General features: G+C 40.0%; 8 protein-coding genes across 11 annotated transcripts in view; 5 read left to right on the plus strand and 3 right to left on the minus strand.

The window, feature by feature from the left end:
• Window positions 1–291: 291 nt before the first annotated feature.
• On the plus strand, window positions 292–23,980 carry synpra (synaptoporin a). The gene is made up of 6 exons (XM_020633863.2): window positions 292–451; window positions 584–649; window positions 18,460–18,584; window positions 20,275–20,473; window positions 20,608–20,799; window positions 22,429–23,980. Exons 1-6 carry the CDS (start codon window positions 434–436, stop codon window positions 22,678–22,680), a joined length of 852 nt encoding a protein of 283 aa, XP_020489519.1. The 5' UTR covers window positions 292–433; the 3' UTR covers window positions 22,681–23,980.
• Window positions 23,981–27,238: 3,258 nt separating this feature from the next.
• On the plus strand, window positions 27,239–39,676 carry LOC109983395 (interferon-induced GTP-binding protein Mx). Of its 2 annotated transcripts, XM_020633096.3 has the most exons (13): window positions 27,239–27,394; window positions 27,478–27,683; window positions 31,140–31,277; window positions 31,366–31,520; window positions 34,568–34,706; window positions 34,796–34,994; window positions 35,089–35,167; window positions 35,559–35,681; window positions 35,783–35,924; window positions 37,557–37,715; window positions 37,809–37,885; window positions 37,970–38,209; window positions 38,632–39,676. In XM_020633096.3, the coding sequence occupies exons 2-13, from the start codon at window positions 27,497–27,499 to the stop codon at window positions 39,043–39,045; spliced, it is 2,052 nt and encodes a 683-aa protein (XP_020488752.2). In that variant the 5' UTR covers window positions 27,239–27,394; window positions 27,478–27,496; the 3' UTR covers window positions 39,046–39,676. The 2 variants fall into 2 exon arrangements, with proteins under 2 accessions (XP_020488752.2, XP_065811116.1); XM_065955044.1 differs by having other exon boundaries at window positions 37,557–37,885.
• Window positions 39,677–43,072: 3,396 nt separating this feature from the next.
• LOC109983396 (interferon-induced GTP-binding protein Mx) lies at window positions 43,073–52,527 on the plus strand. Its single transcript, XM_020633097.3, has 12 exons — window positions 43,073–43,414; window positions 45,274–45,411; window positions 45,492–45,646; window positions 46,001–46,139; window positions 46,229–46,427; window positions 46,583–46,661; window positions 46,941–47,063; window positions 47,817–47,958; window positions 48,036–48,194; window positions 50,041–50,117; window positions 50,240–50,506; window positions 50,610–52,527. Exons 1-12 carry the CDS (start codon window positions 43,228–43,230, stop codon window positions 50,832–50,834), a joined length of 1,890 nt encoding a protein of 629 aa, XP_020488753.2. The 5' UTR covers window positions 43,073–43,227; the 3' UTR covers window positions 50,835–52,527.
• On the minus strand, window positions 51,469–53,656 carry thoc7 (THO complex 7). Its single transcript, XM_020633099.3, has 8 exons — window positions 53,579–53,656; window positions 53,239–53,359; window positions 53,033–53,160; window positions 52,707–52,793; window positions 52,123–52,180; window positions 51,970–52,036; window positions 51,800–51,869; window positions 51,469–51,653 (listed from the first exon to the last, which is right to left on the minus strand). Exons 1-8 carry the CDS (start codon window positions 53,595–53,597, stop codon window positions 51,592–51,594), a joined length of 612 nt encoding a protein of 203 aa, XP_020488755.1. The 5' UTR covers window positions 53,598–53,656; the 3' UTR covers window positions 51,469–51,591.
• A 1,267-nt stretch (window positions 53,657–54,923) lies between these two features.
• Window positions 54,924–88,515, plus strand: LOC109983403 (ataxin-7). 2 transcript variants are annotated; one of them, XM_020633105.3, is made up of 13 exons: window positions 54,924–55,084; window positions 57,560–57,666; window positions 61,592–61,905; window positions 62,097–62,165; window positions 69,878–69,982; window positions 77,370–77,664; window positions 79,965–80,296; window positions 80,496–80,578; window positions 82,270–82,550; window positions 82,750–82,939; window positions 83,132–83,253; window positions 83,383–84,532; window positions 85,374–88,515. In XM_020633105.3, exons 3-13 carry the CDS (start codon window positions 61,701–61,703, stop codon window positions 85,389–85,391), a joined length of 2,850 nt encoding a protein of 949 aa, XP_020488761.2. In that variant the 5' UTR covers window positions 54,924–55,084; window positions 57,560–57,666; window positions 61,592–61,700; the 3' UTR covers window positions 85,392–88,515. The 2 variants fall into 2 exon arrangements, with proteins under 2 accessions (XP_020488761.2, XP_020488760.2); XM_020633104.3 differs by having other exon boundaries at window positions 61,693–61,905.
• Window positions 88,516–88,566: 51 nt separating this feature from the next.
• On the minus strand, window positions 88,567–95,020 carry psmd6 (proteasome 26S subunit, non-ATPase 6). The gene is made up of 8 exons (XM_020661354.3): window positions 94,768–95,020; window positions 93,928–94,133; window positions 90,333–90,478; window positions 90,024–90,243; window positions 89,777–89,885; window positions 89,495–89,663; window positions 88,874–88,951; window positions 88,567–88,791 (listed from the first exon to the last, which is right to left on the minus strand). The coding sequence occupies exons 1-8, from the start codon at window positions 94,910–94,912 to the stop codon at window positions 88,695–88,697; spliced, it is 1,170 nt and encodes a 389-aa protein (XP_020517010.1). The 5' UTR covers window positions 94,913–95,020; the 3' UTR covers window positions 88,567–88,694.
• A 4,952-nt stretch (window positions 95,021–99,972) lies between these two features.
• slc2a9l1 (solute carrier family 2 member 9, like 1) lies at window positions 99,973–112,730 on the plus strand. The gene is made up of 12 exons (XM_020627026.3): window positions 99,973–100,029; window positions 102,867–102,962; window positions 103,113–103,273; window positions 103,351–103,475; window positions 103,620–103,749; window positions 103,998–104,146; window positions 108,452–108,639; window positions 108,736–108,846; window positions 110,756–110,857; window positions 111,070–111,145; window positions 111,265–111,392; window positions 111,571–112,730. Exons 1-12 carry the CDS (start codon window positions 99,973–99,975, stop codon window positions 111,754–111,756), a joined length of 1,509 nt encoding a protein of 502 aa, XP_020482682.2. The 3' UTR covers window positions 111,757–112,730.
• A 10,577-nt stretch (window positions 112,731–123,307) lies between these two features.
• Window positions 123,308–143,735, minus strand: part of prickle2b (prickle homolog 2b) — a 90,791-nt gene continuing 70,363 nt past the window's right edge. Inside the window, exons 1-8 of one of the 2 annotated variants that reach the window (XM_020633103.3) lie at window positions 141,946–142,444; window positions 136,004–136,187; window positions 131,331–131,444; window positions 130,041–130,178; window positions 127,713–127,916; window positions 127,002–127,188; window positions 125,060–125,947; window positions 123,308–124,898 (exon numbers count right to left, since the gene is read on the minus strand). In XM_020633103.3, coding sequence (XP_020488759.1) covers window positions 123,958–124,898; window positions 125,060–125,947; window positions 127,002–127,188; window positions 127,713–127,916; window positions 130,041–130,178; window positions 131,331–131,444; window positions 136,004–136,135 — 2,604 coding nt within the window. In that variant the 5' untranslated portion in view covers window positions 136,136–136,187; window positions 141,946–142,444 and the 3' untranslated portion in view covers window positions 123,308–123,957. Of the gene's footprint in view, window positions 124,899–125,059; window positions 125,948–127,001; window positions 127,189–127,712; window positions 127,917–130,040; window positions 130,179–131,330; window positions 131,445–136,003; window positions 136,188–141,945; window positions 142,445–143,735 lie in introns of those variants that run through there. The other variant, XM_065955045.1, reaches the window with a different exon arrangement.

Here is a 143,735-nt window from a genome sequence, read left to right on the forward strand (position 1 = left end):
AAACAAAAAACGAGACACCATTAGATTGACTAGTACAGCCAACTCAAAAAAACCTCTTCAAATTAGAAAATACATTTTGTCAACTTGCTATAACCAATTAAAGTAAACCCAATGAGGGTGCACTTGAAAAACAGGAGACAAAACCCCACACTGGTCACATAAGACAAGTTCTGTCCAATAACTAAAATGAAGGCGTCACTCCTCTTTGAAGAAGCCAATCCCCGTCTGTCTCCATGGCATATTGGGGGCTATTCCTCAACAGAAAGAAGAAAAAAAAAACGAAGAAGACTCGGGTTTTTCCGGTCGGAGTCGGCATCAGAGCCGAGTGCCCTGACTGCTCGGCGCGACGGACGCATCAATCTGGTTTTGGCTTGCGGTGTGAGATTGTTTACATCCAATCAAAGAAAAAGAAAGAAAGTAACCTGCTGTAGAAATGGACACCGCTGATCAGGTGAGTGGACCAGCGAATATTTAGACCATTATGACTCGCAAATGTGCGTGTTTACCTATTAAATTATCCAACGTGTAGTTAATTGGATACAGACATCACAATGCTTTGATGTTCCCTCTGTGTCATATGCAGCTGGCATCTGTGGGGACATTTCAAGTGCTCAAATTACCTCTGGGATTTATCCGTGTCTTGGAATGGGTGAGTTGAAACTTTATTTCGTGTGCGTGCAAGAACTTAATTATTTGTGTCAATACGTTAATGAATATTTGCCCATATGATGTGATAAGTGTCTGTTGCAATCATTAGGTTTTGACTGTATACATTCATGCATCTCTCTGGCGCAACTTGACCACATCTGTTGGGTTCTTAGTGTGTGCTACTTACTGCCACACGGTGAGGGACGTTAACTGCAATCATTCGGGCTTTGATCCGTTTCACCGTGACTAAACGACTCAAGTTTATGTCAGGATTCATAGCTCCGTGAGAACCATAAGGGACGCTGCTGTGTAGCTTTTTCAATTATGCGTAATATGATGCGCCGTGCCATCATCCATGTGCGTTTTGTGCCAGTCCACTATAAATTCCCTCTTGTTTTACTTACAAGTGAAATGATATAACATAGACCATCAATAAGAGCGGGGTGTCCTCTGACTGAATCAAAGCTTTACTACCTCTCCATGTCTGTGTGCCGTTTGTAGCCTAGACTATAGTCTGTCGTGTTTATTGTACAGTGCAGAGAAGCCTAAAGGCAGAGGGAGATAAGTGATTTTCTTTGATGTGAGTTTAGAGAAATTACTGTAGCCATAAGGGTACAGATAGGATGTGTGTGTGTGTGTGTGTGTGTGTGTGTGTGTGTGTGTGTATGTGTGTGTGTGTGTGTGTGTGTGTGTGTGTGGTGTGTGGTGCCTGTAGTGTGTTTAGTGCGTGCGTGTGTCTGTCTTTCCCACTTTTTTATAAATTCCATCAAATGTGCAGAGAATCCTCCTGCAGCAGAGCACTCACTGCTCCATAAAAACATGTTTAAAAAAAACAGCAACAGCTATATGTCCTTTTTGACAATCAACTTTGAGACACATGACCTTTTAGCTGAGAAAAGACATATGTCTATCAGTAAGGTGAGTTCCAGTTAGCGTTCCTTTCGGCTGTTTGTGTGTGTGTGTATGCGCGTGTGTGTGTGTGTGACCAGATTTACTGTGATATTTGGGGGCCAGAGAACAAGCAGTTGATCCAAAGCACCATCTGTCTGATAAAGATAACACTCCCTACAAAGCTTCTTTTATGTGTCTTATTTTTGCTGTGTGTGTGTGTGTGTGTGCGTGTGCGTGTGTGTGTGTAAGGTGGAGGGCAGCATGTATGAATATGTTACCTAGCACGACTGCACCCTGTCCTGTGCTGTATTGGTCCAAGACTCAACTGGAAAGTGTTCACTCAGATGTAGTCCGATACATTCCCATGCAAATGACTGTTAACGTTATATTATTACCATGTACAGACACACACACACACACACACACACACACACACACACACACACACACACACACACACACACACACACACATCTTCATAGCATTATTATAAAAGTGACCTTTTCCCTGCAGTCTTTTTTCCCCTCACCAACTTCTCCGTAGCCAGTGGACCCATAAAAGTGCAAACAATTCAATTAACGATTAATTATTCTGCAGCAGCCCAGTTATGTAGTTGTACTGGTCCTCATGGCTAAAAGCCTTTTTCTACTATTCATGTAAGACAGGTCAAGCGCAAAAATAAAATAAAAGTGGATAAATCCTGAAGCAGTGGTTGACACAATGAATATTTTTAAGAGGCATAAATATACAACAATTATTTAATAAAGGGTAAACAAGAACAAGATTTATCCAAAATTCTAATCTTTGGGAGATCTACATGTTGGTATAACTACATTTATAATGCATAGATGCATCTACTGTAAGCACATAAAATACATTCTCATTTGCCTTCTATAAAGGTCCAGATGAGAAACCCTCTACGTTTAGCAAATGTTCAAACTAACAATGGACTCTCTTTCCTCCTATATAACATAATCAACATAATCAACATAATCAACATAACAGAACCAGCGAAGCCGTCTGTTTATTACATTCATACATCTTACTTGCCAAAGCCTGTTGCATACATTTTCCACAATGCAAGTTGAGGACGTTCATCTATCATTTGGAGATAGATGAATGATGCTCGTAGAAGTCTATGGTAGCTGAATGAAGCAGAGATGAGAAGCAAGCTTCAGTTTATCTTTCAAGCTAAACTCTTTCTGACTCTACAGACCCGCATTTTTATTTGACCTCAGCGCACAAGTGTTGTCGGTTCCGAGATTCACAACTCTCCCTCTGGAGACACAAAATATTTATGTAACTTTCTATCAGAAACAGTAGTACAACATTTCGACTATGAAAGAAATGCTCTTTTGCAATAATATAAACCGATTTTGTTTCAATGACAGAATTCTTTTTGAACACCTAGTGCCTGTGTTTGAACATTTTGGCTTCCCACAAAATCATCACATGACAACATTATTATACAGTAGAATTGGGGAAAGAATGTGTTCATGTCAGTTAAATTTCAACGATAGTATGATCAGGTTAGGCAACTAAATACTTGGTTTAGGTACATGAATGGTGGTAAGTTTAAAACTAAGTCCATCTTATATTGCAGGCCTGTGCCATGAATGAACTCCCATCTTCCAGCTTGTTTACAAAAATGTTACACATAGTTTTATAAAGGACTTACAGCATCCTGCATTGGCCCAAACTTTGACATTTGATAAAAATGTCAGATGCAGAATCAACCTTAATCAAACTCAGCTGAAGAAAGACTTACATGCAAATGTCTTGAGTCTTTTCTTCTGCTTAGCACGATCTTTGATCAAACGTCTGCAGCAAGTATTTTCCCAATTCATGACTCGTAATTGAACTACAAGTCTGTCACAGGTTTATTACACACCCTAAGGCATAAAGACTGAAATTAAAGCAGCGACTGGCATTTATGTAGCCCATGATAATGAATCCTTGACTACATGGCTGACTGGTCATGTGGACAAGTGAGGTTATTAAAAGGTCATGTTAACTTTGTTCAAGATGGCTGCAGCAGACTGGGAGGTTTCCTGTATCTTCACTCAGTACTGGTTGTGCACAGAGAGAAGGCAGTTTCATAATCACACACGTCTGCAGGAGATTCTAGAGGACGGTTGTATAGCTGTGTGTGCGTGCGTGCGTGCGTGCGTGCGTGCGTGCGTGCGTGCGTGCGTGCGTGCGTGCGTGCGCTTGGTTTGGCACACTGTCAGTGGCTGGCATATTCCGCTCCAAACAGCTGTAAGGTCCCCTCCTCTCCACCATGGACCAACTCATGCAGAAGCTGTCCTTTGAGATGTGCCCAAAGTCTTCACTGCTTGTGTGTGTGTGTGTGTGTGTGTGTGTGTGTGTGTGTGTGTGTGTGTGTGTGTGTGTGAGAGAGAGAGAGAGAAAGAGAGAGAGAAATAGAAAGAGAAAGAGGAGCAAAATAATACAGTTGATTGAGCACATGATGCAAATCAAATGATATACATGCATTTTTTATGCACTGGTGCATCGTCACTGCAGTGGTTCAACCGGCTAGTTTTACAAATACTGTATCAACTCCAGTGCTTTGTGTACCCAAGCCAAACTCAGGCTATTGAGTCACATTGGATGAGTCCATGATGAGTGTAATTTAAAAGTCATGGTCCTCCTGTAGTCCAAACCCAGGACTGACCCACTCTCCTATGATGTCATCTTCAGCACTTTACTGTACACCAGTCTGGTTTGCTCATTGGTTTAGACTTAGACTTAGACTTTCTTTATTGTCATTCAAACTTGTACTTTACAGTGCAGCTAAGAACGACATTCCGTTGCATTTGGTTTGTAGAGTAAAGTGTATTTTTGACATGTGCAAGTTAAACATGTGCCAAAAAAGTACGAGTATTTGACAAGTTGGTTTCTACGATGCAGTGTTACGGCCACGATATATAAAATTTGTAGATCAAAGTCTTACTACATGAGTCATACTACAAAATCGGAACTTTATGAGAATAGAGTCCTTAATTTACTATAAGAAATTCTTAAATTGATTTCAATTCGACTCTATGCCTAATTCACACACAGCCATCCCACTGTGCAAAAATGATGCAAGGGGAACCACTCGAAGCCATTTCTCTCATTTCTCTGCCACAAAAGAGCCACTTTCCTCCAAGTCAGTGTGGTTCTTTCTCGGAAAAGCCCCAGTTTCTTGAAGTATCTTTTCAGGGTCCTGATATTTATGATACTGTGAAGATGATGTGCCAAAATAATGTGTAGTTTGATATCTGCATAAGTAATGCCCCAACACAACTTATCAGATATTATGAGACATTGTTAAAGTGTTGTTTTAAGGCAACTCATTCCACAGAGAGATAATACTCAGTCAGTCTTTGTAACAGACTACACAAGGCAGTATTTCCTTATTTTTGAAACCTATACTATTACTTCACAAGATGCTCCACGTTCCTCATTTCCGTACAGGTGGCTGCTACTGATATAAAATAACAACTTTATTCTAGTAAGTTTACGACTATGATCTCCTAAATTTACAACTTTATTCTCTTGAATTCATAAATGTATTCTTATAAATTTCCCATTTAGATCACGTAATTATATTACTTTAATCTCAAAGTCTCTGATTTGTTTCCCCCTCTTATGTGGCCCAAATGCTTCTTATTCATACTTTGTATGTTTCAGTAATTGCAACACCTTGATTTTAATATGACTAAACTAAAGAATACAATTCACAAAAGGTTGAGAAGAATTCTTAAGGTGATTAGGCTCGCTCTCAGTTGCTCTGCCTGTCCAGTTCAAACACAGCCTGAATATTTTCTTCCATTTTTGCGAGAACCAGTAGGTTTGAAAAAAAGAGGAAAAACAAGAAAACCGACCCTCCAATCAAAAACAAGAAGCACAGATTTGTCTGGTTATAAGAGACTGTTGCTAGCTGTTCCGTCTGGTCCGTAGCTAGCTAGTGTAATCTAGTGCTAACTTTATCACTCAGTGAGTAGGTTGTAACCAAGCGAAAACCACTGGTACTTCAAAATTGAAGGACATATGGAAGTGCAAAGAAAAATTGGCTTTTCTGTGGAGTGATTGCAGTGAACAACAGTGGATATTTTACTTCATGCGTTATATTTTTGTTCACCCCAGATCTGGGTGAGTGATTGGCGAGTCTTATACATTCATCAAGCTCCTGTAGCTTCTTAAGTCTAATAGTTATAGCTGTAGCTATAGCCACTAAAACAAATAGCATTTCATGTTGTGGGAAACAGGGGTCTAAAGGTGTAATATTTTTAATTTTAAGGTTTTTCCAAACAAAATCTCCATAAAAGGCTTTTTAGTTCCTTTTTTGTTCCTGTTTGGGTCCGTGCCTCTTTGCAAAGTGCACAATCACACATGTTTCTGGGGTTTCCACAATGCTCACTGTTTTACGAACACATCAACCTTACAACCACAGCAAGATACATACACCCACACCCCCCCACACACCCACACACACACACACACACACACACACACCCACACACACACACACACACACACACACACACACACACACACACACACACACACACACACACACACACCACACCCACACCCACACCCACACACACACACACCCACACCCACACCCACACCCACACCCACACACACACACCTACACCCACACCCAAACACACACACCCACACCCACACCCACACACACACACACACATCCACACCCACACACCCACACACACACACCCCCCCACACACACACACACACACACACACCCACACCCACACATCCACACCCACACACACACACACACACACACACACACACACACACACACACACACACACACACACACACACACACACACACACACCCACACCCACACCCACACACACACACACAAACAAACACGCATGCATGCACTCGCACACACTCAAAATCAACAGGTGACAGAGGGGAGATGCAGATAAATTGGTGACAGAGATCCTGTTTTTCAGCACTGAAATCCCTCAATTTCTTTTGAAAAGGCGATATAAGGCAGGGAAAAAAATTACACTTCTCATAACAGCGTGAAAAGACGACACTAAACCACCCAAACAAACATCTCAGCACTGTGATGTCTATTTTTGGTGAGGCAGATGACTTGAAGCACTCTAAGAGTTTTTGCACAAATTAAGCGTTTGATTATAACTATGACATATTAATTTGCAGCTGGTGACACTATCAGTACATTTATAAGGTCACAGTCCTCCTGAGGATATGTGTTTTAAATGTAGACATTCTTAAATAACTTCTACATATCACAGATATTCCAACCTGCTCTATACTGCAGAGTAATCTTGATTTTTTCAGAGACTGTACAACTACTTTGGGTTGAACAACATTAAACCAATCCAGGCTCAGGGAACATTTTAACACAAGGCTGAATCTTATTTCCAAACATTTGAACAAAAATAGGCACACTATAAAGGAAATCATTTTCCCCTCTACGAGCATTTGAATACCTTTTAGCTTCTTTTAGCTTTACGCCTTGAACATTTTCTGTTTTTGTTTCGTCCTTTAGCTCTCATTGACTTTCCCTTGCAGTAATTACAAATTATTAAGTACAAAAAAATAACCTAAAGCACCGAACTGCCTTCAGTAAAGAGCCACATTTTTCAGAGGGGTTATCTGCTGTTAGTATAAATAAGCACATTTTTTGCTTACATGTTCTGCTTCTTAATGTTAACTGATGATGTGTCAATGTTGTTGACTTTATAACTTATTGTGCTGGACGCAGGTGAACAAAAAATCTGTCCTTGAATCACTGACTCAGGTCTGCAGTAACATTAAAGTAACAATATGATTTTAAGATTATCAGGCAGCTGAACCCATCAGGTCACAGCTGGACCTCCGTCCCCCTCTCAACCCCGGGACGACAGTCTGCCATCTGTGACTCAGACAGGGAAAGGTTAGCCTGTCGTCTCCTGTACACGTCTACTTAAACGAGACACAGCATACATAAAGAGCACAGAGGTGGAGACAGTTTGCACCACAGATGAAAGCTTAAGAAAATGGAAAGGTCAAAAAAAAGCCCATTGTAGGACTATTTATATGACTATACCAAAAGTGGAGTGATTTAAACATTTTGCAATCTAAAAAAAAAAAAAAAAAAAAAAAACTACAATGTGATTAAAATTAATATAGTAGGCCTATGTAGTTTTCATTTTTTAGATTGATACAGTATAATACTGCCCACTTTATGAAAGTATTGTTTGACATTTAGAGAAAGGAAAGGTTTGGGATTCCTTAACTGCTCTTCCTCCAAAGACGTTGTATAAATGGCATTTCCCCTGAACACAGAAGCCAAAATCCTGTTCTTCTTCAGGCACCTGTCTGCTGAGTTAAGGCCTCCCTCCTTAGTATGACAGCTTTCTTTATCCCTGGTCTCTGGAATCACCAGTTTTCTGCCCGGATCTTCTTACTATCCAGTAGCTATCTCCATGATTTAGGCTTTAAGCATTGCATGTTTGGCTTCAGTGTACCCAGCGCCAATCATTCACACATCCTGACAAACTTCATTCAACTCATATAACACTATCATTTTAACAACCTCTAATATTCACACGCACGCACACTGTGGTTGAACTACATTTGCGTCCTGTGCATCCATCTCAAAGGTGCAGACGTTTTCCTTTAGGGCACAGGGGCCTGCTTCCATCCAAGTCACCTGACTCAGTGGCCCCCTTTAACCCCTATGGGTGGAAGTATGGCAACAACAACAAAAAAAGAAAACTGTTACAGAAATAAATGGAGGTCTCAGCCTGCTTCTGTTACTGAATGAGCGAGCTAAGCGAGATAGTGGGTGAGATGAATCAAGGCTATGCAGGGCACACAGAGCTTCCTATGTAGGACGGGATTAGTGGTGGCTAAATGAGCTTCTTATTTTCTGTGATGCTTCCACTGACGCAAAGATCAGACAGCTTTCATGTGGCAGTTTCTTTGTGTCACTTATTTGTGTAACTTCTAAAGTAGGGGAAGTGGTATTTCACCAATGTAGTGTAAACATTATAAGAACATGCCCTCACGGTATAATGGCTAGTGGTAAAAGGTAAGTTTTAACATTCATTTCATATTCATTGGCTCTCTCTCTTCTTTTGAGGACCTTTCATTTTGTGTAGATCTCAGTGACCCTTGTGGATATAAAGCAATAAGCTAAGTCTTCCCTCTTTGCTGATTCGGTCCTGAACGTGCATTCTTTTGTTCTGCAACAAATCAATCATTTTGCTTTATTTTAACAGATAAATGTGTCACTTCCTGTGAATTGTTGTCATGTAAAATGTAAATATAGGCGTTTTCTGCAGAGCACAGTTAATCACCTCGTCTTGGAGTGACTGGTGGCAATCCCAAAGGCAATTATGAAAACTTTATAGAAACATTCATTCATCTCACTGAGAACGTTTAAGTGGACTTAAGTTTGGTCCCGGTTTGATTTCATATCCTGGTTTTGATCATAGTTGGGATATGGAGTTTACATGCACACAGAGAAACCTGGTTATATATATCCCTGTATACATCATAAATACTAATATCCCAGTTTCTGATTACTACAGCTTATTTGCGCAGGCGCCTGTGGTGTTTATTTTTTAACAACGCAAACCTCAGCAATTTAGAAAGCTGAGAAAAATTAAACCACTGCCAACATCGTGTTGCAGATGTGACGTCTCCACCTAATTTCTAACAATGGGAGAAGAGCATGACAGGAAATATTAAACATGTCCTCCCCTCTGACTGGTGTCATCCTGCCACCGCATAGGACAAAGGAGCAATGAGTGATGCTACGCAGTCGTGACTTGTAGGACAGGGTGGTAGTAATGTTTCTAATGGAGGCTACTCTCCAATGTGACCTGACTTACTCCTCCGTACGGGAAACCGGCGTCCTGTAACCTGTTCACCACAGTCTTACGGTCAGCTTATCGATGCTTTCTCCTGTCTAAACCTTCAATTATATTAATTTTTTTTTAATAGCGAAATCACAGAACTTAGTTTCTTTGTCATCCAGAATAACAGATGATCTTGTTGCCGCCGTCATGTTTGTTTTGCCAATATGTTACTTGACTGAGGCCGCGCCTGAACAGGTTGTCTGCAGATGTCAGAAACCAGGGTATAGAGTATACATGCCTCAGCATCCCTTTTTCTTTTAGATTTCTCAATCTAGCTAAATTGGGTTTCTCTAATCGGGATAGGATGCAAAACACAAAAAACAGGGATAATTAAAAACCTGATCAAAACGGGGATGCCTAAGTCCATGATAACGGACTAGTTGAAGATTTCTCATTTGATTTGAGCTCATATTGTTCACTTGTTTGTTTCATATCCAGATAAAAATGCAAAACCAGCTCAAACCATTTCAGAACTCCTCACAGGAGCTTTTACAAAATGTGAGGTTTAAAAAATATGTAAAAATTGTCATTTGGCTAAAAATTCATGAAACTTTATGACATGGCATGGCACAACAAGAGACGATATGGTACAATACGATACAGTGCATTGTCTTGGAAAGATGGCTATAAAGGCTACTTTCATTTTTTGAAAGTAGCTCTCAGATGAAAAAAGGTTGGAGACCCCTGCCCTAAAGTCTGATTTCTATTTTTTTTTTTCCCTTTAAACTGCACCTGCTGCTCACCTCACACTGCTCTCTTTTCTGATTTGCGTTTTGTTTTGTAGTTGACTAGCAGGCATACAATTTGGTCATATTTGCACAGAGGCGGACCACAGCAGTGAGAGCGAGTGAGACTGTGGGTGTGTTTTTCTGTGTATGTGCATGCACACAGTAATGCTTCTGCCTGAGCGGAGAGGGTGAGATATTTTTACTCTGGGCCATGAGCACATTACATTCTGATCTAGGTCCTTAAATACTCAGATAATCACACACACACACACACACACACACACACACACACACACACACACACACACACACACACACACACACACACACACACACACAGACACACACAGACACACACACGTGCACACACACATTAAGGTTACACACTCTGAGGCACACATGCATCCATGCACAGACAAACATAAGCATATGAATGGATGGAAATTCTCAACAAGTACACAAGCATGAATGCACATGTCAAATGCAAACATGTAGATATTCACTAAGGTCAGTGCCTGGGCCGATTGTAAGGCCAGAGACATATGGTTATTATTACACACAACTATTTTTATATTACATGAATTTTAATTTAATACAACTAAATGCAGTAGTAGTTTTTTTTCCAAGATGTGGAAAAAAAAATTAAATGGAGACTGTATTTACAAAGCAATACAATACATTTAGGTCAAAAGTTAGGGAATTAATTATGAGCATTGTTGGCTCCATGGATAGGAGAACTAATGTCCCCTCTTGTCTCAGGAAAAGTCATAAAGTCTTTGTTGCTCAGTTTGATCTCTGGTCTTCGGTCAAGTTGTTTTTACAAATGAATATACAATTGTCAATGTCAAAGGTTTAAGAGCAGTGGCCGGTATAGAAGACTCCCAGTAGGACCGTAGCGAGGTGCATGACTTGGCTTCAGGCATATCGGTGCTGCTCTCATTGAATCCACACTCAGGTCTCTACAGATAGACACTCAAAGACGAGGAAATGGATTTATTATGAAACCACATACCGATAAACACCACTGGAGCAGAGTTTCTCCGGGGCTGTGCCCCACAGTCTATTGTGAAAAAACACGACTTTATAACATGTACAAAAAAACATTAGCCCCAGAGCTAGCACTAGCTCCAGGCATCCCAGGGCTGCAGCAACAGAACCCCCTCTCTGCTGTCTCGTCCTGGGTGTCAAAATCCCAGTCTCTTTTATCTCTGTGTTTCTGTAATACTGATGGTTTTCTGTGTCGTTCAATGATACAATTTACAAACTTTTGTACCTGCCTATCTTACTCTCTCCTGTAAATAAACAGCTACATAAAGCAACCCTACAGATTTGGAGCACTTCCGTTAAACGCTGCACTTGAAGCGTTTCTGTATTTGCATTTGTTTTTCTGAATATCTGTATGAATATTTTGTATGCTTTTGCAGCGTGTTATAGCCGTTGCATTTGTTTTAAGGAGTTAGCATTTGCTTTTGAGTTTGCAACGTTTCTGAATATGGTGCAAGGTTTGTTAAATTTGCGTTGTTTCAGCAGTTGCCGAGCCTGTGACCCGTATTTTAGAGATTATGAAAACACAGAGTCTAGAAAAAAAAGCAATGTAGGCTGATAAATGGTAAATGAACCTGAGCTTAGCACTTAGCACATGTCTCATTCACCCATTCACACCACATTCATACACTGAAGGCAGAGGGTGCTACGTAAAGTGTCCATCAGTATTAACTAATCACATTCATATACACTCACATGCCGCTGACGCAGCAGTGGCAGAAGTCTGGGGTTCAGTGTCTTGCCACAGGGCACTGTGATTGAGCCCCCAACCTTCTGGTTGAAAGACAACTAACCCACCACTAAGCTAGAGCCGCGCCACATTAGCTTATGTGTGAACAGGTTTGCAGAATCCCACCAGTCAACCAGCCAGTAAACATGTTGAGGACTCTGCAACAGCAATAGCCATAGCCAGGGGGGAAAGACATTTTTTGGCTTTATGTTTTATTTGATTATGTTTATGTTTTGTTCAGAAACATATGGATGGAAAATCTTCAATTTTTTCATGGACAACCAGTTTGACATAGATAGATAAAAAAGATTTAAAAAAGTACCAGTTTTGATAATTAGATGTAGATGCAGTTGCCCACGTGCGAAGATTCTAATGGCTAGCTGAAAAAGGGACATTTAATGCTCAGATAAAATCCAAGATGGAGCAGCAGATGAGCAAGTGATCATATACGGTGTATGTTCACCTCCAATGTTCATGTAAAATTAAAATTTGTTGTGAAAGCTAAAGAAGGCTTGCATTTCATTCTCCTGATACGTGTGCTCCTGTCTCTTGTTAACATTGACCTTAATTTGGAAAGGATCCTAATATGACAAAAAGACCAGTCGAAAGAAGAACAGGCTGAATTTCCCTTTAAAATGTCACATTGTTTTACTGTAATGGCAATGTGGATACATCACAAATAACTCAAAGCAATATCACTTTCAATTGCCTCACAGCATGTGCCCTAAAGTCACACAAATATGTTGTGTTTTGTTTCATTATATCAGAAATGTTCTTAGTTTGAATATCAAGAAGCAATTTAAAAAAGGTCATTGACTTTTTAGAAGTGCTTTGCTCTCTGTTGAAACAAGCCTCCTTGTTTGTGGTGTGGTGTACTTTTTTTTGGTGTGGTGTGATTTTAAATTATAGTAGAGAGAAGCAATTTGTAAGGCATATGCCTCCCCGTCTCAATCTTTTCCTCACTCTGTTTCATCTTCCTCTTTCTCTTCTTCTTCATAAAGAGTGTCCTAGATATTTCTTTCCCCCTCCCAGTCAGACAAGGAGAGGGGCTGAACATCTGAGGCATTTATCTCATACTAAGGCAGCCACTTCACATAATGATTCCAATCGACTTGAATGAAGCAGGTGGACATTGTGTGTGTGTGTGTGTTTGGTGTCTGTGAAGAGGTTTGAAAAATGTCAAGTGCAGCCCATCAGTGAAAGCACCTTTTAGCCCGTCTGCCACTTACCAGAATCCTTACTTCCCTGCTCGGCGCTCGTGCAATCGCTGCCTTTGCTATGCTTATCACATGCTCTTGTTTGAGCAGCTCCTCCTTCTCCTCTTGTCATCCCTCTTATTTAATTTATTTAGCAAGTTAGCAATACTTGTCTCTTTCACTCTTCTCTCTGCCTGGTTCATTTTATTACTCTCACTTGTTTGTTGCTCCAGTTTGTCACAGTGTAGGCCGTGTGTATTCGTCAGTTAGGTTTGATTGCAGCTGGTTAAGCCTGAAGCTTCTGGATCAGTTTCATAATCCTCGACCAGCCTCCGCTCTTACACTGTGTTCATCCAGACCTGCATCCACTCACTAACACATCAAGATAGTGCCACAAGCTGTGTTTTAAAGTCTACAAGTCACCATGATTGGAAAATTGGTCTTTGCATTAGTCTTAAATGTGGGTCAGAGGAGAAGAGGGCACATGGGGAGATGCTTCAGAGCTTTGTTTGCATTGCAGATGAATTTCATTCCTCTACCCTGGCTTCTCTTTCTTCCTCTCCCTGTATCCTCTGTTGTTGCTTTTCCTCTCTCTCTCTCTCTCTTTCTGTCTGTCCCTCTCTATCTCTTGTTCCCTGAGGAGCCCAGCTGGGAGAGGCAGATAAACACACGGGGGCGTGGGGCTTAGCACCCACCCTCCTTCCACAATGCCACGCTCTCCTGTTCAAAGGCCCCTGCCAGAAATGAGAGGGGCCGAAAAAAATCACAGAGAGACGAGGCAGCTGCAGGAGAGGGAGAGAGAGAGTATACAGACGTACAGTGAGAGAGAGAGAGAGAGAGAACGGGAGATGTTTATCTGCGGGTGATTGTGATAATTAGGAGGGAGTATTCTCTCTCGCTCTCTCTTCTGGTCACTTTTCTACCATTTGTTTGTTCAGATAAGCACATGCCACAGTCTGCATGCTTTGTATTTATCTCTTGTTGTTTTTTGCTGCATGTGATTTCGTTGCATATGTGAACTTGCTCAGCGTGTTTGCAGATGTGTGAACACATTTCTTTCTTTCTTTGTGCCCCATCTTGCCACAAATTGAAAAGAGAGAATCACTTGAAGTCACTTGAGTTGATCCATTCCCTGCAGAGGTTCAGCTGTGTGAGGTGCATCACAGTAGTCAGGTATAGGCAGCCTTCAGTCTCCACCTGAGGCCCAAAGCTGCAGGACATGAGTGGACATTTGAGTCCTTGGTTTATGGTTCAGCATTTGGCTTTGATCTGGGCTGACATTAACCAGCCAAAGCTAGCTCAGCCCTTTGTGACCCAGATTGGCCTCTCAAAGCATCACCTGGCACTGTGTGTTTACTTCAGCAGTTCAACAGTAGCCGCCTAATAAAGCAAGCACCGTGGATACCAGTCTCTCTATCAGTTGAAATAAATGGTTGTGTGCATCTTCATTAATATATATTTATATGTTGATACAACTTTTTCGGCCGTGGCAATGCTATAATGTTACAACGTACAAATGAATTTACCTGTAAAGATGGACAATCCAAAAATGGATTGAGGGTCAGCATGCTAGATTGTAACTGTCTTAACTGTGAGCATACAGTGTAGAGAAGCTCTGAGCTGGATTGGTTCTTCATTACAGACTAAATGTGGTCAGTGAACTCTATGAAGCTGATGTGTTGTGTTGACACTCTTTTTGTACTCATCAAAAAATAACTATGACTAACCCGTAATGTAATGACAACATTTAGCCACAAGGTGGCATTAATCACCTGATAATGTGAAAGCGTGCAGGCCTCATACTTAAACACAAAGCACTTTGAGAAAATGTGCACCGATCTCACCAGGACTCTTTTGTTTACCACAGCTGATCTGTTATTGCATCTGCGTGTTATAATAGCGCCCCCCAGAGGAAGGTTCATGCTAACCAGGCTTCAGGTCTTATTATGGTGGCTGCTACTCTTGAGGCTTTAAAAGCTTTTTATGACAAATTGGGCTGAGAGAGAAAGCATTTTAAGGGCAGGGGGTGTGTGTATGTGTTTATGTGGTATGATTGTTGATTATAATAAGGAGGCTTATCATTCGACTGGTCCTTACTTTACTTCAAATCCCTGTCTGTTTTTCTACTCTCTATTCTGTTGTCTGTAAAAAAAAAAAAGGGGGGGGGGGGCATAGATAGCTGCAAAAAACCCTTTTTCTGTTTTCACCAGGAGCTTATAAGGCCTTTCACATCCATCTCTGTATTACATAATAAAGTCAAGATATTTCTACAACAAATAAAAAAAGAATTCAGCCCATTGTGAGTAATTAACATACTACATGGCAATGTCACAGAACTTGGTAAGTATAAATGACTCAAAACAGAACCAAATATCATCACTAAATGAATTTGATGTGAAACTTGGATGTTCTTTCTAACATATTATATACTAAAATCACACACAAAAATGCGACATAATGGATAAACCACGTCATTAATCTATTTGTCTTCCAAACTTGGAATAATAATAATAATAATAATAATAATAATAATAATTCATAATTATGAAATCAATAGTACAATAATATTATATATAATATAATAATTTTGGGGTGATGGTGGATCAGTGGCTAGTGTGCGCGCCCCATGTATGGTTCAAATCCAACCTGTGGCTCCTTTCCTGCATTTCGTTCCCTACTCTCTCTCTCTCTCTCTCTCTCTCTCTCTCTCCTTGATTTCCAACTCTGTCAACTGTCCTGTCTCTCCATTAAAGGCACAGAAAGCCAAAAAATAAATCTTTTAAAAAAAGTAATAATAATGATTTTAATAGTGCTCATATGCATGTTCTTCTTGTTGTCTTTTACTGCTGCAACACTTGAATTTCCCGCAGAGATGCCGCTGTTCCAATGGCTATGCTGAATGCATAGCGTTGAAAGTTTAGATCCTTTTTGTCTTTATATTTGAATTTGGTTAATTTATATCAAGGAAAATACTGAAGGACGTATTTGAACATCTCTTTTTATGTTTGTATAAGCCTTGAGGTGAAGTTAACATCAGGTGCCAATGGATGGTGTACATAAAGTGATCTCTTCTTCAAGACCCTTTAGACCGTCTGTCCTGATTCAGTTCAACCCACTGCAGCTATAACAGTCCATATGCTGACGTGGCCAAATGCTATAGTGGGTGTTAAATTAGCTTCTTGGTAGAGAAATTCTTGACATGCCCTAAAGCAATTTCTTTTTCAAAAGATGGTGCTGCTGATTCTCAATCCCCACTTCTTAATAAAAAAAATGACTCGGTACAGTTTGAATGTTTCCTGTGAATTAGAACTGATAGCATTCTAACTCTAAATGTAAAGTCTTGTATACTTAATATTTCGCCTGTAAAAGTATTAAAATTAAGTATTTATCCTAATAAGAAATGGTGTAATTCAAGTGTCTGAAACCCTAAACATGGCCTGTTGATGGTTATTACCAGTCAAGGGTTTTTGAGTGTCCACACCTCTTTTATCTCTGTAATAATATGGAACAAGCTATCGCTACCATCAATAAGCAAAGGGATATCTCAGCTAACGTTGCATTTGTATGCTAGCTGCCAACAATGACTGCAAAGATAGCAAAGCATTTAACTTATTAGTCAGTGACCAGGTAAAGTGAATGTTATTAAGTCACAATATGAAGCTTCAGATCACGGGGTGGCAAGGGGGGGCATGGGCCACTCTTGAAATCTGATTGGCAACCTAGAGGCCAGCCCAAAATCCGAAATTACAAGGCTATTAGCCTCATCAGAGGTGGAATGTATGTGCAAATCAACTTTTTGGGCTGTGTTGCAACTGGCTGAAATGAGCTATCTTTGTATGTTCTTTTCGTTTAGTGAGTTCTCTAAATTGTTACTTTGGACACACTTCTTTTTGAGTTTTGAAGCTTAGAAAGTTTATATGACACAAATCTGGTGTTCTACTTTTGAAAGTCAAATCATATACTCAGGAATAAAACATATTTGAGGAAATCTGCAGAGTGCCTTTACACCTTTCAGAAAAAGCTAAAGACCCAGCTCTTTCATGAACACCTACACACTTAATAATATTGATGATGAGGAGGATATTATATATCAGATGTTTTTGATGCTGATTAGAACTCTCAAGAACAGCTGTCCATGTTGTTGTTGTTAATGATATATTAACATTGTTTTTAGTTTAAAGGTGCCTCTGTGCACTGCTTGTCAGCACCTGTGTTTGGATGTGCGTGTTGGATGTTGTTTCCTCCTTGTCCTTGCTTGTGTTGTACTAACTCTCTGAAGTACCTCACTGCCGATAAAATCTGCTAAATGAATTACGAATTGTAGAAAGAGGAGAATCTTCAGAGATGCGGTGACTTCAGGCAGAGGATCATTTCGCTGACAGACATTTTAATTTTCCTTGATCAAGATTCAATAAATATTTCAGCTTGAAACATGATTCTCTCATGGACATCTTCCTCCCAATGAAAAGAAAAGCTGAATGTTGAAATTCCACAACCATTCACAATGTTTAATTATGGTCAGAGTTGTGTTTGACTCTTAACTTTAATATAATTTCAAGGTGGTTTTTTAAAGTTTAATTTTTAGAAGCAAAGTATTTAACCCAACCCATCAACTCAATACTTCTGAATTTGATGTATATTTAACTCAATATGGTAAAAGCTGCACTAATCCATTTGTTATAATATAACACTGTGAGGTTAAGTGAGGGTTATTGTTCAAAGAGAAAAACTCAAAGATAGGCTGCAGTACAGCGGTTCTCAGCAGGTCTAGCCTCAGAGCCCACCACCAACTGCTTCATGAGAAATCGCTACCCAAATATCTGAGATTTTTCAACCATTCAGATTTATTGAATGAAAATAGTGCAGTTTGGACTTAAAGACAATACAAAATGTGTCACGAATGAAAGAACCAGTACAAAACAAACATGCTCAAAAAGCACTTCACAGACTTTTTGACACCATCTCTTTTCCAGGCACACATTCGCGAACCCACTGAAAACGGCAGGACCCTCTTTTGGGTCCCGACCCACATGTTGTGAACCACTCTAATAGTAATATCAATCTGTGATTTAAAAAATAATCAACAACATTTCAGTGGTTGGATACACTATACTTGAATGCTGGTTGACTCATTAGGTCAACAATTTCAATAAAGGCTGATAAAAATAATTATTAACAGTGTTGAATGAAACTTACCATTTCTATGGCAAAACAATAATCTCCTCATAACAACCTGTTGTGACTGTTTCACTGCATCATTGTTGGTTAGTGACTGTTTTCATAGCCTGCATGTTGTTGTGTTTTCTTTCTTTTGCAGCTTTTTGCCATTTTTGCTTTTGCGACATGTGGGGGCTACTCTGGACAGCTACGGGTTAGTGTGGACTGCATGGAGAAGGCAAGCAGCAACCTCAGCATTGCCATTGACTTTGCTTATCCCTTTAGGTGAGTGGGAATGATTTACTGTCTCTGTTCGATGGCAGGAGATATGCTTAATATTTATACAGATGTTTATACTGTGCATTGTGTATTGTTTTTATTTTAATTTTTTTTTTTTCCCAAATCTTAATTTAATTATCTTTTTCTCTTCGAACCTTTTCCTCGGTTTTTTATTTATTTCATTTTATTTCGTGTTGTATGCATTCTTGTATGTTTAAAAACATATATAAAAAATGTGCCAGGATGAACAAAATATGTGATAAAATTTGACAACTTATAATTTAGAAAAACAACCTGCAATAAAGTATAAGAAAACAAAAAAAACGTTGCAATCATAATGTACAATAACATATTTTCAAAGCCTTGGAATACATTGTATTTTTGCAGTGTTAATTGTAAATAAAAATATGCTTTTGCCAAGATAGTAAATATATTTGAAATCAATGTTGTTTCGTAGCATATTGATTTTCCCAGGACACTATGAAATAAATTGAAAGTTACTCAATTCTAAAATAATGTTTGTATATCAGAATGATTTCTGTAAGAGCAGTGGAAAACCGGGAAAAAAATGACAGTGTATTGCAAGAAGTAAGGTAAAATAAAACCTGCTTTGATTTAAAGCCCTTGTGAGGATTTTGTTTGTTTGTATGATTTTGGGACACCCTGTGGACAAAGAAGTAAATACTATCTTTAAACTGGGAAACTATTCTTGTCAAACAGGAGGGTCTCCATGGCGTAAAAAAGACAACAAAAGACTCTGCTAACGGCAACATAATGAGAATACTTGCCTTAATATCATTGCGATGTGTAGTTTATCGGAATCCCAACATAAACAAAAGAGTGAAGAACTGGAAAACAAAAGACAAGATGCAGCCGTTAAATTACGTGCACGGAGATCGTAGGGGTCGCGTGCAGACACTCCAGACACTATGCTCCGTGCACCAGTCACAGGTTCCCTGTGACTTCACCACCCCCTCCCACCCTCTCTAGGTGAATTCTCCGTAAAATATCCTGCTCTGCACTTCAGCCCATTCTGACTTACTGTGGAAAGAATACTAGGGGTCTGGCAGGAGAGACTGCAGGTAAAGTGTGTAAGCCCTATCAATCATGTGGTATCACTTTGTCTCACTCCTAGCTGGCAGCAGAGGTTAAAGACACTAAAATGATAATATAGAAGTAATCAATCTTTATGCTGATGGAAGCATCTGTATTAATTTCACTCTCTTATAAATACCCCTAACAGGAGCTTTAAGGTTTTAAATTGAACCTCTATGTTACAAAACAAGGTATGAAGTTAATGAAAATGTTACTTGATAGAGATGCAACACATGTGATTCCTTCCATTTGCATTGTGTGAAGAAAAAAACAATTTTATGATGAACATACTGATATCATCTGCAAATAAAACATAGCAGTTGCACCTTGTCTTTATCTACTGCTGAAAGTATTATGCCTAAAGTCAGAGGATGTCACATCTCCCATCATATCAATACTGTCAGGGGCATCGTATCATGGAGAAAAATAACTTTTTTTTTTTACTTTACCAGTCAGGCAAAGTTAAAGTCAGGGAAACCTTTGATGAAAATGAATCATCAATGATTCAGTTGCTCTGATGTTCTAGGGTTAAACAAACACTGATAAAATAGTTCATTCATGGACATGAGAAGAATTTTAACTCTCCCTCTGTATCTATCAGGTTGTATCAGGTATCCTTTGAGGCCCCAGCGTGTGAGGCCATGAGGAGGGAGCGTGTGTTTCTCCTTGGAGACTATTCATCCTCTGCAGAGTTCTTTGTTACCATTGCAGTCTTCGCCTTCCTGTATTCCCTCATGGCCACCGTTGTTTACATCTTCTTTCAGACTAAATACCGTGAAAACAATAAGGGACCCCTCATTGTGAGTAGGCTACAGTGGATTCTTACATTTGTTTTATTTTGTTGGAAGTTCCTAACAATGTGACATCTTATACTCTCTGTTCATAAGCTTACATTAACTCTGCCAAGCCTTTTTGTCTCTGCGCACACTGACAGGACTTTGTAGTGACAGTGGTCTTCTCCTTCATGTGGCTGGTCAGCTCTTCTGCTTGGGCCAAGGCTCTGTCTGAGGTGAAATTGGCGACTGAACCTGATGAGGTGCAGCTCCTCATCTCTGCCTGCAAACTCCAGACAAACAAGTGCGGCTCTGTACATGGAGCACGCTGGTCTGGACTCAACACCTCAGTGGTAGGTTCATAAGATGTGTGTCCAAACACTGGGAATGCATGAATTAACTTCAGAAAATATATTTCATTGTGTGTTTGCTGCTGAAATTATGCAGTCAAAAGGTTTAAACTAGGGATCACAGAGCTCTTGAAGTCCCAAAATGTTTAATTTTTTTTAAATTTTGTGCACACAAGATATTGTTGGGACTTCAGGGGCTCCGTAGGATTGTTAAAGTTCATAGCAGAAATTAAGATGGAAGTCTTTGAAGAAGAGGAAGTGTCATTTTTTAAGTGTAAGCAATGAATGTAAAAGTATCAGACACTGAGTGATGATGGAGAATCAGCCAACATACAAGCTTTGAAAGAAGCTGAAATGTTGGCAGAAGTGTCAGTGTTACATTGAGCAGAATACAATACAAATCAATACAATGCCATTAATTATCATCGCAGAGCTGTACAAAATTTGAATCATCTCATCTCAGTTGGAAGACGAATAAAACTCGCCAACATAAATGTACTGACCAGTTTAAACAACAAATATTTTCTAAAAAAGTCACTTGAGGGATGAATGTGGAAGCTATTTTGGACGCTTGCTCAGCTCGAATGACAAAACCAATTCCATTGTCGTGTTAATTTGGATATCTCCAGCCGTTTATTTAAGCAATTTCTCAATAATGTCATTATAGGATATAGAACAACGTCCCACTGCATCCACAGACACAAATAATAAACAAAATAGTTAGGCTACGTCTGATAAGATCAGGTGAAACTCAGACAGGCTGTCGGTCCAAGTTGGACCCCCGTCTGCCTTTTTTCGGCCTATTCGACATGTTGAAACGGTGTCATTCGGCATCGGTCAGCGTCGGTGCAGTTGGTGATAGGAATCACTCTGATTGGCTGTTCGAAGGATTCATTTCTCTCCAGCTCTCGACCAAGGTTAAAAAAAAGCCCATCGAGTCTGCTGCTTTAGTATCCATGCTTTTACCCATTAGTGTGGCTTTTCCTTTTTTGTCGTCTTTTTTTTCTTTTCCACTAAAAGACCCAGGGCTGACAATGCCAGCGCCATTTTGAACATTTTATCAGACATTGTTCTCGTATCATAACAGGGGACTACCGCCGCCGGCTAGCATGCAGAGTTATTTCCTCTCACGCGTGCGCAGAACATATGTGGTGGTTTGTCGTCGGCTGTAGTCTTTGCTGTCTGTTGAAGTGCAACTTTTTGACCAAGACTACCGCATTGTGAGGCGTTGTGAGGCAGCACAACAGTCGGCATATAAAATTAGCCGATACAGATAGTTACTGCATATGATAATATCGGCAGATATTATTAATCGGCCAGGCTCTAGTATAAATAATATTAACAGCTGTTGGATTGCCAGCTGAGTGTATACACTGAAAGCATTTGGCAAATTTCGGTGATGACTGGGAAGATATTTTATTTTGAAATCCTTAAACCTAAAGAGATTTAAGGTGCCAGTGGAAGATTACCATGTCATTGGTTTTCACTTGAAGTTTATGGCTTAACATGCTGAAGGAGTTGAAAAATAAAATAACTCCCATAGGATTTAAAATTATGAGATCAAACTGAAAGTATGTGTGCTTCACTGGCTAGAATTGCTTTGTCTTTTATTCTCTTTCTCTTTCTCTCCAGGCTTTTGGCTTTCTCAACTTTGTTCTTTGGGCTGGGAACATCTGGTTTGTCTTCAAAGAGACCGGCTGGCACAAGGGGGGTTCAAAGTTCGCTGGCGGGGCATCTGAGAAACAGGCCGGCACCTTTAACCAACAGCCCTACAACCAAGGAAGCTTTGAGCAGTCAGAAAGCTACAGCTCTCAGGGAACTCTTGGCCAGGTGTCTGAGTACAGCCAGGTGGGAGGGCCCACCTCCTACTCCAATCAAATGTAGCCGTGCCTTTTTGTTACATTAGCGGCACTACTGCATTTTAAACTTGGGCAATCAGGGAGGGAGTGATACAAGGAAGATAGTTCAGGATTAACGTTTATCCTCTATTCAGTATGTCTTCAATTTGTTTGCGCAAAAAAAATAATATGTGTTGTAGATAAAGGCATTGTTGGGTATTGTAAAAGTAGTCTTTTACTCATTCTTTGTCTGAAGTGCTGTTCGCTATATGTTGTATTTCTTGTTGTTTAAAAAGAGGTTTCTCTCTCTGTGCTTGGTAATAGACATTCACTGTTACCACTGGATGTCTTTTTCAAACTGGTTTACACTGTTGTATAAGGGAAAGTACTCCATGTTTGTACAAAGCTCACATTTCTAACACAGTGATGACCAAGTGCATGATGTTTTATGTGTGCTCTCTTGAAAAATGAGAAATGCATTTTATCAAAGACAGTTTACAAAATCCACACTACCCTGTCTCACTATTGAAATGTTCTTTATATCAGTGTGTGTTGTTATTTTCCAATCCCACACGGACAATATTTTGATGATGGGTATTTCCAATACAGCAACTGATTTTGACAATCATTTGGGAAATGTTCTGTATTTGCATACGTTGCATCTCATTGTCAAACACAGGTCATGTCAGTACTCGAAATGTAAAGCAATAGCGATAAACTGCTAACTACTCAAACTGTTTGTTCAAGAAGAAAAAAAATGCAAACATCGCAGCATGTTTCTGTGTCCATGATTTCTTTGGTGCATCTGCACAGATGGTTTATAACACTGTCATGTTATATGAATCATGTCTAGAGGGGGGATCGTCTTCTTCATTGTTTACACAGCTATGACCGTTTTCTACGGTGTACATATATTACAGGGAAATCATAAACATATGTCTTACCTCTTTAAACTATGTCCAGATTATCCATATTCAATGTCTAAGCCCAGCAAAAAGTACACCAGTTCCACAGTGATGTTAAATTTAAAAAAGTGAAAAGTGGACTTGCATGTCCGTAACTAATACTGAGCTTCTTATTTTTTTTTAATTCAAAAAAATTAAACCTTGTTTAACGTTGAACAAAATCTGTGCAGTTCATGAGTAATGTTCAAAGGCTAATGCTTGGATGCTGTTTGTTTACATCGATATCACTTGTGCAACCCTGTTTGTTTTTTTCCTTTTTTACCTCTTCAGCATGTAGCTTGCATCGGTGTAGAGCATATTGAACAACCATGTATGTATTATAATGTTGTGACATCCATGAGTGTCATTCATGATAATAAAGAGGCTCTAATTTGCTCATAAGTTTTGTTTGAGAGTCTGTTCTGATATCATTTTATAATCTGTGTTGAACATGTAACTGTCACCTTTGAGCTGTTTACTTGTTTTCAATAGAAACAGGGATATTCTGATGCTTCTCTCAGGTGCAACAAAAAGCCATCAATGGCAGGGTGTGTTTGCTCTGTGAAATATTGATGTGCAGTTTTTACAGACAACCTACAGACTCAACTTCATTAGTAAGTGACTCATTTGATTAATGATTGGGCTTTCTTCTGTGCTCTTTTCTAACAGTGAATTAAATATATAACTTCCTTTTTTATTTATATAAAGATACTTTGGGGTCATTTTTGCCTTCACTGGACATGACAGCTGAGGACAGGAGGAGAGAGCAGAGGAATTACACGCAGCAAAGGGCCGAACTTTGGACCCACGGCCGCCTCGACACAACCATTCAGGCTATCTGCGCCCTCAACTCTTTTGAAAACTTGTACTTTCCAGAAAATAAAATGACCCACTGCAAATCTACAACTTGTGTGAAAGAACAACTTGCAATTCCTTTAGAGACTTTATTGTCCAAAGTGAGCAGTGTCAATAGGTCTATCCAGCAGTGTAGTGGTGCCTATAGAAGTGGGTATAGAAGTGGGTATACTCTTCATTTTTCCTTCAACTGTTTTTTTAAGAGTCCCACCCAGCAGAGGATAATCGGCCTCAGTTATTAACAGTGACATGTAAGACTACTCTCGCATAATTAGTTAGTGTGTATATTAGCCAATTAGAGACAGAGTAGGGAGGGGCATCCCTTCCTCATCTTAGCAGCATGCTATGAATATTGTCCATCAATCAATGGTGTGAATCAGAGGGGATTTAGAAGTGGGTATACCCTATGTAGACAAAAAAAACAAGTACACCGTATACCTGCATATACCCTGCACTACACCACTGTGCCTATCTATCATTTGATAAAGACTCACGTCATGTGCTCAGAATTGATCCTAGAAGAGTCCCCACCACACACAATAAAAGTGTGGTCAAACATTTTGCACAGAAAGATTGGGTCAGAACATCCCTTTGTTGTTTTGTGGAAAAAATACTAGTTTACATCCATACAAAGATATAGGCCAAGTTGTCCTGGTGATAGTGGCAACTTAGCAGACGGATGCAACAATGAGGCCATCTTGTGGCTGCAGTGAATATGTACCCTGATTATTTCCCTCAGTCTGTGATGGCTGCTCCAATATACTGTATAATCTATATCTGCTGTATCAATAAATGAAAGGGTGAAGAAGTAGACTTATTTTACATTTGAAAGATTGCAAGCACTCACATCCTCACCACAGACACACAGGGTTTTGTCAGATCCCAACCCAGACACATCATTTGGTATTTGATTTTAAAAAGTTTGCCTTTATTTAAGAGTTGTTCCTAAAGGCTGTCTACTTAACTAAAAAAAAAACTAATTTCTTTGTGAAGAGTTTAACTTTAATTGTAAAAAATAAAAAGCGTAACGATCGACCACATGAAGAATTGTTTACTAATAGCCTATCACATAAAATGAATGTGTTTTTTTCAGTGTTCATTTGATCTTGAGTTGACTTTTATTTGTGGGTTTTCTCTATTAGGCTACGTCCTGTGATTTATAGACCCACTATGACTTGTTGCATTTCATTTTTGGTTGTCCATATATTTCCCTTTAAACTGTGTGCAATGCAATTTACAGTACATGACCCTGGGCTAGAAGAACAGAAACTCATGACATGGGGAAACTGATCTACAGGATACCCTACTGATGTTGCAAAGTCGCACTGTAGGCTACACAAAAGCAAGAGAAATGAAAGACAGAGAAACGAAACCTAAATATATTCAGGATGTTTTTCCGCATGAACAGGAAACAAATGGAGAAGCAAGGAAACGAAACCTAACTTCACTTTGTTTCTTTTACCTTTTGGACCTGAGCCAATAGTATGGCTGAAGCCTGATATGCCTACTGCGGTCAAGCCAGCCGCTCCTCGCTTTTACATGGTGAAGAGAGCCGCCCCTAAATTTGAAGTGCTCACGTATTCTGATCTTTATGGTAAATGCTCCGGACTGCAGAGCGAGCAGGAGTAACAGACAGAGAGAGCGATTTTGACCCGTTATTAATCTCATTTTTTCTTTTTTTTGAAAGTGCTAAATGTCTAGGTCTTACCATAAAACTGGCTATGAGATACACGTGTATGAAACGGGAGTAAACCGATTACTGTACAGGGAATAGCTTCACAGAATAATTCTGCGAGTCTGCGGTAACTTCCGTTTTTCAAAATAAGGTGTTCACAATTTAAAAAAAAAAAAGTTTTCTTGGAGAAAAAAATAATTATATATTTTCTGACATAAGTACACAATGATTCTGATATGGTTGGACTAAGTACTTCTTAGACTACATGCACAGGTAAAGTACTTTTACTGTGTACTTTTTGAGAAATCCATTGACAAAGTCCCTTATAAATCACTATAATGACTCTTTTTCTGACTTTGATGTCTTGTAAAAAATAATTCTTCCATAAGTAGACAATTATTCTGATATGGTTGGACTTAGTACTTCCTAGACTGCATGCACAAGTAATATAAAGTACTTTTACTGTGTACTTTTTGAGAAATCCATTGTCAAAGTCCATAATAAATCACTATAGAGAGTCTTTTTTATGACTTTGATGTCTTGTAATAAAGAATTCTTCCATAAGTAGAAAATGATTCTGATATGATTGGGCTTAGTACTTTTTGAGAAATCCAACCATATCAGAATCATTGTCTACTTATGGAAGAATTTGTTTTTACAAGACATCAAAGTCAGAAAAAAAGACTCATTATAGTGATATATCATGGACTTTGACAATGGATTTCTCAAAAAGTACACAGTAAAAATACTTCATAGTACAGGTGCATGTAGTCTAGGAAGTACTAAGTCCAACCATATCAGAATCATTGTCTACTTATGTAAGAAAATATATATGATTATTGTTTTCTCCAAGAAAACTTTTTTGTTTTTTGTTTTTTTAATTGTGAACACCTTATTTTGAAAGACGGAAGTTACCGCAGACTCGCAGAATTATTCTCACACTAACTTCCCCGACCTCCGAAGCTATTCCCTGTACCGTATTCTGTTTACTCCCGTTTCATACACTTGTATCTCACAGCCAGTTTTATGGTAAGACCTAGACATTTAGCACTTCACTTCATCGCTCTCTCTGTCTGTTACTGCTGCTCGCTCTGCAGTCCGGAGCATTTACCATAAAGATCAGAATACGTGGGCACTTCAAATTTAGGGGCGGCTCTCTACCATGTAAACTCGAGGAGCGGCTGGCTTGACCGCAGTACAAGACTGGCGGTTCACCTGACATAACCCAGTCATTTATAGTCCAACATACAGCTGATACTGTAGAGTCGTCAGCGGCGACAAAACTTGTCAGTAAAGATCACTTTTATTTAACGTTTTGTTGTTGTTGTTGTTGTTGTTGTTGTCCTTATTCAATATTTTTCATTTGCAGGAGGCAAGAAAACATCAGCATGAACACTCTGAACCAGCAGTATGAGGAGAAGGTGCGTCCCTGCATCGACCTCATTGACTCTCTTCGCTCTCTGGGTGTAGAGAAGGATTTAGCGCTGCCTGCTATCGCCGTGATCGGAGACCAGAGCTCGGGGAAGAGTTCCGTGTTGGAGGCGCTGTCCGGGGTGGCTCTGCCCAGAGGAAGTGGTAGGCTCTTTGCTGAAACTTTAGGCTTAACAAAGGCCTAAAAAAATCTGTCAATAGTTATTCCAACAGGAATGGTGCGTTTCTTAAGTCACTTTGTTATAACTCAGAAAAAAAAAAAATCTAAAACCAATGATAACCAGAAACTTTCAGCTCGTGTTGGCTAAATGTTTACGGCGCCACCCCGTATTCAAAGAGGAACATTTATCTATTTGTCCTGTAGCCTACATGTCTAAAAACGTAAATCCTTCTGTCTTTTAAAAGTCAACTATATTGTCGCTAATCTTATTTAGTGCGCATGCGTCGACCGTCCCCTAAACCGTTTCCCATTCATTCTCTATGGTAGTGCTAAACCACTACGGATGTAATATACTTTTGGCCACTACGACTTAGTGGCGCTGTCCCGAGTTTTTCTTCAGAGCGAACTGCGGTGGAGACAAGACACTATCTACTTTCTTCGAATTCTCATCACGCAGTATTCACTAATCAAAGGTAAGAGACTTTGTTTGGCATAAATTTAAAACTATAGGGTCAATTTATTATTATTTATTTTCTCTGTCAGACAATATTGGTGCAATAACGTGATAAATTACACTAACAAACAAACGTTATCTATTTAATGGTCAAGTAAAGTAAACTTTTATCAGGACCATGGGTGTTACACTATTTTTCAGAGTCAAATTAAGTCTTAACTACAATATCAAATGTCATTTTGTTCCTCAATTATTTGATAGGAACTCCTCTCCTGCCCCATTTGCCCCTCTCCAAACTCATACACTTAAACTCAGGTGCTTAGGCACACACAGTTTTTTTCCCACATCTACTGCCCCTCTCACTCCCGCCCTCTATTCTTGCTCACACATGCTGTGCTTTCCCCCTCCTGCTGCTCCCACCCCACCCTCTTACCCTTTAGTTCTCAGGCAGACTCTCAGATGTACAGACACACACACACACACACACACACACACACACACACACACACACACACACACACACACACACACACTTCCTCCCCCTTAGATCCCAGAGTAGGTGAAGATCAGAAAGGTGTGAAAAACTATTGTCTTTTTAGCCTTCTGAACTTTTTAGTGAAGATCATAGAAGTTTTGCCGCTGTAAAATATTTAATTGGCCATTTCTATTTGAGTGGGATTAATATGTGATCTGAAATATTCTGGTATTTTTTTCACAAATATCTTCTCACTGTATCTGATTAAAATGAATCTAAAATTCTATTATTTTCTTTTAGGTAAAGATGCACAAGAAAGTGTTGTTCTTCCCGGGGAAAGTCTGTGTTGTGTTCCGCAAGGGACCACTCGGATTTCTCCTCTAGGAGCCGTCAAAGGAAGCCAGAAGAATTAAGGAGGACTCCACTCTGCAGGACAAGTCTGCCCCCATACGGGCTGACCTTGTTCAGCAGAATGCTCTGGCTGTGGTCCGTCGGAGAGGAGGGGATGCCTCAGACTGTACGGAGGTGCTGGGAGACTACATCCTGCAGTTTGGGAAGTATAAAGGGAAGTCTTTCAGGTGGCTTTTGGAGAATGATATAGGGTACACAATGTATCTTATTAAGAACTTGCAAAAGGAGGAAGCATCAGGTGACAGTGTGACTGCAGGGCATAGCAAGGACAGCCTACAGTCCTTTGTCAATTATTCCCTCAGTTTTGCTGAGATCCAGTCTCTCCGAACCTATGAGGCAAGTGGAGGGGTTGTTATGGCAGCCTCATTGGAAGATGACCAGCTGGTTGGCTTTGGCACTCGTGCTAAGAGCACCTGGAAGGAGATTTGGGACAGCAGAGCTGATGGCTATATAGCTGATAATATAATTTTTTTAAATGAAAATCTGCTTTTAAGATTTATCCTTTCAGTCCTACAAGTTTTTAATGATTGGTGTGGGCTTTGTTTTGTGTTACAGATCTGCTTTAGTCTGGGGTGCCTCTGTCTGCTTCAGCTGCCTCTCTAAGTTCATTTTAAATGTTCACCTTTGATCTGTACTTTGTCTTGTTTGAGGCAACTGCAGAAAAAACTCTCACACATGTAGCATGTGGCAAAGTAAGGAGTGTAGCTATCTTTTCTAACTGCCGTTGTACAGCTAGAGCTGAGGGCAAGATATGACTTACCATATTTTCTTGTCTTTGTTTTCAAAGTTGTGACTTCTGCTGTAGATTAATTGTCACCCTGGCATTTACCTGGAAGTCCTACAACACAATTTGCCATGCTTTGCTGGCAATGCAAAACGATGTGGATTGCTTTTATTTAAGCTCGATGCCTTCAACTGTCATAACCATGGGCCCCACTTTGGGAATCACTGGTTTAAGAGGATGTTAAATTAACCTTGTATTTATAACTTTCACTGAATGTTCTGATGCTGCTTTTTATCTTATACCACCCTACTTCCACCCACCATCCATTATAACTTGCTTGTAAATTAAACTATTTTCATGAAAAAATTGAAATTTATTGTCTTTTTTACTGCTTGGAATTAAAATAATATAGCTTCTTTTCAACTTAAATGTGCCATTTATATACAAAACCTTCTGTCTCATATGCTTTATGGGGTCTGAATAAAAATGCTAAGATGTACTGCTGCCAGTTCACCAACATGGACATTTTAATGCGGTTTCAAACTTTTACATTACTTTTTAGAAGGTGTGCATGATTTAATCTGTACACAAAACAAGGAAATCAATGACATATTCAGATCTTAGTAAATAGTAGTAAATTAGATTTTTAAACTAAAATGATTTATACATGTACTTCAGGTACTTCACTCTCAATAAACAAGGTAACAACAAAGGGAATCTATTAAAGTCAATATTAAACAATGTGTTTCATCACAACACAATAGCCTAAATCACATCTCAGATTTGTCTCAGTGGGGATTTGAAGCAAGCATTCGAACACCTTGGAAAAAAACAAAAAGATACTTTAATCCTATTGGCTGATTTTCTGTTACAGCTATTCGCAACTTGCCCTGATGTGCAGGTATGCTTTTTTTGTTCTAAAGATTTGGTAGCCTACATTAGTAATAATTTCAGCCTGTTTCATAACCAGCCTGAAAGTCCTCACAGGAGCTTTAGGAAAGATTAAGAAGGGATGTAAGAGAGGAGATAAGTCATGGATTAATTTGACACTTTGAAAAAAAAATCAAGATTAATTAATTGGAAAGTTGAATCCCCTTGGATGAATATATAATATTATCACTGTATTTAATACAAAATAATAATAATGTTGACCATATAAATTGCAAGTATGTCTATGGAAAGAATGAAATAGATCAATAAAGACAGTTTACAGAGATTTCTCTTTAACTTGTATTTAATTAGCACTCTTTCATGAACCTGTCGGACATTTAGTTGAGCAGAAATATGATTTTAGATCTAACTTTTCACTGAGCACACTGTATTATATGTAGATTGCTTTATTCTGCTTGTCTCATCCTTCGCTCTTCCAATTTTAGGCATTGTGACACGATGTCCTCTTGAACTAAAGATGAAGAAAATGAGAGAAGGGGAGCAGTGGGCTGGAGTGATCAGTTACCGTGGCTTTAGGGAAGAGATAGACGACCCTGCAGATGTGGATGAAAAAGTCAGAAAAGGTACAGAATCCAATTTGAGGACCAAAACAATAACAAATACTTTTGGAAGTAATAGAAAGTCACCAATCATTGTGTCCTGTCCCTCCAGCTCAGAACCAGATGGCTGGGAAAGGGGCGGGGATCAGTGATGAACTCATCAGCCTGGAAATCGCCTCTCCTGATGTTCCAGATCTGACGCTCATTGATCTGCCTGGCATCACCAGGGTAGCTGTAAAGGGACAATCGACTGACATTGGAGACCAGGTGAGCTTTTTCAGCACTTAGTAAATTGGTCCAGAATGAAATATCTTAACATCTGACGGATTACCATGATCATCCCTTAGTGTTCTTGTGCCATAAACATGCTCCAATTCCGCTTGGATATCTCAGAACTGTTGACTGAATTTCCATGAAATATGCTGATAGCAGTCTGCAGATCAAATGGGAGATCACTTTGTACCGATTTGACTGTCCTGCAGGGGGGAGGGGGGAGGAGTTTCGCTTATTGGGGTGGGAATCACAGTCTAATTCACAATACATTACGATATGCGATACGTGACCTACGATAATAATAATACCACAATAAAGCGATACAGCATGAATTGATTTATTGCGAGACGATATTACGATCACTAATATCCAACAATATCCCTCTTTCTTCATCCTCTTCTTCTTTTATCCCTATGTCAACTTCTTCTTCGGCCTATTATCTGTCCTGCCATTAGCGCTACTGTGAGGAGTCATGATGTAGTGAGGCAGTGAGAAAAATTGGCAGTAGAATCTGTTCAGAACGTCAATAAAAATATTGATACTTGAGACCAGCAATTCAATAATCGCATCACATGGTTTAGGATGAGGATATATTGCCGTACATGTATATTGTCCCACCCCTACATGCTAAGCGGGGTGACAACATACTTATACCTTAAAGGAGCTATATGTTACTTTCCAAAATACTGCGTTTTTAGTGACACCGCTGGCCGTTAGATAAACTGCACCAGTAACCTATTGCTCGCTCACATGCTCGTCATCCATGCTCGTACGTACACAAACAAGCATCATCATCGGCCGCGAAAAACAGGATATTTACCTGCATAATGTTTTTATGAGTGGAGGAGGTAAGTGGTCATACACATGTGAAAGTCCAAGTTCAAGTTCAAGTTCAAGTTATCTTCAAGCTCTCCTTAACAATGCAAAAATAAAATAAATATTATAGAAGATAAGAGTAACAACGTACAGTGCAATTAAGAACCAGAAGTTTAAATAAAACTAGAATATATGTGCAATATATATATATGTATGTATAGAATATATATATAACAATAAAGTAAAGTGTCTCAGACAGTATCTGTGTAGTGTAGTGGCATACAGTGTGCAGTAGTATGCTTGTGTGTGCAGAAATATGTGTGTGTGTGTGTGTGTGGGGGGGGGGGGGGGGTGCTGTGGAAAGAAGCTGTTCTTGAGCCTGGTGGTTCAGACCTGGTGATGTGCTGTGCAGTTTTCACGACCCTCTGCAGAGCTTTGCGGTCGCGGTCGTTGCAATTTCCATACCAGGTGGTGATGCAGTCAGTCAGGATACTCTCAATGGTGCATCGGTAAAAGTTGCAGAGTATCCTGGAGTCCATACCGAACCTCTTCAGTCTGCGGAGGAAGAAGAGCCATTGTCTCGCTGCCTTAACAACAATGTTGGTGTGGTGTGACCAGGACAGGTCCTCAGTGATGTGTACCCCAAGGAACCTGAAGCTACTGACTCTCTCTACTGCAGCCCCATCTATGTAGATGGGGGCGTGCTCTCCTCCCTGCAGCTTCCTGTAGTCCACTATGAGCTCCTTTGTTTAGCTGACGTTGAGATGGAGGTTGTTGTCATGGCACCATGTTGACAAGGCCCTCACCTCCTGCCTGTAGGCTGTCTCGTCGTTCAGGCCGATGACTGTGGTGTCGTCAGCAAACTTAATTATTGTATTTGAGCTGTGTGTGGCCACGCAGTCGTGCGTGAACAGTAAGTACAGCAGGGGGCTGAGCACGCAGCCCTGCGGTGCTCCAGTACTGAAAGTCAGAGTGGAGGAGGTGTTGTTGCCCATTCTCACAGCCTGGGGTCTGCCCGTCTGGAAGTCCAGTATCCAGCTGCATAGGGCTGTGTTCAGTCCCAGGTCCATGAGCTTGGTGATAAGGTTAGAGGGCACTATGGTGTTGAATGCTGAGCTATAGTCAATGAATAGCATTCTCACATATGTGCTCCTCTGGTCCAGGTGGAAGATGGCAGTGTGGAGGGTGAGGGCGATGGCGTCGTCAGTAGACCTGTTTGGCCTGTAGGCGAACTGTAGGGGGTCCAGGGTGTCAGGCAGAGAAGAGGTGATATGGGTTTTGACTAGCCCCTCAAAGCACTTCATGATGACCGATGTGAGAGCTACGGGGCGGTAGTCATTTAAACAGAGGTTTTGTTTTCTTGGGTACAGGAACAATGGTGGTTCTTTTGAAACATGTCGGGACTACAGATTGTTGTAGGGATGTGTTGAAAAGGTGTGTGAATACATCCGCCAGCTGGTCCGCACACGCCTTGAGTACTCTGCCCGGGATGCCGTCTGGGCCTGGGGCCTTGTGAGGGTTTACCTTTTTAAAGGATTTGCACACCTCTGTCCGCAATATTTCCAGTGGGCAGGGGTCCTGGTTCATAGGCATCTCCACGGCAGGGGTGTCACGCTCAAAGCGTGCATAAAAAGAATTCAGCTCATGTGGAAGAGTTACAGACACCTCAGCATTGTTGGTTTTTCCCGTGTGGTGCTTGAGGACGGTCGTTTATTTGCAACAGATTCCATATTAGATTCATTCTCCATCATACAAATGACAGTCTCGGCAGACACTACTGTTGATCTCTGTAAGCGGAGCGGAGTGAGGAGGACGTCGAGAACGTGCATATTACATCACTTCCTGGAGCTTTCGCGGAAAAACGGGAGAAAACCAACCTGAGTAAAAAAATGTATACAGGCAACACAGATAGACAGTGAACATCTACTTTTTCACTTCGGTTAACTGGTCGCTTATCAATGGGCTATAAAAAACAATTTATACATGTAAAAAGTTACATAAAGGACCTTTAAATTTTCTCTGTTGTCACCTCCTTACATTTACTGGACTATTGATAAAAAGGATTTTCTCTTTTTAATCCATCCAAAACGTACGTGTACGTGTGGCTGTAGACTTCTACTCTTTACATTATGTCTCTGTAATTGATTTAAACAGAATAAACCTCCACAGTGATTTGATACATGTGCAGTTTATAAGTTTAATTTAACATTAAATTATATTTTCAGATCAAGAGGCTGATCCAGAAGTTTATCAACAGACAAGAAACCATCAGCTTGGTGGTTGTTCCGTGTAACGTGGACATAGCGACCACAGAGGCCCTGAAGATGGCCCAGGAGGTGGATCCTGATGGAGGGAGGACTCTGGGTAAAATCAAAGTGATTTAAGAAAAAGGCCACTTGTTCAAGTTACTCTTAGATATTTAAGGTCTGTTTGTCTTTTTTTTTCTTGCTTAGGTATCTTGACCAAGCCTGATCTGGTGGACAAAGGCACAGAAGGGACGGTGCTGGACGTTGTCCATAACGATGTGATCCCCCTGAAGAAGGGCTACATGATCGTCAAGTGCAGGGGCCAGAAGGAGATCACTGACCAGGTGTCTCTTCCTGAAGCGATAGAAAGAGAGAAAGCCTTTTTTGAAGATCATCTGCATTTCCAGTTAGTTGATTCTTATTTGGAATTATTAAAACAATGATTTACATTGTGACTGATTGTGAGGCATGAGCACACTAACGTCTTATTTTTACTGTAGGATTCTCTATAACGAAGGCTATGCCACTGTTCCCAAGCTGGCAGAAAAACTCACCCTTGAGCTGGTGCATCATATCAAGGTAAAGGACTTAAGGTGTTTTCATGTATGCACTGTTGAAAATTTGTTTAAAATTTTAGGGACAGCCTGAAATCTTCCTGAGTTGCCTGTACACATATGCACCTCACAGCAGGAGAATTGCTGAAAATGTGTTGACCGTTTGCAAGCAAAAATCTCATGATACAAAGGTCATGCTCACTCACTGTGAATTTCCCTTTTGGGTTCACACATCACCTCGTCCTCACAGAGAGCATTAGGGGGCTGGTGAAAAAATGGTCTGTTTGTGTTCACACGTGCAGCTCACACTGAATATTTCTGAACATTTTCAGGAGTTCTGTGTCTTAAATGTTTCTTCTACAGATTGCTTTACCTACTTCAGCGCGTTAAAGGTTTTACCTCTGTGTTATTTGTAGAAATCGCTGCCAAAACTGGAAGAGCAGATAGAGAATAAACTAAAGAAGACTCAGGCAGAGCTGGACAGATACGGCAACGGACCCCCACCTGACGCGAGCGAGAAACTCAGCTTCCTCATCGATGTGAGTTTACGTTTACATAATACATTACACTGCACCTCTAAACTATGAGTGTAACAATGTTGACTTGAGTTTAAGAAAAACTAATTTTCTTTATATTTCAGAGAGTCACTGCGTTCACACAGGATGCTTTCAGCCTGACTTCAGGGGAGGAACTCAAAGGAGGATCCAGGATCAACATATTTTCTACTCTCAGGAAAGAGTTTACAGCCTGGAAAGAGTTGATAGACCGCTCTGGAGTAAACTGTGAGCCTATCATCCACTTGATCAACAATGTCTTTATTTTCACTTTGGTTGTCTGATACTAAACTGGAGACTACATGCAGGGGCGTGTCCAGACTTTTTTTGACAGGAGTGGCCCACCTAGAGCACTGACTTATGAAGGGGTGGCATGAAGTTTGAGGACACACACAAAAATGTATTTCATTTATTTACCCTTTCTATCCCCACTGATGATATGTAAGTAACGCTGCTTTTAATACAATCCAACCACACATTTTAACTAAGAGGCTTGTAGAACAGTTTAATTAAAGTAATAATCTTTTGAGCTGGATTCTGAGCTTTCTAGACGCCCAAATATCGTCTATGTGTGGGAAACAGTCATTTCTACCTTGCTTTTACTCACCTTGTTTTATTGATCGGTGTTAAAATTCATGTTCTTATCTAGCTTTTACTTTACTTAGGGTATAGTCTCATTTTTATCTTGTTTTTATTTGATGGGTTATTTTATCTGTGTTTCTTTACTGACGGGCTTTTCTCTTAAGTACTGAGCATCACTGTTGTCACTTTATCATGTTTTGTCCTGTGCTGTCGTTTTGTGTGTAAAAAGAGGCTGACTCAGGCTGCAAACCAAATCTACCTATACGGGTACAAATAAAGTTACCTTACCCTTACCGTTACGCAATTTGGCAACATATAAATCTTCTTAGCCTGATTCTTCAAGGACTCAAAAACAAAGCTCTGGAAAGTCACAATTTAAAGTACTAAAATTGAACCCAAACTCTTGTTTGCTGTTTTCACATATGCACTCCTGAAAATATCTAGATCATTTCAGGAGGACTGCTCTGGAGATTCTCCTCACATATGCTCCTCACAGCAGGAGACTATCCCTGTGAAATACAACTCGGAAGTAGCGGACAAAGCAACAGAATCCGCTAAACGACGCTATAATGAGAATATTTGCCTTTATATCAATGCTACATGTAGTCCAATAGAATGACATCATCAACAACAGAGCTGATAGCAACATACTGACGAACAGAAAACAGAATGCAGCTGTTTAATTACGTGCACAGTGATCATAGTGGTCACATGCAGACACTATGCAGCAGCAGTAACAGTATACAAACGTCACTCCCCCTCCTATTGGTTCAAGGTGAATTATCCAAAGAATATCCTGCGGCGTTCTCACATCAGCTCACTCAGACTTGCTGCGGAATAAATACTATGGGTCTGGCAGGAGAATCTCCGGGTGAAGTCCGAGTGAAAGATTTGACTGTTTGTGTTCACGTATACAGATACTCTTTGAAATATCTTTTCAAAGTTTTTCAGGATATTTCTGCAAGTTTGAAAGTCCTATAACTTACATTTATTGGCAAGTAAGTCCATTGCAAGTTTGACAGTACTACATTTACTTAAGAAATTTTGGGATTGGCCAATCAGATTTCAAGGAGGGCCCATGCCACCCCTGGTCACCCCCTTTAACATGCCCCTGTCTACATGTGAAGTAAACTAATGAGTTTAATGGGTTCTCCACCTTTTTATAAAAACAACATATTCATCTACTTAGAAATGATGTTGACCTAAACCAGCTAAGTGTGCATGAGATTACAAAACAGCTGTATTTGTTGATGTTTCACAAATTCATCACTCTTGCAGTCAACTGGACCATTGAGAGAGAGGTGGCTCAGTATGAAGGAAAGTACAGAGGAAGAGAACTGCCGGGTTTCATCAACTACAAGACCTTTGAGGACATGGTCAAAGAGCAGATCAAACTGCTGGAGGGGCCTGCAGTCCAGAAACTCAAAGAAGTGTCAGGCATGTGTTATCATGATGCATTAATAGTAAAAGGCCAGATCGGAATATGTGATGTATCTTTCAAATGTGTCTGTTTTGTGTTTTCTTTCTCAGAAATTGTGAAGAAAGATCTGCATAAGGTGGCAGAGGACAGCCTTGTCGGATTTTCTAACCTCACCAATATAGCCAAGGTCTAATTTTCAACATCCATTTCTACTTATGGCATGAATGTCACTAAACACAATTGAATGATTTTGATTAATCTTTCCCTTTAGATGAAGATTGAATCCATCAGACAGGAGAAGGAGGTTGAAGCCGAGGCCATGCTGAGGACTCAGTTTAAAATGGAGGCAATCGTTTACACTCAGGACACCACATACAGCAAGAAGCTCGGGAAGAGGAAGAGGGAGGAAGAGCAGGCCAACGCATCTCCTTTAAGTGTTTTAAAAAGCACAAGCACAGGGGGCGGAGCCACCCTGAAAGAGATGATCAGACATCTTAAATCCTACTATCAAGTGAGTGTCATGTACATTTATAGTAGACTTTAAAATGCATTAAACACATTTTAGATATGAATAAAGGTATATGGCTGGGATTTTGGCTCTTTCTATTTAACTAGAAAACCTTGCACGCACGCACACACACACACACACACACACACACACACACACACACACTATTATTCAAGTGAAATGCTTAAATGATGTGAGATCAGGGGTTACAGAATTGAGGGTCTTGCCACAGACTTTTTAAAGTCCAGTACAGCAGTATCAGCAAAGACTTTTCATGCAACATATTTATACAAAATGTCAGTTTTGAACACAATGAGTTCAAGGAAGAATGTGCAAGATTTTACACATACAGATATTTCTGTGACACAACATGATTACAAACAGGAGCTGTGTAACATCTCAAACCTATCTCCTCAAATGTACAGATTGCCGGCCAACGTCTGGCTGATCAGATCCCCCTGGTGATCCGCTACCAGATGCTGCAGCAGACTGCCATCCAGCTGCAGAGGGAGATGCTGCAGATGCTTCAGGACAGGGAGATAACGGAGACCATGCTTCAAGAAGACCCGCACATAAAAAGAAAGAGAATCGACCTTCAGAACCGCTTCAAGCGCCTGTCAAAGGCTCGCGTTCTGTTAACTAATTTTAGTATGAACATATACAACTTCAAAGCAAAAGCAGTGAAACAACAAGATAGTGCCATGAATGGTAGTCCTGTTGTTCCACTGATCCTTCACCTGCAATCAGGTGCAGAGAAACAAGGTGTTGGCCCAGTCAAAGACCGAAAATCATCAAAACGTCAGCCCAATGTGCGTTCCGAGATCAAAATGGTGTTTTGATCAGCTGGTTTACCAATTTATCACACAGGTATGCAAATCACTTGAGGTGTCCCCTTCTGCTATATCAGTCCAAAATCATCAGTCTACACAAAAAATACTTTTCAGCTTAGATATTTTTTAGCTTTGTCTATTTATGTGTTAGTACTTTCTGGATGGGGAACAAAGGAGTCAAAATGAGTCCTATTCAAATTCTTTATTTTCTTTGCAGTTTTTACTCTTGACATTATTATTCATTCATTTTATTTAAAGTCTATTCAACTGAGAGAGTCGGGTTACATTGTTATAAGTTATATCCATGTCTGATTACATTTAAATGCAAATTTTACTATTTCATTTTGCCAACATTTAATGAATTATTCCAGAATTTTAAGAAATATTTGAAGTTTTCATTCCATATTCTTAAGTCTTAGAAAACAAAGGACATGAAAAAAAAGGTTGGGCTGCCTCTGTAAGCCTCATATATCGGCTTCGACATATTAACTTTAACAGACATCACTTTTTTAAGAAACTTTGTTCCATATTTTGTTAGATGTTTACAACTTTACGTTAATCCAGACATTAAAACAATGCCTTATGTTGTAATCTATGCATAACCTTTCTTGTGAAATAAAACTGAAAACATGTAACAGGCTTTTAGTTCCTTCAAGCGTGCATTCTTATGTTAACACTAACGTTATATTAAAGGCAGGGTTGGTCATTTTCTCCAGATACACTTTTTAACAATTGCCTTTAGGTCCTGACAGAAATTAATAATGTAAGTGCTCTGAAAAAGGAAAGAAGAAAATCCGTCATCTGTAGCAGCTTTCACCAATCACGCCTCCCTGTCTCCCTGCTCTGTCTCTACCCCTTGCGTGCACCAGCCTACGCTCAAAGTGCGTCGTTTATGACGCAGTTTATACTGTGAGTTTGGGGGCGTGGCTTTTGAGGGAGCGCAGAGGGGAGGGGCTGGGGGGGGGTGTTGACGGAGCACTGAAGGAAAGCTGCTTTCAAAATAATGCTAGTTAAAAAAAATGACCAACCCTGCCTTTAACCTTATATACATGGTTATATTAAACAGAAGTTAACAACAGCATTACATCAAGTCTACGATTCTGCACCTCCCATTCCACCACATCCAAAAGACACTCTATGAGAATGACATGTTGACTGAAGAGCCCATTTAGCCCACTTAAATATAAAAGGCTTTATCTCAAATGTTCAAACATTAACTCAGATCTTCTATCATCATATACTCTATGTATGATAGTACAGCTTTCAGTTTAACAACCTTTATATAACTCTATAACAGGGGAGTGAACAGAGATGAATCAATAAAAGCTGATGCCAGCAATGACACGTTTTCTTGTGAGTCACTCGTCACAGCTGTTACTGCTGGTGAGTGCAAGGCAACAGGGATAAAATCCAAAAGCAGACAGTTCACTCGTTCATTGCAGAATTAACAAGCACATGTATTGTATATCTGTATGTAGACAAGCAGTCAAAGGCTGGAGGGTTAATGTTTCAAGTTAGAAGTCCAGGTACAGGGAGGAAGACAAGCAGTAAGAATCAACCATTACTTCATTTGGAAAGGGGGCGGCACACAATTCTGTAGGGCTGATGACGACAGTGAAACCAAGTAATAATAATAGACTTTATTTGGCATGGACATCACAGATACATTGGACGAACCAGATGCATTGTTTAAGTGTTTTAGCAAGCATGCTAGTTCTCAACACCTGGTTCTCAAGTGTATGTCTGGTGACTAAGACTGCTTTTAAAGATCTGAATACATCAAGTGGATAGCACAATGGCTGATATTTGAGATTAAAGCCATTGGAAGACTGTAGCCTCCCAATTATTTTGAACGAAAGATGATACATGAATTTCCTGTTGGTGTCAACTGGTGAGCTTCTGTCTTTGTTTGGACAATAACCCACAGCAGGAGAAATGAAACGTAACCTAACTAATAAATAAGATCTTTACCTCATCCTGTTTTTCTGGTTTCAGGTGCTCTTGTAAAAAATGGAGGCATCTTGCTATAGGCAACAGCAAGGAATGAATGCCAGCAGGAAAGGAACAATGAAAGCCATACAAAGTGTACCATCAAGCAAGGTCATCCTCAGATTATCTGTGCGAATGTCACAACAGAAGTGTAGTACAGTAACTACATTTTACTACATTATTTCTCTAGGCAAGGGGGGGTCGGGTGGTTGATAAGCGGCAGGCTCTGCATGTGTGGGGGTAAAAAGGAATTGTAAGATTGACAGGCAGATTTTTGCAGCATTTGCGGCGTTGTACCAGATCCTTATGGTGAGGAGGGAGCTCAGCTTTAAAGGACCAAGGACCTAACTATATCATCAAAGATCAGGAAACATGCTGTGTTGAAGTGCTGGCTTCTCTGTCAACAGTGCAGCAGCCAGTATGTCATCCTTTTAAGTGTCCATTCCGGTCCAGAATGGTTGTTTTTGTTTTGACCAGACAAGTTAGGCGGTTTTACGGCACCCCCACACACAGTCCTTTTTCAACAGGCAAACATCAAACCAGGTGTTGCAGTGATGGAATCCGGCAAGCGAACTGGCTCTGATTTTGGATTCTACCCAACCTTAAAAGCCTCAGCATTTTTCTAATAAGCTCCACGACTAAACGTGATAAAACTAGGATCAATATTTAAGATGCTTTTGAAAAATGGAGAGTACAAGGCAGAAAGGTTTCAAGACTGATGCAGTGCTGGTTGGTTATCCACTGAAGCTTCAGTGTCTTGAGATAGCAACCTATCTACACATTGACTCTAGTAAGGAGGGGGTTGGGGGAGACGGCTCTTTTCAATGTTTTGAATTTGGACTTCAATAAACTATTTTAAGGCTCGGTATCAGAGTTACATATTGCTCCTTTAGGGCACATTTTTGTTTTCTATTTCGTAGTCGATCTTTGTTCCAACCCTCAACTGTGGACATAAACTATAGGTATTACCTTGAAGAATGAAGTAAATAAACTGATCTTTAAAACAGCACATACATTTGGCTCCCTGTGTTACTATTTCATGACACCTCACAGCAGTACATGACATGAATGAGGGCAATGTGAACATTAGTTAATTGGCCAAAGAATAAGTTGTCAGTGGGATAATGTCGGACGCAAAACCTTCTTGTGAGTATGGAAAACTTTCTTGTGATCATGAGACAGTTTCTGATGCGTATATGAGATCATCTCTGGCTCGCAAAAGATAGTTTCTGGTGCATCTTAAACTTTTTTTTCCCCTGCCCATGTCCATTTAATGAAAATGTGATAAGAAATACAAGTCATCTGCTCAGAAATTACAGTGATTTTCACTCGAGGAAAAAAATACAGAGTAAGCGTCACCACTGAGAAAGAAAAGCATTAATTGTGAATGTAGCAATTGTTAAAGGATTATTCAACCACACACCTTTTAGAGTTAAAAAAAACTGTTTTCTAAAAGAACAGTAGCATAGTTTAAAGGTGCACTATGTAGTTTTGGTAGAGAAATGTGAAAGTTGGAGAAGTGTACAGATTCTGTGGTATATGTTCATAATAACTCTAAACACAAACTGTCCAAAGAGGAAAATTTGGTCCCTGGAACACTGTTTGAAGATAAAATGCTATATGTGAGAAGTTGTGAGAAGCCGCAACAGTGAAACCGTAACTCTCCTGGTAGCTTTTAAGCTCCAAACAATGCTCCAGGGATCCATTTTTTTTCCCTTTGAATAAAGTTTGTGTATTTAGTTCAGAAAATATATGTAATTGCTTCACTTCTCCAACTTTCAAATTTCCCTACCAGATCTACACAGTGCACCTTTAACACAACTAAAACCAGAGACTAAAACCATAGACTGTAAATATTACTAAAACCTTAGCATCCTAATTTTCACAATTTGTGTTCCTGATACAAATAAGTCACACTTTACACACAGGTAAGATGAATGAAAGAAACAAAACTTTAATCATGTTGAGAGCGAATGTTTATACAGATTGGTGTCAGGAGACAGGAAACAGGCTGAGAGGAGACGAAACGAAACCTAACTTCTCCTATAAATTGTTCCTGGCAACACGAACACTGCTCATCTGCGACTGCTGCTGTACACTTGTCAGTGCCAACAAAGCTCATTTCAACGGAGATAACTTTAATTTGGCGTATTTTACTTCATTGACCAAACTTTTTTTCGTTGTTGGATAGAAAACATCAGCATGAACACTCTGAACCAGCAGTATGAGGAGAAGGTGCGTCCCTGCATCGACCTCATTGACTCTCTTCGCTCTCTGGGTGTAGAGAAGGATTTAGCGCTGCCTGCTATCGCCGTGATCGGAGACCAGAGCTCGGGGAAGAGTTCCGTGTTGGAGGCGCTGTCCGGGGTGGCTCTGCCCAGAGGAAGTGGTGAGTATGTTATAGAGAGGTCATAAGCATCACATATAAAGCGTTTATTTGCCTATAGGTAAAGCTCTAATATATGAAACAATATTAGAATTCTGTTTTTGGAAGTAGGCTAGCCTAATCCATTGAATGATGAACATTGAAGGCGAAGGTGCAAGGTGTTTTTCCAAAGTTTCACAGCATCTCAGAATCCCCTCTTGACCATGCAGTGACGACATTCCTTTGGTTGCCATGATTTTTGCCTTTCGTGAGCCTCATTGCAGCTATGAGTCTGATCCATTAGAACTTTGTTTTCTACCTCTGACATTAGAGATAAACTAATTATAAACTCTTTTTAGGACTAATGTTACAATCTTCTAAACACGTGTCGGATATTGGTCAAACAGTTTTTAAAGGGATGTTCTTCAAACATAATGTTTATTTCATTAGGGGAGGAGAGGAGAGGAGAGGAGAGGGGAGGAGGAAAGGAGAGGGGAGGAGGAGAGGAAAGGAGAGGGGAGGAGGAGAGGAGAGGGGAGGAGGAGAGGAGAGGAGAGGAGAGGGGAGGGGAGGGGAGAGGGGAGGAAAGGAGAGGGGAGGAGGAGAGGAGAGGGGAGGAGGAGAGGAGAGGAGAGGGGAGGAGGAAAGGAGAGGAGAGGGGAGGAGGAGAGGGGAGGGGAGGGGAGAGGGGAGGAGGAGAGGGGAGGAGGAAAGGAGAGGAGAGGGGAGGAGGAGAGGGGAGGGGAGGAGGAGAGGAGAGGGGAGGGGAGGGGAGGGGAGGGAGATCTGAGGAGTGATGAGCGAGGATTGCCTACACGAGAGCAGATTTCAGGAAGTCTTTTTACTGACTGCTACCTTGCCGGTTATTATTAATTGGACGCTGTAGTGGATCCGACTTCAATTAAACTTGACAACATCAGCAGAGTTTAATCACCCAAATAGGCACTATACGGAACTTTACATAAGCTATACGTCAGTTTCTAAAGAGTCGCTTTGTGTCAAAGTGGGACCAGAAAAAATGGTTTAATGAGTAGCCTATCAACAACAAAATATTGCAAATAACACTAATAAAATCAATATCGAGTATATCATGCACAAATTATGATTGGAATGATTCGTTTTTTGATTCACCATAAAAAAATCTATTAATATTAGCTCGTAAAACCAAAAGATCAAATGGATCACAAACAACTCCTGTTATTATAATATAGCCTACATATTCTTTTCACAATGTTTTTACCTCTCTTCTATATTATATAGAGAATTATTATCAAAGAGTCCCTCAGTCAGTAAATCATATTGTTTACACATCATTATGGCACTAAAGTTTCACATTTAGCCAATCAATGAGCACCAGGTTAAATAAGTGTCTGGTGATTACTGATCATTATATTATCAAGAAAAAATATTATTAAAGCAGCAGTAAATATAAATGCTAATAAGTAATTGATCATTTAACATAATAAGGCATTGTGTCTGTCTGTATGGTTTATGTCCTACTGGGACAATAACATTTATTTGATTTGATCTTATTACAAATGGATATCGCTTTACTTGACGCTTTGAAGGAAAGACCTCTTGTGTATCTTAAAACATATATCCTTGTTTCCTGCCTCTTTTGCGGAGTTGAGTGAATTGAGTTTGCCAAGAAAACATTGACATTACCGTTGACTTTCATTGTATCCTAGATAGAACATATTTTGAAGATGTAGTTTTGGTTGGTTGATTGATTGGTATTGGTCCTACCTTTAATCAAAATTTGGCTATGAAAAAATATTTGTATTTTTGGCGAGTTAGCGCACTGCTTTTACAGTTTTACTTAGCACACTGGATTTCATTCAGAATATATCCTCTTTGTCTTTTTTCACTCTTTATTTATTCAGGCATTGTAACAAGATGCCCTCTTGAATTGAAGATGAAGCGAAAGAGAGAAGGAGAGGAATGGTTCGGAAAGATAAGCTACCAGAACCATGAAGAAGAAATAGAAGACCCTGCAGATGTGGAGAAAAAAATAAAAGAAGGTGCAGTGTACAGTATTATTAAACCCACAATTAAACCAGAGTACTGTATGATGGTTATACTTTGTGCCCTGCCCTTACAGCTCAGGATGAAATGGCCGGGGTTGGCGTGGGGATCAGTGATGACCTCATCAGTCTGGAAATCGCCTCTCCTGATGTTCCAGACCTGACGCTTATTGATCTGCCTGGCATCGCAAGGGTGGCTGTTAAGGGACAACCGGAGAACATCGGAGACCAGGTGAACTTGTTCAGTGTCCCATAGGAAGCTAACAGTTGTTTTTGATAGATTCTTTGGTAGACATATTCTTCAAGAAGAATAAAATTGACAGTGAGGTCTGTGAATTAACTTGATTGGCCAGGACATAAATCCTAACAACCCATACACAACATCTCAGCAATGGCTGAAGAGCAATTGATATTGCTGTGAAAATCTACAAAGTAAACATGCCTTACATGGCCACTAGTAAGGGTAAATGCTTTTCAGGGATATAAAATTAACATATATGATAAAATATAGACCTGAGGACAACAGTGAGTTCATAGCTGTAAAACGAATAGGGTCATTTATCACAGTGTGAATTTATATTTTCAGATCAAGAGGCTGATCCAGAAGTTTATCAAAAGACAAGAAACCATCAGTTTGGTGGTTGTTCCGTGTAACGTGGACATAGCCACCACAGAGGCCCTGAAAATGGCCCAGGAGGTGGATCCTGATGGAGAGAGGACTCTGGGTAAACAAAGCTGATTTTGTAACAAGAGGAGAAAAATTCGTATGTAGTCTATCCCACTCTTATATAGTTTCCACCGTTGTCCCTCTTAGGTATCTTGACCAAGCCTGATCTGGTGGACAAAGGCACAGAAGAGACGGTGCTGGACATCGTCCACAACGAGGTGATCCACCTCCAGAAGGGCTACATGATCGTCAAGTGCAGGGGGCAGAAGGAGATCACTGACAAGGTGTCTCTTCCTGAAGCGATAGAAAGAGAGAAAGCCTTTTTTGAAGAACATGTGCACTTTCAGTAAGTTTGTGCATTTTAGGTTAACACACATATATATATATGTGTGTATATATATATATATATATATATATATATATTATTATGTTTTTTCTACAGTGCTGTGGTTTACGATTTTTAGCATATGTACTTACTGTAGTGTTATTTTAATGTTACAGAACTCTCTACAATGAAGATCATGCAACTGTTCCTAAACTGGCTGAGAAACTCACACTTGAGTTGGTGCATCATATTGAGGTGATTTACTTTATTTTACAGTTTAAGGGCGTTGGTCGCCTAATGGTTAGTTTGCCTCGTATACAGATGCTCCAGTCCTCAAAGCGGGCGCCCCGGGTTTGAATTCGAACTGTGGCTCCTTTTCCCTGCATGTTATTAGCTCCTCACTCTTTCGCCAGTTTCTGACTCTATCCACTGTCCTGTTGCTTAAATAAAGGCGTCAATTAAAAAATAAATTATAATATAAATCATGATATTTCACATTTGGAGTTAAAATTTTGACACTTGTGTGATTTTCAGAAATCTCTGCCTCGACTTGAAGAGCAGATTGAGGAGAAGCTAGAACAGACCCGTGCAGAGCTGGAGAGATATGGAAATGGGCCCCCATCTGAAGCAGCTGAGAGAATCGTCTTCCTCATCGATGTGAGCTCTGACACGTTGCACAACATTTTCCCTGCCACAAAGGCTATTACTCACACAGTGATGTAGCAACTTGGATATAATGAAATACAAAATGTCACTTTAGATTCTCCTAGGGGAAACACCCAATAACGGTACACTGTTTACAACAAATAAATGTTTAATCATGTACATTAAAAAAAAAATCAACATTTATGGCCAAAAAAAACCCCAACTCACTGACTGGTTACCGAAGGAGGAGGAGCCTGAACGCTACAGGCCAAATGTTGAAGAGGATCACAGCAGTGCTGATGTACAGCACAACAACTCAACCTCAAGTGTCATAGTTCATAGTATACAGCAGTTATGCAAGCAGAAAACAGGTTATTCTTTCACTCCAAAAAGTTAATTAGTCGAGTCTTCTGTTTGTCTTTGGGGTATGATATTGATTAATAAAGAAAAACACTGTCAGCTCTAAATGTAAACTTGAATTATTCAAACCTCCAGGCTTAAACCCGATGTACACTGTACAATTTAAGGCTGATTTAGACCCAATTTTTGAGTCGCACAACTGATTGTGAAGTTAAGCTGAATTTCAGCCTGATTGCGCCTTGTTAGCATTCACAAAGTTCCTGTTTTAAACATACATAAATATTACTATCTATAATTACACCGATTGAAAACCTGCCAACATCACTGCTCACTACCATGTATGAAATATAGTTATTTATATGAAAAAAATAAAACACAGTTTCTGCCTTTTAATGTTTGCTGCAGAAAGTGACGGCGTTTACTCAGGACGCCATCAGTCTGACTACAGGGGAGGAGCTCAAGTGTGGAGACAGACTCAATGTCTTTTCTACGCTCAGAAGAGAGTTTTGGAAGTGGAATGCCCACCTGGACCTTTCAGGACAAAAGTGTGAGTGTCTTATTTAGAACTGGTCTACAGCGGTCAATCAGCAGCAGAACTCTGAAATATGCTTTCATATGTTGCAGTCAACAACAGGATCGAGAAAGAGGTGGAGAACTATGAGGAGATGTACCGAGGAAGAGAACTGCCGGGCTTCATCAACTACAAGACCTTTGAGGTCATGGTCAGGGAGCAGATCAAACAACTGGAGGAGCCTGCTGTCAAGAGACTCAAAGATATAGGAGGTACATCAATGGATTACAGCTGCATGACTATATCATTTGAGCATGTGCAATCATCACATCTCAGGACTTGCAATGCCCAGCAAATGATCTCAAACATGTCAGTGTGCTTATTTTTAGAGGCGTGAAACTGTTCCTGGTTTTCTTTCAGTGAATTGCAAATGAATGCAAATGATGTCACGTTAGGCAGGAGTCACTGCAGCTAGTCCACTGAGTGGCAGAGAGCACATACTGGTGTACAGTATGAAGTAAACAGTTTTCATTCAGTTGAAAAGTACCGTCCTTTTTGGTAAATATTTCTTGACAATGTTCTCAACGTTCCTCTTAAAGATCCTCAGCTGATGTAATATGTTTATAGAAACATTTGGAATTGTAATGTTAATTTAATAAAGGCAGATTTAAGAGCAATGCAATAACAGTAGCACAAAGTATATGGATCATATGAATGAGCGTACATTCATTCAGTTCGTAATAGATAGATCTGCCCCCCTTCATTTTCGCTGTCTGGTATTTTTATTAGATTGTTTTGAGGAAAGCAAAGACCTTAAATGTCAGCAGATTGGTAATACAATAAAAGAACGATGAGGACAAAGCATCTAGGGTCCACAGATTATGTTTTTGTGCTTTAACACAAAATTCTGCAAAGCTCAATTGACACAGCTAGTTTTTAAGCAAAAGATATTATATCGATTAGTCCATATCGACTAGATTTCACAGGCTAAGGGCGCCGTCACACTGGTAATCCGTACCGTGCCGTACTCGAGCACGATTGGTCCCCTGCCACGCCATTCCCCCGCTTGTCGGCACGGCCCGTGGTCACACTGCACCAGGACTAACCGTGCCTAAGCATGATAATCTTTTGTACATAACGTCGTAATACAGCACATGCATGCTTAATGCAATTATGAAGTGTGCTCAGTTTACAAACAGGCGGACTCAAGAAGAAAAACATTTTTAAAAAGGTACACGCAGTCGAGTCCCCATCTGCACATCGTAGAATAACACAGAGAGCTACTTTACTGACTTTGCGGCTTATTTTGAGTCACTTTAATCAGATACAGCCATAAATAAATTAAAAAATAAAAGAGACGCTAGTCGGCGTCCGCACATCGGAGAACAACACAGAGAACAACACAGAGAACATGACAGTTACTTTGTGGCTTATTTTAAGTCGTTTTAGTCAGATACAGCCATGAAACTCTGGATTTCTCCATAATGAAGGCTGTCAGCGTTGTGTACCCGCGTGCTTGTGCTCATGCTCGTGCATTAAGTGTACCGTGCCAAAGCACACCTCTCCGAAGTGTGCCAAAGCCAAGGAAGTGGCTTTGGCCACGGAGAGGTCACACTGGCCAAACTAACTGGACCTTAGGGTTGAAGTGTGGTTTTCCACTTATTCTTCATGGAAAGTATCCAACCAAATAACAGTTCCTTTCTATATTACTGAAATACGTTTGACCGTCCCTTTATTCTTGTGTATTAAATAACAATTTTAATTCACAATTGATTGTGTATTCTCATTATTAGCGGCACCTATTCCCTTTGCTGTTTAATACTGTTGCGTTGTATAGGGGCTATAAAAGGAGTGGATGTTCCACAGAGTGTGAACACACCAGCAGCGCATGTACAGTGTAGTGTTGTGTGAGTAACAATACTAGTGCCATATGACTTTTCAATCTTATTAAACATACATTTGAGCATCATTAGACACAGTTGATTTTAGTTATACAACTGACTATTCCTAAAGTTAATAAGAAGCTGAAAATAAATAAATGACAGCTTTGTTTAAGTTTTATGCTTTACACATTGAAAATCAAACCCCTGTTTTACGTTGCTTTTCCATTTCCTCTAGAGGCTGTTAGGAAGGTGTTCGTACAGCTGGCCATGAGTAGCTTCGCTGGATTTCCTAACCTTGCGAAAACAGCCAAGGTAGTCTGAACTTCATAATCACATAATGTAATTTGAATTCTATTGTTGATTTTGTTGGCTCTAAAAATGTGATTAGCAGTATTTCTTATTTGTTTGTAGACTGACCAGAATCTTTTTCTTAGGCAAAGATCGAAGCCATAAAACAAGGCAAAGAATCCACTGCTGAATCCTTTCTGAGAACCCAGTTCAAGATGGAGCTGCTTGTTTATTCCCAGGACAAGACCTACAGCTGCAGTTTGAGTGACAGTAAGAAAGAGGAGAATGAGGACATTGATGAAATCGCCATACCAAAACACCCCCAACCTTTTGGATATCAAAGTGTTGTGTACCAAACGGATAATCATGCTACACTTCAGGAGCTGATGTTGCACCTAAAATCATATTACAAAGTAAGCTTTAATATAGCAGGACAACTTAGAAACAAAAAATAAAAACAACATTTTTTAAACACTAATCCTTGCTTCTCAAAATGTTGTAATTTTCTTCCTTCAGATTGCGAGCCAGCGTCTGGCAGACCAGATCCCTATGGTGATCCGTTACCAGATGTTGCAGGAGTCTGCTGTCCAGCTGCAGAGGGAGATGCTGCAGGTGCTTCAGGAAAAGAAGAATTTAGAGTTCTTGTTAAAGGAGGACGCCGACATCGGCAGCAAGAGGGCCAGTTTACAGAACCGCCTCAAACGCCTCATGAGGGCCCGTGCATACCTGGTGGAGTTCTAGAAAAGCCTTTTACCTCCTTTTACAGCAGCAAGAATGGTTCATAGGAATTCTAACCTTGGATCCGGTCTCATTTATTTAACCTCAATTCATGCAGATACAAGGTGCTGTTCTCTTGATATGTTCAACTTTATTCAACTAACTTGCTCATGCCCTGAGTCTTACTGTGCACTTGGCCCCCCCTTGTGGTTTCACAGGGAAATTATGTTTTAAAAAAAAACCTGCTTAGAAGCAAAACAAGTTTAAATCCTTGAATATCATGATTTTCATTTACATATTTGGATTTTGTACATTAAAAATTATCAATGCAATTAATTAGCACATGTAGTCTTTCACTCTCAGAAGTTCTGAATTCCAGACTAGTTCGCCACCAATGATTAAGACTTTCTTCTTTCAACCATTAAAGGCAGGGTTGGTAATTTTCTCCAGATACACTCTTCTTTAATAACTTGTTTTTGTAGTAATTTTTTTGAGTGTGACATCTCTTGTGTATTACCAATGTCATTTTAGAGGGTGTTTTATCAGATACCTACGGTAAGTGTATAATCTCAACTTGAGTGACACAAACAGGCATTACATTAATACTACATACACAAACCTAAAAAGTCACCATGTTGGTTAATAAATTTAACGTGCATACGATTTGGGAAGTCAATTTTATTCAAAAACTCATACAAAAAGTAGTCCTACACACATGCACATTTTCTTTTTCTTTTTTAAAGGTTTGATTCATTGTTCTTCAGTCAGTATCTCCACGACTTCATTCATCATTCCCAGCAGGGCTCCCCTGATTGTTGTCGTCATTGTCTGATTTCTCATCATCTGTGACAGACAAAGAAGGTCAGAGAGGTACTTGCAGATTTGCTTGACTTTACAGATTAACCACTTAATATTTGGAATTTCTGGAAGAATGAGCACAACACAAAAATAGCCTTTCAGACCAACGAGCACAACACAGGGACACTCACTATCAAGAGTCTGCTGTAGTTCCTGAATAGTACTGAGTAGCACATGGAACTGCTTCTTTCTCAACTCCATCTACGTAGGAGAAAAAGGAGATTTCAAAATTAGATATCACAAGTGGTTCAAGAAATAACAGATTTGAATCGTAAAGAATAGAATATAGTTTTAGCCTCACCTTTGCATCTACATTTTCCTTGATTTGAGACAGTTGCTGGAGCTCTTTGTCAAGCGCCTCCAATTGTCTGTAGAGGATCAAACAAAATTAAGTACATAATCATAGACAAAACAGGTTAAAAAAAAGGAATACAAATATAATGGAGTGACTTACTTCAGTGTTTCATGTCGGTCCGGGTGTTGCTGGATAACCTTAGCTAAAGCATCATACTCTGAAAGGAAATAATGAAAATGTGAATGTGTGACACTAACCACAAATAATACAACTCTGTATTTATATTGGTAGCATTAAATCTTAACTGATTGATACATTTGGTTTACAACAAGAATGAAAAAATCCCAGCTAAACACTCCAATTCTTTTACCTTCTCTTAAATCTCAAACTGATTTCTCATATTGTTTGGCTTTTGATGCATTGTCTCTCCATCTGTGATCACTCTTTAAATCTCATGGGTATTTTCCTTTGGCTGTTTGTACAATGTGTTGTATACGGTTTGACTTGTAAAAGTACTTGTATGAATTACCATTGAATAAACTTTTCGTGAGCCACAACATTAAATACATCTGATTTTGCTGTTCTGTGTTAAAATTCATGTTTACATTTAAGAAAAACATTAAACCATACTTTTTCAGATTATTTTCAGTAGTGCTTACTCACTATTTTCAAGACTTATCTGAATTAAATTAGTAAATAATTGCAAAGGCAAGTCCCAATAGTTCAATATTATTGATCCTTACCTTGGCGATTCTTTCTTATTCTCTTTGCCCTCTGAATTTCTTTTTTGCATTCGGTTATCTTCTCATGAGCAGACGTGATGTTTTGTTCTGAAATGTCAAGGTTGATTTGAGGTTAGTTTACCACCCTGATACATACTGGGATGGTGACTATAGTGGCCCAGTTCTTCAAGTTAAGAGTGATGTACTGCATAATGAAAGAACATGAACCAAACTGTTGAACACAAGTATTCAAATAGGTTAATGATAAGATGTTAATGTGTGCAGACAGAAACAAAAAGGGGTGTGTGGATGCTAAAGACCAGGGTCATAAAATCCTCATTTCCCACCTATGTCAGTGTAGATCTTCTCATAATTCTCCATTTCCCGAAGGTTCATGTCGTATACCATTAAAGTCTTCCCCATGGAGAATTCACACTGGGCCAGTGTGCCCAACATCCTCTGGTACTGCGTGAACCTGAGAAGAGAGGCGCCTTGTGAATCACTTTAACATTCCTGGTGACAAAGTCCAGGTCTCATGTAACTACTAACGTACCCTTCCTCAGGGGTCCCAGGCGAGTTGCACCATTTAGTGAAACTCTTGAGCAGCAAGTTGATTTTGCGGTCATCTCCAGCCCCGTCTCCGTCAATAAGAAGACGTTTTCGAATAACTTCATCTGAAAGTCGGGAAACAAACAACCTTTCAGATATAGCAGAATGCTAACTGTTAGCTAGCTAACATGGCTGCTCTTCTGTAAACAGGCTGCTTAAAGTGGTAATATTACCGTCTAGGGTGTGTAACTGAGTGTATATAGATCCAACAGTAGCTTCGGCACACATTTATACCAATTTATTTTACAAGTGAGTTGAAATGAATTAGTTGCAAAGTAGCTTACCATCTGTAACAGCTCCCATTTCTATAGGTATTATAACTTTATTGAACCGCCGGAAGTGAACAAAACACGTGACGTACCTCTAAGCACAGACGTCGGTGATTGGCTGAAGAAGCGAGCTGAGTCTGTTTTCAAAGTTGACGTTTTTTTAAAGAGCTTTATTGAACAAAATATTGTGACAACTATGCCAAAATGTGTATTCAAGAAATTATCATAATTAAATAATAATTTGATGTAAGTTTTAGGAAACTTTTTACTTTTTCATAAAATGAGCAAGAAGGCTTGTCACGTGTTTCTTTGTCGTGAAGAATAGAAAGGCATAAATCACAGTTTGAAGAACTTCGTCCCCTTATTTAGTTATGCAATAAACATTTAACTTTAAACGTATGTTATAGATAACAGATGTATCATTATGAGAGTGTTTAGGGACAAGCCTCTCAAGATTAAAGTTGTGAATAGTTACGTTTACCCCCCTCCATTTTCCTTTATTCAGAAAGTTGGCCTTCAAGTAATATACATACAACCTGACAGCTTTCTACTTTTTGTAGAAAGTAAAGTTTTAAGCTATAACAACACTTACATTCCAATGTTATAAGTTCTGATTGAATTTGAAATAAAAAACTGGACTATAATTACAAATGTTCCAATAAAAATAAAGCAAAACGTCTGTGATGTTCATTTGTGTTTCAGCCCCTGCTACACGTCAAAACGTTTTATTTAAAGGAAAAAAAAGGAAAAAAAAAAAGTGAATCAACTAAAGCAGGGGTGGGCAACTGGCGGCCCGGGGGGCCACATCACATGCGGCCCCCATCCACCCTCAACGTGGCCCTCGGGTCAATTTTTACATATCAATTAATTGGAAACATGAAGAAAAACATGACAAAATCTGCCATGAAATCATGAAAACCAGAAATATGTCCATAATAATATTTGATCACTGGTATGTGTTGAGTTAAATTTGAGACATTATTGACTGTAATCGTTTTTGTATCCTACAATTTGACCCCCTGGCAGTGAGAATTAAATGAATGTGGCCCTTGCAGTGACCAAAGTTGCCCATCCCTGAACTAAAGTAATAAATATAATGTAAAACATGTAGGAGATGCTTTCTCTGACAGGGCAACACCCACGGCAATAAACTCTTCTACGTAGTCCTACTTCTTTGTTTACATTTAACATGAAATGCATGCAGTACAGGGCTCGTCAGAACACTTCCCCCAGCTTATGTTTTTGCCATTGTATTTGAGTGAAGACAACAGACCAAAAATATCCTGATTATGGAGAAGCTGCTTTAAGTCATTAGAGGGTGCGTGCGTCCTGGCGCAGTGACGTCTCTTGTCCCAGAATGCAGTCTGGTAAACAGACATGGAAGCACCAGGTGAAGACCTCCACAGAGGCTGAGCACTGCACTCGCTCTTTCCCATCGTCTTCTGTCTCTTTTGCCCGGTGCATCCATTTGATTTGTATCTGCCTGGTGTCACGTCTTCGTCTACAGAAGCCAGAGCCTGGGTAAGAGTGAAGTTTTTGTCGATCCGTGACGACTGCTAATGACTTCTGCTGTGCTGTCAGGCTTCTGCCAGCTTCTTCGCTAACGCTAGTCATGGCTGGCTACAGACTTCAGCTAGCTGGCTAATGTAGCCTCCACTGCTCTCTAGTAACGTTTGTACCAGTCACAGACCAACACTGTATGAAGCCAGTTTTCACGACACAACACCTGGTACACGCGTTGTCCTGTACGCCACATTTACCCTGTTAACTTTTACTTTTCTTTTCTTGGTTTTGAAGAAAAAAAAAAGTAAATGAACGTCAGTGTGGTTAGTGTTTGGTAGAGGTGGGAGCATCGCTTGCCTGTTGGTCTCAGTTGGCTAATGTAGGCAAGCTAACTGAGTTACAATATAATATAATATAATATAATATAATGTAATATAATGTAATATAATAGAATTACTTTATTGATCCCAAACTGGGAAATTGTGGCGTTACAGCAGCAGGTTATCAAACACACAATATGAGTAAGAAACACAATATTAGCAAATCTAAACACTATATAATATTAAATACAAAGTAAATAACTACTAAAAGATATCAAAAAGAAGAATGTGAATATATACAACCAGGATTTAACTAAGCATTACTAGTCTTAAATATGAAAGATTAAATATGGATGATTGAATGTAAATGTGCAAAAACAGAGTAGTAAATGGACAGTATTGACATAAGTTAAAGTGCAGGAGTGTAGACATATAATAAGCAGAAACTATACAATATAACGGCGAGTAGACAGACAAATGAAGTGAATATGAGTGCAGGGATAATTAGTAAATTTAACATGTGCAGAACAGATTACAGTATGGAGAGACAGATATTATCATGATGACAGTTCTCTGCTCGCATGAGGTGAGCTGTTGTACAGAGTTATGGCCTTCGGTAAGAAAGATTTCTTGTGTCTGTCCTTGTGACAGCGGAATTCCATAAAGTTGTCACCTACTCAATGGAAACTTTCTATTTTCTGTAGAAATTACAAAATTATAATATGCCAATCGCCGCCTTTGATATTCCACCTTTGGAGAACCCAAACCTATATGAATATAGCCTCAACTACGAGCTTGTTACCTATGTTTGTTGAAGTACCACACCTCATTTACTGTATACAGTTGTATTAGAGCTGGATGCCTCTTTTTGACTCTCAGTAGAATCTTATCATATAATTTTATATCTGTACATCATTTTGTTGTCCAAATAGTTGGTTACCGGAATCTCTGAGTAAATTTATATACACGCTGATTGAACAAATGGCCAGAGTCTATTGCATTAAATATCAGTCGATTGTTTTATCTGATAATGCATGTGCTTGCCAATTTATGATAATGATAGATATATTAGAACAGACCAAATATTCTAACATATCCCTTTTCATCCAAAAGTGGATGTCCTGTGCACACAGCACTGTCGGTCCTTATATCTTGGTGCAGGTGATGGAAGGAAACATCAGCTTGACAGAACATTATTTAATTCAATGACACAAGAGGGTGGAAATAGTTGTGCCTTTTCACGTTAACATGATTGTGACATGGAATTCAACTGCATCACATTGTGTTAATGATAAGGTGAATGATATGCAGGCCACAACCGAGGCATTATCTGTATCTACAATATGAGAGTACAGCACAGCCACCATTCAATCGTGGCCCTGAAACCCCTCTGACCCCCTTTAGATCTTTAATATGCAATGGGCTCCTGGTTTTTGAAATGTATATGATGCTTGTTGTTTACTCAGACAGTGCAGTTGTTGGGTACTTTAATGATGACAAATTCTTGACAACAACAAACAATGTAGCTGTTGATAAAACTTTTGAAAAGTGTCTCTTAGGGTGCCTAAAGGGATCATGTTAGTAATACTGCAGGAAAATGAATGGGAAGAACATGATGTTCACTGTTTCTGCAAGTGCTTTACGACGTAGAGAAGTATTTTTCTGAAGTACAGAAACAAATCAGACCTTTTCAGAGCTGAACTACACTTTCATTATGATTACTTTTCTAAATTCAATAATTGCATTTCATTTTCTAATTTCATAGATTCTGCATAGTGTATCCAATAAGTAATGGCTTCATTGTCCTCAGGTTTTCAGATGCCAGGACCTTTTTACTGTGCATCCTTGCTTAGTCCTGGGTCTTACTTAATCACCAACACAGCCATCATAAGTTTTTTTTTTCATTATACCTGAGCTATATTTTCTTTATTTTAGACGACCTATAATTTATTTCTTGAATCAGTTTAGACAACAATGTTAAAATGTTATGGTCTTGGTCGTATATACGCATTAGTGAGTTTGATGACGACAAAGCTTTGACGGTTTTCCTTTCCTGGTTAATTATTAGGTATCCATATTTTCAATTTACCTCTATCAAGAAATTGCAGAAAAAAAGAAGTAGATTCTAACGTGACTTCCCTCAATGTGTGTGTGACCTTGTGTTTGCCTCCAGACTTCCGCTCCGGTGTGATTGTGTGTGGCTGTCAGCGATCACCGAAACTGATGAGGATTGGCTGATTGAGTTACAAAAAAGTTCCCTTTTTTTCTTATTTTGCTAAGGTAAGCGACTCATTACTCTACACTCAGTTTATCATTTCTGTTTTCTGTAGCTGTAAAAATCATTTATGGTCATGGATAGTTGTATAGAGCGCACTGATGTTACATATTGAAATAATTAGAAACATACAGAGTTCCATCGTGTATCAATTTGAACATCTCAGCAACAGACCACCCTCATTTCCCAAAGAGACATTCTATTGACTCTGAGGTTGAACTGTGTACTAACTTTGCATTTTCTTTAAGTTAATCACATATAAAAAAGAAAAAACTAGTTATAATTGATTTAAGAAACCATATGTTAAATACACCATTGACATGTATTTATTATGTATAGAGACTTTAATTTATCATCATTGCACAGAAAAGACACCTGTCATTATTAATTTTACTGTAGTATACATTTAGTTTCTTTAGAATTGGATGTAGCACAATCCATCACAGCAGTCCTACAAAAAAAAAAGTCTATTTTAATGTCCAATATTTATTGATGCTTAAGTTTTGCTGGGTGTCTCTTTGGGAATTTACTATTAGTATATGGTTAGTACTGGTGCTGTGTTGGGTTGCATATTTGGCAGATAAGGTGTATGTTTTGTTAGACCATAAAGTGCAACATTATTTTCAGTGGAACATTATGCCTCACAGTGTCACCACATCAGAAACCTTCATCAGGTTCAAATGTAATCTTTTTTTTCTGATCATTCAACTTTCATCTTTAGTAGAAATGTTTCAATATCATCCCTTGTCTCACACACGTTCTGTTACCAACACTTGAGTCTCTGTCAATACTAAGGGCGCACTCACACTGGGCAATCCATGCCCAAGCACGCTTCACCCCTAAAGTCCAGTTCGTTTGACTAGTGCGAGTGCTCCGATACGTGCTCAAGCTCGGTACACTTCCTTGGCACGCTTCGAAGAGGTGTGCTATGGCACGGTACACTTCATGCATGAACACAAGCACACGGGTACACAATGTGTCAGTCTTTAGTATGGAGAAGAGTGTTCTGTCTGTATCTGACTAAAATGACTCAAAATATGCTACAAAGTCAGTAAAGTAGCTGTTTTGTTCTCCGTGTTGTTCTCACTCCCTTTTTTTTTTTTTTTTTCTTTTTTTTATCGAGCCTGTCTTGTAAACTAAGCACACGTCATAGCTATGTAAAGACATGCGTTGTATAGAACATTGTGTACAAGAGGTAACCGTGCTCAGGCCCAGTTAGTCCTGAAGCATTGTGAATGAAGGCCAGTGGGGGAATGGGGAGGGGGGGACCATCGTGTTTAAGCACGGTATCGGACAACTTGGCTAGTGTGAGTGCGCCCTAAGTATCCCTCCAATACAGTGCTCAAAAAAATTAACATAATATTCATGAAAAAACCCTTACTAACATTTTTCTTACTGTACACTCTGCTTGCACTTCACTGTTAACTGTTTGTTATTGCTGCTAATAATTGACCTGAAACAAGCTATTTTTAGGGGGCTTATTGGTTTGTAATTTTAAACTGGTGCAAATACACAATTCTGAACTTTAGACAGTATCAGATGCAGAAATTAATACTGGTGTTGGCATTGGAAAAAGATTTATTAAGAAACTAGAAACAGTGATGTAATGTGTAAAAACATGTTTTTATAAACTCTTGTTCCACTTGTGTTAACAATGTTGCTTCTTATTATCCCATACAATCCCTCTCAAATAAAACCCCAGCTGGAATACAGAGATTAGAGTGCAAGTGTGCTATTGGGGTTTATGGTAAGAGTGGGTTTGTATCGAGGCATCAGTATTTGATATATGAAATGAAATAAAATGACAAGGCTAGGCTACTATCTGTAAGAAACTTAGACCAAATATTGGTATCCTGCGGCTCTTATAATGTGTGGCAGTGACTGACTTGTAAAAATTATTAATCCAAGTGAATAATCAACTTCTATGCATGCCTATTTAAAAAAATAACCTACTTTTTTTTAATTTCCTTTTTTGTCAGAATAGGAGGTCTTTTTGTGTTGGGCTTGACTCTTTGAAAAACTTAGATGTGTATTCTTATTTAACCAGGGAATGTTTCGATTTGTACAATCCTTGTAGATGGAAACGTTGCCGTGTTTAAATCGAATTCCTCATTGGCAGCTGAACGGTGTGCAGACCTTTCTCTCTGTTTTTCTGCAGTTTGTACATGTCTTGTCCTGCACCTGCATGCAATTTGCCTAGATGTGTGAACACTATAGTTTTCTCTTTTTTTACTGTTGTGTTTACCAGAAATACGTACTGTAGATGAACCCTTTCAGTTGAATCCCCTTGTTTATTGTGTGTGTCACCAGCTGCTGGATGAGTGACTGTAATATAAACTTTATTTATTTGTATTTTCAGGACATTGGAAACTGGAAATTTCTGTTAACAATGCAAAAGAAAGGATCATGAGTCAATCAATGTCTTTGTTTAGTTTAATTCTACTTGCAAGTAGAAGGAACAAAGCTTCAGAGTGTCAATACAGTCTGAAGGAAAGCTCCAAGTAATCACAATATGTTTGGGTTTATATACACATGCTTCACAGAAAAACCTTCATGCCTATATAAGGATTGCAGATTCAGGCGCAGTCAAATATCAAATACATTTTGTCATACATTTGGCCATACATTTCAACACGTCGCACAACAGTAATGTCAAGGAAACTTCAAGTCTGAGTATCTTTGATATTTAGCTATTTGTGAGAAACCTTCATCCTTGGGTAAAGACAGAACAAGAATATTACGTATTAAGTTATTGTAGCATTTCTCAAGTGAGCTGTAAGTAAAATGTGTCCTCGACAGTAAACAGAATTTTTCCATTACACACTTTATATCAGAAAACAACACAGGAAGCTGCTTAAACTGTCTTTGTTTTTTCTGTCAAACTGACACATGGCTGTGTCTAAGAATTTTTGATGAGTTATTATGGATAAAAAAAATACCTGCAAATAATCTATCAATTTATCTATTGTTTAGAATCAGGGGGAAAGCACAAGATGAAGTCTAGCTATGTTTTTGACATAATCAGTATTAAATAAAAACTCTGCAGGAATAATTAGGATCAAAACTAAATATTGTTTGGCAAGACAAAACAAGGAGCTACTTTTTCTTTTCGTTGCTTCCCTTTTGTCAGCTGAATAAGTAAACCATCTGAATGGATCACAAACATTTCATTTTGAAAGTGAAAGTAAAGACATCTACTGTTCACAACAGTCTTTAAAGTCTGAAAAGTATAGATAAGTGTTTCATTATTTGGTATGTTTAATGATAGTTGTGAAAGCTTTGTAGATGGTCTTTAGAAGGCCAAACAATAGTTGCATGTCCATCATAGATCAAATCAGATTATAATTAGACCATTTTCTTTGACATTATGTGTGAGGCTTCACATGAAATTAAATATATGCTGGTAAACACAATATATATAAAATGATCACACTTACTTCATTGGTAAGTATTTATTGATAAATACGCTATATCATAGAAATGTTATGTTGCACATCCTTCCAGCAGTGTGTTGTTTCGTGTCAACATTTCCTCAATTGGATTCAAGAAAACGTGCAAAATATTTTGATCTTGCTTCCTTGCAAAAATAAGAACATTGAACCTCGTTTCTGTAGTGAAAGCTGTGACTAAGTAACATACAGTGCTGTAGGGCCAATATTCAGATTTAACAGTACAGGGCTACTTTCCACTTTAAGTTACACTACACCATATTGTATATGTATTATGCTTCATTTCGAATATAAATTATAAAAAAATGTGCACAAATTTGTGTAAAAAAAACAACAACAGAGCATGCACTTATCGGGCCCCTAAACCTTCAGAGAAAGTGCCTCTCAGTGCGTCCTATGACATGTTATTCAAGCTTCGTACTTGTTGCTCGTCAATGAGGCCACACACGCTGATGTTTTCTTTTTTCTTTTTTTTTTTTAGGGCGGGTACGGTGAATTAACACTCGTTTGCCGTGTCAATCAGTAAAAAGTCCTCCTATCCCGAGCGCGACCAACGCTGACTCTTGTGTTGTTACATTGTAGCGGAAAGAATGTCGGAAAGGGCCGAGGATGACGTCAGGGGGGAGCAGCGCCGAGCGGCCAGGCAGCAGCTGAAGCAGCAGCAGATCCAGCGGGGAGAAGGCTCCACAGCAATGGCGACTGTTGTGGAGCGGAGATCATTACCTAGTCCAGAAATAATGCTGGGACAGCCTTGGAGCAACTGGGTCGACGCCGCTAAACTCCACGGCAACGACGGTGAGTTCCCCAGCGTCCCGAATGTACGCGAGGTAGCGATGTAGGACGCGGCAGTTGCCAGTCTTGTCCCTTTTTTGGCCGATTGCATGCAGTTTTTGGTGTAATATGAAGAAACGCTACTGGTAGCAACAGCACGGGTAGGCAAGCAAGTGCAACTATTTATTTCTCTGTGTCGGATCGCCTCGTTTCAGGTGCTGAATTGGAAGAAAGTTTCAAAGACTACGGGAAAAATCGAGAAGCCATGCGTTTGTGCAGAGAAGGTGAGTGTTATTTATTTTACTGTAGGGCCAAAGGTGTATTTTGTTTCTGGAGGTTTGCTCACGCACATTGATTCAAACACTTAACACGCGTCGTTCACTAACTTAAACCTACTGTAAATCTTGCGCATTATGACTTGACTGGATTACCGGATATTAAAGTTAAAAACGTGTCTGTTATTCGTGTGGTTGCTGACCCTAACATCTGCATCTCAAAAAGACTTCACAGTTAACAACTTACACTCGCCTTAGTCGATTATGGGCCTAAAATAGAAATAACAATGTTCAAAGGCTTTTTGAATAATTCATTAAATTAGTCTAATTGTTTAGTTTTCACATCGCTGCCTTTTCAAATAGGAAACCTTTACCCTATTTCATGTGCCTCTTTATTTTAATAGAAAAGTAGTTTGAGGGAACTTACATATTTTGAGGTTCTACTCATTTTAAAGTCACTTTGAAGAAAAACCTGCCAAATAGACAAAAAAAACGGATCTACAATTTTAAAAAGAAAGAAAGAGGTGAATGGTATGTTTTGCAAAAGCTCCTAAGTAATAGTTTACTTAAAGTAATGTGAAGTTAGGATATTGATTGCTCCATTTTCACACACTGCTTCAACACAAACATGGCTAACAGAAATGTTCGCCAAAATGCTAAATTTAAGTTAATTAGAACTTGCCCGCCAACCAATATGTAATATTAATTTCTGATTTATTCAGACCTGACCTTCTCCACCCAAAAATGTTATCATGTGATAACGTCAAATAAATAAGACTACTCTTATAACAAAACAATATGATAAGGTGAATATGTGCCCGCTTGTATCTGTGGTAGCAGGTTATGACAGGATTTCTCATCGAAGCTGAACAAAGTTGTAAATTCACAAATAGTGTTTTTTAGGCTGATTATTGTAATGGCAGAGACAGGAAAGGTTCTGACATCATGTATTAAAGACACATAGCACTATTTCAGAGCAGTTTGTGCCTCAAATTTATTTTTGGAAAACAACTCGTTTGGTGTTGGCTGACTTAGACTGGGCCCACCACAAAGGTTAATAGTGACAACCATGAAATTGCATTTGATTATGTTACTAATCTACCATCGTGGGCAATCTTTGAAGCTCACCAACCACACGTTTCTTAAAAGGAAAAAGTCAATTGCATTTCAGGGTGACATCAACAACACCTTTTTTCATTGTTTACAAAAAATGTTTTTATTTTTTGCTCAAAGGAACACATGTGCAGGGCAGATGAAATGTGACCTTGCTAATTTGGGATGGTGATCACAGCTGCTTGGACTTCCAAGATTAACACAAAGATGCATCTTTAAAAAACAAAAAAACACAGTTTCAGAAAATATCTATAAAAAGGTACTAAATGTATTTCCTGTCAAGAAGATATATTTGTGACTATTTTTCAGAATTAAAAAAAAAACGAATTTAGAGAAATAAAAACAAACAATCCTCCTCAGACAGTCAACACCACAGCCAAAAACAATGTGATCACTGATTTGTGTGTGTGCATTTGGAGGTTGTCATATTTCCTTCTAATTCATGCTAACGTGTGATGTCTTTGCAGAAAGCCTTGTCTGCCAGAAGTTATATCTCAATGAGTACATTTACATGCTCCTTATGTTGGTTTTGGTCTCATTCAGGTTAAGATATTTACAATGTTTACAAGGAACTGGAGAAACATGTGCTTCCCTTGCATTCATGATTATGACAGTATCTATGTTTTGTGTGTGTGTGCAGTTGTGTCATGAGTTCTCACCATCTCAGTCACGGTTGTCTTTACCAACTCTGCATTTGAAGAAACCCAGGTCAGGTGTTTACATACCCTGGTGTCCTGGTTTCTGTGCAAGTATTTCAGGTAGCACATTCAGGTTTCTCAAAATCTGGATAAAGGCTTATCTAGGTTTGTGAGAGGATGTTTACACACACAACACGAAACTGGGATATTTGAAAACTCCAATCATGAACTGGATGCAAATGCATTTCACTTTACTCAAATCAGTCTGGCCCACAGTTATTGTCTTCAATCAGTTCCCAGTTGTACTTTCTATTTCCTCTCCCTGTGCACCTGTAAAGGAAAGTGTTAATTACAGTTCTCTTGACAGGGGACTCACTAATGTGTCATTTCCTTTAGTGTGTACATACCTTAATTGAAATGGCACCGTGCCATCAGAAAATGTCCAAAACACTTGATTGACAGAAAAGCAGGGCGGTCTAATATCGTACAGCATATTGAAAATGGTATGTGATTATTACACTAGGTCAAACACCCCACTCAGGTAATGTTTGACCTGGATAAATGTCTGCTTTGTGCGACGGAAAGGCTATCAATGTGGATTAAAATATTCTATCTCCATATCAAGAATATCTTTCAGAACAAAGCTGGGAGACAGATTGGCCACCTAAAATTCAAGGCTGTGAAGTCACTTGACATGTCACTGGGCTTAAAACATATCCCCGTCATGTAGCTGTATCAGTCAGTGACTGTTGTGTTTGTCATGAGGCTGATCAACACAGGTTGCTCGAGGCAGAAGTGCGTGTCCGTAGAGCACTATTCTCTATATGTGTATGGGTGTGTGTGTGTGTTGAGTAGGGGTATTACAAGTGGATGACTACACCTCTCCACCATGACTCACCACCAGATTCCTCCTGTAGTGAAGCTGTCATTCTAACACACGGACGATTAACACATTGCAAAGAAGATGCATGGCAATAAATGACTGATGAAGTCATTTTTCATCTGCCTTCACTCTTTGTAATTTTAAAGCTTGCCCATCACAGATGGGGAAGCTGGGAAATGTTGTGCCCGTGTCAGCCACAGGTCAGATTCAGCTAGCATGTGTGTGCTGTGCGAAGGCAGCCAGAGCTGCTACTATTCCACCTAGATCATTCATCACTGCCACAGATGAGGATGCAGAAATTAACTGGACTCTCGTTCTCTTCCACTGTCTCACGCTCACAGGCTCTCTTTCTCCCCCGCCGATGCAGGTCCTCCGCTCACTCTCTCTTTGTCTTACTGAGGCCTCAGCCTCCTCCTCTGCTCTCCTTATGTCTGTGTTTTTTTTTCAGTCAGACTCCTTTCTTAGCTTTGATCTGTTCATCTGTCCCTTCTTCTTTCTCCTCCAACATTACTTCCTTTCTGCTTCTATCCTTTTTATCTCCTCTTTCCTTAAGAAGAAAACAGTGTTTGAAAAATGGGCAGGCACACTGGCATTAGACCTCTTTTCAAGCAAGGCTATTTTAGCAGTACAGTTCAGTTGGTGCCAGTGATTTCAATGCAGGATGGTAATGGCGATCTAGCAGGGTTGCTTTCATAGTCGAGCGAGTAATCTGGAGAACCCTTTAAGTGAACGGCAGCAGCAGTTTGAGAATGCGTCCATTTGACCTTGCTGTTACTTAAATTTGCTTGGCCTGTTGGATTGGACTGTTCTTGGCCTGTTTTTTAGAAAGGACCGTAGAGAGGTTGGTGGTTAAATGGAAAATGCATGTGGTGTTACTACCTATGTTAACATTGGCACAAATAATCAGATTAAAAGTCTTATCAGAATTGAAATGCTTCATGTAAACGCGTCAAGCGGGAGAAAATGATCCGATCCCGCTCATTCGAAAATAAATTCCATTTTCCGAACAAGAGGGATGGTTTGTGCCGATTGTTGTTCGGATCAATCTCCATGTACACGCTTGCTAAACTAAAACTATTCTTACTGCGCATGTCTGCCCCTCCCTTCAACTATGCCTACGTCTGAAGTTCCTGCAGACTTACACTCTTCGCCTGTTAATTGATAACAGGGCAATTATATACTGCTGAGCTCGCAGCTTAATTAGGAAGAGAAGTAAGTAAAAGTAAGAAAATTGTCAGATATTCTTATTCTGATGAAATGTTTAATGCGTACACACGTCATTATCGGATCACTGTATTTAGCGTCCATGTAAACAGTGAAGATGGAATCCCCAATCGGAATAATTTTATTCTGATTGTAGAAGTTTTGTGCATGTAAACATAGCTACTGTTCAAGTGAATACGTTACAACTTGCTATGTACAGGACAGTGTATCAAAGATGGTATTGGATAAAAATCAGAGGTGAAAAAATGTAGAGGTGAAAATGAACTTTGAAGCCTGCTTCCAATGACTGCTTGAATTGCTTACTCTTATGCAGAGAGCATCCAGTGAGTACTTCTATGTCACATTTCTGAGCTTGCCCTGTTTTTTTACTAAGTAGTCAGGCCCTTGCTTTTGTACATCAGCAGTGTGCTTCCCTACTCGGGCTCTATGTAGTTTACACCCTTTGTACATGTAGTCAAGACGTTTACCTTTTCTCTTTGCCAGACTTGTGAAAATCCAATCCTTCTGCTCGAATGCTGCTGAAGGAGACACTTAGCTGAGTCTCTTCAGACAATTGATGCACATTAAGTAGCATCAGGCTTGTCACTTCATCTCCACATCAGAATGCCACTGACCTGCCAGGTAGCCCTTTATCTTATGCAGTCTTTGCTTGATGGCCCTCATCCCTTCCAGACTTGGCCCGTGATGTTTGGAGAACCCTTGACGGCCCTGGTGGAGAACACATTGGATAAGGGTTCCACTTCTCTCCTCTTGTGTGCTGTCTTCTGCGCATCTCATCATAACGCCCCAGGCAGTCTCTTAATTAGCCTACTTAATTAGGTGGTTTCTTGGTTTATGCGCCAGGGTAAATTTTGATCACATTCTGGTGAGAAGCGGCACTTCCCTCTGATTTGCCTCAGAGTGGTTTGTAGAGGGTTAGGCTTGGTTAATATTATCAGCTGTAGGCATGTTATTTAAACACTTCATGCTTCTTGTGATTGTGAGACTCAAAGTTTCACTGCCTTACTGGCATAACTGGCAAAGTCCCATCTTTGCTTTCCCCCTCAAAAGAAAGAACCATTGAGTGTTTCTCCATTGAAGAAATAAGCACTGCACTATTGCATCAGAAGTGTTTGAGGTAAACCTGTGTTGTCAATCTTTTAATAGTATACATTACGTGTTCTAATCAAAAGCTGACTTCTTGATAGACAGTTTGTAATGAGTGCTGAGTGAAAAAGAAAAAATACTGGATTGGCATATTTCAAATTGTTTATTGTTTACCTCTTTAATACATCTAGACCAGCTTTAATAAAACTGAATTTAAATGTTTTGTTTGGAAGGCTTCAAGTAGGGATGCACAATATATTGTTTCAATATCAAGATTGCCATGTCTGCATTTGCAATGGCCACATTGCCACTGCGGTGTGAGCCGCGATGCAAATTTAATGAAACATGTCGCTTGATTGAAAAAAACAGCAACTTGTAAGGTGCAAGTGTTTCCAAAATATAAACGATACTGAGTGGGTCACCCAGGAAGGTTTATTCTCTGGTGGGCCCACTGCCCAACAGACCTGTAGTATTGCTTAATATGTAAATTATGTAACCTGAAACTTGCACTCTTATCCTAAGAATAGTTTTTATTTTATATTTAGTTTAGGATGATCGTTGAAGATCGCTGCAATACGCTTATCAACAACAAGCCTTCACACATCCATTACTTGTTTTGATAATGGAATATCAAGGGAAACGTTTCAAAGCGGCAGTAATGTTACTTTGAACAGCTTTATAAAATGTTCTGCAGATTAATGAAAGAGCAGAAGCACACAAAAGAATGAACCTACCGAATGAGGCACAGCTGGACAAGAGACGAGGGGTGCGTGTGTGTGTTTAATTAAGTGAATGGAAGAGGAGCATGTTAAAGTCCTTTGTGACACACTAAAATAGGTGTAACAATAAAGTACAATTAATATTATTACACTATAACCTAACCCACTCCACTGCCTGGGTACAGTGTCTTTCTGATTATATATGAATTTACATTTTCACCAGAAAACACAGCAAACTGTCTGCAGTGCAATGAGAGTCTGTATCAGCTGCCCGTAACATAAACAACATACTACTGCCACAGATCATTCCCCCTTTTATGCTAGTGACATGCACTCACTTTGGCACAGTGAGGCTGAGTGAGTGTATTCCGATTGTTATCAAAGGAATCTCAACTCAATTGGAATCTTTCTCTGAAGTCACAGGATGACTGTTCATCAAGTGGATGTTTCTCAGAACTAACCCTTTCAGAGGCTACACCTGCACATAAGACAGAGAGACATGTGAGTCCACAGGCAGCACATGACAATGAGCAGAAAGTCTCTGTCACAAAGTTGGTTCAGGAATGCCGATTCAGTATACATTCGAACATTGTTAGAAATGCAAGATGATGTGTTGTAAACAGCAAAACTGTGAGGACAAACAAGTCAAACATGTTGTTCTAAAATATCGCTCCACCTGTTCTCTCTCTACTGGTCCATGTCAGTGACAGAGTGGTTTGTCGAGGGCTGAAATAGATTTTTAAAGTGGCACAAATATATAACTTAGCATGGTTAATTGTGCATATTTACTTGAGGTGGAAGTTGCAGAGTAATAAATGAATAAATTTAAGACGGGATACGTGGCCCATGATAATGAGACATAAAGGTGTCTGATTATCTGAAGAAAATAAAATGCCCCTAAAAACAAAGTGTGGAATGAATGTGTTTATATACTGCATTATGGAGTCAGCTTCATCTTAACCTTAAACTTTTAACTTATTTTCACCGCTGTCTGACACAGAGTCATTAACGCCACCATGAAGACTCGTGAAGTGTTGATATGTTGGCAGGAAAATCAGTTTGGAGTGCCCTATTTTAAAGAAAATTAAAACATCTTTATTTTTGTCACTAGGGGTTTGATAATCGTATCACACAAGTTCCTTTAAGTCCAATTTCTTAATGCTTGCCTCGTGTGACTAACAGCCTATTTATTTATTTGTAAATAGATAAACCAATAGGATGTTAGTCATTTATTTGTAAATAAATAAACCACCTATATGTTGTAAAGTCTCCAAACTAGAAGCAGTTTTTTTCCTTTATAAAATAACCTCAAAAGGTGATTAAAAATAAATGTATTTTCTTAATTAAACGCATCCCTGTTCTGTTTATTTCTTTCAATCTTGTATCATTGATTGACAGCCTTCACCTATTACCTGTCAGAAAAATGTTTCCTACAAGTTGTATGATGCAGTGACAAGTCAGTTTTGTAAAAAAAATAGGAGATTTTTTTAGGATCAGAATTAAAAGGAGCTTTGTTTACTCCGTATACTGTGGAGTTTTGATGTGGAGAAAATGTGGCGTAAGAGATCCCAGAGGTTCAGATCTTTTTTTTGAAGCAAGATTGTCAACATCTGCACAAAAAAAATGGAAGTAGATAGACAGGAAACATAAAGGGAAAACCACTCCTAACATATAATTCCTTAGTGAGGGCTTTTTATCAATATGAAGTCATGAATTGTCCACTCAGTCAACAGACATCCTGTACATGCTGTGCTTGTTTACATCTTAGTATACATTATTTCTCTGACAGCAGGTAACCTTTGGATGGCTGGCTCGGCCCTTTTCCTTTTTCTTATCACTAGAAATGTTTCTCTGATGAATGCGAACTGAAACATGGGTGTGATATGTATTTGTGTTGCAGACTTTGCTAATTAGTCCTGAGTGAGCTTTCTTTTTTTCCTTTGATCAAGTTGTGATTTCACTTGTCTTTTGATGCGATGATTGACTGAAAAAAGCTCTATTTTATTTGCCTCTCCTTGACCTTGTGCCTTCTGTTGCTGGTTTCTCCCCTGTGTACAGACATGCCCATATTTGGCCAGTGTCCCGCACAGGACGACTTCTACCTAGTGATGTGCAGCCACTGCAGCCAGGTAGTCAAGCCCCAAGCCTTCCAAGCACACTATGGTAAGTGTCATACACATTGCATGCATATTTTCAGAGTTTTCTTTCATACAAACACAATTGCTGAGATTCTGTATTTTGTTGATAAAAGTACTGATGGACAGTAGACAGTAAAGCAATCATGGACTTAGTCTAAGTGACATCACTCACTGATGCAGTCTCAACCAAACTTTGGTCAACCTAGCAACAGTCAAAGAGGTGGAGCTGAAGCAGTCATATATGTCATGCCCCTAATTATGCATAAGTCTTATCCTTCAATAAGTGGATATTGTATAAAATAATCACCCCCTCTACAGTATTTCCCAACAAAGACATGAGCTATTCAGGCAAAAATCATTTGTTTTGTACCAGACTGTAGCCATGTTTATTTCTGCTGTCAAAATGGTCATTTGATCAGTGGGACTTTCAGGTCTTTTTGAGCAAGCCTCAAGTGGAGACTTAAGGAACTGCCTGTTTTTGCACTTCGCCATTGGCTTTATTTCACAACACCGGAGGTTGCTGCTTGAGATCAGTAAAGATGGAAGTAACACTTTTGTTTCCATTTGGAGAAACTGTATACCACTTCAAGGGTGGTGGGGATATTTTACACATTAACACACTCTGTGGTATTACTTCTTCCTGTAATGTGTGCATGTGCATTCAGTGCTTGGATTTCCACTGCTCAGTAAATAGCGCAGGATCTTTGACTGTAGATGCTTAGGAATATGGATGAATTCTAAATCTGTGAATATAGTGATGGTATCACTGTGAGTCTTGTTCAACTAGTTCACAAACGCCCACAGTTGCTGAGAGAAAGAAACTGTCTGCTCACTCCCCAAATCATTTCCAGGAAATTATAAGAAAGGCTTCATACCGAAGTGACACCGACCTACCATGCCCCTGTCATGGAAGCCTGTTTGACCATGGTGAGGTTTTATATTAGTCCTACTAGTTGGGTTTAAGTGGTCAAGAATTGTTTCAGCTTGTTTACATGGACCCTTGGTGTTTCCCACAGAAAGCTTTACCTGTTGAGGTAGCACAAGGGGGATATGAGAAAGTTCATATTTCAAATGAGACGCCACAGTTCAATCAATGCATTGATATGAAGGATGTATGAGGACATCTCTCTTTCTCTTTCTCTAATCACATGCAGAGCGTGTGCCAGGTACTACAGTTTATCAGACACAAGACAGAGAGTGTGCCCTCTTATTGCATATGGCAATCTTATACAAATAGAAAAATTAAGAAGTTAAAATAGTTGGCAGATATATTTAGCCAGCTAGCCCAGGTATTGTCTATGTGTGGGGACACGCTGTCTTACTTTCCAGCAGTTTTTGTCACATTGGACACTGAACATCAAGTTAGAAAACCCTGATAGTATTCTCTCTTAAAACGTTGGTCTTTTCGGTATAACAATTCATTTTGACCTTCAGTCTCTTAACGCTTCTTAAATGAGTGTATGAAGTTTGACAGCAGCACCAGTTGTCAAGGTCAGCCACAAGAGGGAGATATAACAGCACATGGTTCATAGAGAAAGTGTTGTTTCTACTGTGTCAACAGCACTCAAAGAGAAGGACTGCTCCCACACTGTGAAACAACATAGACTGAAACAAGCCTGTCTAGGCCAGACTGTTGTTCTGAACTACACTTTTCCAACCTGCATTGGGAATTTGATTGAAAGGCAGACGATCATTGAAAGGTATTTTGGCACTTATGAAGTAAAACAGTATTGACAGTATCCCCTGTACATCCTGTACATGGTGGTGTTGTCAATACAGATGGTGCACAATGTTATAAATGGAGAATAAGCAGTCTTTTCAAGGAGCCATTTATTTCTTTAACTGCAATCAGTGGATTTATGTTATTGTGTGACCAAGCAGTCTGTCTAATACCTTTATTAGATTCATCAATCTACACAATTTTGGGCCTTTACTGATACTTTGCATTCACAGCTGCTCAATGCCAGTGTGATCAGATCACCACTGCCTTTCATTCTTGATGGTATGAATGCAGCTCTTGATAACCATATTGGTTCACTATTTATTGGATGCTAATGAATTCTAGTATAGATTCAATGCTAAATGTGCCTCCCTTGACCTCCCCTTTAAAAGGGCATATATTGACAACCCATTCATCTTTTAGTATATTTCACATAAGTCCCTGTGTGGTCAGATCTCTGTAGCTTGTAACTGAATCTGTGTGGTTTTAAGTTTCGTTTCTCTCCTGCAGAGGTGTGTCAAGCTGCAACTGAAACTCTTTCGCAACGAAAATGTTTCGACACCGTAATATGTAGGGACTTTTATTATGAAGGATTTATCGGAAATGAAATGTTTTAATCATTGAATTAATGGCGCTTTAGTGGAACTACGATGAGCAGAGATTTCATAAACACTGTCAGGAGTTTTAGTACCAACAGTCGCTCCTTTGACAACGAGGCAAAGGCACAACGCACTCTGTTTAATCATCTTGGACATTACACAAGCTAGTCATCAGTTTAAACACACCGTCAGCAGGTAGACCAGAAGTAATGGAGATGCAAATTCATTCCAGCACATCGCCAAGTTACAGCCCGCGACAGAAAGAGACACAGCAAACTTGGAGAGGGGAGAATACTGCACAAGTTTACCTGATTGCTGTGCCACAATTCACTTTCATTGTAAACACTGACACTCACTCTGACATGAGGAGGAGGCAGTGCCCTATGATCAGAGAGCATGTGAGACTGCTGGAAACACGTAGAATACCTGGAGACTTGATCTGAGATGTTGTCAGTCACAAATCACTATTTAACGCTACTTCTATTTACCCGACACTGTGGCTGGTCAGCATCCGTGTCGCCTCGTCTCTGCACTACAACCAATAGCATGAGTTTACACCCGGCAATGATTTTACTATTATGTTTAATATTTACAATGTAAATCACTTTGGTCAACCTTGGTTGTTTAAAATGTCTAACCCTAAAGTTGACTTGACTAATGACGGCATTACAAAAATCCATGTCGTGGCAAAATTTAAGACTGTTGCCAGTTTTGATACCAGTTTACAGTCCACCCCTAACAGACAGACATCCTTCCAATGCTCATGTACTAATTTGAAACGGAGGCAGGTGCTTCTAATATACTGGAAAAAAAGCTTGCTGCAACTTATTGAACCAAACTATTTTATTATTCTAACAGGTTTAAAAGAAGCCAACTGTAACATGAGCTGATCTTAACAGTACTGTTGGTACTGACCAATCAAGTACCATTACCAAAAAGTACCCGTTCCCCCTCCTTACTCCATGTAGCATCGACACAACTCATCATCACAGAGATGGTCTCAGTATGAGTTTATGCTGCTTCTTTGAGCTCATCCCTTCCCGTTAAATGTCCGTGTTCTCTCCGGCTGCAGCTGAACTCAGCAGGGTTGACACAGATCACTGTAGACTCTACAGCTACTTGCAAGGCTGTTGTTGGATGCATTCAATTTGAACTTACACAATGTAGCACTGTGTGTGAAGAGCAAACTCACCTTTTTGGTGATGTTCCTTTAACTTTATAAAGTGAGAAAAATCTAATAACAGTGTATTTATAAATTTTTCCAGAAGAAACATTTTATTATTGTTACACAAATAGTGTTCAGAGGCCATGCCATGCTACGGATTGAACAAGATGCTTGTGTCACACTTATTAGAATTTATTCTTCATCCCCATATCCAGGGATTCCCCTTAGCACTGAGCCAACTGTTTGACAGTGTGAAACAGGATATTAAGGCTCCTCCTATTACTTTTGTCTGTGTTGATTTTTTTTTTTTCTCCTCCAAATTTTTCTTCACTTCTCTTTTATTAGTCTTCCACTGCCGCTGGTGTTGGCTCTCCTTTGTCAGTGTTAGTTCTGTTTGTGTCATGCTGGGGTTTCCTGGTGTGAGTGTGTGTGCAGGGTGTGCTGTCGACTGTGACTGGGACAGAACGAGGCTGCAGAGAACGGAGAGAAGGAGGGAGGGGAAGAAAAAGTAGCCGAAGTGAAGGAGTGTGCCATGAATGGGTGTGTAGAGAGGCCCTTGGGTGAGAAGAGAGCAGGATTTCCTTGGAAAAGGGGGAATAGAGGGGAGGGCTGTTCAATTTGAAACTGTGTGTTTCTGTGTGTGTTGGGGTTTGAAACAGACTGGGGACGACAGCTCTGTGTGTGTGTGTTTGTGCGCGCGTGTTGTATCCCTCCACTGTTTCTGCAGCAACATGCTTGTTTGCAGATCACCTGCTGAGCCTGAGCTTTGGCCTGCAGCCTAGTTCCCCTGCTACACCATGGAGTTAGCCCGCTAAAGGATTAGATTTTTTTTAAATCAAAACCTGTTAGTGCTCCTGAAGCTAAATACTCTTACATTCACTTAACATTTAAGAAGAAGATAACATAAACCTTTTTCGGTGTGAATCTCTCCCTTACAAAATGATTTGATTCGATTCGATTGAGGCTACGAAACGATTCAGGGACAATTCATTAAGGGGGCGGTCGCACTGGCAATCCGTACCGTGCCCAAGCACGCTTCAACCCTAAAGTCCAGTTCGTTTGGCCAGTGTGACCGCTCCGTATCGTGTTCAGGCACGGTACACTTCCTTGGCTTTGGCACACTTCATGTACGAGCACAAGCACGCGGGTACACAACGCTGACAGCCTTCATTATGGAGAAATCCAGAGTTTCGTGGCTGTATCTGACTAAAATGAGTCAATATAAGCCACAAAGTAGCTGTCATGTTCTCTTTCTTCTTCTCCGATGTGCGGCCGCGCGTCTCTTTTATTTTTTAATTTATTTATTGCTGTGTCTGATTAAAATGACTTAAAATAAGAGGCAAGTGTGGCTAGTTTGTTGACTGAGCACGCTTCATAATAACATATAGCATGCATGTGCTGTATTACGACGTTATGTACAAGAGGTAATCGTGCTTAGGCTCAGTTAGTCCTGGAAAACTTCTTCTTCTTGATGAGAGATGACAGCTTTGCCATCATGCTCTTGTCTTCAACCCCCTCCACAGGGTCAAGGGGGCAGCCCAGAACAGATCTTAAACAAGTTTGTTCAGTCTGTTCCTGTCTGCAGCTGTGATGCTGCTGCTCCAGCTGATCACTCTGTAAAGCATGGCGGATGCCACCACAGCGTGATAAAGGTCCTTAGGAGTGCTCCCTGCATTCTGTATCACACGAGTGTCCTCTGCTCTGGCCTGTTTCATATAGTGCGTTAATGATAGTGAATGATGAGGTCCTGTCCAGTTTATTGTTCAGGTGAACACCAAGGTATTTCTAAGTGTCCACTATCTTAATAATCACTCCCTGGATGTTCACCAGTGTGAGAGGAGATCAGTGCCTGCCAAAATCCACCATCAGTTCTTTGGTTTTACCCAGACGATGTCAGAGACATCAGAGAACTTCTGCAGGTGACGGTTTGTTGTGTTGAAGAGGAAGGGAGGAGGAGGGTTGTTGGTTGTGTTTTCCTCCTCATTATTTTGCTTCCTCAGTCTTGACAACAAGAGGGTCAAGTTGACAACAGACGACAGCCCCCTCTTTTTCTGTGTCTCTGGCTCTCTCTCTCACTCCACTTATGGTCACAGTTTGTGTGAACCCTTTTGTGACCCTGGAGGCAGAGTATATCTGTTTGGGAGCCAAGTTTCTAGTCTTTGGTGCGAGTCGGAGTAAACTTGAAATGCCTTAATGAGATTGCTGGCCTACTTTCTTCCTTCTGTAGTTTTTGTTGTGGCAAACGATTAATCATGGACTCAATGATAAGAGTCAGTGTTGTGCTGAAATGAGCCTACATTAGAGTTGTCACGATTCCAGTACTATGAACCTTTGTATACTAGTTAAAATCAAATAATATGAATCCCTGTTTTGATACCAAGGCAACAAAATGTCCTAACTGAACATTAGTAAGGGTCCCTTAAGACATACCACATAAAATATAACATATACTGAAATTAAAACATACCTCTGAATTACCATTAATAATCCAGAAGAAGTGTGTGTAGTGATTCTGCTCTCTTTATTTTCTCATTGAGGCCTCAGTGTTTGTGCAGGGGTGTGAAACTCACAATTAAAGTCTGCAGGTTGGGACTTTAGAAAAAAGGGACCAGGCAACATTGCTTTTTCTGTCTGTCTGTCTACTGTTCTGTGTCAGAAACTAACATTAAAATGTGCATTTAACTGAGACGTCTTTGCCGACCTGTGAATACAACAGTCAGTGTGGTATGGCTGTGAATGGGGGCGGAGCAAAGAGACGGACGCAGCAGGCAGGAAGGAGAGCAACTTCAGCAGCAATCAAACAAAATCCTTCACGCTTGGGCTAAGGTGTAGATGAGTTTCTGAAGATCTTTAGAGCGTAGCCCCTGTGAGACAGTCAGAAAATATCTGTACCTGCCTTTTGTTTGTAACTACTGGCGCTCACTCTCTCTACTTGATCACCCACTGCTAGGATGTTTCTCACGCTCCTCTTTGGGTTGACAATAAGACTTTATATCTGTTTTTTCTTTCATAACTTTGGTACTTTTCTGTACTATAAAGCATAAAGGACCCACCACCAACTCCATGAAAAACTAAGACCTAAAATGTCCGATATTTTTCAACCAATCAGATTTCTTCAATACAAAACTGTGCAGATTGGACCTCAGACGGTGCAAAACATGTAATAGAACATCAACAGAACAACAGCCACCCACTGGAAACTGCTCCACGACCCAGACCCACCAATTGAGAACCGATGGTTCAAAGCACATGGTATAGCAGAAGTAGCGAAAATGTAACAACCTTAGCCTTCCTTCAGACTAGATGTAGAAACGTCAATGGGAATATAATGCGTGTGCTATTTCATCATTGTTTGCTTCAATTAAAATAAAGTAATGGGAGCTTCCTTTGACAGGCTGTAAACGTCTCTTGTTATTTTGGGTGCACACTCAAGAGATCAATGTCTGATGATGCTTGGAAAGCTTGGGGTACTGTTTTCCAGAGGGGAAGATATTCAGTTTTTGATGCATGCACTGAGTGATGAGCAGTTTTTTTTTTCCTCCTTCTATTTTTGTCTTTCCATCCAAAACTCAGTATCAGCCTAACCTTTCCTGCTGTCATACTGCCTTTTATCAGTTTGCACAGTAGCTGTTGTAAGAAGCTCAGAAAATAAAGCTCTTGACCTGTTGCCTGGATCTATTTCAGGATGAGCTGGCATGAATCACAAATGATGCTTATTTGTTGTCGAGGAAACCTTCACACTTTCTGTTAGAGAAGATTTTCTTGCTACTAATTCTCTCGCCTTTTCTCCCAATTTGCGGCCCAATGTTTGTCCCTTTACCCACATAGAAAAGTCTGTCTGATGTGCTTTGTTTTATGTTTGTAATGCTGCACATCAAAAGATCTGAGTTATGTTTTAATGCCAGCTTGGTTTGTTCTGTTGCTGCAGAGAGAAGACACAGTTCTGCCAGCAAACCAGCCTCCACCTCGCCCTTTCCCGTGTCGGGCAGGAGCAGGAGCAGTGGAAGCGGCATCGGGCCCGGGTTGGGCTCGGGGTCTGTAGCAGGAGTGGCCAGTGCGAACATCCTTGGCCGACCTTCCACCGCTGGATCCAATTTATGCTCCTCTACAACGTCGTCGTCCTCCTCCAATCCCAAACTCCCAAAACCAGCCAAAGACAAGCTGCCAGGCATTCAGCGAAGACCTCCCATTCCACCCTTCAGGATGCTACCGCCAGACAAGATGTAAGTATATTTGAGCAGCGTTGGCAGTTATATGGGTTGCCAAGTTTGTGAAATATTCTAGAATATACTAAGGCTAAATCTGAACAATTAATCGTTTTTATATCAGAGCAGCAATTGAAAAAGTTAAGACACAACAGGGAAATGTTAAATCAGGCTTTTTAACATCTCTCTTGCTGTATTGACAACTTCTACTTGTAACAGATTTAATTTAATTTAATTTAAAACGGAGCATTGGGTAAGCAACGCAAGACAAAATCTTAGTTCTTGCTCAGAGTGTGTGCCTGAAACAATACTGCTACAAAGATTGACCTGTCAATAATGAAAGCTTAACTGGAGTTTGAGACAAAGCGTTCAGCTAACTCAAGAAGAGAAGAGGTATTACTCTGTTAACACTCCGTCCTGTCACAGACTCATCCTTCTTTCATAATAATCTTAGGCTTCGAGTCTTTGACTCACCACATGACAAACTGCCAAGTGACTGTCAAGTTGTTGCTTTTTTTTCCAGACACTTGATTTGTCTCACGTGGCTAAACCATGCACAGGTTAATTCTCAGGTTTTCTTTGTAATATAAAATAGTGTATAATCTGAGATCATAGATAGCCCACTCAACGTATGTATATCAACTGCACATTATTTGAGAAATTATTCCTACTCAACAATCAAAATGAGTATTTTAACATTGGTTGTTTGACAAACATGAACTCTAATATGTCAAATATCTAATCTAAATGTAACTTCATTGTGATGTTATACCAGGTGTGACAACATCTGTTTATTAGTGTGTTCTGCTCTACAGTTGTACAAATGGGCCAGTCTTTTATTTAGTGTCTAAATTGTGTTGATATTTAACTGTTTAAAAGCCACTTTGTATCTAACAAGGCTTCCACATTGGGAATGTGATTTTCTGGCCAGCATGCATTTTGATAACCACCTGGAAGTTGCGTGTGATAACAATTGGAAGCTTAACATTAGTACCTTAATCCAGCAGTCTACTGTAGTCTGAAAATGTTAATTTACTCATATTACACAAAGTGAGTTTGACGTTGCCATGCTTGCTCCCAGACCTGAAGACATAATCCCAAAACAAAGCTTCAGTTTGTTTGTTTTGACTCACACAGCAGGTGAGCTGCAAGTGCAGCCTCTACAACGTACTGTACAGAGACACACACTTTGCAAACTATTGACATACTTGTATGTGATAATTTCTTTTTGATAATATTGATGTACTGAAGTGGGTCACTCAGATGCTGGAATTGGCATGATCCTCTGTTTGACATTATAGACCAGTGGTTTAGAACCTTTCTTCTTTGGGGTCCCTCCTTCTTGTATTCCAGGGCACACTCACTAGGCAATCCGTACAGTGCCCAAACATTTTGACCCTATAAGTCCAATTTGTTTGACTAGTGAGCACACTTAATGTACGGTAAACTTCCTTGGTCCTAGCACAGCTGGAAGAGGTGGGCTTCAGCACTGTACAGTTGCTCATGCACGAGCACAAGCATGGGAACGCAACGTGAACATGGCATACACATATCCCCATCATGCATAGTCAGGAAATCCAGGATTGTAAGAGGTTGATATGACCAAAAAGACTCTAAGTAAGCCACAAAGTCAGTAAAGTTGCAGTCATGTGTTCTGTTGTTCTCCATCGTTAGAGACAATTCTGTGCTGCTATCATACAATCTATGGCCGTTGAATGACTTCCACTTCAGTGATGATCAGATTTTGAAGCTTTTAAAAAATTCTGCAAACTGAAAATATTCCGTTGCACTCCGGCAGCACGACACATACTGTTAAGACGTATTTACAGAGGTAACAGTGCCTAAGTTGATATCTGCTTATCTAATTTTGACAACCTCAGAACAGACAAAGTCTGGCTACCTTAGGGGGTCCCAGAGCCCAGGTTGAGAACCAATGTTGTAGACTGTTGTAGTTTGATTTTTGAAGCAACAAATTTAAGAGTGACGGTTGGCATATTTGTGTATGAGTGAAGATATACATTTCATGATAAGCAGAGGAGCACAAGAACTTGAATGCAGCATTGCAAGACAACGTTTTTCTGCAGATACCAAATGTGCTGCAGGTTTCAATTTAAACCTCGACACAATCTCGTCTATGGGGTTCTGTGATTTTTGAGTTGTTGACAAATGATGTATCATATTAGATTTGTGTTTTGTCCCTCCAGACCCATCCATACGTGCACATCTGTCTCTTACCATGCATTTCTCACTGGCTCCGTGTTTCTAACGCTCAGCTTCCTCCTTGCTGCCCTCTTCATCTCTGTAACCTTCTCTTCCAGCCTCACTCCGGCTGTCAAGGTGGAGAAGATGCATCTGAGGGTGGACTCGTCAGCTAAGCTGGTGCAGGCCACATCTGCCCCCGCCACCACCTCATCCTCCTCTACATCCTCCTCTAGCACCACTGTGAGCTCCAACACTACCACCATCACAACCTCCTCCTCATCATCAGCCCTTAAAACAGGCCTTAACTGTCCCTCCATACCAAAGCCTCCATTACTGGCCCCAAGTCAGATTCCCAACGGCAAGGGCCACCTCTCAGTCCTCTCAGACAAGAAGCAGGACATCAGCAGCAGTGCCAGTAGCAGACGCCACATTAACAAGAAAGTTACAGGTCAGTTGGAGGAAGGTTATCGCCATGACAGATTTGTGTTGTCATTATCTCCTTAAGGTTGCTGACTTTGACTTAAAATGTATAGGATCGTGTTTTATTGAACATGACTTGCAGTATAGCAAGTTACCAGGGGAGGGGGTTTGTCACAATGTGCATACATAACAAGTTCTTCCCTCATACTTCTCTTCTGTATTTTCAGAGCGAGAGTTCAATGCAGATATCCACTGTGGGGTTGTGGATATTACAGCTCGGAAACCATGCACAAGATCCCTAACATGCAAGGTAACCAAACACTGTTTTATTCTGGGTTTTATGGATGTTAATCATTAACAAAGTAAGGCTGGTAAAGTCATACAGTTTCACCTAAAATAAAACCTTTTGTTTCTACTCCCATGTGTAAGGAGCCATAGTGTTAGTTCAACTAATGTGAACATTATCTCTCTGAGTCAGGTTTGAATGAGAAGTGAGAATATTGCCTGCAGTTGTTGCTGATATTCTCTCGTGTTGCCTTTTTTTTTAAAGATTTATTTTTGGGCTTTTGTGCCTTTATTGGAGAGATAGGACAGTGGATAGAGATTGAAATCAGGGAGAGAGAGAGTGGGGATTGACATGCGGGAAAGGAGCCACAGGTGGGAATCGAACCTGGGCTGCCCACTTGGAGGACTAAAGCCTTCATACATGGGGTGCGCACACTAACCCCTGCGCCACCAGCAGCCCAGTGTGTGTTGCCTTTTAATAGAATAGATGGTGGCCTAAAAGAACTCTCTAGTTTCAAAACCATTTATTGAACAACCAAAATTGCATTACAAAATATTAAGGAAGAATACGATACATCTCTCAGAGATGTAGCTTAATTCAGCCTTATTTATATGAGCAACAATAGACCTCAAAAAATGCAGCGAAACAAGGTAGAGGCTGCAGCTGCTTTTCCACAATGCATCCTGGTTAATATGGCACTGCCAGCACAGCTTCCCAAACAACAGATCTCAACTTTCTAGGTCAGTGTGAATTTATTGTAAAACCTGATTAGACATTTACACCAAATCCTGCTAAAATTCCCATTTAATAATTTGTGCCTTTACAAAATTCTTCTCTTTAAAGGAAGCATCCTGATCTGGAGCATTGTTATCCTCTCTTGTGGAGATGAGCAAGCTAGGTGTACTAGCTTCACTTGGAAAATTTGATACAAGTGTAATTTTTCCTTATTTTAGCTCAGTTTAAACCAGATGTTACTTTCAACGGGATTAATATCCGCTGTCATTGGCAACTCTTGATCGGCCCAAGAAGCTTTGGTCTCCCTGCGTTATAAAAGAGGAGGATCTAGCTAATATTAGGGGTCTCTTTATCTCTGGTTCAGTTGAAGAGATAGACAATTCTGAAACTCAGAGCAAATGATTATTAACTCATCACTCAATGAGTTAGGAGTAGTTGCAGAGCAGTAATTTTCAGTGCAGTGCAAAAAAACAGAATGTAACGTCTGCAATCCAGCCTGTTCACTTTTATTCTAATTGTTGGAATTGGATTTATACGGGCAACAATTTTTATACCCACCTCCCACACAGATATTCCAATGATTCAATTAGCAGCACTAAAATTGTATCCTTTATCATCAAACTAATCCAGGATCAATAAAGATACTTTTATTTATTTAGGATAAACTAACTCCATTATTATATTTGACTTTGAACACAGGTAAATAAGAAGGCCTGTTTTTAGTTTTAGATGTACAGACTGAACTTATATGTGGAATAGAGTGATTCACTGGTGGTACTGGGCTTTTGTTAAATTGTTGACAACAATAATCATGCAGCATCACAACAAGGGTTGCAATTATTTGTTGCAAAAATATTTGTCATATCCCCAAAATGATTTGACACATGTCAAAATAAAAAGGACATAATTTGCTTGAATCCAAATTGGACCCCAATTCCACACACTCATTCTGACCTTTGATTTTCCCTGTACCCCTCCAGACACATTCCTTAAGCCAGCGGAGGGCAGTGCCAGGGCGGAGGAAGCGCTTTGACACGCTGCTGGCCGAGCACAAGAACAGAACGAGGGAGCGGGAGAGGGAGAGAGAACTCCAACAACCCCATTCCCAGCAAAACCTCTCTCTCAGGGACCCACACCCCACCTCCCACCTTGCCGCTGCCCATGATGTCCACCAGGTTGCTCATGGCAACGGCCCTGCCCCAGACACCACTAAGCCTTCGCCACTCAGCAAACCCAAATTTCACAGCCCTGGTCTTCCTCGGTACGTCCTGGGCCAGAACGTCATACTTTCTTTTTTTAAATTGTTTTTTAGTAATAGTTAAATCACATCACTGAAATTAACGACACTACAAATTGCCTGTTTGTTTGTTTATTTGGATCCCCATTGGTTTTAGCATAGCGAGAATCTATTCTTCCTGGGGTCCGCAAACTAACTGTTGACTCTCACACTTGTCCATCAGACTAAACAGTAGTCACGGAGGTGGTACCCCTGGAGACCCTGCTGTAGTCCAAGAGTCACCTCACCATCCCCAAAGTACCCCTGATGGTTTTTCCCGACCCTCCAGTGACGAAGGAGAGAACGAGGAACGGGAGGACAACGCTGACAAACTGGACTGTCACTATTCAGGTTATCACCCTCGGCCGGCAGCTGTAAGTGCACTCTAACATCACTTTTTTTTTACATTTACTGTGCAGGATTGGATGTGTTCATCTGTTACATTTTTTTCTGACTTCATCTTGCCAGTTTTCAGAAATTATAAACCCTGTATTCCTTATCTCATTGATTAGCTGTACACATCATAATTGAAAATATGGTAATCTGTTTGCTTTTTCTGTCCCAAGTACTGCACATTTGGAAGTCGACTATTTGGCAGAGGCTGTTACTCCTTTGACCGGCGGTGGGACAGAGTGCGATGTACCCTCACCACAATGATGGACAAGCATGTCAACTCTCAGATGTGGAAGTAAGTTTTTCCGGTCCACACTTCATATTGACCAGTGTTATCTATAATTACTTTTTGTGTTTTGTTACGGCAGCTGTGTTGGCTGATTAACAGATTAAAGCTCATGAATAATATTTATCTTTATTGCAGGAAAATCCCGTTGGCCTTGGAGAACTCCTCCTCCGTTGCATCTACGCATAGGACAAGCACAAATTCCCATGGTAGCACTCCCTCTTCAGGCTTCCTGGCCCCCCCTGCGACCCTGTCCCAGACTCCTTATAGCCAATCCTACGAGGGTAAATCCATGCTCTCCTATGGGACCACCTTGAATGCCCGCAGCTCCCCTCAGGGCGGGGCTGAGCACCCGGCCTACGGCATAACGCAGGCCCGACAAGTGTCTTCGTTGCCGCAGATGCCTTCAGTCCACTCGTCGTCATCCTCTTCAGCTCCTTCCCTAGCCTCAGGCCGGGCACTCAAGTCTCGCTCCTCCAGCAGCAGCACTACCAAGTCGTCATCGTCCTTCAAGCCAAAAGAGGTCACCTCTGGCTCTTCCACCCCTGTCATCCCCAACTCCACTGGTGGGGGTAACAGCGGAGCCAATAGTAACAGTAGCAGCACTAGCTTCAGCTCGGGGAAGAAAAGAAAGAACAGTTCTATTCTGTCTTCATCCCACGGCCCCCCTGATTCCTCGTCTTCTAATGCCAACTCTTCTTTCTCCTCCTCGTCTTTTAAGAAGAACTGTGCAAATGTCGGCAGCTCAGGGAGCACTTACCACCATGGCTCATTAGGTCCTACATCCTCATCGTCGTTATGCTCCTCCCACAGTGGAGTCCACAGTGTGGGGCTGAATTGTGGCCCCACCGTGCGGACCAACTCACTCAGCCTCAAAGCCGAGCCCTCTGGAGGGTCAGCAGGCGGCTCCTCAGGACCGTCAGCCAGGGGTCCTCCATCAGGCAGCCCTGCGGAGTCCATTAAGCGTATGAGTGTGGTGATGAACAGCAGCGACTCCACACTTTCCCTAGGGCCCTTCATTCACCACCAGTCCTCATCTGACCACCACACCAGCTTCAGCCACCACCCCTCAGACGGGCGCTTGGAAGGAAAAAAGCGCAAAAGCTCTCCTGCATCCACTGGCATTACTAGTGGAGGTGTAGGAGGAGGGGGGCCGGGGATGGGACCAGGAGCGGGAACAGGTAGACCCAAAGTGGCCAAGTCACCTGCCATTAACAACATCCATGGGAAGCATGGGCGGAGCATTTCAGGGACGCCAGGGCTACCCAACAACTCCCATTTACATCAGGTGGGTTCAGTACTGAGCCATTCAGCATGCTCTTTCATTACGAGGAGATAAAGCAAGTTAAAACCTTTGCTAGTCTAAGTGAGCAACTTTTGGTTTTATGAACATTAATCAGTAAAACCCCATAATTGTTCAAATTCATAAAGAGATAAAAAAAAAAAAAAAAAAAACCTGTTCATTACGGCTTCTCAGTGTCGAGAATTATTCCGCTTTCCTTCTTTTAGCCCTGTCGCCGACGACAGATTTACACAGTCGAATCTGTTCCCGAAGATTTTGCATATAGTCGACTGATAGAAGATTTGTTTTTGTTTTTTGCGCTCATTGATCCATATTCTCATTTTAGTTTAACCACATCATTAAACAATTTGTCTTCTAGACTTGGAACAACAGTTTATGCTATGATAGGACTTGATCCGTCCCTTTTCTCACTCATTCAGTCTGCACTAATGTGACGTTTCTAACAATATTACACATGGCCAATACAGCAGGCCCACATACTGAAGGCCCCGTGTGAACCCTCGAGCATTTTACTATATGAGCTCACCCGTATCTTATTATATTTTAACTGGAAAAGCATACCTTTTGGGTTTGCCAACAACTTTAGGATTTCACTTTAGGCTCTGACAACTTGTGATGAGACTTTGTCTTTGCTTATTTTTCACCTCTCATAGACTTCTTATAAACATTTGTTCATTAAAGTCACATTTTCTCTTTGAGGGAAACTTGAAGCATGATGAGCACCATTGAAATCGTGTGTTACCTTTACTGACTGTAAGCCGAATTTATCAACTGCCATACAGACAGATTATTTAACCTTTGTTTTTTTATCCTTCCTGTTTCTCAGCCAAAGGCTCGTCCCTGACAGTGGTGTCCGGCTTCTGGGTATAGAAGCGGTAGGCGGACAGGGAATAGTCCGGAGCAGCCCACTAACTGCTCCTGACTGCACGAGGCCTTCTTAAGTCAAACCCACATTACTCTCAGCTTCCCACAATCCTCAGGGTGGAGATGATCTGGACTGCCCAGTGAAGTCAATGTGGTCCTTACTATTTCTCCCAAAGCCATGTGTGTGTATGTGTGAGTGTGTGTGTTTGTGTAAGAGAGGGGAAGTGGTACCGTTTGGGGAATGCGTGGAGTGCCAGGGGTTCTAATGAGCTTGTCAAGGACCCCCCCATGCAAGTGTCACCCCTGTTCTCTGAGAGGTCTTCCGGTCTGGTTCGAGGAAGGAGGAACATTAGCAACAGCAATGGGTCTCTTGCTCATTGGGTTCAGGTTAAGGGCTGCAGCAACAAGCCGTCACAACTCTGAGCAACTAGGAAGGCAACATGCTGATCTCCTCTGCATTTGTAAGAATGACTGTGTGAATGTGTGTGCGTGTTAAAGTATTTTCGTCATGTCAAATTCTGCTGGACTACTGGAATTTCCGACTTAATTACACCCCCAGCGCCTGATCTCAGAAGCCTTGGATTGGATTGCAGGAGGAGCAGCAAACTGTTACTTTCAACACCTTAAACAACACACAATCACCTTGTTGTTTCACTTTCTTTTGGTTCAACTCTCTGGTGACATGTTGAGAAACCTCGGGTCACACGCAGGAGCCTCAGAGAAGCCCCTTAGGACGATCTGGTCTGGTTTTATTATCCAGAATAATTATGCAAGTGTTACCTTTATATGATTTCTTATGAGCTTTTTACACTGAACTACAAAGAGTCTTTGTAGGCGTGGTGGAGAGAGTTGAGCTTTCAAATGTGAATAGGACGCCTGATGTGCCCATTCGATTGAATCTTTTGTCAGCTTGGTCTTTAGGACACCTGTTAATTTTCTGAATCTTTCCATTGTGCAAAATGACAGCAACAGTAGACCTACCCTCAACTGTGAACAGCACTAAAGAACTACTTTCTCCACAGGCACTGCTCAGTTGTCTTCAGAGCTAGCCAACAGCTGCTACCAGCTTTGCCAACTACTTTCTTTTTTTTTTTTTCAACTAAAAGGTGGGCATCATGCTCATGAAGCGGTGATGTTGCATTGCCTGTGTGGATATGAAGAAAAATCTGTGCAAACCGTATTATTAGCCACAAATGACCTACTTTTTACCCCGCACAGCTGTATGAACGCGCACAGCAGCTGTGGGCAGATGTGAATTGTAATTTTTTTTTTTTTTCCTACGTAGGGAATCAGGTATGGTACGTCTTAACTGGAGCAAACTTTATGCACGTCACCTGTCTTCTGTGGTTTCGATTGTCCCTCCTGTGTGTAACCACTACCCCAGCTCTGGATGTTAAAACGTTGGATGCCTCACCAAAACACTAAGTTATGTGTGTGTGTGTTCAGAAAACATTTGTTGCAGAACATGGCCAGGCATTTTTACTCTATTCCTTTGTCAAAATGGAGTCTTAAATCAGGCAATACTTGCCCATCTCACTGGGACGTTTGCTTCTTTTGAGAGGTCTTGTGTGGGTTTTATGGTGCAAGATTCATAGAGATGGCTTCACGGGACATATTTCAACTTTTGGCAACAACGTTTTCTGTATGAAAGCTTCACTGATGTCAGATAGTAAGAAGTGGAGTTGATTTTTTTTTTTTTTAAAGCATCATTTAGCTTATATCTTCTAGCCTATGTATCAAACACGTATTGAAGTCTCCCTATTTGAGAATACATATTTTGTTAACAATTGTACATAGAGAAATATGTATTTTTGCAAAGGCATTTTTCGTACAAGCTGAATATTTGGTACAGATTTTAAAAAAGTCATTATTTATTTAGTAAAAGGAAAAAGAAAAAAAAGATGGAAAGTCAAGAGTGGTTCACTGCCAAGTCTATATAATGCAATACACCGATATGTAGAAGGTGAAGCGTCTCATGAATCGTGTACTGAAAACCTTTAGAGGAAAAAGTGTTGCCACTGTAGCATGTGTCGGTCTGACAAAGGAAACCTTTATTCACGTTTCAAGGTCTCAATCACATGTGCTTTTACAAGACGTTTTATGTTGCCTCTGAATCAACACAACAAAAAGCTACATTATGACCCAATATAGTCTGTGATTTAGAAATGTCCTGTAGGCTTGAAGCTGCTCTTTGTCTAGCTAGTTTCCATGGGACTCCTCAGTCACACACTTTGGAAACCTGAATCTCATTTCATGATTGAAACATTTGTGTTCTATAGAAATGTAGAAGGGGCTTCAGCAATCATTGCAAATAAGAGGAACACTTCAAACAGTCCGCCTGTTTGTGTTATTGTTGCCAAACATACAATTTGAATCACAGCTTTGAAAAGAAATATCAAATTAAGAAAGTGCCTAAATTAGTTTCACCCTGACTGTTTGAGGACAGTATTCTTTGGGTTGTTTTACCTTACTTGAATGTTCAATGTGTTTAGGAGTTTGCTTTTAAATCTGCCTATGAACCCTAAATGTGGTAAAAACCTGAGCTTGTCAGCTGCCCGTTATGAAAGACTTTAGTATTGTGTGTTTTTTTCTTCATTTGGGTTGGGGGGGGGGGGGGGGGGGGGAGACGGGGGGGGTTATCCAAGTTTTCCAGACAAGACGTCAAGATCTATTGTCAGCCTCAGTGTATGGCCTAAGGCCTCCCCTGGTTTACTGGGATATTTGTACACAACATAAACTTCAATCAAGTGTTTTTGTTTACCCTCAAACTCAACGGATATCCTGCAACCGTTTCATGTGAACAGAAACCTTGTGAGGATGTTTGAATGATTAGCACCATAGACTTGGAATGTGAAAGAAAGAATACAGCTCGTGTTTGGGAGGAAAACAGAAATCCACCATTCATACTATGTACAAGTGTGTATAGGTTTCTTTTGTATCCATTATCAGAATCATTTTCAGCTGGACTTATGTATTGGCTGCTATGTAATTCATGAACAAAACATAGGTTAGAATTAATATTTAAAGAAAAAAGATTGTATAGTATATTTGTTTTGTAACAAGTTTCTGTAAATAAAATAATTTATACTGCTATTTATATGAAATGACGTGTCGGCCTTGTTCCTTCAATAAACAGTCGAGAGAAACGGCATCCAAACAGTTAAACAAATTTTATTATATACACATTAGAAGAGTTGCTTTATCAGACAAACTACAGGATCAGGTATACCAAGAACTAAGATGAAAGACCCGTTGCTGTGACGAGAAAACATGGCCGCAGTCGTTACATGTTGATAACTCTTGACAGCTTCTGGACTCTATTGAGCAGCAAGTCGCCCTTCTTGATGGTTTCCTGGTACTGCCAGTTTTTGCTGTCAGGTCTGAAAAGAAAAACAGGAAGATGTTTATCATCCTGCCTGGGATTAATGACTCATTTTTGGAAGTATTGAGCAGTGATATTACCTATTTGTTTCCACTATCTCATTCACTTTGTCAATTTTACAGTGGAGACGGCCGGCAGCTATGAATCTGGACAGTTCCCTGAGGAAGGAAAGGAGATTTTGATCAGTAAAGCACAAAAAAACTAAACAATGCTCTTAAGCTTAAAGCCTATTCTTTGTACACTTACAAATAAACTGTAAATGGGAGGGAGTTAGAGGTTTAATACCACTAGTGTTTAAGTTCTCAAATATTAATAAAGTCAAAATTTAAGCACCCTAAAATGTTGACACTAATGATCCCAGGAAGCTTTATTTAAAATAATAGTTTTACAGTGAGTCAGTGATTGTAATGTGTTTGAGGAGAGAAGCGGGCATGCTGGGAACTATTCAGGTCATCTCTAACTATTTGTTAAACCTGTTATTTTGTATGTTTTGCTCTCAGCGAGTCCCTCATACTTTATCAAGAACAGATGTTGATTTTCAGCCTAATTGATGAAATAAGTGCTGAAACAACACTGATCCAACATGTATCTTTATCTGACAGAAGGTTGTACATGAGGAAAAAGGTTCAACTACTGTCGATGATTAATTTCTCTGATGTCACCAGGGTGTTTAATATGAACACGAGTCTGCTGGCACTTACTGGTCGATGAACTCTGTGCTGACACCAAAGGCCTCGGCCATGTAGCCCAGGGTGAGCGAGCGGTAGGACTCTAGCAGCTGGCTGTAGGCCTGGATCCTCATCTCCCTCACATAGTAGCGGTAGTGTGGCGCAAAGAGCCAGTCCTTCTTCATCTCCTGCTCCACTGTGGCTGTGGCAAACAAAACAAGTCTCACATTTGTTATTGAACTACATACAAGTTCGTAGAAAAAGAGTTTGTGCCTATTTTTCTTTTTGCCGTCAACAATAGAACATTTTCCTCACCCAGAGACTGGAAGAAGACAGAGTAACGGCACTCATACAGCGAGAACAGATACTGGCGGACAGATGGCAGACTGTGAAGCACCTCCAAGATCTCTGCTCCTTTTATTACCTGAAGAACAACACATAACATTAGAGCAATACTGCACACTTCAACAGGTTTCCACACTCATAACCTTAATAACGATAGATCACAAATCTTGTACATGAACAGTATAAAGTTAAATGTGACGTTCTCTTTGGAGTCTACCTTTTCACGGAGGTCAGGCCTTTTGAGGGCGATCATACAGACGTAGACGGTGTAGGTGACAAAAGTCTTGTAGTCCATGAGCTCATAAGAAGTGAAGGTGGACACTGTGTCGAGGAAGAGCTCAGCAGCTTGTTTGAAATCCCTGATGGCCACACAGTACAGGCCCTGGTACACCTTAAGACGATTCCTCCGGTCCCAGTCTCCCCCCTCCTCAATGAGGCTGTGGACACAGAGCGGTGGATGAGTGCTGAACAGATTGCTGACTTTGTGGATGGAGATTGGAGACCGTTCAAAACAAGGAATTTGTACCTTTTCGCTTTCTCTGAGTTGCGTGTGATGAGGTCACTGTCCATGTAGAAGAGGCCGATCCTCAACAGGTAGAAGACAATATCTAGTCTGTGACCCAGAGCCACCGTCTTGTCATAAGTCTTCCTGAAGGCTGTCAGGGCGCCCTCCTGTGGTCACAACAAACAATTTCTTTTTATCTTCCATTGTTGAATTTTTAGGTGGTCAGCTAGCCAGAGCAGTACATGTCATTATGTCAATCTTGCCAAAGATTTTAAAAAAAAAAAAGGTCTACATAAACAGCATCTAAAGTGATATAAGTAAGTTAAACAATACTTTTTTTTTGTTTTTAGGTTTATTGGACTTTTGATGCCTTTATTTAGAAACTGATGTCTCGCTTGAAGAACTATAGCCTCTGTACAAAAAGGAGGCTAATCACTATGCTAAAATGAGACTGATGTTCACTCCCATCAAAGAATTCTCCAGAATTTGAAGTGGAAAAATCTCAGTAGGTAAGATTGTTTTATAAATTAGATTTTTTCAAGAATCATTTGATGTTGGCAATTGACAGTTTATACCAACACAAGTGTAAAATGTAACTGAAATTAACAAAAGAAGGAAACAAATGTACCCAAGAAATATGAATATAACCAACGTGTCACATTTAATTTTCTACAGGTGATTATTTATCATGGGTACTGGCGCACAAATACATGCACGTACATGTGCATATTTACACTTAGACATATACGGTACTGTGAGATTCCGAGTTCCCTTTTCCATACCTTTGACTTCTTAAAGTTCATATTTGAACATTTTATAAGATCTTGAGATTGAGTTTTTTTGCCACCTTTTTGTTATTTGTTTCAGAGCTAAGGTTTGTTTTTTTAATGAATTTGAAAGTTCCCTTTGATAAACTTAAAAACCTCTATTCATGCGATCTGTTAAAGGCAGAATATTCAATTTTTCACACTTAAATATAATATAAATCAAGTATATCCTCTGAAAATAACTCTGTGAGTCATGGGTGTAACACCCGAGTCCCACTGTCTGTGATGTTTTCAGAGTCCTATCTTCAGTTTGTTTACATTGCCAGGACGGCCGGCTGGCTCATCCCCTCTCGTATAAAAGTTGTTTAATTGAGGGACTAGTACATACTGTACTCACTGCTTAATTGAAGGTCACATAAGCGTTTCTAGATCACGCTCATTTCAGGTAAATTTACATGCAGTGTGAAGATACGAGTAAAATGAAGAGCGCTAGCATTAGCATGCTAACACAACAATGTAGCGCAAGTTGTTTTGGTTTCATGCTGGTGCTCAAGGGCGACATCTGCTGGATCAAAGAATCGCATATTCTACCTTTAAAGTAAATACTGTCACCCAAGTTTCTCCAGCGCTGAAAGCTTGCACCTCCTTTAATTTCAGGTGTCTTTTTCCGTTATGTTCACAGTGTTTGTGATAAAATAGTTATGTAGTTTATTCTACCTAACATTACTGAACTAAAGGACAGGAATGAGCTTATTTCTTTAGCTTCACGTCATTAAGTATTTTATCTGTGCAGCATAGAAATACTTACTGAGACCTGGTAATGCCAACCCCTCACTGGATTTCAGTTCCTTCAAGTTTTTTTATCACCCTTGGTTTTTTGTCATCCTGTATTCATTTTCTAAGAGTGTTATCCCAATCCTTCAAGTTTTGGCTTTATACAAAGGTGGTACACTTTGGAACAGAAACAAGAATCTTGGTGAAAGCGTTGTCATTTTATTTTTTTAATTCACTCGAGAGTATAACTGGTGTCAATATCATTATTAAGCTATTTCTGTTTCCTTTTGATGTCTGTCTAATCCGTTCTTCATGAACCTATTTTAACAAACACTACAGCCGATTCAAGGTGGTATTGATTTTCTGTTTGTAACATTGACACGTTGCCAATGTTACAAACAGAAAAAACAGCACAGTAGTACATCAAACACCCAACCAGGGCCAACTTTAATTTTTACACTTTCGATTACATAATGCCATAAAAAAAAAAAGTCTGTTCAAGAGACTGGTGACTCTGGTTAATATTTAGGCTAAGTTACAACTATGCAGCTGTTACGATTGTATAGCCAAAGTTAACTGTAAATGTGTAATATTGTTAAGACTGACTAGTTACTAACAGTGCCGAGGCTCATTACATTTCTCAGGTTACATTTGTTTAATCTATACTTTTTTTTTACAATATTATAATTTAATTGTACCTTTGAGGTTGTTTAGAAAATGTAATTTATTCCCTTGATTTTTTTACAAGTCAGAATGTGCTGTAATCTTCATCAAACGCGCCTACAGGCCCCGGTGTTAGCTTAAAGTTATAACTTACTGTCCCTCTGCCCGATGATGTTAAATATCCTGGAACAATAAACCATATTAAGTACGCTATAGTAGTGATGTTACGTTTGACACCGAGGCTTGTGTCATTTTCAGAGAAGCGCGTCATCGATGACAAACGAGGCCTCACTTCGAGTAGAACTACGTCATTGATTTGTTTGTGTTTCGGGTTGTGGATAAAAGGAAGCGAAACCCACTTGTCATGTCTCCTTGTGAGTTTGCGTTAGTTGGTTGTTGAGAGTTGGAGTTTTGGTTCTATTTTTTTCGAGAAATGGAGCCTGCGAGAAAGAGGAAAACGTCTCCTGTTTGGGAGCATTTTGAGTTATCATCTCCCAATAAGGTAAACGTTAAAACAAAACATTTGTTTAGCGGTTCCAGGAACCGAACCGGAGCCTCTATGTGTAAGTGGCGCTGCCATCCATTATGCTACAAAGCTTTCATGTATTGCCATGCTGAAACGCTTCCATTAGTTGTTACTATTTCTGTCACTATCATCATTATCTCTGCTCATTATCGATGGCTTATTATTTTGATTTGAAGGTGAAGTGCTTGGTGTGCTTTAAGGATCTTTCTTTCAATCTTCCTTTTTTCCTGGACTTGTAGTTAACATTGGTCCTCAAACTTGTTGAACAATAGATTTATATATATATTGTTGTTTCATAAGCTTGATAGGAAATCATAAAAAAATAAGATCACCGAATGATAATATGATTATATTAACTAAGGTATGTTATAAAGTAATATCACGTGAATCATTATTGGTTGAAGTAGTACAATTTGCTATAACATGTCAGTAATGCAATGGCATGTGATGTGATCAATAATAATTTGGCAGCTCTAAATTGTTTTGACCAGTAGGTGTCACTAGTGTACACTGTGTTAAATGAGGCCTCGAGTAATGAATCTATTTGCGATACAATTGCTTCACAAAGCCTCATTTCGCCTCACTACGCTATAGTTCCTTTACATTACAATGAAAAATGTGGTTATGGGATGCCATAATTAAATCCTATTTCTGTGAATCTGGGAAGTAAACAGCAGCTGGGTGGTTAGAGTTTTTCTGGCTGGGAGGTAACTGCAGTACAAAGATAGATATTAGAGCAGTCGTGTTTCAGGTGTGTGTCTGTGCAGCAATGGCAGACAGTTTACATTGCTCAGGAGTCAGGTAGGAGGGACCCTTAACAGAATATATTTAGACTGGAGGTCAGGTCTTAACTGAATGTTGTGTGTGCTGACTGAGGAGGAGTTACCTTGTCTCCAATTCTGATCAGATATTCGGCTCTGGCCATCATGGCGTCTCGGATCTCGCTCTCTCCCAGGTTCTTCTCTGCATCCTCCAGCACATCATCCAGGCGCTTCAGCTCTTCCTCGTTGGCCTTCTTCATTTTACTCAGGAGGTCACTGTCCTGCTGCCACTTCAGATCCTTACACAAACCCTCATAATACGGTGCCATGTCTACAGAAAGAGGTAGAAGGGTTACCTAACATGTGTGTTCAAATGATAACTCTGAACTGAATTCTCATATTTGCCACACAAGGAGGTTTAAAGCCCATTATTCTGCAAAAAAAAATTAAATAAATAATATAAATAAAATGCATAAAAATAATAATATAAATATATAAATACAATATATATATAAATAAATAAAAATATAAAATATATATAAATTAATTAATAATAATAATAATAATATATAAATAAATGTAAAATGAGTCATTCAACGACAATAATAATAATAATAATAATATATAAATAAATGTAAAATGAGTCATTCAACGACAATAATAATAATAATATAAAAATAAAATGTAAAATGAGTCATTCAACTACATGTCATTACAAGCTAACTTTAAAAATACCTTCAATGTGTTGCTTGTTGGCTAGCTGACATTTGCTATAAAAAAATTTTTTTTAGCTAGGATGCTAATTCCCCCCAGATAGTCGCTATGTTTTGATTAAAAGTATGTATTGGAGCTCATCAGCATTTAAGAGACAATTATGCACCTAGTAAAACATGTATGTATACACAGTTAAGTCGTTTTTATCTTGTCCTGCCTCCGCTACAGAGTGCAGTTTTATGCTAACTCACTGTTAGCTTTGATAGCGTCCATGAGCTCAGTCTTCACTTTCACGTCCTGTCGGTGACCGTCCATCGTCAGCAGAAACTTCAGCTGTGCAATCCTCAGGTCGGGGTTCTTGGGCAGACCCTCTTCCTCCAGATTCTCGAGCGGCATTTTTATCCAAAAGTACAGTAACAAAGATAGTAACTAAAGTCTTTCTTTGTGCAGACACAGTCCACTACTCGTCAACGATGACTACGGAAAACACGGAACAGTGTTGTTTCCGCCAAAGCGTCAGTCAACGAGGGGAGGAAAGAGCGGTGATCAGCCTGACATTTAAACAAGCAATTCAATGTTCACTGCCCTCTGCTGGACACATGTGAAACCACAGCTGGCCTCCTTGTTATAGACAAAGTATCTAGTCTACTGACTGACTGGTTTGAAACCACTACTATAAAATCAAAGCTATCTATCATAGGCCTACTACATTGAGCTTTATCTATAAAAGGCTACTATCCAATACACTCATTAATGAAAAGCTACATTTATTCAATACACTTATTAATGAAAAGCTACATTTATTCAATGCACTTATTAATGAAAAGCTATATTTATTCAATACACTTATTAATGAAAAGCTACATTTATTCAATGCACTTATTAATGAAAAGCTACATTTATTCAATGCACTTATTAATGAAAAGCTACATTTATTCAATACACTTATTAATGAAAAGCTATATTTATTCAATGCACTTATTAATGAAAAGCTACATTTATTCAATGCACTTATTAATGAAAAGCTACATTTATTCAATACACTTATTAATGAAAAGCTATATTTATTCAATGCACTTATTAATGAAAAGCTACATTTATTCAATGCACTTATTAATGAAAAGCTACATTTATTCAATACACTTATTAATGAAAAGCTATATTTATTCAATACACTTATTAATGAAAAGCTACATTTATTCAATGCACTTATTAATGAAAAGCTACATTTATTCAATGCACTTATTAATGAAAAGCTACATTTATTCAATACACTTATTAATGAAAAGCTACATTTATTCAATGCACTTATTAATGAAAAGCTACATTTATTCAATACACTTATTAATGAAAAGCTACATTTATTCAATGCACTTATTAATGAAAAGCTACATTTATTCAATGCACTTATTAATGAAAAGCTACATTTATTCAATACACTTATTAATGAAAAGCTATATTTATTCAATGCACTTATTAATGAAAAGCTACATTTATTCAATGCACTTATTAATGAAAAGCTACATTTATTCAATGCACTTATTAATGAAAAGCTACATTTATTCAATGCACTCATTAATGAAAAGCTACATTTATTCAATGCACTTATTAATGAAAAGCTACATTTATTCAATGCACTTATTAATGAAAAGCTACATTTATTCAATACACTCATTAATGAAAAGCTATATTTATTCAATACACTCATTAATGAAAAGCTACATTTATTCAATGCACTCATTAATGAAAAGCTACATTTATTCAATACACTTATTAATGAAAAGCTACATTTATTCACTACACTCATTAATGAAAAGCTATATTTATTCAGTACACTCATTTATGGCAAGCCGTTTAGGAAATATAATATATTGAATGAAACTTTGAATATATTGAATGGAAGTCTGTAGTGTTATTTCAGCTGACAACAACAAATTCCCAAAAGCTGGATGCACAAAGTGCACTCAGCAAGGTTTTGTTGAAAATTACTACTCTTAAGCAGTTAAAGTGTTCCAATAATTGATTATCTTCAAGTCTACATTCCAAATTATTCTTCTATTATTATTATTATATATTCAAAGTTTCATTCAATATATTCAAAGTTTCATTCAGGGCAGTTGTGGAAGGTTGAGGGTTCGATCCCCAGCTGAGCAACATGTCCGTTGTGTCTTTCAGCAAGACATTCAACCCTGAATTGCTCCTGCTGCTTCAGTGGCAGTGTATGAATTGGATGAGTTACTGCTGATGGATGATACTACATAGTGATCACTACCATCAGTGTAGTAGCTCGGTCTTTAGGGACTTGGGTTGGGAATCGGAGGGTTGCCAGTTCAAGTCCCGGCACAGACCAAGTCCAGAAATTGGCCTGGTAGCTGGAGAGGTGCCAGTCCTTCCTGAGCACTGCTGAGCTGCCCTTGAGCAATGTTCAGGAGCCCCCACTGTGGGCAGCTCCCTCACTCTGAGACCTTGCCATTAGAGCATGTCCATAGGATCCTGTTTGTGCATGTGTATGTATTTCTGCCTATTTTTGTGTGTTAACTAGACAGAGTGTAAAAATGAATTTCCCCTCGCAGGATCAATAAAGTATAAATTATTATTATTATTAACCGCCTTCACTCCTAAAACCTGTTTAAAATTAAATTAAAGTATGGAATTTGAAATTGGTACCCTTTTGAAAAAGAAATGAATTCCTAAAGGAAAGGCTATCATTACCCTGGGAGGAAGGCCTATGATAGTTTTATAGTTCACAATGAATTGTACAGACTTTATATCAACATTATACAGACCCACACATGCTGATGGTTCAGTCTATGACATTTTAGTGATGTAATGTGATAATGAAATTACTATATTATTACTAATTACATATATCATATATCAAACTGTATTGTGGGCTCATGTTTTTTTGTATGGGTGGGATATGTATGTATATGTATGCTCCCTGCTGGGATGAATAAAGTATATCTTATCTTATCTTATCTTATAAGGAAAGGCAGGCTAACGTTATTGGTCTAGCACATTTCCGAAATGGGGACAATTGTATTTACTTTGCAGGGTTATAAAAAAGACAAGAGGCATAAAAGATTTACAAAGTACAAAAATACAGGTGACTTGAGTGATAAAGAAGTAAAGAAGAGTACACTTTGAAATAGAATACCTCAGCAAATACTCCTAAAATGCAACGTGCAATTAAAGAAATGGAAACAAAATGTTGTTGTTGTTTTTTGTTTTAAGGTTGGCAAGTGAAACGTTTTTAGCTTCACTTAAAATAAGTCAGTTTCAGTGATTTTCTGATACCATCTGGGATATCATTCTATGGTTGTGTTCTTTGGATACAACATGTGTTTTCTCCTTTGGTAGAACCAGCTGGCTAATCCAAAGACCTTTTAGTTAAAGCTCTTTTATAGTCCATTGCAGTGTTTTGATCCACCATACCAATGTGTTTACGGGTGTTGTTTGAACATATTCATCTAGCCCCTCTTATGTTTCAGACAGTAGAAAATGTGATGCTAATCTTTAAATGAGTCTGTGATAATGTCAAGATTTCTGCCTTAATTCTTTATTAGCATGTCATCTGCATCATTACACCTGCATGGTTCTATTGTTATTTTGTATTATTTGACCTAATGGAAGAAAAAAGGTGATCAAGTGAAGGTCAACAGAGAGGATCTAACCAGGACCATTGTGAAGTCCTTGTCCTTAACATCTTAGACACACACACACACACACACACACACACACACACACACACACACACACACACACACACACACATGGTGTGTTATCGCACATACAACCAGTATGCTTCTATAGCCACGAAAGTAGAAACAATTGCTCCCACTGCACACACACACACACACACACACACACACACACACACACTCACCCCTGTAAAAGTTTTATGGGTGTTTTTGCACAAATATAGCTCTGCAAATTACTTCCTACTGAAGAGTTTCCTTCTAAAAGAAATGAGTTTATGACTCATACTTATGACTTATAGATCAAGTCAAGTGTTAAACACCTTGTTGTGATGCATTGCTAAAAGTTTCTAAAAATGTTGTGTTGAGACCACAAAGTGAAACCACATCTGATGAGGCACCGTAAGACTTGTTTTCTGTGAATTTAAAAGTATTCATATATCGACATATTGATTGGATGCTGATATACAGTATTACAGTCAGCCCTGTAGAAAGAGTTAATATCATTCATTCAGACTCCACAGTACTACCAATTGCTAAAACTCAATTTTGCAAACTAGGCTGGTTTTATCTAAATACTTAACACAATTCACAAAACCACACACCCAAACTGCAAAATACCTCAGATATCCTGCAAAATGAAGCACTGCAACCAAAACTATCATTATCAAAATCAAACTTTTGCACCAAATGGCACACACTTCATTCATATTACCAGATTTTTGTCTAACCAACTACACACTGTTGGGCATAATGAAAAGCACTTTCATCTTTAGTATGCTTTGCCATAATACTAAAATAGTTTGAATTGTAGAAAATTCTTCAGATTGTTCACATGCACAGAAATATTTGCAGATACACACACATGCTGTTTATTTTTCACCAAACAAGTCAGTGCTACATATACCAGTACAGTAAAACGGCTCAAGTTGGGCTGCACTCTCTGTCCAGCCTCTCGCATTGTCAGCCCATAGTTGATGACATGATCAACTAAGGTTGCTCTGATTTCATTTGAAAGTTGTTGTCTTCTTTGGCCATGAACTCCTCTACCATCTCTACCCTTACCTCACACTGTCATTCTCACCTTCCCTCTTTCTCTTCCTCTTCCTCTTCCTCTCTCTGCATCGTCTTCCCTTGTTTTTGTAAAAAAAAAAAAAAAAAGAGGCTCACTTGTGGTCTTTTCATAGTGCTTACTTCCTGATTGAAGTGATAACAATTAGCCATTGAGGTGTTTGGCCAGGTTGCATATACATTGGCCAATTAGCTCATGTAGTGTCATTTTGAATGGCAATGTTTTTAAATGGCAAACATGTGACTTTATGTCAGATTGTTGTGTCTTATGCAGAGAACTGTGTTCAGTGCATTTAAAAAGTGTCATTTTGAATTGCAAAATGTGTGTAAAGCAGAAAATGTTTTTAGACTTTTGGAGACTTCAGAAGATGTTTTGCTCTCTCTGTGTGTCAGTTTAAATAATTGTGCTATGCATGTCATTTTAGTGTGTTAGCAATTGGAAAAAACTGGTAAGAGGGTTTTCTTTTTTTGACAACAGTCTTACATTTTTCTGAAGGACAGCTGATGTGAGAGATTCCACCGTGAGAAATAAACTTTTTAAAACTTTTTTTCATCAATGCACTCCACCGGGCAGATGAGTAACTCACTCGGGGAAGATCATTGTCACATTATTTTGTGGTCATAAAGTCTAAAAAGTTAATGATAAGCAGCCTGAGTACTTAGCAGAGTCCAGTTTAGTCTGTACATATGCTCTGTATGGCCCATGACAGTGAGGACACAATGGAATCAGTGCTACAACAGCTGGTAGGTTGTTGTTGTTTTTTTACTGATTTTTACAGAAATCATCAAATGTGATACCATTGATTTTAAAACCAATACTGTACTCATTTTGCTAGTGATGCTTGAATATTTCACAGAACAGTTGACACAGGGACACAATGTGATTGTGCAAACATCTTCTTTAACTGTTATAAATGATGTATTTATCCTTTAAAATGCAGACATTGATCTTCAGCTTCAGCCAAGATAAGTGTCAGAGAAATATAATTACATGATGTTCAAGGCAAGCAGGTTGTTTTGTCACTTTGTCATGGCTCAGTGACTCAGCTGAACCAGCATTTTTGGCTGAGTCATTCAAGGTGGTCAGTTCCTGAGTTATTAAAGTCATCTTGTCATTCAACATGAAATGAATACACCACTGAACACATCAAGATTTTGATATCCTTTTACTGCAATACTCTAATTATGATGATATACAAAAAATCTCAATCTGCCACCATTGCAACAAAAATTCAAGCGTGTTTCAGTAGTAATAGTGTAAGAGCTTTTTCTCCCCTAAACACCTGATAGAGTTATTTTCATCAAGTGTAAAGGTAAGAGGGGCAGTGTGACTTCAAAGCTCCTGAGTGTGGAGCTTTGTGGAGCTCGGGTTCGGTGTCAGATGAAGTATACGGCGCTCCACAGAAAAAGCCTAGGTTTACATTTTCCACAGAAAAGATGCACAGAGTGTTTAAAGAAAGCAGGATGAGATTTTTCATTACGAATCACTATTTAAGGTTGGCGCCCATGGCCTGTAGCTGTTAATGTCGCCCCCCAAGTACCGAGGTGGTCATCGTCCTCCTAGCGTGCGGCCTGGGTTGATATCAGACCAGCTGCTCCTTTCCCGGTTGTCATTCCATACTCTTTCCCTGGTTTCTTACTCTATCCTCTGTCCTATCAAATACAGGCATACAATCCCAAAATATATAAAAATAAACACTATTTAAAAATACTGAACACATTTAGGAAAGTTCTTAACAGGAGCTTCACATATATGTTGAAAAAGGTGATATGTATAGAGGCCTAGAGGAGTTTTGTTTGTAAAATAATTTAAGGACGCAATCTTGAGATCATTTAAGTTTGTCAGGAAACGAACCTCGTTATCTGGAGATAAGGAGACAAGCAAGGAGACATGCTTAATGCTTATCAGAGATCAGTAGCCATTTCTGCATGATAAGTGGCATCGACTGGAGCAACTGATTCAAGTAGTCTACTTCAGCTCATGTCTGAGAGGTTTAGTTCAAGATGCTCCTGAAAGTCTTCACAGTGATCTTGAATTATGAACTCTTATTGTGTTCGCCATGATTCTGTGAATTGAATGATCTTGTGTAAAATAAAAGTTTAAATCTTTGCTTTAGAGAAAACAACATACCAGAGTCTTGTGATCTTCAGATAATGATTTCAAAAAATCATTGCAAACACTGATGTTCTCCACTTCTGAATGAATTGTATAGCAGTTATAAATAATGTATCAACCCCTGAAACCATCCAGCCACCAGCCTTTGGATTCATTTACATCGAAGTCAGAAAAAAACAAACAGATTTTAATATTGGTATGATGTCATTATTATAACAATCAGAAGTGTAATTATTGAGTTAAACGCTGAGTGGTCATTAATGGAGGTGTGTAGAGCAATTTTGCAAATTATCCAAGTTTTAATTCTCGTTAAGAAGGAATTCATTCCTCTTCAACAAAACAAACACGAAGATGTCTGAAATCATTTATTATTTTTGAAATCTGTGTAAATTCTCAGTATTCACCAATTGACTTCCCTTTTCAATGAAAGGTGTTTTTTTTAATGTACTTATATAAACTCATGTAAGTATTCTTATCTTTAACTTGCACTGTTGTGTGATCTTGAGCGGCTGGGGCTCAGTGGTGGAGTCGGTCGTCTCTAAACCGTAAGGTCAGAGGTTTGATACCCAGCTCCTGCAGCCAGCTGTCCTTGGGCAAGACACTAAACTCCAAGTTCCTCCTGCTGCTTTGTCGTTGGAGTATGAGTGTGTATGAATGGGATTAGTTAGTTCTGATGGTCACTTCACATAGCAGCCTCTGCCAACGGGGTGTGAATGTGTGTGAATGCGTAGGTGTGATCAACGTTGTAAAAGCGCTTTTATGGAGTCAGCTGTTATAGCTATTTCTCTGTAAGTAAATTCCAATTCATCAAGCACATCAGCCTGTGGATATTTGTGGAAAATTAAGCTGAATTTGAAAAATATATCTGCTAATGAAAGAACCCAACAATTGATTTGCTGCAGCGTCACAGTTCTGTAAAAGTTTCCATGTCTTGTTGTCTTTATGAAGTATAGTGACCCAACCAATTCATGGTAGGTTGTCCCATTTTTAAAAGACAATAAAGAGATGTAAAGTTACCTTTTGCATATCTTTCATACACATTTTGTTCAATATTCTGCCCTGCATACCCTGCACAAAAAATATTCTATATAAAATTACAGAGGTTTTATTTTTATTTTTTAGTCAACAATTTCTATCTCTTCATGCTTTAGACTCCCAATTTGAGCTTTTTCTGTTTTTATTTGACTTTGTTTGTTGTTATGCACCAAAATACAACGGTTAAACTCTTGTTTGTGAAAACCTGATTCATATTTTATTACTCTACATCTTGAGGCAGAGCTATCACTAGTGCTTACATGTGAGTCTGGGTTCTCTTATCAAACACACAAACAACATGACAGAAATTAAACATGGAGGTTAAAGTCTTTCGAATTGTGGTATAAATAAAAATAAATCTGTCCTCGTAGTCTTACTGAATGTGACACATGCATTTTTGTCCAATCCACTGTGCTCTTCTTGGCTGCAGACCCGTGGGAATGTTCTGCTCCTCATCATTATTTTGGGGTTCAGTGGAAGCTTTCAACAGGGATATCAAACCACTGGACTCAGTTCTCCCTCACCGGTGAGACACAACATGTGCAGTTATTCTTTTCATCTTGTTGTTTGTGTTTTAAACTTTGCCTCCTTCCTTTTGACAAGAAAATAGGAGGATCATTTTCCCTATTTTGTCATGAATGAAGCTAAATAATGCTCTTTAAACCTTCCACTGCAGTTCATACAGCGCTTCATCAACAGCAGCTGGTATGAAAGATACGGAGAGCCCCCCCCTACACAGACCATCACCATGATCTGGTCCCTCATTGTCTCCCTGTATGCGGTTGGAGGACTATGTGGAGCTATGAGTGTCAAATTTATCACAGGCACGCTGGGAAGGTTAGCGACAAAGACTAAATGTAGTTTTGTCTCCTATAGCCTTAAAAGACTCTAAATGACATGTGTCCCTTCATCAGGAAAAAGGCAATGATCTTCAGCAGCTGTACAAACATCATTGCAGCTACCATCATGCTGACAAGTAAAGTTGCCAAATCATATGAAATGATTATCTTGGCAAGGATCGTGTATGGCTTCACTTCAGGTACGACACCTCCTGTGAGCGGTTTAAAACGCTGTATGTAAACACATCTCATTTACCCATAGACTGTACAAAGATTATTATTTACAGTCTGTATGTTTACCTGACTGTCTGATCGATGCTCTCTCTCTCTCTTTGTACCTGCAGGTTTAACATCAAGCACCCATTTAATGTACCTGGGGGAGATTTCTCCCAGGAGGTTAAGAGGCGTAGTGACTCTTACCTACTCCACTTTCTTGTCGCTTGGCAAACTGTCAGGGCAGTTATTTGGACTAAGGTACGCCCCTTTTCTTTTCAACATGTGCACCATGTGAACAGTTGTATTATTTTTGACACACTTCTTTCTACTTTTCATATTTTATGAAAATTCGGTTAAGGTAAAGGAAGGCATCAGAGTTGAGTTTTATATGAACATTTTTTGTGTTTTGCTTCCACTCAGTCCTAACAAGTGTACATAAACATCCTCTAGGTCGTACTGTTAAAAACATACGTCTATGTTTTTTGGGTTTCTCTTTTTTTTTGAAGTGAGATCCTCGGCCGTGAGGAGCTGTGGAACATCCTCCTCTCGGTCCCCACAGTTTTCTCAGTGGTTCAGATTATAGTTTTGCCTTTTCTTCCTGAGGCTCCCAGATACTTATTCATAGAGAAAGGTGATGATAAAGCCTGCAAAAAAGGTTGGTACATTTCCTCACTTTCATGCACTACCTGACCAAAAAGTCTTAAACAGTCTAAATATTGAAAAAAAGAGCACATTGTGTGATTATCTCCACATACAAAAATATATTTCTTATGTTTAAAGGAAAGCTATCTAAAGGAGAAATTATATTCATAGAACATTTAAGATATTTAAAAATGGCATGTCGTAGAAAACAAACACAAATAGACAGTGGCGATTTTAGACTCTGTTGGGGCCTGAGGAAATAATTAATTGAGCGGTTCCTCAAACCAGCCCCTAAACCTCACTCTTATGTCTGCCAGTGTCCTGTCGCTTACTCATTTTCCTCTCCTTTCCTGTTTCCTCTCATATAGACCGAACATTCCTCTTCATTTTTTCGTGGTTGACTTTCATTGACAAACTTTGGTTTGCTTTGCAGTAATGAGAGAGAGAGAGAGTGTGTGTGTGTGTGTGTGTGTGTGTGTGTGTGTGTGTGTATAAATAAATGAGTGTCACACTCCAACCAAAGCACAAACACGTTAACAGCAGTATGCAGGAGAGAAGAGAGTGGCCGTATCCGACTTGCCAAGTACATACTCAATCTTTCAGTATGCAGTAGGCAGTATGCAATACGTACTATCCGTGCTGCATACTGTTAGTACCTACTATTCAGTATGCACACACAGTAGGCAGATATTTGTTCCTACTTCTTCTGATTCATTCAGTAAGGAAGTGACGTCATTTACGTTTCCCGAACCGGCCGCATCCACCCGTTTTTTGTTTTTTTTTTGTTTAGCTTTATTCAAGAAGAGTAATGCACATATACAGTCAGGTAAACAAAAAACAATATCACAATGTAAATCAAGTAAAAGATTAAATAACTAAATAACATACAGTACATAAAGGAAAGTACAAATGAAAGACAGTAATATACAGAATATAAAATAAACCAATAAAGACGCATTTAAATAGTGAAATCATTATTTAAATAGAGGGGGAAAGGTTTTATAATAATGCAGATATTTGTTATATTGTCTGTTGTTAATTAAAAGTAGTGATTTCAGTCGGGACTTTAAATTAAAATGAAAAATTGATTAAATTAATCCACGCTAGTTTGTTTTGATTTGGAGGCGGATGTGACGTGACGATTTTCGTTTAATTTCGCACAGCATTGTGGGTGGTAAAATACAATTCATTTCCTGAAAGCACGCATCCGATCCATACTGCATAAAACCCGGAAGTTAGTATTCATACTGAAATGTTCAGTATACTGCGCGGACCCAAAATATGCATACTGAATGACCACAAAAGTTCAGTACTGAATAGCACGTACTGCATACCTAACTGTGACTATTTGGAAAGGGCCCAGGTCTGCTTTGTAGACTCCCAAACCAGCCAGCTCAGGTGTGCTGCATTAGAGTCCTCCCTGACTCCACCCACATCTACCTGCAATAAGGAGAACACAGCCAGCAAAGGGAGACAAACAGGAAGAGGCCAACCTTTAGGCCGTCACACTCCCCCCCATAAGTCAAGGGTTCTACCCTGGACAAAAACAATAATTACAGTAATAGGTAGCTATCAATAAGTACACATATTTTGTATCTACAAACACATTTGACAGATTGCACTTTATGATTCACATTTTTTGTTTAAATGTTCTAATACTCACAATAACTCCAATAAAACTGTCCTCACTCTTGACACACCTCGCCTGTCAGACTCAGCATCTCCAACCTCAGGAAGGAAGAGTTACAAAGGTGCACGTGACAGAGCATCAGCCGTTATATCATCTTTTCCTTTTAAACAAAGCCCATCTCGTGAGTCTCTGATTTGGATTTTGCAGAGAGTTCAAAAATGTTAACGGGTTATGATCAGTCCATACACTGATTGGCATTCCGGAGTCAAGGTAGACATAGAAGTGCTGTAAAGCCAAAACCAGTGCCAGCGCTTCCTGTTCTACAACAGAATAGTTGAACTGATACGAAGTAAACTTCTTGGAAAAGTCATGCTCAATCAGAGTTGTTTTTGAAGGAGTGTCCTGAAATAAAGATGGCTAAACCTGTATCATTGCAATCAACTCTGAACGTTTGTCAACACAAATCAAATGGGCCAACAACATATCTAAATTCTGAAGAGTTTCAGAATTCTTCAAACGACCACGGAGAACAGAATCATCCGGTGTTGTCACATCCTCCTCCCCCCCCTAAAGATGACTGTACCCCTGTACAGGAAGCCAAAATAGGACCTACTTCTGAGGGAGAAGAAACCGAAGAAACCGAAGAAACCGAAACATCTGACTTAGGCTGAGACAAAGAACGCACATAATAAGGCTTCAAATTGATGTGGCAAAGTTGATTTCTTTTTCTTCGATCTGGCGTTGCAATCAAATAGTTTTGCTCAGACAACTGCTGTACTACAGTATAAGGACCCACAAACTTGGCTTGAAATGGTGACCCAAGTATTGGCAATAAAGCCAGTATTTGATCGCCCACACTAAACTGATGCTTCTCAGAATGCTGGCCATACAGATGCTTCATCTTAGCCTGAGATTTCACTAGTTTTTGTTTTGCTAATTGACCGGTCATATAAAATCTGTGTCGGAAACCAATTACATACTCAATTAAGTTCAAAGGAGGTTCCTGCACCATCCACTCATCTCGAAGCACAGTCAGAGGTCCACGTACCTTATGACCAAAGACAAGATCATTAGGACTGAACCCAGTGCTCTCCTGACACACGTCCCTTGCAGCCAAAAGCAATAAGCAATAATTCATGCAACGCTTAGCAGGGCAACGAAAGTGAGGGCTGTGAGATGGGGCCCCCTTAAGGAGGTTTTTCTGTGGTCATTGCAAAATTTGCAGATTTTGGGCCTCTGCTGTGGTTTAAAGTTTGTCAGTCTTCAAACAGTTGCCTGCCTTGCCTGTCGACAAACAGCGCCTCTGCAAATAGATTGGTAATTTATCATTCATTTGGCCGATGACTGTGACTGGTAGCCAAGCAACAGAAACACTTACCTGCTCTCTTACTACTCTGCGCCTGTCGACACAAATCAGCAAACAAGCTACAGTGTTTGACTTGAACTTATCTGTTTGCTTTGGTGGCCTGTGATTTTGGAAGTACCATGTAGGAACATTTGCTGTAACATTAATTAGCAGCATTTAGAACACATGACTAAAGGTGGAGTGATACACAAAGTTTGAAGCCCCGGTTGATGTTGCCTCTTGTCCAATCAGATGATCTGGTATTAAAAAACAATGTGTTGAATGATCAAGTCATAATACAGTCAAGGTTGTGCTGTACTGAATCTATCAACATGGCGGTGATTATCGTTGGCCTGCCTACGATGGAATAACAGTCGTTTTACAAGCAGGCTATAGATGTTAACTGTAAAAAGTAAAAACCTCTTTTTGTTTTTTGTCTGTTTAAATATTCATTGTGCTCCACCCTGTAAAGTAAATAAAGATTGTACCTTATAGGAGACTGGACTGTTGCCAAGTAGCAAATAAACATTTTCCTGTACACCTGATTCTTTGAACAAGTTTAAACATTACAGCAGACCCGATAACCCTAACCCAAAGCATTCAAAAAAAATGAAGAAAAGTGTAACATTTAAGAATAAAGAGTCTGTAACAGTTGCTTATGTTGCCCGAGTGATTCAGAGCTACCACTTTGATCAGCTGTGTGAGGTTAATTAGGAGTATATTCAGATCACCAGAGGCTGACTGATACTCTGAGTTCAAAGTCACATTACTGTAGTTCTCTGTATCAGCACTCATGGATAACCCTCATGTCCAATAAAACTGCTTGCTTGACCCTGACTGTAGTTTAATTTGGCATACATCTGATCTGAAAGTGTTGGTTGTGGACACATAATGGATCATAGAGCCCCTTTTCTAACTGTTAACTTTCACTAAGGGAGCAGCTGTGGGTCAGTGGTAGAGTCGACTGTCTCTCAACCGGAAAGTCAGGGTCTAGTTCCCGAGCTCCTGCAGCCACGTGTCCAATGTGTTCTTGGGCAAGACACTTAATCCTGAATTGCTTTTGCTGCTTTGTTGGTGGTGTATGAATGTGTATGAATGGATTAGTTAATATTGATGGACACTTTACATAGCAGCTGTGAATGGTGTGACAGGTGGTGTAAAAGTGTTTTGAGAATTCAGAAGACAAGAAAAGCACGGTATAAGCTCAAGTCATTTATCATTTATTTACCCCAATGAGACATTCATTTTTTCTATTTAGACACACAATAAATATAATTTGAATGTGATTATAGAATCTTATTTCTCAGTTGTTGAGTCTGTGTCTCTTGTCTTCCCCATCCCAGCTCTGCAGAGTCTGTGGGGTCAAGGTGACTATAAAGAGGAGATGGAAGAGATGCTGGCAGAGCAGGAGGCCATTAAGAGAGCACCACCGAAAACCCCTCTGCAGCTAATGAGGGACAGGACTGTCCGATGGCAGCTTATCATCATACTCATCATCTACTTCTGCAACCAGTTGTCAGGAATGTCTGCCGTAAGGATGGAGCTTTAATTATTCATTTCATGTTGATCTTGAGTCAGAGGAATGATGAGTTCAGCCTCTTCTAATAAATGTTTCTGTGTCTTCCAGATCAGCATCTTCTCCTTTGACATCTTCTTGAAGGCGGGTATACAGAAAGACCAGATCCGCTATGTAACCTTGGGTCTTGGATTAACTGAAATTCTCACCTTCATCTCCTGTGTGAGTGACTCTCTTAGCTGGACATGCAAATGATGCTTCTAATTGACTCCCAGACTGTTTTATAGGAGTGATACAGTCTTGTTGGTAGCTTGATGAAGCATGAACTGTGGCCAATATTAACATGTTCTGAAAAAATCAACATGACAATCCATTGACATCTGTGCAGCATAGCTCCAAGCTCATTCAGATAGTGAAGTCAAGTCTGCTGCTACACTCGACTGACACACTCTTCTTATGGTGTTGAACTAGAGCTGTCATTGTTGCCCTGCCTATGGTAAAACGACTTGCCTTTAACTTAAAGTTTGTAAAGTTGACTAAAAAGAGACTGGTTGCTGCCACTTTAATGTCCATGCTGGACTGTGGTGATCACTGATGTTTTATACATGCACACCCCTTCTCAAAGCCTGCATGCTCTGGACACTGCGTATCATAGAACTTTGAGATTCATCATTATTTTTGAAGCCCTCACTCATCACTGTTCGCTGTATGCTCGTTGGATGGTCTTCATTGTTCACACGTAGTCTCAAACACACACACACACACACACACACACACACACACACACACACACACACACACACACACACACACACACACACACACACACACACACACACACTTGTATTCTTATCTATATTGAGCAGAAGAGTACAGGAACTTACTATCTTTGGTCCCAGTAACTTTCCTTAGGGTGCATTCACACACTGAGCTGTTTGGGTTGTTGGAACGAACTCTGGTGCGTTTTGTCTGAGAGTTTGTTTGGTTTGGGGGGGTGTGAATGCTTAAATGTACTCTGGTTTGGGGCCAAAGAACCAAACTCTGGTCTGCTTGAAAACAGGGTTCTCATTTCTTCCACTGTCCTGTTGTTTACTTTGGGGTCTTAATGCAGCATTAGCCACTGAGCCACTACAGCCCCAACTAGTGGCAGGTGGCTATGGTACTCAACATTTGCCAGGCTTTGGTGTGCTTTTACAAAGTGCATTGTGAAAGCAAATCGAACAAAATGAAAATGCAACTATGTGGCAACTTCACCCGAGTCCACCAAACTTCATGTGAAAGCAACCTCGCTGTCTGTTCCAAAGGACAGAGCTGAACTGAGGAAAACGCTGTTAAAGTTTGCTGCTCCCTTTACATGAAACAAATGATTAAAAAAACCTGATACTTGATGAGTTGCAGACACTTGGCCAAGAGATTTGTAATCTCTCGGCATGTTTCCTGGTTTAATCAAAAAACAATCCACTGGTCCTGTTCATTTGGCATTTGAAAAGCCCCATCTCCAATCTAACAGCCATCCACTCTGTGTTTCCACTGAGTCCACCTTGCAGTAAAGTTCTCATCATCACTTTCCCCTGCTTACTGTGCTGAGCTCGGTGTTTTCTTTGTTGGAGGGATGAGCGCAGTGGAAATAGTGCAAACATCTAACTTGTTCACAGTCAAAAATCACATGACTATCTGTTACATGTGAGCTGGCTCACTGGATCAATTTTATTTATTTACTAGCAGATTGCAAAAACCGGATATAAAACATTGATGTTGGGTTTAAGAGGGATATTTAAACTAATAAAAAAGGAGCATAAAGTGAAGTTGACTTCAGCACACTAAAAAGCTCACAATTTTACAAGAAGAATACAATTCTTAATCTCTCTCTCTCTCTCTCTCTCTCTTTCTCTCTCTATTTCAATTCAATTTAATAAGCATTATTGGCATGAATGTAACAATACAATACTGCCAACGCATCACAAATAACAGAAGACTACAATAATTTTAATAATACAAATAATAATGATAAATACTAAAATGTAATTGTAACCTCTCTCTCTCTCTCTCTCTCTCTCTCTCTCTCTCTCTCTTTCTCTCTCTCTCTCTCTCTCTCTCTCTCTCTCTCTCTCTCTCTCTCTCTCTCTCTCAGGGCATGGTTATAGAGCGTGCAGGGAGAAGGGTGTTGTTCTGGTCTGGTTATGGTCTCATGGCTGCCTGCTGGGTGTTTGCCACAGTCACACTCACTCTGAAGGTAAACCTGAATACTGACAAGCCATGTCATGTGAGTCAGTCCTAAAGCGACAACTCATAACAAATGTTTTCTCTAGACTCGTTATAAAGAGACCAAGGTCTAGAGTATACTCTTTTTTATTCAAAGGTTCTTGTCACTGAAATGTCTAAAAAAAATTGCACAAATTGCAGGACATCGTCTTCTGTGATTCAAATACATGTTTCTTCATACAGGATTCCAGCGATTGGGTTCCATTCATTACTTCTGCGCTGATCTTCCTCTTAATCATCTTCTTTAGTGGAGGACCTTGTATGTACTTGTTTTGAGATGAATGCTGCAAAGTGATGTGCTATGATTCAAATATAAAGACACTTGCTTGAAAACATAATGAACTGCATCACCGGTTTTTGACTCTCTGGTTTACACAGCGGGATTGACGGTGGCTCTCACCAATGAGATCTTCATCCAGTCCGATCGAATCGCAGCGTTTGTATTAACAATGATGGAGCGCTGGTTCTTCATTGCTTTTGTAGGCCTTGTCTTTCCATTCATTATTGTGAGTACATCAAATACAAAAAGCAACACACTATTAATTGATTTATTAACCAAATGAATATATTTCATTGTGTATCAAAAGACAATTAATATTTCAGCACTTCCATGAAACTCTTAACATTAACCTTTTTATCAATGTAAGTCTGGATGCCTTACACTGTGTCTCCTCTCTCTACCAGAGTGCCTTGGACTCGTACTGCTTTGTGCTGTTTGCCTGCATTTGCCTGCTGGGTTGTGTTTTTACCTTCATTTTCCTGCCTGAGACTAAAGGGAAGACCCTACTGGAAATCTCCAAGGAATTTAGAGCCATCACATTCTGTGGGAAATCCTTCTTAGAGGAAAAAGTGATGGAGACCAAGTTATGAAGAAGTCCAGATAAGCTATTATTTTTAGCTAATATGAGACTGTTAGACTACATGGACAATATTTACTTTGTGAAGTATTTAAACCAAACTTCAAAAACATTGATAAATGAACACTGAACATTGTATACTACTGAAGGGTAAAGCTGTACAGCTGAATGAGACCACATCAGCTGTGACAGACAGTCACAGGTAGAACAAATTATAAAGCCTGATCTCCCAGTTAAAGACAGAAGAAAACCCCACACACTGCACACCTTACTCAGCAACACAATTTATTGATCAAATATAAATCTTCTGGTCTCAATGGACCTTCATCACAAGTATTTTTCTTTTTCAAGACTGCAGCTATAATTCCTCCAATGAACCTGCATCCAAGATATTTACTTCTGTGATTACATTTTTGAAACAAAAACCAGATGGAAAATATTGCGATCAGATATTTGTGTGATTTCTGACTGACTGCAACTTATGTAACGTAATTATTAGCGTCCAAGCTTATATGCTAACACTGGCTACCTAATGAATCAAGCATGCTTTAGGTAGCCATAGTTGGATTCAATTGAAAATGCATGCCTTTTTGCTGTAACAATGCCGTGTGAACTGTCACTGTCTTTTAAACAGTGGGGAGGGCGGGTAATCTTCCAGGGATGGACTCACATCCATTAAAGGTCACATGTATCACACTCCTTTTCAACAAGTTTACATGAATCTCAGAGTTCCCCAAAACATGTCTGGGAAGTTTCTTGCTAAATCTCCACTTTGATCCTGTATTTCATCATGCATATAAACCCCTCTATTTCAGCCCTGCTCTGAGCAGGCTGTTTCTGTGTCTGTAGCTTTAAATGCTAATGAGCTGGGTTTGACCACGCCCCTCTTGGCTGGGGCTTTCTCACTCCATGTCCTATTGTTTACGGTGAGAAGGCAGACATAGAGGGCAGAAGAAACACATAGCTGTGGGGGGGGGGGGGGGGGGGGGGGGGGGGGGGATACAATGATAGGATACATACCAGAGCACAAACTAGGGGAGACTGTACCGAGGAGTAGAACTGTATTAGGTCAAATAGTGATGTCTGTTCGAGGCAAACATTCCTGGAACAAACTACAAGCTCATCTCAGAGACTGTGACTGTAACTACTCAACCTTTGAAAGAAAACTTTAACATTTATCAAAAACAAACGTATCATGTACTCATTCACAATATCTGTCTGCTCCTCTGATGCCTGATCCTGGGGGGCCTTCTGGCTCATCCTGCATTTCAACCTGCCAATTATACAAGGGTATGTTGTTTTTTAATGTAACAAATGTGGCTATTTTGTATGGAAATCGTTTGTGTGAGTTCTTTTGTGTGCTGTCTAATGGACTATCCATAGAGGTGTATTGTAAAAATGTTGTAAGTGCCTTAAGACTACTGATGAAATGTAGCTATTTTGTGTTATTTCCGGGATGAATCATCCATTGTTCCCTTTGCTCCCCCCAACAGATTCTGCTAACTGTTCTTTGACCACAGCAGGGAATAAAATGAATGGAGACTGGCCGACACTGGACACTGTCCTCTTTTTAAAACTTTGTATCAGAGAGATGTGTTTTGGTGTATTGTTGGCCTTTGTGTAAATCATCATCATTTGGCTCTGAAGTTCTGTTGCTGTATTTCACTCTAATGCCATATCATTCAAGTGAAACTTTAGAATAGAATATAATTACTTTATTGATCCCAAACTGGGAAATTGTGGCGTTACAGCAGCAGGTTATTCAAAACTAACAGCAGGTTATCCAAAACTAACTAATAAAAACTTTAACTAATATCTTAGAGTGTAATGTTACTGTTCTACAAGGGCTCAACATCCAATACATGGCAGTCAAAGTATGAAGCTACACGATCATCATTTTCGGTATAATCATTCTTTTAGCCTTGCTAACACATCTAGCTCTAAGACTTTACATGTCGCCAAACAACACAACAACATTTCCTCTGTAGTGTATCACTATTTCTACTCACCAGCTATCTTTGTGTTTCTTTTATTTATATGCATGTTTCTATTTCATGCTGAAAAAAGAGTATGCTCACAGTAACTTTGATGTTTAGAAATATCATCTTAAACAATATTGACAAAGACCATTAGCTGTAGTGTAACTTAAGAACATGTGGAGAGAGATACATGTAGTTTAACTGAACAGTGATGTAGAACTCAGTATCAGTACGCATGCAAAGCCTTTTATAAGGCACTGTACGCATGGAATACCACTCATCCAATCAGATCACTTGGTTGGATACCTCAGCGATATATGATTATATAAGATCAAGTAAGGCCTTGCAACTCAACCTGTCCGTGTGTTTAATTGAGACACAGTTTATTTCAACATTATGAATTCAACTTGCTATTTGTGAGTTACTCATACTAACAAAGTTAATTATCTAATTTTTACAAGACACTGCATGTGTTTATGTTATAGTTTTTTTTTTTGATTCAGACTGAAGTCTTGTCCAAGTTGTTGCCCTTTCCCTCAGTTGTTGTAATGCATGGTTTAGTTTGCTTGCCATGTAAGTGTCTGTCATACTAATTCACCATTGTGTGGAGATTTTCCTGTGCAACAAAGACACTAGAGTGGAGAATTGCCTCCAGGATATGCCTCTCTACTGTGCCTCCCTCTATTCCTCTAGTCCCTATTCTTCCATCATTAGTGTGATTCCTGCAGGCCACATTAAACCCTGGCCTGTGAGTCCTTCTCATCCAAGACGGGCCTTGAAAAGCTCACTGGCTACAATGATATATTGAATATTAAAAGGTATCCCCTTTCTTATCGCTAGCCAGCAGCTGCTAGAAGCCAAAGGCTCGTCATTAGCTGCTCAGCGCACTCTGTCCACAGTCCAGCACTTTGAGGGTGCCAGCTGTGATTGGCAGGATCCTGCCTCGGCTGATCATCCTATACCGACACCCTGCTGTGCCTTGTTAACAGGAGGAGGATTAACTGGAGGATTAAATGGAGAAACCATCAGGAGCGGTTCACATTAGCAGATCTGGGCTGTATCAAACTGGTGCCAAAAATGTACAAATAATGGCAAAGATAATGTTACAAGCAGAAGCGGAAAAAAAAGAAAAAAAAGAAGTAAAAATAAAAAAGGATTTAAGTCTGGTTAAAAGCATGCCCAAGTAAGTCACATGGAGGCGGGACTAACATTCTTAACATACCCAATAAATGAGAATTTATCAAAGTACTGTATAAATATACTGAAGGCCCTTTTGGACTCAGAGGCTTTGGTTCACAACTGTAATGTCTCTTTTGCATCAACAGATGGCAGTGTTATCCCACTGCCAGAGATATAATAGACCAGGTTAAAACAAAACAAAACCTGTAGCCCATAGCAACCAGGGCAAACGCATTATTATCTCATCACAGATATGTGTGATGTATGTAGCCTTTTTCATTTCAAAGATGAACTGTTCTGTCACATAATCAGTTTAGTGACCCTGTCCAGTGATTTTAAGTTGTATGTCCTTCTTTACATTTATTTTTTTTATCATTGGAAGGATCTGATTCAACTGTCATAATAATAATAATAATAATAATAATAATAATAATAAACTTTATTTAAATAGCACCTTTCCAAAACAAGGTTAACAAAGTGCTTTAAAGGATAAAACCACAGAATCATGAAGTGTTAATCATAAAACAATAAGGGCGGAAAACGCCATCAATAAAACAACAGTAAAACATAAAACACAGTAATAAAACATGATAATAAAAACAGATGGAGTGGGAGGATACAATGGAGGATCAGAGGAAGGCTAGACTATAAAAGTGTGTTTTAAGAAGAACCTTGAATGAGGAAATAGTCTTTGCCATCCTAATCTCCTCTGGGAGGTTGTTCAACAGTCTGGTGGCAATCGCTCTGTCACCTCTGGTTTTTGAATCTGGTCTTTGGAACCACCAGAAGAGCAGCATTTGAGGACCTCAAAGCCCGTGATGGTGGAGTTAAAAGGACATATATAGAGCTTGGGGCCAAACCACTCTGGGCTTTAAAAGTGATAAGAACTTTTTTCAAATCAACTCTAAAACTAACTGGCAGTCAGTGCAAGGATGCAAGGAAAGGCGAGATGTGCTTGTGTTAAAATCCTGGCAGCCGTGTTTTTTACCAGCTGTAGAGAGGAGAGAGATATTGTGCTGCAGACGGAGAAAGGAGAGTTGCAGTAATCTAACCTTGATGAAATAAAAGCATGAATGACTATTTCCAGGTTTTTGGTCGACTGGAATGGCTTCATTTGAGACATTTTTCTAAATTGGAAGAAGCATGACTGTATGACTGATTTGATATGGCTGTTCAAAGTGAGATTATTGTCAAATCTCATATCATCTTTCTGCCAGCAACCTATAAATGAAAAATGTGCCTGATTCATCCAGACCTTATTCAATAACTATAATAATACATGGTATATGTGATGAAATGTAATGTCACTTCTTCTTCTACCAAAGATTTTTTTGTGAATACTCTCAACTTTCCCCCCTAACATTTGTCTTCATATTGCTTGAGGTTTTGTATCTAATGGTTAAATACAAAGGGGACCTAACTCAGAAGACCCTGCTCTGGGTCATACTTCTAAATCAGCATTTTTTTTCGTTGCCTAATGGTCTTTTCAGGCCTTTTATATCTTTCCCAGTGACATCAACAAAAAGTCAAATCCTCTTCCAAAAGTGAACCCATGCATTGCAAAGAGAAGGCGAAATGAGGGCCACTATTCTTCAGTTCTCAGCCTGGCAACACTGAGCTCACTGCAGTGCTGCAAATCAGAGGAGAGTGAGCACAGTAGGATGCACGTGCAGATTAAATGAGTCACTGTTTTTTGATTCCTGAGTCGTACTTTGAAGAACATAGGTGATGTCTGGACAAATGTTTTTTGTGTTTAAGCCATGAGAAAATGATTATCAAATGAACAATACTGGTTAGAGACAAAACTTCCCTCTGATTAAATTGTCCATTGTGTCTGAAGATTATCTACTTTGTCTAAGAGGGATAGGATGAGGAACAGAATTAGCAGGTCACACTGACACTAGTCATTGTCCTCAGTGAAGGGGGATTCAGTTTGTGTCTGTGCCAGTGATAGCTTTCATGAAGTTGAAGGTAAAATGTATTAAAGTAAGATATCGTTGACAATATCCTGTAAACACCGCTTAACAATATTACTGCTCTGTGTTCATCATTATGAACATTAAAACAAGTAAAAACATTTTTGAGTGGACTGTATGCTACATTGTGGTGAAATGTTTCTCAGATTATCAGTGGTAATGTCTATATTTGTTAGGGGCATCTCCAGAAGTTTTTTGGCTTGGGTTGGCTAACTGACTCATGAAGTGGGTGGAGTCATACAGATAATCTTTTCCTTTTGACAAAGTAATATAACACAGTGGCAACATTTAAATTAACCATTCTTCATTTTTGTAGGACTCAAAACAAAGATGTATGCTTGTTGCTGCTAGGGGGCTATGCCACCCCTTGTCACCCCTCTGGACACACCCCTGATGTTTGCTCTAAAAGGTTCATTAGGATTTATTGAGGAACGTCCATGTCTGATCATTTCACTAACAGTCAATGGGAAACTTTAAACACTTGACCAACTAATGGTGTGCTTTCATCACTCACTTAGTGACAGACATTGTGATTAGATGGCTGTTACCTCTTTGCTTACATCAAGTCAAAAAGGGAAATACCCTCTGTTGACAGGATTCCCCCAATGGTAACAACTGACTGTCTGTGACATTCAGTGTTCAATGTGATAGATTCCATGTCTGAACAGGTCTGAAATGATGAATTTGGTTGCGACCTTCAGCGCCCCCTGTCTGTTATGTGTTCAATAAACCCTTTTGTGTACTTTAGTTTGTGTACTTTTTATGTTCTTTTGGTTTGTTAGAAATAAACAGTTTTAGCTCTGACTTGTGTGGTCCTGGTCTTCAAATAGCTGAATTGTGACCCTCCCACAGTCTTGTGAAAATGTGACCCTTACTTTGGCAGAATGGAAGTCAGACTCATTACTTAAGCTGTAAGCAACATTTATTTTGAGTAAACCTTGGTGACCTCTGTGGACAAAGCAGTACCTCTTAACTCTTTGCTGGTCTTGTCCTGTACAGGGGTAAGAAATATTCTCTGACTTCACTCTCTGATTTCACTTTTTCACAACACGCTCAGAGTCCTCACAGGTGCTTTAAGTGATGAGGACGTCAAACTGTGGTAAGTTTATCTATAAGCATATACAGCAGAATAAAAGCAACTTGTTGTTCTGTGAATAGTTCAGTAACTACAGGCTAAGAGGATTAATTTTATGACATTATTTCCATTAAAAGGACTGAGAAGTCAGCATTACTGAACACGTGATCCATGATGTGACATTTCTGCTGTGGTCGTTCCCTTGAATTCTGTATGCATTTATTTATAATGATTTCTGCTTAGGGAAAGTCAGACTCAACCACTGATGGTGAAAGCTGCAGTATAGTAAGGCCATTATATAATGAAAAAGAAAATCCACTTTAAGCATTGTTTGCAGAGGGGAAAAAGAGTCACACAATGCATCACAAATTGAATTAGACAAAATTGAAGCCTTGTTGTCTAAAACTTTAATATTTATCTTGTTTGTGTAAAACTGAGCCACTCCAGAGGACATGATGATCCCACAGTATTAAAGCTATTTCAGATAACCATGAAGCTGTCTTAACATATGTATAACTTTCTACAAACACCTTCAATCTGTTCAAATAGAACTGCAAATGACAAAAAGGGCCACTTTGCCTTCATATAAACCCCAGTGTTATGATCATTTGTAGGTCTTGGAGTACTTCTTGGAAAAATACATCACTGTGAAGTCAACATGGCAGACCTTCTCTGCCTCATTTACAGCTGAAGTCGCCCTTCATCCATCATCTCTGTGAAACAAACGGGACAGGGAGGGGATGCGGCAGGATGGCAGAGAACGATAGAGAGCAGAAGGCAAAGAAGTAAAAGAGTGCGATGTGTACGAGGGGAAAGACTGAAAGAAATCTAATTGATGTCCTGCATTAAATGTTGCTAAAGTTGAAGATTTCGTACAGGTGGCACACAGATGGGCTCTCTCCCAGGATCTGAACTTGTTAATGAGTCACAGTGCGGAGGGTTGGAATGGGATGATATCATTAACCAGAGGGAGGCCTCTGGCAGTGCAACATCGAGGTACCCAGCATGACGCTCTCCATTATGGCGAGGTTCCCCCTTGGGCCATTGGAGCCGCAAACTAAACCAACCCTGGCAGCATTTCGCCAGGGCCACGAGTCAGACTGAGCTCACACTGGAAATAAATTATTATTTCCTCTAACTGCTCGCTGAAAAACAACCTCCAGGCCTAATGAGGGTCCCCATGGGGACTTATTATGAGCTCTAATTAATGGTGCAGAGCGTGTGTCATCATTATTTATTTTTAATTGATGAAAAAAAACTTTGAAGTCAAGTCTATTGAAAGCGGGATTAGTTTGTGAGGTGACACGGATAAGGGGTGTTGACCGGTCACAGATGAAGCCAGAGGAAGGGCAAAGGTCAACCTTAAGTGGATGAGAATGCATTTCCAGATTAGTGGGTTTAGTCGAGATCTACAAGTCTAATGCAATGCTTGACATCTTCACTATTATTCTCTATCCTTTTTTTATTCAGTCAATTTGGAGCTGCTTGTATGGCAACAGGAGGGAACTTGTTGGAGATTATTCCATTTTGGGTATGGGATGTTGTTTTGGAGAAAGAAAGTGGGAACCTATTGGAGATGGACAGCGGGGAGAAGAAGAAAACAGGAGAGAAGACAAGAGGCTACATGTAGCAGATGGGCAGCCGGGTTACTGTCACATAATATTAACACATCCACTTCAGCAGAGGAGCGACCCTCTCAGACGGGACAGTGAGACTGAACAGAGGGGATTCTGAGAGTGAGCATTCAAGTAGGGGGGGATATCCTGCTGCACTCATGACCTTTCAGTCAGATAATGTGCCCTGCAGAGAAAATATCCGGGATTTATGAGGATAGAGAATCATAATATGGGGATTTCACAACCAGGGGAATAGAAACTCCTAAATGCTGACAATGCATTTGAAATATTGTACATGTGGCCCTGTTAAGAAATATATTTTTGTTCCACTCTGCCTCATGTGTTGAAGTTAAACATTGTAGAAGGACGCTATAATAGTTGTAATTGTTCAGTTCTGTTGACTGTTCTGGTGCAGTCTGCTCTGGTAATTCAACACACATGATGAGGCTGAAGGAGAGGAGAGCACTGGTACAGCCTCAGTCAGTCCAGTCACGCATCTCCTGTTCACGAGTCTTTGTATGTGTGTGTTTGTGTGTGTGTGTGTGTGTGTGTGTGTGTGTGTGTGTGTGTGTGTGTGTGTGTGTGTGTGTGTGTGTGTGTGTGTGTGTGTGTGTGTGTGTGTGTGTGTGTGTGTGTGTGTGTGTGTGTGTGTGTGCAGTGGGAGCAATTGTTTCTACTTTCGTGGCTATAGAAGCATACTGGTTGTATGTGCGATAACACACCATTGGAATTCTTCACTTGTAAATAATTGAATCAAGCTATTTTAGTTTGCTCCGAGCGCAGCTGTAATTTGCAGCCGTTCTGCCTTTAAGGACCAGTAATTATGGCTTTTAGAGTCTCCAAAACAACTCAAACAACTTTAACTGATGACAGCTGGGCCTTAATACACACAAACAGGCACCTAACACATGTGTGGCTGTTAATTAAACTGCTACATTTTCCAACTAAAGTTGAGTTCAATACACGATTACCACACACGAGTAGCCTACTTGGTAAATTTATGCATGAAGGCAGTTTAAATTTTTTTTTTTAACTTATTATAATTAGGTTTTGTTAAATTACAATAATTAAATTCACACAGGGTTCGATAAAGGGCATACCAATTCACAACACAATGAATATATAATTATTTTTCATGGTGTGCTGTGATGATTTGTGTTTTATTCATTTCCAAATGTTTAACAATTTTCACAAGCTTAATGACTTTTGACAGCTACTCACACAGAGGGGCGATCTCATCCTAGCAGTATATTTAGGGAGTGTGGTTCGCAGAAAGAAAAGACCTTTGTCTATATGTCACCTGATTTTCTTGTTGTTTATTCTGAGCAGACGCATACCTCAGAGTTAATGAAAGGATGGCTGTGTGACTCCAGACTCTGTCTGCTCTGTCAGGCCTTAATAAACCAGATGGGGAAAATGTGATTCAATTCACAATTAACATTAGAAAAAATAGCCAGGATCCTAAACTAGTTTGTAAAACCAACAGTACAGTTTGACAGTTTTTTTTACATTTGTTTAGGTATTCTGCTTTCCAGAACTATAAAGGATTTACCCTCCTGGTTTCTGAATTGTTTCTGAAAACTTCCCAACAGTCTGAAGGGTTAGTTTCTTTTCCAGTCCAAAATACAAATTCAAGACCTTAGAAAAAGGTAGGTAGCTTCAAGGTAAGATTTTAAAACAAATTAAAAAACCCTTTTACAACACAAAAGCCTGTAAAAACAAAGCAGACTGCAAACCTACCTTTCATCTGGCAAAGTTACACCAGTAGTAATTTAAAAAGATGTCAAAGCAGGAATAAAGCTGAGACTAGAACTCATTTTAATATGTCCTTGACCTTAAATGTCCTGAGAGGTCTACATGTACTGGAGGGAGACATGACTTATTTGGAACCCAGGAACAGAAAAGGAGCTTTGTGTCATTGACCGCCACATAATCGGAAAACAAAATGAAAAGCCTCTTCCCCATAATGACTTCCACATCGCCACCAAACTATAAACTCTTGATGGATTGAGGTAATTCTAAAGGTTCCTACGGTAACCACCCGTTGATCTCATTTAGTGGCAGTTGGCCGACAGCATGACTGTCACAACTGGAGGCATCCATGCAAATCAAGGATTATCTCTCCACCATGTTGGATATGACACACCCAGGAAGCATATGGATACAATCTGTTTTACCCCTCACTGTACGGTCTCCATTTGCTTTTAATTAAACACATGGAGTCACCCCATGCTAGGGTTAAGGCCTGCCAAGGGACCAATAAAGGAAAAAGCTAATATGTGCTAAGTTCATGATGATGTTGATGTCAGGGAAACTCGTGTCAAGGACAATCATATCCACATTAATGATGACAGACGTTTGTGTGTGTTTTGCTGTATGACTCCTCATTGCACATGGAGACAATGATTGTACAGAAACTATTCAGAATTTCACGTCACTAACCGTCTGAAGGCTTCTTTAAGACTTGCTAAAAGCAGGGGGAAGTCCACACTTACAGACCCGGCCATAAGCAGGCTATAATAACGTATCTCACATGTTTATGCAGCTGGCTTTGTTATATCATGCCCGACTAAATGAGGACTCTGCTCCTCTCCATCTGGGAGTTATCCGAGAGTCCCTGGTTGAAAACTGGAGCACATGTTTTGGAAAGATGAGGTTGGTTAAGTAAACAAACTAATGTGCCAATCATGCCAATAGCATTAGTGATTCTACACCTCTTATCAAGAGATTGGCATTTACACACCTTGTTGTTCAGACTTGGGTGTTTGTGTGTGGATTGGGGGGGGGGGGGGGGGGGTTGGGCTAGCAGCATTAATCCCTGGACCACCTGGACTTCAGGCAATCCAATTTACAGTATGACACAAACACAATCTGCTTGACTGTCTGTACATGCCGATATCTAAACAGGATCTAAACTTGCGGAGGATTTGTTTTGTTTCTTTAAAGTAGAAAATGCTAAGTGGCTACCGATAGGCTAACTGCAAACTGAAGCTGCATTTGGAAACAGCTGTGCTTTAACGGATGACTATAAATATCAGCATGGCATGCTCACAATGAGAATCCTAACATGCTAATAATTGTCAGCCATGTTTTCATTGTTAAACATTAGATGTCAGTGTATTGGTAAGCTAACATTTGCCAATAGCTCTCAAATGGTGACACAAATTTAGCAAAGTTCTGTTTGTGTATTGCAGATGTTGATGTAATTTCACAGGACAACAGAGAAAAGTTGACTTGCTCTGTCCTCTCGCTCTAAAGAAAGTTTGAGAAATCACCAAATTCGTCCAGATTCCTCCTCTGTTGACCATGAGAATATCACAACCATGAGAAGGAATAATTTGCATTCTACTACACGTAAACTGGTTGGGACTTTTGTTGACATGAGTTGACCACATACTGGCAAAAAATGATTAGACAAAGCATCACCAGATATTAATAACTAAATCTCTTGCAAACATTTGTTTTCCTAAGATGCCAAAAGGCTGATGGAGTAAACCAGAACTTCAGTCACATTTTCAGGACAACTGAGCACTTTGTGTTTGAGCGTCAAAGCACCAATTACTATCTGTGTAAAACAATCCAGTGGAGGGTGACTTTATAATCAACCTTTACACCACATTGTCATTCATTTATGCATTAAACAGATGGAGAAGGTGATTGGTAGGTAATCATTCACCTTTATGCAACACTTGTTCACACGTTGCACTCTCAGGAGAGAAACACCAGCTGTCACTCAAAGTTCTCACTGAAATACTCCTTTATTCTGAATGCAGGACCAGGTCAGCCAAATAAAACATGCATACGTTTGTTTTCCATTGTCTATCTCTACATTATAGATATATAATACATACATAATTCTATCCATTAGAAAATATAAAAATATGTGAGGCCTCATTTACAACCATATTTACACAGACTTCCTTAACTTAAGAGAAATTATTAATTCATTTATCTATGTACATACTATGAACTGAATACATTAGTACAGTACATCCTTAACCTAAATCACATTGCATCAAAAAGCTAAACTGTATCAAACAGACACCCTCACACGCGCATTTGCTTAATGGAAAAGAAGTGAAATCTTAAAATAATTGCACATCAGTTTTCGATGACTGTTTGGAATTGATTGAACTGTGCATGTAACTGTTAGTCTTAAAACTGCAGATATTCCAAAACTTTAAATTAAAAATAACATGCAAACACTGCTGCTTTGTCACTGTTTAACAACTGTTATTCATCACAGACTTTCAATTACATGATATTCAACACTCAACAATACTGAATCATTGGACTGTAGGCTTTATTTACTTCTTGTTCCAGATGTTGGAGGATGTTTGCGTACACAAGCTAAACAAAGAGTCATTAACTGTGCCAAGCGTCAGAATGTTAGGAGATTATGCAGTTCTTGCTCTTTCTGCGTTTTCGGGTGTGCAACTGCCCATTGCGATTGGGTCCTCCCATCCCTGTGTTGTTGTACTTATGGACCAGCTCCTGGTTGCTGAGGTAGCGAAGCTGGATGGGTCTGGGGATTGGCTCACCCAGAAAGTAACCTTCATCATCAGATTCGGAAGATGACGAGCAGGTGGAGCACCAGTCGTCGTCATCATAATCATCCCAGGAGTATTGGTTCAGACCATTGCGTCGGCTGGACCCAGGGTTCTGAAGGGTCAGGTCTGAGGTGGTTCTTGGACACTGCCTGAAGGGCTGGGGCTGGTATCTTCCCCCTCCTCTTCCTACACCAAACTGGTCCCTGGCACTCCTTGGGGGCGGGAAACGATCGTAGTCCTCACAGACACGCAGCTGCGGTCTTTCTTGGGGTCTCACTCTCCGCTCTGCCACCAAGTTGAGAGCGTTTTCTGAACGAGACCGACGAGACCTCCGGGAGCGATGGTGGTGTCTGCGCCTCTGGGGAGTCTCCTCCTGAGCATCTAGTCTGACATTTGATCCTCTTCCGCCGACTCCTCCAGCAACCATCCTGCGCTCACTGATTGGTGGCAAACGAGCAGCATTCGCGCTGCTCACCAAACTCACCCTATCCTCCTCTTGGAAGGTGAAACCAGGTGGTAAATGAGTCATACCCACAGCCATGCCATGGGGGTCGCAGAACTGCACTTGGTACTTGGAAGACCTGGGAGGATCCATTTCCATGTAGGGCTGACCGGCAGTGAGGCTGTGAATGGACTCAGAGCTACGAAACTGCTCGGAGGAGTTAAGAGTGCCCATGTTACTTTTTTCTGATATATTCATTCCAGAGTCTTTGCTCAGGTCTGGCATGGAGAAACGAGAAAGATGCTCCTGGCGCTTTCCTCCTCCCTCTGCAGAGTTTCCTGTCGAGGTAAAGAATTCAATTTAGCATTGACTTTGTATTTTCTTCAATAGCAACTCATTGAGTTAAACAAGGTACTTTTGTCACAGCTAGCACTAAATTGCCAGAAAAATACAACTTTTCTTGGTCGAGCTGAAATAGTATCAAGCAGAAAATACCAACCTGTAGCATTGGACAGGGCCAGGGACTCCATGGATCCCCTTGGGGTCTGCTCTAGAGGGGTGAGTTGCTCAGTGAAGTTAAGTGCATTAATCGGGTTCCTGCTTCTTGGCACCTGGGCTGGTGCTGGAAGCCCCACATCTCTGTCCCTCTGAAAGCCGTGGAAACTGATGGAGCGCTTGTCCGAGGAGAAGCCGTTGTGTTGCTGAGGACAGTGGGACACTTCAGTGAAGCTCTTTTGGGTCCTCAGTTTGGGTGGATAGTACTCCTCTGGTGCTGGCTGTTGGAACCACGTCTCATTGAGCGAGTGTCCCTTCATAGCTGAGATGGGTGGTCTCTTCAAGCCTCCGTGGTCCTTGATCCTGTGATCTTGCTGGTGATTACTCTGTCCAGAGCTGGAGGGGTTATAGGTTGTCCTGACATTGCACTGGCTGAGGAGCTGCAGAGGGGTGGGGTTGGCAGTTGGGTTGGACTGGGATTGATAATTATAGCCATCACCTGCTTGCTCTTGGCCCTGCCAAGCAGGTGGCTCACGAGTCAAACTTGGCGTTTGGCTGGAGAGACTCAGAAGATCCATTTGTAAAGACAGTGGGTCCACTTCTCCTGAAAATCTCTCAGACTGCACTCCACCCACTCCACATCCTCCAGTCTTTCCAGTCTTGGAGCTGCGTCTGGACTCTCTGGTGGAGCGAGCGCTTTGGAAGGCTGAATCAGAGGAGTCGGAGCCGTTAGGTTCCTCCCCCAGACTGCAGGAGCGCGAGCAGAATATTTGGCCCTGCTTGGGCAAGAAAGGCCGACCCAATAGAGAGCGCTTGCAGCGAGCGCAGCAGAAGCAGCCCTCTGTGGCATGCCAGTGCTGCCCGTCATATGTCATCTGGCCTTGGTCAATGCCTGCAGGAAGGAAACAACACATTCATCTTGAGGTTGATGGCAAATTAGACTGTGAGAGTAAAAATGCACAAGAAAAGTAGAAGCAACATGTCTTTATCAAAGTGCATGAAATTAAATATCTTATTGTCTTTATTAAAAATGCTGTTCTAAGTGAAAACAGCAGAATATGAATTGCGTGCTGAGTGAGAATAAAGAGCTGGAGGCTGTAAAGTAACTGTGTTAGAGGGGGAACTCATTATGGAGCTTTCCCAGCATTGTATAAACACATTACATTTTCAGCGTGCCTGCAGTTGTTGCAGTGGGAAATGAAAACCAACTATTTACTAATGGCTGCCAGCTGGATGTAGCATGATTTCTGATGGTTTCAATTAATAATCAGTTGTGTTTGTGAAGCCAAATACTTCTCTGTATCCTGTCTGACAAATAATTACAGGGCAAATTTGTTGAGAGGTATGTGCCAGAATCACACCTGGACGTATCTGTGGGTATGCACAAATATGTACCCACACGCAGAAATGTTCACAGGAGGTGGCAGGAGGCCAAGAGGTGCTAATATGAAAGTTTTTTTCTCTGGAAAATAACCCAGTTTCTTCCCTCTGTTGCTTTTCCCAAAACAATTAACTTTAAGACGCTTAAATTTGTTTTTAACTGAGACATGGCGCATCCGAAAATAAAAACAGATTCAGAGATTAAAACAGCATTAAATGTAGTTTCAGGTTGCACTTTATTTACAGCATTTACTTCTGTGCACTGTGACCCTGTGTTATGTGCCGTTACCTCAAACCTCAAACAATTAGTAACATCAGTTAGTGATACACTTCTAGAAACCAGGCCACATCTTTTCCACAGAATCCATTTTCTCCCCTGTGTTATTGCTTTGAAAAAATTAGGTCATTCTTTTCAACCTCCTTAAAGAGGCCCTAACTTCCCTTCCTTGTATCCAAGTATAGTTTTCTATTTCTTTTCTTTATAGGTTTCTTTGGATGACCTGTCGATAGTGATTAATGCAGTGTTTATCAAACAGTGATAGATGCAAAGGGATTGTGCAACATACCAATATGTTCCCCGCAGGAGTCGCAGTACTCCGCGTAGAGTGACTCGAAGCAGGAGCAGCAGTAGGGCCGCCCCTCTTTCATGATGTAGCGCTGGCCCCCCAGCACGGTCTCGCACTCAAAACAGCAGAAGTGCTTCATGTGCCAGTGACGCCCCTCCGCTTCAGTGCACTCATCTGCCAGGATGACCTAAGAAAGAAAAAGACGGGAGAGAGAGTATAGTTTATCACAGGTCCTCAGAGGTTAAACCTTGGTTGGGTTATTAGTGTGCGCTGAATGACAAGACAAAGCCTCGGCTTGCCCTTGCTCTCCCTCCATATGTACCGCTATCTGCTCTCCAGCTTAGTACTCTTAGATCATCCTCTTTGTCACTGACTGGTGTGGGAGGCTGATGTATGTGGAGAGATGGTGCATTTACTTTTAATTACACTGCTGTTAAAACACCAGGGTGCTTTTTAAGTACTAACTGTGTCCTTGTCCTCATTTGCAGAGAGAGTAAGTCAGAGCTAATGGTTAGGGGATCAGGATACTGAGAGCTGACCCCATTAGACGGGAGGAATATATGTGTGAAACTATGACAGTGTGTATTGGGAAGCCTGTTTGCCTGGTGTCTTCATACTCATGCATGTTAAATGAAAGGCTGCACAGTATGTCCAAGTACATGCATGATCACCTGTGTGAAGGTATCGTGTGTGCATGTGGCGTGCGTGTACCTCATCACAGGCGGTGCAGCGTGGCTTCAGCCTCTCAGCATGGTGCCTGCCACAGAAAATCTTCCCGTCCTGGTAGAAGTAGATGAGGTCGACCAGGAGCTCATTGCAGATGCTGCACACAAAGCAGGCCGGATGCCAACACACGCCGTGGCCGGCCCGTGACGCAAACACGGCAATGTCGCCGCCATTTATCTGACCTCCACACTAAAAAAGGTTATAGAAGAGGGAGAAGAAGAGAGGCCTATGAGAACATGGGTATAGCCACACAAATTCTATCAGTGTTTGTTAATATTTTGCTTCCACTTTTCTCTACCAATAGAGGTCCCATTGTTGTACCTGTCCTCATTATTAGGTTTAACAAATGCATCTGGCAACAAAGGCACTTAGGTGGTGAACCTTTAATGCATTGTATAACACTCAAACCAGGATTCTTTTAAGTGACACTTATCAAGAACAACTTCAACCTTTTTACAATGACTGTAAAGAAAAGTTGCTCTTTTTTGCACATTATGTTTTTATCTTATTCTTTTAAAGACCTCTGGCAGTAGGAGTACAGCTGTTTCATTTCTTTGCACGTTATTCTACTCATGTGTGCATTGTTTTTGCACAAAGACACCAAGACAAATTCCTTGTATGGGTAAACCTAGTTTTACAATGGTCATTTTGTGTTTGTTAGTAAATACCATTAAAGACTGGAAAAGTTGTATCAATAAAGTATTTTCTTCCAAATTAAATGAGCAAGGAATGTCTCATGTTCTTTGGCATACACTAAGAACCCTGTGAGGAATATTTATTAAAATGAATGTATTGGAAACCATCTTGTATTATGGTATGGTATCACCACCTCATTGGCGTCAAGTCATTTCAGTATGAACCGATTATTGTGGTGAGACATGAGAATGTCAGGTATTAAACCATTGAGCTATAAGTTCAGCTAACAGCAGTCTTGATTTTAAGAAAAGAGCACAATCCTGTTAATGATATTCAGAAAATCTGTTTACTGTAAAATGTATTCAAGAAAACAAAAAATCTGTGCAAACAGGAAGCGTTCACCTTGTGAATATTTAAATGATAAAGTGATTCATTAACTAGCAGTTTCAGTTTAACAGAAGACGACGACCATTGAAGATGCAGTTTTCAAGGAAGTGAGAGTTTATCAGGGAGTTCAAGTGACCATTTCCATGGGACATTAAGTAAGCTCAGTATCTGTGCTGATATTGATGCAGTGTATCAGCTTGATGCATCTCTGGTATTTGACACAACTTCACACGTAAACTGGTTCAAACTGAGAGTGCAAAGTTGTATTTGTATGGTCAGCTGCTTGAGGACACTGATGGGTGAAAGGGAAGAAATCAAAACTGATTCACATATTGGAGGATGAAAGAAAGTGGTAAGCGAGATCGGCATGGAGGTGTAAGAGTATGGAGCCTGAATGATAAACAAAGGTAGAGCTATGGAGACGGGGACAGGTCAGGGATTTAAAGGTGGTGGGAAAGAAGGAGGCAGAGGGAGAGTTACAAGCAGGTTATCTAACTGGCACACAGCCTACAGATCCAAGGAGTGGGGGTGGGGAACTCAATCGATACACACTCCCTCAACAATCTGCTCCCTCATGTACTTGTGTTTTAGATGTGCGTCTGCTCAGAGAATGAGAAACACAAGCTGTAAAGCATGTACACACCTTAGGCGGCCACACAACAGAGTGTAGCTCTGATTTGCCTGAGCCTGATGTAAAAACGGGCACAAATGGCTGGCGGATGCTTAAGTGCGCTAGCTCATTTAACAGAACACTCTCCATTGCTTTTTGTCGTCCCACAAGAACAATTGTAGACCATACATGAAATATTCATTCCCAAAGTGGACAGTGCTATAAGATATTTCAAAGATTGACAGTTCTCTGGGTATTATGAGAGGTAATGGTTTGAGTCTGACAGATGTAACAGCAGAGGGAAAAATGAAACGTACACCACTTCAGCATCCTCTGAAGAACAGAGATTGACAACATCACAACATGGCAATAAAAGAAAGCCACCGCCCTTTCATACTTCATACTTCAACATAAAGCCCCTCTCATACATCACAACAAAGAGCTGAAATGCCAGCCGGCCGTGCAGAATGTCGGCCTCATGATTCATTGCTTTCATTCTGCTATCCACATGACACACCTTTGCTCTTGTCACTCTTAACACACTCATGTCACGGGAATCGATGCAGGAATGACATTTAGGAGTGAAACCAATGGGACACTTTTCAGATCGTCTTTGAGCTTTTCATATGTCTTGCCTGTTGGGAGACGATAAAAAAATGTTTTGTCTTTCTGTCAGCTACCTGTTCGCAAATTGCTCCCGTCATCGTCAGGGGGAACGGTCGGACATTTCCGCGGCCCAGGTTGTCCCGTTTCCGTTGGTTGCTGAAGATCTTCAGTTCTCGCTTCTCCTCGTCATCCAGGCTGTTGCAGTAGCGTACCTACACACACAAACACACACACGCTTTATTCACAACTTATATATTTCAAAGGACATGTTATGAAATAATATAAAGAGGAAGCTTGTTGCCTTTTTCAAAAAAATCAGTTTCTCATTGATGCTTCTGTCAAATCTTGTTTTTATTGCCACAATGAAAAAGAGCACGTATCTTATCTTAAGTTAATACTATTGTCCGTGTTGACATTGTCTGATGAAAGCAATTTGATTCGGATCTATATGTGATTTTTGTCACATGTTAAGATGTGTGTGTAATTTTAGACCAAGGGTTTCCTGGTTATTTTAACAAAGAAGCATGAAAACCCCTGGATATCATTTTCGCATCAACTTTACATTTTCTCCAATCATTTTCAATTCCAACAAAACAGGTTAAGCTCCACCTGTGCAGCAGGAACAAGAAGTAAAACAACAAAAAGCACATCAATATCCTTTAAAAAAAACACTGACGAAATATCCTGCTTTCAGACCTCTGAATTACTGATCATGTTGATTCAAGGTGAATTGAAAATTGAAATCTAGCAAACTACCCTTCATAACAAGTAACACAAGGATGAGTTCAATACGCAGGTTGTTGGAAGTGGACTTAGAGAAAGAAAGAACATTTTCTCAATTGACAGATTATTTTTTATGGAAAGCGTTTTATTAGAACATTTTATTTCAGCCTTATTTTTAAAAATGTGACGATTGCGAGGTAGACAGGGAAGAAGGGAAGAGAGAGAGATTGATTCAGAAATGATTAGTAGATTTTACACCTATGTGGTTATACGTTAACCATTTAGCAATCTGGATCCACAAAAACATTTATAATCTTTTGTGAGGAAACAAGTTGGCCCCTCAGTCTGGTTATAAAGTCCAGTATTGAGGTGCTAAAGTGTCCCAATTAAGTGATCACACTTCATTTATTAAGGTCATTTATTAATCATGTAAAAAACACGAATAGGCAACTTCAAACTTAAGCACCTTGCTATTTAATTCATGCTTTTATAGTAAGAATACAGACTCCATTTTTCTTGACTGTCTCCTCCTCTCGCTCTCTCTATACTTTTATCTGGGCATAGCCCTGAAGGATGGGAGGAGGGAGGGAGAGATGGATGGATAAATGGAGGTGGGGGATGGGGTCAGTTTGGACTCTCACCTCATTGTCGTGCGGTGGGAGCTGATGGAGCAGCTGTTTGATGCGGTACTTCTCTCCTGGGCTGTTCACGTAGGGCACCTTGTCCTCAGGCAGGGAGCTGTAGTACTGATGAACCTGAGGGAGAAACAGAAGCAAGGAGAGGAATGAGGAACAGCAACATACCTGTAAACACGTAAACCAGTGGACCAACCTGAAAAACACTCCGGCTGCAACCAGATATAATATTTATTACTCGAGCTTTTGAATCCTACTTAACTGATACAGTTTATAATGATATAAATCAGAGAAAAGAAATCAAGGTTCCCCAAATCCTCATCAAGAGCAGCTGAAATTTAAGATTATTGGTATTGTTTTTGGATAAATTACTCAAATCATTTATTTTTTCTTAATCTAAACCATGTCAATTAATCATTTCAGCACCAAGAGGTTCAAATATGTGAAAAGAAAAATACATGATCTACAATAGGGAGTTGCCAAAACACACAAATACACACAGACACAGACACACTTAAAATCACTTTGATTTATGGCCCACCAGCGGCGACTTAATGGAACCTCACCTCTCCATCTTTGCCCATTGACATGAGAATGTATTACTGACCTGTCACACACACTCACACACATGAATGGACAAAAAAGTGATTAACTGGTATGCATGTAACAGTGCATGTGCATGTGTGCAGCCGCAGGATTAATGCTAATCTGACCATTCCAAATTACTTGGACATTCTTTACATTACAGCAGCAGACAATGAATGTCATCTCAGTGTTATTTAGTGTGGTCTTTTTTATTACACAGTAACAGGAGGCCGGGGTATTACAGAGGTCAGGAAGCCATATATGAATGTGATTGGGTGGGTGGGGGGGGGGGGGGATTGCAAAGGCTGCAGGGTTTAAAGTGAGATTTGAGGACAGAGGTTGAAAGGAAAAGGCAAGTAGTGGGGAAAGGAATGCAGACACAATAAAATATTGACGATGAAAACAGTAAAAGTAGAAAAGAGAGCAAGACAAGAAGAATCAAAAATAGCAAAACACGTAACAGAATACTTGGGATGTAACGACAGACTCAACATGATCGATACCAGCTGACTGGGTGGCTTCAATCTAAATGACTTATATGTCTACTAAATGGATCTACTGACTGGAAGTCATCAGGTTTGTCCTTGAAAAATAACACCCAGTCTATCAAAGGAGCCACAGGTCGGACTTGAACCGGGGCCACTGTAGCCTCCGTACACGAGGTGTGAACCAACTGCTAGGTCATCAACACCCCAATATTCTAATACATTTAGGTGCAACTTTCCTAAATCTGTGTGTATTCATTTCTACATGATGAGTTTCTCCTCACAGCCTTTACGGACCCATGTTGGTTGTTTCTGAAGTAACAGCCCCAGCCCCTGGCTTTAGGTGTGACCTATTTCCTTTTGCCTTGTTTTTGTTGGCTTACTAGTGTTGGCAAGCGACGCAGGATCCATGTCAAGCAACACAGCACGGGACGCCAGGGGCATCTCAGGTTAGTCAATGAAGGACTGGCTGTGGTCCGGCACTGATAAATCACACAGCGACTATATGCACATGCTTTAAAATACCCACCTCCCCCCCCCCCCACACACACACACACACACACAAACACACACATACTGCTAATGATAAATTGCAGAACATGCATATTACAACATCAGGGTTACAGTCTGTAGGTGAAAGGCACATTGCCCCAAGGAAAACACAACGTCTGAGACATGCACTAATACAGACACACACAAACACAGACTTACACAAATACACGCTACACTTACACACACACATATATAATTGACGCAGATGCAGAGAGAGCCAAAAGGAGCAGCTTGTGATAATAACTGTAATCGAAAGCAGATGAAGCTAAAGACAGGGCAGGAGTTCGTACTGTACTGAGAGGAGTGTTTTTAAAGCCTAAAGCAAATGGTAGGACTTCACAACTGAGTGACAAGCGTGATCACTCCACACAGCTGGTTTCTATTGCTGTTAATGGCCAGAGAGCCAGAGGAAAAGACACCACCAGGCACCACTCCTAACATTCTCTCAACGAGCCACTTTACAGTGGTTAGTGGACACAGATATTATATTGTAGAGAAAACACTGCTCATTACAGCCAAACATGGTGGGAAAGACGCTGTTTTCATAGTGAAGTGTTGAGCAGATTCAATGGCTGCGTTTTCATTCTTTGTCCTTTTCGTCTCACTCACACCCAATTGTGAAAGCTATTTCAAATGCAGTTCAATACATATAGGATATATATATCTTTAAACATATATATCATATTTCACTGCAACTGTGATTTAACAAAATCGCCCTTAGCTAAACTAGCAGATCTGTGAGATTGTTTTCAGGTATAGCCGAGTTAACATAAATGCAACATCACTGATTAGTGGCTGATTCTAAGCAGGTATATTTTTCTTCTTCTAAACAACATAGGTTGGTGTGTTGGCATGGAAACATTGGCTAATGTTTATTTTTTTAATCTTGTGATTGTGCTTGATGGGAAGTCAGATGGATTACCGAGCTCTGCAGGATTTATCCTCTCCTGTTCATGACTGTTTATTCAAACTTTCCATCTCTTTAGCCACATTGCCAGCATGGCTACACAATTATCTTTCTGTGAAAAGTGCTCAATGTAACTCCCAATCTCTTTTAACTCCTCTCTTATTCAAAGCTGCTGGCTGTAATATGGTCAGGGTCTGAAGGTTTTCATAATCATTGAACTCAGATGGGGAGGGGTTAAATAGTCCATTTTGGTGCAGGTGGAACCAGCCTCGGGTTCCACTTGTACCAGCCCTTTCAGTTTGGCCCTTTGTTGTTTGAAAGGTATTTTATCCACAGGGCCTCAAAAGACCTCAAGCTTGCATGAATGACCTCAAACTTAATTGCTATTCAACTAACCCACATGTAAGCAGAATACTTCATGTTCGACTGCAAATTAAAATCAGATCTTGGTAAATGCTAAGCAGAGTCTGCACATTAGAGTGCATCTCGTGCTTTGTGATTGGTTAAGGAGTCTAAAAAAAATCAGTTACTGGCTGTTGCTGAGTGACATACTTGGCCTTGACAAGCTGTAACTTGGCAACATGCAAGAATTGTATTTCAGAAGGATGGAGAGAAGAGAGCAAGAGGAGACAGTAGGGGAGAGAATATTGGCAGCTTTGCATCTTCATAAAATCGTGAACTCACTATGTAATGGCTGTGTTTGGTGATAAAAATCCATCATTTATTACTGACTCTGTATTTATAGAGACTGCCGACACGAATGCGAACACACAGGAGGATAGTATGTTATCCGTCATAATCTTCAGATATATCTCACTGAATACAGCAGTCCTGGTCTGCAATCTTTGGTTACAGAATAGTGACTTTACACCGCTGCTGGCTGAACAGCAGACTCATACACAAAACTGACTCCCTGCGGGGGGAAACCTAAACCCACAGTTTAGATCCTGGAGATTAGCTTTTGTGTTTACAATCTTCCTTTATTCTCACTCTGTCTTTTCCTCATGCAGAGGAAGAACTGGTGGTAAAAAAAAAAGCCCCACATCAGGAGTACATCCGCTCCACTGCAGCCGGTCACACAAAATGTTTCCACAGCTTGGATGACTTGGAAGTAAAGTTGTGGAAATAAAATAATATTATCACTGCAGACATTTTTCATATAGGGAATAAACAAATGTTCTTAGTTGTAAAAAATAAAAAAAATAGTTTACAAGAGTTTACAAGAGTACACTACATAACATGTTCTATCAATGTTGTTCAGGCTTGTGTTTGTGCCATGCTGCACAGTCCAGTCTTCTTAATGGCTTTAGTGTTCATGGGACCATATCACCTCTGGATGGGAGCCTAATTGACTTCAGGGTTGGATGTGTGGCCCTGGAGGGGAATGAAAAAAAAAAAAGAAGCAGCGCTCGGTCCTCAGAGGTGAAAACCTGGGAGCTGTGCCAATATTATATTGACCGGTTCATTGTCCTCAGCTCATCAACAAAATGAAACCAGCCCCCATAAACACTTCTTTTGTCCTGGAAACCCTCCCACATGTTCCCACCGAGGGCTGAGCGGAGTACTGTAAAATTGGATTTAATCGAAATGCATGGGGCCATTTAATGTGTTCACACAGGTGAAGATTATCTGTCTCAAGGGCAGTGAAACCTACTGTTAACATGTTTTTTAGGTGAAGATTATTTTTACTGCTGGAGGCACACAATCCTTAATATCTTTTAGCTTGCAAAACCAGCTAGCTATAGTACTATTAGATACAACGTAACAGTTGCACAAAATTGGTACGAGGTGTAAAACTATACTCACATTGAACCCAGGTTACACCATGAATGTAGAAAATTTCACACACTGTTTGTCTTTTCAAATCATTGCAACACATTTTCTCTCATGGTTAGGCAATGATCATGACTTAATAACGATAACATTGTATTTCTCCCAGGTGTTTGAATCATGTACATCTGAACATTGCAATGTCTGTCTTGCGGTTCGGGTGGTTAAATCAAAAACACCTTATTAGTTGTAAGTTGTAGTTTTATCAAGGCTCAAATCGTCATTTGATATAAGAGAGTTCCAAAGTGCTATAGAGCTCAGTTTTTGCTGTTCAGATTGAATGTGGTGTGGCTGAGTGTAAGAGTATAATATGGTAATACCTGTTCAGGTTTAAGTCCCGGAGGTACCCAGGCGTACTCCTCTAGCGCACAGCCTGAGTCGTCATCTGAGGTCGAGTTCCTCTGGAAGTCATACATCAGCTTGGTGACAGTCTTCTCCATCTCTACAGGCATGGCTGTCACTGCATGCTCCTCACGACGACACTTACAGTGCACACAGATCTTCCTGCAATGGACACACAGAAAAACACACTCTGTCAAGCTGATGTAGCATGCATCGGATTCAGATGAATTAAAGCAGGGTTCAGTTCGCCGTGTGTACGATCCTGTTGAAGTATGATTTTTGATTTGACAGTAACTTTTCTTCATTTCAGCTAATGTTGCCTCAGAATATAAACCACCTCTGGGGTGAAAACATCACGGAGTAAATAGATTTACATTTGGGAGATAGGGTTCAGAACAAACAAGATAACATGTATTCAGCCTTCCATTAATCAGAGAAAGGTTACCTTTGACAACCTGTAAAGATACAAAAATGTCTTAACCATGCTACTTTACTGTAGCTAAGGTTTCCTGTCGAGATAAAAACCTCATGAAACTCTTGACTTTGACTCAAAATGACATGGAGTCTGTGCATGTTTGCAGGCCTTCTTCACATAAAGGATGTGAACATCACACAGTTTAAAGGTCAAGGATTCCCACTGCAGCTCTCAGTGGAAAGAGGGTACCACAAACAATGCTCAATTATCCTCTGGGATACACTGAACAAGGATATAATCACAAACAGCCGATGGAAATCAGCAGAATACAGCCAATGACAGTGATGGAAAGCAGTCTGTATGAACACACTAAAGTGCAAGCCAGGCTGTATTCACACAAACGTTCCTGTGTACAAGGTTAGACAGAAACACTAGCAGATGCTTAGAGTGCTTCAGTGTCATTAGTCAAGTGGACCGACACAGTTACAAAGTGGCAAGTATCAAACTAATACAACTCTTTTAAAAAAAAGTGTTTGGTAGTGTTTAATACAAACACTCATTCTGCTAGCTTCTCGTTCATCGTTGTAGCCTTAAAAGACTATTGAGTGTTGTATTGCAAATTATTGACATTAACTGTCAAATTTAACCCCTAAGAGACTGACAACTATCATGTGAGACATCTCGCAAAAAAGCAGAACAGCATGTTGTTTGGAAACCAGAGTGCATGGATGAATGTGAATATACAGCCAACCTTCAGTGTCTCTATATTGGATAAAAAGGGAGAAGACACTGCTCACATACAGATCCATGTGTCCTTGACAGCTCTAAGTGCCTGCATGAGAAGGAAGCTGTCATTGGCCAGAAGGTCGTATCCCACTAACCCTTGCTGCCCCCTCAGGCAGCCAAACCAAGGAGACAATCCAATTACCTTCCCAGACGGACGCCTGCCTGTCTGACTGAGAGCCCTACGGAGCAGCTTAAGGACACTCAGGACACTCCTTGACAGACTGACAGCTTGCTTGGCTGAGGATCTGTTGGTGTAAAGAGTTTTGAGCGCAGACAGCGCCATGTGGAGAGCTGGCCAAGTCTCACCTTGTCTCTCGTTCAATGGAGCCCTTTCTGTCCACAGGTTGAGTCTAGATTGACAAAGCACTTCTGTCTGCTTGGCTTAGCACTGATTGATTTTGGTGATGGAAAGGATATCGGAAATGCTTTGGAACTTCCTGGGAATCTCCAAGTAAAAACATCCCACTGACATGCAGCAGCGTGTTATCGTTAAAAAAGAAGATGTGAGAAAATATAGGTCTGGAGTGGGACGAAATCTCAGTCAACACTTTGGATTCCTTACTGCTTATCACTGCCAGGTCTAACTTTGAATAGAATCTCAAGCAGGGAGGCAGACTCTACCCCTTCTGATGACATTGTCAAAGTGCAAGCCACAGGCTGCACATGCTGACTCCAGAAAAACCCACATAACGTGGGTAGAATATAAATATTGATATGTATGATAATCACAGCAGAAATGCAGCTCAGGCAGAGAAAGTCATCAAGCAGCTGTCATGCAGGTCCGCTGGTGTTTGGCGAATCCCTGTCCCAGCGGCACAATGATATAGCCAGGGGCAACTCAGCCTGCCTCATTACAGCCCAGCAACTTCACTCTCATTACTTATTTAGGGGGGATGATCACTTTATAGCAAGGATGATGATTGAGAGTGAAAACAAAAGAAGTGAAGGTGAAGACAAAAAATAATTAAGCATATATGGACACCTCTTCCATTCAGGAGACATGCTGCTCAGTGATAGAAGTTATTTCTGCCTTTGGGTGAGTAGGGTCTCATGGAGATAAGGGTATACAAATAGCCAGAGCTTGAGTGAAAGCATTACACACCACATTCCTTCCGAGAGGACACATACTAATGCTCCTGACTATCCAGTCTTGGCCGAGTTCAAATCCTGATGCAGAGAAACTTGTGACCTTTGGGGAAACGCTCCTCACTGACTAAATCTATCAATCAAAATGTGTTGATGACCTTCTTCACAAACATCTGATCTGCCAATACCAGCACTGTGTAGTGTAGACCTTTAGGGGGCTTGTTGCTCCTTCTGTCCCCACCCCCCCCCCCCCCCCCAGCCCCCCCCCAACCCTCCTGATTTACAACACGCTTCATGCACATGCCTGGGATTTCCTTTCAACTGAAACTTAATCCCAGAGTTTCCCCCTTGTAATCTACATGATTTCAATTAGGAGAGATTCGGGGGACTTTGGTAATGCAGGTTGAGTGCATCACCAATGCCTTATAAATAACTTTGAAGTAAAGAGAAGGAAGTTGAAAGGCCTGTTCTTTATAATTTAAATGTGACTGTCCTTTCATCCCCTGGGAGATGTAAATGCTGATGTTTCATTGGTCGGTCAGAGTGTGGAGTTTGTCAAGACCTGGGGGGTATTTTGTTAGGTAGTAATACTGCGACCATGATGTCAATGGACAATGATTAACCGTTTTGGGTTAATTATCATCGCCCCGCTTTTCTAGTTGAGCACTGTAACCCAAGTAACAGGTTGTTCTAATGCTTAACTAGGGTCAGATAGGAACCTATGACAGTAACAATGACTTGGTTCCACTGATTTAGGTCAGTGCTGCAAGATTTTCAGAAACGGGGTCTCATGCTTTTGGCCAGAAAACCTTTCTTAAAGCTTCGGTCAAATTCCCTGCATCTTCGAACATGTGCTTAAAAGAATGGCTTCACTCATAGAAATGATCTTTGCAAAACCAAAAGAGAGAACTCAAGAAAGGCATTTGATTAAAGTCCTATTCCAGAGCCAGTCAAGAAAGTATGGCCTTGAAGCATTTGAAACTCCATTCTCAGTCTCTCTCTCATTCCTGACCAGGTCCCAAAACCACTGTAGCTTTTCCATGGCATCACTAGAAGAGGGTCAGATTAAAATCCCATCTTTTAATGGCAGCATGCATAAAAGTGAAAGCTGGATAACTAGAGAGGAAAGCACAGGAGAGAGAACAGCTGGGAGTATATTTCAGCCAAGTCTTGTCTTATTTTTTCCTGCTTCTGCTTTTGTTTTCTCTGGAAGAAGTAGGGGAAGAGGAGGACAGACTTTTTTTCCCCCTCTGAAACAGCCTTTTGTTAGGTCAGTGAATTTTGAGGCTCAGTGTCTTGAAACATTTGTTATTTTCAGGGGTTTCAACAACAATAAAAAAAAAAATCCCTTTCACAAATGACCTACAAACAAGGAAACAAAGTATTAGAACGTACATGAGGCTGCATTTTGACTTCAGAGCAATTAGGAGTTAATCCGTGTTAAACATGGCTTGAGGTGTTCCAAGACAAGAATCAGGCACGAGAGAGATGTTTTCCATTAGTGGCCAATTAGTATGAACCAGATGCAGCATGTTCCTGAGGACACACATTAGGCCAGCATTCACCTGTCATAACAAATTATACAAAGTTGAGTTCCAGCTTTATTATCAACACGATCTGGTCTTCTATATCCTCAACCTTAATGGTTATAGTCCCCCTGTAAGAGCTGGTAAACAATGACATTTGTTTTTTTTTTGAAGGGGCATGCCAAGAATCAAACATATGATGTTAAGCGGCATGATGGTTTTATAATATCCTCTACAGCTTTGAAAGAAGTTTTCAAATTCCTGAAAAAAACCTGATTATGCCCGCAGATGAATGACCTTGAATTACTTAAAAACACTTAAACATAAAGCATATGTCAAACCCTAAAGCTGGGGGGTAAAATTTAGGCTCAAGGGGCAGTTCATTGTGTGAAAGTGGCAGATGAAGTAACAGAGTCTGACGCTATGATGACAATTTTTGCCATTATATCCAAGTATATTTGTGCTTTGTGTAGCTTGAAGTATTCCCGCTGTGACAACAGCAACAGAACTATAATGAAACAAGTTCATTACATGCACAGAGTTTGCACCAGACAAGTGCATATGTCTATGATTCTGCACCATCACAGGATATAGACGTCATTACTTCATGGCTGTGAATTTTCCTGAATATTTATTGCTCTGTTCTCACATGGACTCACCCCAAAATCACACGGAAAACTAACCAGAGGCTGGTAGGAAAAAATCTAGCTGAAGTCAGAGTAAACAAATTCAGCTGTTTGCGTTCACACATGTATCTCATCCTGAAAAATTACGATTTCAGGACTTTTGTGTATAAGTGAAAGCACTCGACAAGACTTTTTAAATAGATTTCAAGATTGGGCTTTTTTCTTCAGGCTACAGCACACAGTGGTCCCTTTACTTATTAAGGGTTTGCTAATTCACTGTCGACTTGTTACATAAAGTGACACTACTCTGGATGGGAAAATAGGAATGTTAAAGACCAGACTCTAGGACTACCTCCACACATATTTCGGATGTATAGGCCTACTCAAGAGACCGGTTACAGATCATCGCCAGACATTTCTAAAATAAAGACATACAGAAGGGTTTAAGAGTTTCGCTCTACAAGCTCATGATGTATAATTCAGGAGATACATTTAACTCTACAAAGACATCACTCATTTGAGGAGTTTTATTTGAAAATGATGTTGACTTTTCTTTTAAAGTCTCAGAAGGGAATTAAACATCAACTAATGCAAGGCTTAATGCAAAGATACTTTCGAATATCAGGAATAATGCTGATTTGACATTTAAGCTTCTGTCAGTTCATTGCATCGTTGGGCTGCTCTCAGACCTATGCAGGAGTCCAATGATACTGCAGCCAGCTGCTGAGGCGACATTATTCATCACTCCACCGTCAGTCCATTCATGTGCTAATCCAGTGACCCTTGCACAGACAAAAAGTAGCCCCCCTAAACGGCTCAATTAGCCTGCATTTGGTCTTGAATGTTCTTCTTAATATAACTAGGATAGTTCAACAATCAGTGCCGCTTGTTCTCGATGCAGTTTGCAGAAAACGTAAAGTACATATTAAGAGTTTCAACGCAGGAGCATTTGAATCTTGAGTGGAGATACGAAATGAAACAGGTTGACTTAATGGGAAAGTAATTGGAGTTTTTTTTAACAGAGGCCTAATTATGTATCTGATCATTTACAGGCAAACTGATGCCCATATGACACGGAGAATCCCAACAAAGAGTTTGTGGCTGCAGAGCGCACAGTAGCTTGACCATTGCGCTACAGGGGGTGGGGTGGGGGATAAAACCCGATGAGAACACGTCTCTGCAGGGAAAGCATAGGGCCTACAACAACTCCCCCTTTTAAGTATTCAAATAAAGGTTGAAATCTTGAAAAATGCAAAACAATAAAAGACCCCTCCCACTTTGAATCAAAAAGTTGGCTTTAATATCTGTCCTTCAGGACTTCTTTACGCGCATGTTTCAGAAAGAGGCTCCGAGGTTTAAGTCATGGATTTAAATAGAAAATGGTATAGCCTACTTCAATCCCAAAGGATTGGATCGTAAAGAAACGTAAACAAAACGGCCCCTAATCCGACCCAAACACAAACAGTAAATCATCTGCTTACCCTCTTACAAACTGCTGCGCAGGAGAGCCATAGCCCTGAGTTCGGAGCTGCTTGTGGTGTTGCGGGTTTGAAAACGAGTCTTCCTCATTGCGGAATTTGTCACAAAACTCCCAAAGGCGAAAGCTTTTGCCACGAAAACACCCTCCTCTCACCCGCTGCGTGGTGTCTGCACCCCTCTGCTACAGTCACCCCCTCCCTTTAAAAGCCTTTTTTTTTTTTTGTCAGACCCCTGTTATCCGCAAACACAGTCAGGAGTTCAGCGAATGAGGAGAAAGCGTGAACGAAAAGCCAACTAAAAGTGTTGGAAAATCAGAATCCTTCTTCACAGTTCCAAAACAGAAAGCAGAGCAGAGTCCACCGAAATATTATAAAATCCAAATGAAGAGAGGGGGGGAAGAAAGCCCGGAGTGAGTCTGAGTGAAGATCCGTGCGAACTCTCGGTGCGTAAATACACAGAGCGCTGGAGCTGCTCCGCTCGCTGCTGCTGACCCACTGAACAGCAGCGCTTTAACCCTTCACTAGCGTCAAGCGCGTACAAATAACATGAAGACTTCCGGTTACAGCCTTCAAAATAAAGTGCATGGACCTATGAAGCTAAGGGACAGGCTCGCAGTGCTTAAGAAGATCATAGACTGTTCATACTTTTTTCGAGTTTTTGAAAGAAATATGGAAGTCAGAATAACAGGGAAGTTTTTTGCAAAGGGGAAAAACTAAGGTACTCTGTTCTTATAGCAAGACCATCAAATCTTGAAAATCCCAGCAAATCATTTGGGTAAGCATAAGGCTATATAGTATTTTTTTATTAAAATACTTTGAGTCGAATAAGGATTTTCCACTGTTATCTACAAAGAACAAATAGCAGAAAAGCTGGAAAGCGAGAGTCAAGTATTTATTTTGGCCAAATCGAACTTTCAATAGTGTGAAAAAAAAAATCCAAACCCCCTGTATTTTAAAGCACGGCAGAGTTGCCATATCCTGTCAAAGGAGCGCTGCTTGACACTTGACTTAACACACACACACACACACACACACGCACACACACACACACAGGAGGAAGGCCCCTCTCCTCCCTGAATGCTAATATCCCAGAGTGATGTCAGCAAGTCAGCGTCCCAACATTGGTGTAATTAGCAGCGTGAATGATGGTGTTCTGGTAGGATTTGCATGTGAATGAAACCACTTCCCGGAATCAAGCGGCCTGATACAAGAAAAGAGAGAGGGAGAGAGGAGCAACAGGGTGCTGGGCCTACATGGGGGAACAGGGAGGTGAGCTCCTGTAAACAAAACAGTGCTGTTTAACATAAGAAGTGGACATTAGCTGGAGAAAGAACAAAAGGTTTACAGACTAATGACAATCTTTCAATTCAAAATAAATAATAAAGCCAATTTAAAAATTCCACTCGGCTTTTTAATTTTTTTTTTTTTTTTTAAATCCTGAGTATGAAAACATTATGACCAATATAGGTTGACCAAAATACAGTCCAGTTGAGAGGGAAATCACGCTGATTGATATGATTCATAAATAAATGACATTTAGCTCAATTATTAGCAACAATATAAACAGCACAATCATTCCTTGACAGATTGCCACTACCTCAGCTATTTTGGTTCCTTCTTAATCTTCGAAACACTGGCATGGCATCAAACTCTATGATGCGTTCTCTCTTCTCTTCTTCCCACAATGAGAGGTAGGAGTGTTAAACAACATCCCACTGTGGCAACCCATTTTCTTATTTGTGTAACGCAAAATGTGTCAAGAAAAAAAAAAGAAGAAGAGAAAAAAACACTCA

Source organism: Labrus bergylta, chromosome 5, assembly GCF_963930695.1.
Source record: "Labrus bergylta chromosome 5, fLabBer1.1, whole genome shotgun sequence".
NCBI classification, from domain to species: Eukaryota; Metazoa; Chordata; class Actinopteri; order Labriformes; family Labridae; genus Labrus; species Labrus bergylta.

What these genes read in the sequence shown, in the direction of transcription:
- synpra (XM_020633863.2), top strand. An exon ending in GACTTTGCTTATCCCTTTAG is followed by an intron (nt 18,585 to 20,274) that starts GTGAGTGGGAAT and finishes TGTATCTATCAG; the next exon opens with GTTGTATCAGGTATCCTTTG. An exon ending in CTGGACTCAACACCTCAGTG is followed by an intron (nt 20,800 to 22,428) that starts GTAGGTTCATAA and finishes CTTTCTCTCCAG; the next exon opens with GCTTTTGGCTTTCTCAACTT.
- LOC109983395 (XM_065955044.1), top strand. Translation starts at nt 27,497, where the DNA reads ATGAACACTCTGAACCAGCAGTATGAGGAGAAGGTGCGTCCCTGCATC. An exon ending in AACTCAGCTTCCTCATCGAT is followed by an intron (nt 35,682 to 35,782) that starts GTGAGTTTACGT and finishes TTTATATTTCAG; the next exon opens with AGAGTCACTGCGTTCACACA. An exon ending in AGACCGCTCTGGAGTAAACT is followed by an intron (nt 35,925 to 37,556) that starts GTGAGCCTATCA and finishes TCACTCTTGCAG; the next exon opens with TCAACTGGACCATTGAGAGA.
- LOC109983396 (XM_020633097.3), top strand. Translation starts at nt 43,228, where the DNA reads ATGAACACTCTGAACCAGCAGTATGAGGAGAAGGTGCGTCCCTGCATC. An exon ending in GAAGAACATGTGCACTTTCA is followed by an intron (nt 46,428 to 46,582) that starts GTAAGTTTGTGC and finishes TTAATGTTACAG; the next exon opens with AACTCTCTACAATGAAGATC. An exon ending in ACCTAAAATCATATTACAAA is followed by an intron (nt 50,507 to 50,609) that starts GTAAGCTTTAAT and finishes TTCTTCCTTCAG; the next exon opens with ATTGCGAGCCAGCGTCTGGC.
- thoc7 (XM_020633099.3), bottom strand. An exon ending in GACCGACATGAAACACTGAA is followed by an intron (nt 52,037 to 52,122) that starts GTAAGTCACTCC and finishes GATCCTCTACAG; the next exon opens with ACAATTGGAGGCGCTTGACA. An exon ending in ACTACAGCAGACTCTTGATA is followed by an intron (nt 51,654 to 51,799) that starts GTGAGTGTCCCT and finishes TGTCTGTCACAG; the next exon opens with ATGATGAGAAATCAGACAAT.
- LOC109983403 (XM_020633105.3), top strand. Translation starts at nt 61,701, where the DNA reads ATGTCGGAAAGGGCCGAGGATGACGTCAGGGGGGAGCAGCGCCGAGCG. An exon ending in ATCACCCTCGGCCGGCAGCT is followed by an intron (nt 82,940 to 83,131) that starts GTAAGTGCACTC and finishes TTCTGTCCCAAG; the next exon opens with TACTGCACATTTGGAAGTCG. An exon ending in GTCAACTCTCAGATGTGGAA is followed by an intron (nt 83,254 to 83,382) that starts GTAAGTTTTTCC and finishes TCTTTATTGCAG; the next exon opens with GAAAATCCCGTTGGCCTTGG.
- psmd6 (XM_020661354.3), bottom strand. Translation starts at nt 94,912, where the DNA reads ATGCCGCTCGAGAATCTGGAGGAAGAGGGTCTGCCCAAGAACCCCGAC. An exon ending in TGTCTTCTTCCAGTCTCTGG is followed by an intron (nt 89,664 to 89,776) that starts GTGAGGAAAATG and finishes TGTTTGCCACAG; the next exon opens with CCACAGTGGAGCAGGAGATG. An exon ending in AGCACAGAGTTCATCGACCA is followed by an intron (nt 88,952 to 89,494) that starts GTAAGTGCCAGC and finishes TTCCTTCCTCAG; the next exon opens with GGAACTGTCCAGATTCATAG.
- slc2a9l1 (XM_020627026.3), top strand. Translation starts at nt 99,973, where the DNA reads ATGCTCTGTATGGCCCATGACAGTGAGGACACAATGGAATCAGTGCTA. An exon ending in ATCACAGGCACGCTGGGAAG is followed by an intron (nt 103,274 to 103,350) that starts GTTAGCGACAAA and finishes TCCCTTCATCAG; the next exon opens with GAAAAAGGCAATGATCTTCA. An exon ending in CGTGTATGGCTTCACTTCAG is followed by an intron (nt 103,476 to 103,619) that starts GTACGACACCTC and finishes TTGTACCTGCAG; the next exon opens with GTTTAACATCAAGCACCCAT.